The following is a 144,179-nucleotide window of genomic DNA, read 5'->3' as shown; positions in this document are numbered from 1 at the left end:
GGTTCGAGCCTAGTAACGAAGTTTCATAGGAACGCCTGCAACAGGTACAACAAACAATAGAACAGTGCATTTTAGACCTCTGAGCAATGTGGGACCTGATAGAAGGACTCCGTGCCAAGATTTCCGCACCAATAGAGTGACTCAAGGACGAGTCACAATGTTTGTGTTGGGGGCCTATTGGGCATCAAATCCCCCCACAGCATGTTTTCGGGGCTCAGAGCTCAAGTTTTGGTCAAATTTATTGTAAGACTATGTGAAGTATGGTCACGGAGTGCGATGTGTATGGTTGAGTCATAGGGTTGTTCGCCCTAAGTAATGTAAAGTTATGTAAAGTACCTGTAAAGTAATGTTAGCCTATCGATGTTCTGCGGACCATGGGCTTGTATAAATAAGAGCAAGGCTCTAAATGGTAAAGCAATGAAGAAGTCAAGTAGAGAATGGATAATGGAGTTTTGAACAATGTAAACTTTGAAACGGGAACTATAAACTCGAAACAGGAACTCTGGCCAAAAAAACCCCGAAAAAACATCAAAAACAGTGCTAAAAACGAAAAGTGTTGATGCTGGAATAACACCTTTTTTTTTCCAAGCTAAATTTTCAACATGTTTTAAAAATGACGGTGAAAACCAATTTTTTGTGCAAAAATTGTCCAAAAAATGCCCTCAAAACGAAGTGTTGATGTTCGAATAACATTTTTTTTTTCTCTCAATGGTAAATTTTGTGCAAAAAACACCCTCAAAACAAAAAGTGTTGATGCTGGGATAACAATTTTTTTTTCAAGGGTGAAATTTCAACATTTCAAAATAATAGTATAAAATATTTTATCATGACCCCAAAAAACATTAAAATTTCAAAAAATTAAAATTAAAATTAAAATTAAAATTAAAATTAAAATTAAAATTAAAATTAAAATTAAAATTAAAACAATGGAAAAACACAAAACAAAAAAGTAAAAAAAAAAAATAACAAAACATAAATAAAAATATATACTAAAAACAAAACATAAAATAAAAAAACAAAACAAAAAAATCAAACATCAAAAATAAAATGAATCATAAAAATGTAAAATGTAAAAAAAAAAAAAAAACAAAACAAAATTAACCTATAAAAAATAAGAATTAAATAACTAGAAAAAAATTACAAATTATAAACAAATAAATAGTAAAAAAAACATATTTCAAAAAAATTGGGGAAAAAAACAAATATGTAAACCATAAAAAAAATTGGGAAAAGAAGAAAAAACACATTTAAAAAACTATAAAATTAAGTAGGTAACAATAGAAAAAAAAAAAAAAAAAAAAAAACATTAACAAAAAACTAAAAAAAATTAAAATTAAAAACAAACTAGATTTAAAAAAAAAATAAATGGAAAATTAACCAAAAATAAAAAATAAAAATTAGTGAAATTAAGATTAAAATGATGATTACTTAAAAAATAAATGTAAAAATACATATATATGAGACAAAATATAAATAAAAAATATTAAAAAAAAATTATTTAATCATAAAAGAATTTGAAAAAATAAAAAAATAAAAATAAAAAATTTATATATATAAATTTAAGTAAGTAAAAATATAAAGATTAAAAAAATCATTAACAAAAACTAGCAAAAAAAAACAAAAACAAACAAACAAACAAACTAGATTAAACAAAAATAGAAAATTAACAAAAAAATAAAATTAAAAACTAGTAAAATTAATATTAAAACATTTAGAAAAAATTAAAAAGACAAAAATAAGCTCAAATTATTAAAAAAAAAGAAACTAAAAAAAATATCGAAATTTTAAAAAAATAGGTATTTTCCAATAAAAAAATTTAAAAATATTTTCAACTTACAAAAAAAAGTCTTTTTGATTTAAGAATAAATAAATAAATAATTTTTTTTATTAAATTTTCATTATTTATTTAAAAACAAACAAAAAAAAATCAAAGATAATTTTTTTTTTAAAACGTATTTTTTTTTTTAATTTGAAAGAAAAAATTCATTAAACAGTGGTAATAAAAATTATTAAATTTTAATTTATTAAAAAAATTAATAAAAACAAAATTAATAAAAAAATCTATTAAAATCTATTAAAATGCTTCATACATACATGGTTACATCAATAGACAACACACCTCTAATCAAGTCACCATTTTTTACAAATTCAGTGTTAAATCCACATACAACACACCTCCAATCAGGCTCAGGTGTTGTCAAATATTTGGCCCATAAGCACACAACAGATAAATTAGTGGCTCTTTTTCCTACATAATTACAAGCATAGAATTGTGCCAATTCCTCCAAGGTGGAGTGAGTGGTGATTCCAATGCAAGAATAATACAGGTGATTCGAAGAAGCTTGATTCTAACATACCTAGCAACAAAGTGAGGAGGGCGAAGTAGAGAATTTTTTTTTTAAAATCAGACGACGCACTAATGGGACATGTTTACTTATGAACTTACCTACGAACCTTTGCCAATTTGTGAACTTCAGTTTGCAAGTTGTTATTTTCTGCGAACGCGTGTTAATTTCATTTCTGCTCTCCACTGTTATTTTCATTTTTTGCTCTGCCAAGTGAGTGAATTGTTTTGTGGGTTTAGCGTGAGATTGGAATTGTTTTGTGAGTTTAGCGTGAGACTGGAATTGTTCTGCTCTCCAATTTGTAACGTGACAAAGGTTGTTGAAACAATTGTACCGTTGGCTCTCATTACTTCAATCGTACCGTAAAGCATTTAATATCATTGAATGAATGAACATCACAAAAATATAAATAAGCTACGGATCCTCTCGTGATTATGGTTAAATAAAATTTGATGTTAATTGACAATCGGTGCTCACGGCCCAGCGGTGGTATGAGTTATCAGCAGAAACCCTGTGATTGATTTTATCTGTGATCTGCACTGACTGATCAATGCAATATTTGAGTCATAAACAGTGTGATGGTAATACTCATTGCAGTATTTATTGAATAGCTTTTATGATATGGCATTTGTATTGCATTTGTATATCTTTTATGTTGGCGTGCAGGCCCTTGGGCCCCCGGCCGCGCCACCACCGGGTGGCGGGAGGGCGGGGTCGATTCCGAGAATCGACCCACGGCCCTCCCACCGCCTGGTGGTGGCGCGGCCGGGGCCGTTATTTTTTTTTTATTATTTTTTTATATGCATTCAAAAAATTTAATATGTTTTTAAAAAATAATTTTAATAAATTAAAAATAAAAAAAATGTTTAACAATATTTTTTAAATTTTTTTAATAAACGTAATTTATAATTAACTTTTTTGATATATTAATTTGAAAAAAAAAATAATAATTTTTTAACTTTTAAACTAAAAAATTAAAATTTGTTTTGAGAAAATTAATTTTTTTTTTATGATTTATATTTCGAAATAAATAACTAATTGTTTAAAAAACAACATTATAATTTTTTTTTCCTAATTAAAAAAAGATGGTTAAAAAAAATGAAAATTTAAATTTTTTATTTTTGTTTAAAACATAAAATGTAGGTTTAATTTTTTTTATTTTTTTTGAAAATGTAAAATGAAGTTTTAATAATTTGAATTTTTAAATTAAAAAATAATAATAATAAAAATTGTTAAATATATATATATTTTTTTTAATAAAACACAAGATTGTTTAAAAAAAAAATTATTTATTTATTTTTAAATAAAATAGGTATATTTAATAAAAGATAATTGCATTTTTGTTTTTTTTAATAAAAAATAACCATTTTTTTGGGTTTTTTTTTTTTATAATTTAAATTTATTTTTGTTTTTTTTTAATATTAATTTTACTAGTTTTTTTATTTTTTTCGTTAATTTTCTTCTTTTTTTTTAAACTAGTTTGTTTTTATGTTTATTTTTTTATTTTTTTTCCTAGTTTTTTCTAATGTTTTTATTAATTTCTCTCTCTCTCTCTCTCTATATATATATATATATATATAATTCTTTATGGTTGGTGAGATTTTTTTTTTTAACATTTTTTGTTTTTTTTTTAATATTAATTTCACTAGTTTTTTATATTTTTTCGTTATTTTTCTATTTTTTCCTTTAAACTAGTTTGTTTCTATTTTTTTTTCCTAGTTTTTGTTAATATATATATATATTTTTTTATTCCTCAATATTTACTTAATTATATATATATATATATATATATTTATAATTTTGTTTTTTTTTCCAAATTCTTTTATGGTTTATGATATAAATTTTTTTTAACATTTTTTATTTTTTGTTTTTGTCTTTTTTATATATATTTTTATATTTGTTTTTTAGAGACAATTATTTCATGTGGATTGAAAATTTAGTTAATGATGTATAAATATGTAGAATATCGAAAATGTAAAATATCGACCTTCTTCTTTAAATATGGAAATCAATAAAAGCCCCACTACAAAAAAAATTAATAAAAATAAAAACTAGAAAATATGAAGAAGAAGATCACTTCCAAAATTATTAAATTTACGAAATAATTATTTACATTTCATACATTAGAAAATTTAAAGTAAAAAAATAGGTCTTTTAAAAAAAGGGTTACGAAATAATTATTTACATTTCATACATTAGAAAATTTAAAGTCAAAAAATAGGTCTTTTAAAAAAAGGGTCTGATGCAGAATAACCATTTTTTAAAATTAGCATGAAAATCACTACCATTCTAAAATGCAATGTACATAAAAAAAATAAAAGTGCAAAAAACTATGCTCTAAAAAAAACATGTGTGTTCTGCATCACCCCTTTTCAAAATCGGGTCACTTTTTTGCTATCTCTACAAAACGGGTAACAGTATCAGTTCCTGTTTCAAAGTTTACACTGTTTTTGATAGAAGCTTGAGTTTTGAAGAAAAGGCTCTGCAACTGAGTGTGCAGGGCAGAGTCGAGCCTCTAACTGGAGAAAGAGACAATACAGAGAAGTTTGATTCTAATCTTGCATATATGTTCTTATCTTACTTTCTATGCATTTATACTGCTTTGTTTATCATGCAGACTTATATGAATGCTGAACATTGTTAAGGATAATTGGGCTAACACAAATAAGCTAAGTAATTGAATAATAACTAAGTAAGGATAATGAATTGGGGTAATATCTTGATCGTGCCTAGAACTGGGTTACGCAATGGCAACATCACAGGCTGTGAAGGACAAATAGCTACACAGAGTAACATGTGTGCAAGGTCAAACACGAACCGTCAAAAGCCATCAGACATCTCTAGGGTACGGAAACCTGGTTCTAGCACCCTCCCATACTACCTCAGGTGAGGCCTCAGTCTATGCACCATGGACTATTGCCGAAAGGGCTGGTATTTTCGGGATTTATTTGTCTAAATCATCTCCGAACCTGGGTCAGGCCCATACAAGCCAACACTACATATGCTATTGCTTCCTTTGTCTTGTATAGCTCTTGATGGATTGCTCTTAAGGGGCTATGGGACCATCTTGAGGAGGCAAAGTGTGTGATATTATAGGCTAGGTGTCTATTATTGGATTGGGTGCCGAAGTCTAGTGTGGGTGTAAGGAATTCGATGCCTAGAGCCATGCACTTTAGTAGTTTTGGAGGAAGTGGGCCAGCCTTGCGAGATGCCCGGAGTCATTGAGTACCATTCCAGATGCCTGTCTTGGGGTAGATGAGGTCTGAGTCAGGCGTGAGCCTTGGGGCCACCCTGGGACTAGGATACAGGTTGATGAGGCTTATGCCTGGTTCCGAAAGTTGGAAAAAGGATAGTGATTCCTTGAGATTTCCTAGGTGTTGTGAAAAATTTCGATGCCTACTAGTTATAGTAGTTTAGTAGAGGGTGTGGGGAAAACATGAAGTAATAAATAACTCAATAACTAAAATTTTAAATGATTCAATTTAACTTTGGGATGAAGTTCCTTAAAGAGGGTATCACATTACTTGAATTACACTTGTACATTATTACTAATATTAGCCCAATCAACACTGTGCTTAGTATCCTTATTAATTCACCATGCTTAAACATGATCAGTTACCAACTTGTTGAATATTATGGATACATGATTACTTAACTAGTGCTATAACTATTCAAGCTTGCAGTTAGCTTATCACATTAACTACTAGTACTGATTATGAGAATGCTTAATTACGATATTCCCATTACTTTGATTAGTAGTATAAGCTTGTATCATATTACTAGTACAATGAGTTTTCTCAATAGTGTTACCTATTCTCTAAGCTTTGATCTGAATGATTACCACCATCTCATATAACAATAAGGATACGAGCTCATGTTCATGGAATAATGGTTACTCTATCCTCTTAATGGCCTTAGTAATACCTATCTCTTTTATCAGGGTAATAAAAGCTCTATTAGTATAGAGGTTCATCTATCACTATGTTTAGGGGAGTATGTAATGTCCTGATCCAGATTTAAACAGGAACGCAACAAATTACAGAGATAACCATATACATAAAGATGCAGTGGAAATAATACTTCATTTCATTAATGGAAAATACTGAAATATGCTTACAACCAGAAATGGAAATAAACCAGCTAGGGCGATGGTAGCTTATCTCTGAGAAGAGATGTGGTGGCTACATGCCTCTGAACTGTGTTACAATGAGGCTCGAAGGCCTATTTATTGTTGAGAAACAATGGAAAACCCTTAACATTCCAAAACCTAACCCTAGGAGATGAAACGCCAAACTGTGGGCCCCGTTTGGGTAAATTGATACATCAACTTCCCGGGGTCGTAACTTTGGCATACGATCTCCATTTGACGCGTACAATAGCTCGTTAGAAAGATCTATCCGAGCACTACCACTCTGGGAAGGGAAAGATTGGTCCATGGACCATTGTTGCTCCCAGATTTCCCAAAAAACGTCGTTTAGGGCCTCAAAACGGCTCCAGAAATTCAGGACCCGAAAAACTGCTAAAAATAGTAAGTTGTGCTACAATTAAGGAAACTGAAAATGCTGAGAGAAACAATGGCGGGGGTCCAGGTGGACTTGGCAGGTGGCCACCAATATCCACCTGGATCATTCCTCCCCCCTTAGGAAGCAATGGTCCCCATTGCGTTGAGTTCCTCCATGAGATGATGAAACTTTTGCTGAACTTGTTCCCTGGTAAGCCACTTGCCTTGCTGAAGGAGTTGGCCTGCTTTGACAACTCGATATAGTTGGATATTCTGTTGGCGAGTGTTCTTGATCTGTGTTTCCATGATCTGATCAATTGCAGCTTGTTCCATGCAATCTGGATTTAATTCTGTGGGTTTGAGCTGTTCTGCAATGTCGGATGTGTCTAGCAATGGTGGAAACTATGGCCGAAGACGGTCCACATTGAACACTGGGTGAAGGCCAAGGAATGGGGGAATGCTGAGCTCAAATGCATTGTCTCCCATAGCCTTAGTAATGGTGTAAGGACCATATCGAAGTGGTCTCAATTTCCGATAGGCTCTAGTAAGGCGTTCATTTTGCAAATGCAACCAGACTTTGTTGCCCACCTGAAACTTGTGTGGCACCCGATGTTGATCATGTCGCTACTTGTACTTGGCATTTGATTTCTCCAGAATGTCATGGACCTACTGGCGAATATGTTGGATGCGCTCAATGAAGCTGGTGGCCTTATCCGTTTCAGACTGGACATGAGCTGAATTTATGTGAGTAGTTGCAAGTGGCATGGCCACATCAATGGGGCAGAGTGGCTGGAATCCCAAACCCACCTGAAAAGGGCTATGGCCAGTGGAGCTGTGAAGAGCTCGGTTGTAGTTGTGCTGAACATAGGGGAGGCTCTCGTCCCATGTGCGTGGATGCTTTCAGTTATACATGTGTAGAATGTGCACAATCATCCTATTGACAACCTTTGTCTGGCCATCAGTTTGAGGATGGAAGGCTGTGGACTTCGTGAGTTTGGTGTCCAACATTGACCAGAGACTGGACCAAAATGTGCTGAGAAACCGACTGTCCAGATCTGAGATGATAGACTGTGGGATCCCAAAGTGCACCCACACTCGTTCAAAGAAGAGTTTAGCAGTGGCTTCTGCTGTGATATTCTTCTTGCAGGCCGCCATAACGGCCATCTTCGAGAACCTGTCGACGACCATAAAAACACAGTCATTTCCATGCTTAGTGGAAGGAAGGCCTGACATGTAATCCATGGAGATGGATTCCCAAGGTCGACTAGGGGTAGGCAACGGGGTATAGAGGTCGTGCTTCTTAATGGTCGGTTTGGCAATGGCACAGGCAGTACATGATCTGATGTACTTCCCAACATCGTGTCGAAGATTCGGCCAATAGAAATAATTTTGCAGTACTCCACTGTTTTCTGGTCCCTTGCCCCCAGATTTCCCAAAAAACATCGTTTAGGGCCTCAAAACGGCTCCAGAAGTTCAGGACCCGAAAAACTGCTAAAAATAGTAAGTTGTGCTACAATTAAGGAAACTGAAAATGCTGAGAGAAACAATGGTGGGGGTCCAGGTGGACTTGGCAGGTGGCCACCAATATCCACCTGGATCATGTCACCTAATAATAATAATAATAAATAATAATAATAATAAATAATATAATATAATATTAAAATATAAGAAAATAAATAATAAACAATAAAGAACAGATAATAAATAATGAAGACATATAATAATTAAAAATAAATAAAATAGTACAGTTATAGATATGTATGTATGTATGTATGTATGAAATCGTAACAAAAAGTAAAGTTAACAAAAAGTAAAATAAAATAAGAAAGAGTTAACTAAGAGAAGTATAAAATAGTAAAAATAAGTAAAGTTATCAAAAAGTAAAAATGGATAAAGTAAGAAATAAATAAACTAAGGGAAAATTTAACTTATGTAAAATTTAAAATAAAAGTCACATGTTGACACATGGAATATGTGCATGTTGTTCCCCTTCCAATGTTTGGTCTATTTAATAGACGATGAGGGGGATGAGTGATCATTCCTTCATCCATTCTCTTGGGAGAAAGGTGTTGTGAGATAAAGGATTCCCTGTCGGTAGTATGTTGATTAAGGGTTCGGGGGTGGCCAGTTGTAGAAAGATTTTGTGCAACTAAGCCTACGGTTGGGTGGAGAGTCGTCCCCAAAACTATGTTATGGTTAGCAAGATTCAAATAGCCTTCAACTCCGAAATTACAAGTAAGGAATATCATCGTTACAGATAAGTTTTCTTTGCTCCTACTTCTAAAAAATTCTATTCTAATTAGTTGAAGAGAGGTGTGTTGATTGTAAAATGCATAATTGATCTAATTAGTTGCATGTTTTAATTTTAGGGTTGTTTCACATAGATCAATACACCAGTATTTGTGACGTGGTTAAAACCTTCAAAGAGTGAAAAAATCCACGACCTGAGCCAACATGGCCACTTAAGGAACTTTATTAATGTAAAAGAAAGAAAATTTACATAAGCTTCTCTCATGAATGGTCTCCAGAGAAATGACCCTCCTTGCTCTTTCAATAGAGATCATGGACCAATCGAGTGTAAGGCCACTGGTCAAGTGTCAGTGATACCGAGGAGAGAATGAACTATCAGGTCACTTGATGACTAGAACATACCATGACTGTCGGATTGTAAGTTACAAAAAGTACATACTAAAGTAATACACTTTACCTAAGTATATCCTAGACCAAGTTATACTTAATTATTTCCTTTGTGTCAGAATATCATAACACTCATATATTTGTATTAGATAATACTAACCATAGGGTAAGTAAGGAACAAACAAACTACTGTATTCTAGTGATTGTGTATACCTTGGATCCAATAATTATGGATTTACTGTGTCATAGCTTTTGTAATTGACACGAGGTTGTGTAAAATGGATTTCTTGACATGAGGTTGTGTAAAATGGATTTCTTTCTAATTAGAGAAAAATTTATTTTAAAAGGTTAATATTGAATTTCCGCATCATAATTTGTAAGCAAATTAAAACCCTTTAAAATTTAATAGAGATACAGGTGTGACTAGGCACCTAAAATGACATGACAATTTTTTATTATTTAATTTGGGTATAGGTGGAAATTTTTAATAATATGATTTACCTACCTTATGCATGAATTGTTGCCAAGCGACCTAAAACTAAATTTAATATTAAACCAGAAATTAATATCTTAATCTATATAAATTATAATATCATGAATAGTTTTACGGAATGGTAAATCATGGTATGGGTGTTGTTTTAATGAATCATAAATCATGGGTTAAGAAATAATTAGAAAACATGTGTTTCTATGCACCAATATTTTGAAACAAAATGCCAAAAATTAGTAATAGTTTTAAATTTTTAAATATTACCTTTTTTAACATTTAAGAAAAATTTTCTATGCACAAATATTTAGAAACAAGATACCAAAGTTAGTAATATTTTTAAATATTACTTTAAAACTTCAATTTCGAATTTATTTTGATATTTTTTCTTTTTAAGTTTTAGATTTATTTTTTTTTTAAATATTTTTTTTTTGTTTTTAAATGTGAATAACTATTATTTTTCTATCATTTGCCACCTTTTCATTTTAAGAAATATTTTTCAAAATACTTTCTTCATTTGGGTTTTTGTATTTTTTGGAAGAAAAATAAAAGTGAGGCTCTACTTCATTTAATTGAGAAGATTGTTTATGTGTAGCAAGCACTAAGCAATAGTGCCACAATTGAAGATGTTTGATAATCACCACAACCAATGGTAATGCCTTCCTCAGCCATATTTTATTTGTGTTTTAATGTGTCTTTCTTATTTATATCCACGAATAAATTGTTGAAGAGAAGCTTGGTGACATTATAATATTTTGAAAAATGTAGCAATCAAAAGTTTTTCGCTGGTTTTTTTCCATTTTTTGTGAAAATTTTTTGTGAGATTAAATTATTTTGAAAATGCAGCATTCAAAATTTTGGGATGCACTTTCGTTTTCACTCATGATGAAGAATCCCTCTTAGAATTTAAGAATCTCATCACAAAATATCCTCATAGTTCCATGGCCTATTGGAGTGTTGAAGTCCCTTTGTGCAACTGCACAAGTATTACATACAACCATTGTCATGCTCGAAGAGTAGTCAATTTTGACCTCAATTCTAGGGATATGGAAGGCTTTATTTCTCCTTCCCTTGTCAAATTTTCATTTCTCCACTCACTTGATCTTTCTAGCAATGCATTCCACCCTCATATCCCAGTTCAATTTGGTCATCTCTTTCATTTGAAGAAGCTCAGTTTGTTCGCTAATCAATTAAAAGGAGAGATACCATATCAACTCCATTGTTGCAAAAGTCTGACATTCGTAGAGCTCTCGTTTAACATTTTGAATGGAAATATTCTCTTGGAGCATCAAAATGTCATCTTTAATATTTTATTATTTATATAGATCACTAGAATATCAAAACAACAACTTCAATCTACTCACTGATGTGGTTAATCTAAATTTCTTTCTAATGTCACTTTTTATCTCTGTATATGATAGGAGCCATAGTGGGTGTTTTTCATTATTATATTTTCTTTAGTTAGCTAATTAAAAAACAAACAATATTGTTACAATATTTTGGCATCACATGGGTCTTTATCTATTCGATAGTGCATTAGAGAAACTTGGATCTTGAATTTAGTGTTAAATATATATTCCATATTATTAAAACATATCATATTTAAAATAATTCATTTATCACTTCTACTAATTGTTAACCAATTCCATTTTTAAAAAGATCTTGTCATCAACTAAAAAAATATTAAAAAATAATGTGAATTGAAGTAATATCTTACATTATATTATAAAATATTTAATATGTCATATAACTTACATTATAATATGACATTTCTAATATGTAATACAACATGCCACAATTATTGAGATATGATATGATGGTGTTCCACGCATGTGCCAATGAAGTACTGCTAATGCCATTAGGTCATATATATCCTTGATTGAAGTGATTAAATATTAGGGTGGACGACTAACAAATAAGTTACAATTGAAATGACTTCGAAAAATTATGAAAATATTGGTTTCTCGAGATTCGCTTCCTCATTATACGAGGTTGGCATGAGACGTGTGTAAAGTTTTGAACTAATCTTTGGACCTATTCAGCAATGTATATCTATGTAACTTTTGTTTTCTTTTTGAAATAGAAAGGTGTAATTTTTTTCTTTCTGGAAATAAAAAAAGTTGGCATGCAACCATGTGTGCCAATTACAAACTAGAAGATATTATTGTTGCATAAATATTGACCTGCAACCATAACTCAGAAGGATCCTAAAGAATTATACGTGTATAGCATAACCTTACCAAAAGAAAAAAAATGTTTGATGTGATAGTAAAGATGATTTGCAGTGAAATTGTAATATTTTATTACTTAATCATGCTATTTATACAATTGTATGCATTTTGTTTTCTGGAATTATTTATATTAATGTATTTTTTTTATTGTTTTATATATTCTTTTATTTATGTTATTAGAAATAAGAAGTTATATATATCTATATCTATATATATATATATATATATATATATATATATATATATATATATATATATATATATATATATATAATTACAATATTTATTTTATGATATATTTTATATTGGCAAAATTTAAATAAATGCATAAATTAAATTAAATTATAATTTTAGTTTAAATTGCTATTATTATTATTATTAATTCAAATATATGCACTTAATAAAACAGGAAAAGAAAAAATACAATAAATAAATAGTATGTAATAAGAATAAATAAATAGTATGTAATAAGAGCGTAACAACCTTTGTGAACATTATATTATTCATACTATTATTAATTGAATAAATTCTATATAACAATTATAATCATGCATATTCTTTTTTATATTAAAAAGAAATTAATGTTAAAACAAATGTTTTTAATTTTAATCAAATTTTATTAATGACTAACTTTGTTTATCATATTTATATTATATATTTTCCCTTTATATTTATGAATTTATATAATAAATTAAAAATGGTATATTAAATTTTAGATTACCAAATTTTATTAAATCTTGTGTTCATAAATTAATTTAAATATAATACATATAGAGTTATTTTGATTAAAGTGACATATATTTGGGTAAATTTGAGAAAATTAAAATAATTAAAATGATATATTAAAAAAAATGTCTACATGGTATTATTATATTAATTTCTTAATTCTTTTTTAGGAGAATATTTTTGAGTTGGAATTTCCTCTAATTGAAAAAGTAATTGACATGAAGTTTTGTAAAAGGGATTTCTTGCTGAGAATTCTTAGTAGTCATAGACTATGGCCAACATCCTGCATCTCTTCATATTCTTATTATTCCTTTGGGTCATGAGAAGAGGTGACCAAATGTTCTTCCCCTGTATGGCTGTAAATTCATTTTAGAATAATGATATTTGTAGTGAGTATTAATTTGGTAGTTATATATATATATTAAAAACATTTAATGATTTTTTGATAGAGAATTATTGTATATGATGACATTGCTATTTTTTTGGATGGATGTTGTCAATTTCCCTTAAATTTCTTTACAAACATTATTTTCAATTTGAATTGTGATATCTTCTTTAATGATATTTCGAAATTGTGATATATTTCACTATGCAATTGAAATTAGTAAAATGAATCCATAAAGGGTGTCATAAATGGAAAGAAAAGTACACTCTACACAAGAAGTCAAATGCAAATGAAAATGGGGATATAACGATGGATGCAAAATTGGGAGTAGATTTGGATGTTAAATTAGACACTATAACAAGATGCAAACAAAAACATAAAAAGTGTTTTAAACTAGAAGTAAGAAAAGGTGCAACAGTAGACACAAAGAAGGGAAAAAACATGGCATACAAAAGGATACCAAATTGGGCACAAACAAAGATTTAAAAATGGACACTAAACAAGATGCAAAAAAAGACAAAAAACTAGATGTAAAATAGGATGCAGAAGCGGATGTCAACTTGGGTGCTAAAAAAAAGCAAAAAATAATGCCAATAAGGATGCCAAATCATGATGCAAAGAATGGTGTAAATTTGAGATGCAAACTTGGGTGCAGAAAAGGAAAAAAAAAATACATAAGAACATACATAAAACAAGATGCACAATGAGGCTAAAAAAATAATGAAACCAAGGATGCCATATTGCATGACAAAAATGATGCATAAGCATATGCAAATTTAGACTGAAACTTAGCCATAAAATGAGGCAAGAAAAGGATGCAAATTTGGATGGCAAAAATGATGTGAAATTAGACACCAAAAGGGATACAAAATTGGATGGAAAAAATCATGTAAAATTAGACACCTAAAATTATCCAAAATTGGATGAAAAAGTGGATGTAAATAATGGTGCAACATTAGACACATAAGTAGACACAAAAAAATGTGAATAAATGTGAATAAAAATATCTCAAAATTGGATGCAAGTTGAGTGGCAATGTTGGATGCAAAAAGCGATGCAAACTAGGCGCAAAATCAAATGCAAAAGTGGATGTAAAAAATGACTCAAAATTGAATGTAAAATTTGAAACGGGAACTCTGGCCGAAACATCAAAAACAATGCTAAAAATGAAAAGTGTTGATGTTGAAATAACACATTTTTTTTTCTAGGGTAATTTTTCAACACGTTTTAGAAATCATGGTGAAAACCAATTTTTGTGCAAAAATTGTCCAAAAAGCGGCGTCAAAACAAAAAGTGTTGATGCTGGGATAACACTTTTTTTTTCAAGGGTAAAATTTCAACATTTCTAAATAATGGCGTAAAATATTTTATCATGACTCTGAAAACATTAAAATTGAAAAAAAATAATTAAAAAATTAAATTAAATTAAAAATTAAAAAATTAAAACAATGAGAAAACCCAAAACAAATAAAAGTAAAAAAAAAATAACAAAACATAAATTAAAATATATACTAAAAACAAAATATAAAATAAAAATTATATATATATATATATAGAAAAAGACAAAAAAAAAAATCAAAAGTCAAAAAAAAAATATCATTCATAAAAAAAAGACAAAACAAAACAAAATTAACCATAAGAACTAAAAAACAAAAAATAAAAATTATAATTTATAAACAAATAATTAGTAAAAAAACATATTTAAAAAAAATGGAAAAAAAAAGTATCTTGTAAACCATAAAAAAAATAATAAATAAATAAAAATGGCAAAAGAAAAAAAAAACAAAAATATCGAGAAAAAAAAAACTATAAAATTAAGTTCGTAAAATTAGAAAAACATTAAAAACATTAACAAAAAACTATAAAAAAGGAAAATAAAATTAAAAACAAAGTATATTTTAAAAAAAATAGAAAATTAACAAAAGAAAATTAAAAACTAGTAAAATTAAGATTAAAATGTTGATTACTTGAAAATACAAATATAAAAATATATATAAAAGAGACAGAAAAATAAATAAAAAATGTTTAAAAAAATAAAATTAACTCATAAACGATAAAATAATTTGGAAAGAAAACCAAAAAAAAAAAATATTAAAACAAACTAGATTAAAAAAAATAAAAAATTAACAATTTTTTTTTTTAAAAACTAGTAAAATTAATATTAAAAACATATTAAAAAAAAAAACTAAAAAAACAAAAATGACCTCAAATTATGTTAAAAAAAAAAAACCTAAAAAATAAGAAAGTGGCACAAAATATATCTATTTTCAAATTTAAAAAATAAAAAATAAAAAACATTTACGGTTTATAGAGAAATATCATTTAAAAAAAAATAATTATATTTTATTAAACTTACATTTTTTATTTAAAAAAAAAAAAAAAATTAAATTTAAAATTAAATTTATTTTTGATATTAGAAAAGAAAATATTAAAAAATTTAAATTTATTTTAAACTAAAAATCATTATTTTTTTAAACCAATTTAATTTTTTTACTTTTTATATATATATATATATATGAAAACATTGTTAAAATATTTTGATTTTTTTAAATGATTTTTTTTAATTAAAAAAAAAACCGTGGCCCCTACGCTCACCCGCCACCCATGGTGGCGCAGGCCTGGGCGGAGGCAAGCACACAGGCCCTCTGCTTAGGGCTGCGCCACCGCGGGTTGCAGGAGAGCGGAGGGGCCACGGGTTTTTTTTAAATTTTTAATTAAAAAATTCGGTAAAAAAAATCAATTTCTTTTTAATTTTTAAATTTTAAATGTTTTAATTTTTAATAAAAAAAATTGCTTTTTCTTTTTTAATTTTTTAATAATTTTTTTTCCAAATTAAAAAATTAAAAATTAAAAAAAAATAATAAATGTGTTAATTTTTTTTTTTAATAATTAAAATATATATATCTATATATATATATATATATATATATATATATATATATATATACATATATATATATATATATATCTTTTTTTTAAGTATAAAAATTAAAATTTTATAATATTTACTTCGTTTTCTTTTGTTTTTAAATAGAAAAGTAAGCTTAATAAATAGGACTATTTTTTTTTTAATTAAAATTACATGTTTCTCTAAAACTTAGAATGTTTTTCTTTTTTTTTATTTGAAAAGAAATATATATTTTTAAAATTTTCATATTTTTTTGGTTTTTTTTTTTTTTTTAAATGTTCTTAATATTAATTTTACTAGGTTTTTTTTGGTTAATTTTCTATTTTTTTTTTAACTAGTTTGTTTTTAATTTTTTTTTTCTTAGTTTTTGTTAATGTTTTTTTTTTCTTAATTTTATATACATATTTTTTTAATTTTGTTTTTTTTTTTCCAAATTCTTTTATGGTTTATGAGATAATTTATTTTTTTTTAACATTTTTTATTTTGTTTTTTGTCTTTTTTATATATATTTTTATATTTGTTTTTTCTTAAGTAATCAACATTTAAAAAAAGAAAAATAAAACAACTTGAAAATTCATTAAGTAATCATAATTTAAAAAAAAATTGGACATAATAAATTTTAAAGTGTGAAAAATAAGTCCTCTAAAAAAAAGGTATGCTACATCAACACATTTCAAAATCAGCATGAAAATCACAAACATTTAAAAACAATTATTTATATTTGATACATAAGAGAATTTAAAGTGTCAAAAATATGCTCTCGAAAAAAGGAATTGTTTCTGCATTACAACTTTTCAAAGTTGGGTCACGTTTTTACTACCCCTACGAAACGGTTAATCATATCATTTATTTACAGTGCCAAAAACTATGCTCTAAAAAAAATGTGTGTTCTACATCGCCCCTTTTTAAAAGCCTATCAATTTTTTGCTATCTCTACAAAATGGGTAACAATATCAGTTATGGTTTCAAAGTTTATGTTGTTTAGACACAAAATAGGATGCAAATTGCGGAACAACACATGACTTAACATAGGATCAAATATATATATATATATATATATATATATATATATATATATATATATATATATATATATTCAATTTTAAATGCTCAAAAGGGTGTAAAATTAGATGGAACAAATTCTGTTAAAAACAATGTAAAATTAGATGTAGCAAATGATCTAAGATATGGTATAATATGGGATGTTAAAAATGGAGGCAAATCAAATGCCAAAATGAGCGTAAAAAAATGGTCCAAAAAAAGATCCAAAAATGGGCACAAAATGGATGAAAAACTTGGTGCTAAATCAAATTCAACATATGGTGCAAAGATAGGCACCAAAGTAGGTGCAAAACTAGATACAAAAATAGGTACAAAATTAAAAGAAAAAACTAGTGTAAGACAAGATGTAACCCCTGGTATAAGACTAGATGCAAAAATCAGCACAAAACAGATGCAAGAAAAGGTGCTAATTTGGATGCAAAATAGGGTGTGAAAGTGATGAAAATGATGGCTCAAAAATGGAAGAAAAGAATAGCACAAAATAGAAACAAAAAAATGATGAAAAATAGATGCGAAAAATGGCACAAAACTAGAAGCAAAATCTGTCATAAAACCAAATGCAAATCTTGGTGCAAAATTTGACACAAAAAATGATGCATAATCTGGTGTAAAAAAGGATGCAAAATCTAACATGAAAAAGGATGCAAAATTAGGCACAAAAAAGGACGCTTTAAAAAATGTACAATAGAGCCAGATTTAGCACCAAGTTACTCATCCCAATTGTAAAAAAAATGCACTAAAATCTAGCACTAAATCTAACGTAAATTTCCTATTTTGTTGTAGTGACTAGAGGTAGAACATGCTCCAGAATCGAGTAATAGAGAAGCTCATGGTGTAATGGAAGCACTTTGGACCCGATGAAGCCACCTGGAAGATGGAAAAATAAATCAAGGTGTTGTATCCATTTTTGTTTGATGAATAAGTGGATGTAAGAGTTGTTATATAAAGATCATTTTTTTTCCTTTTCTTTCTAGATACAAAAAACATCAAGGAAAATATTCCTTTAAGGGGGTGGGGTTTGTAGCACCCCTATGTTAACCCTTAATTTTGTAATAAATTATGACTATGGTTTTAAATAAGTTTTAATATTTTTGTAGAATTGATGAATGAGAAAGATGGAACCATGATCTAAGGGAAGGATGATAGTGGTGTAGGCTAGCTTGGCTAAGTTCCCACCACCAAACAATTGGGAAAACATGAAAAGGAATAGGATATTCCCATGGTCCCTACTTCCATGACATGAAGGGAAGGTGAAATGAGTAGTCCTATGTGAGGGCATCACAAAGAACTTGGAAGAAAAGAAAGGATGACAAGAAAAACCAAGGATGAGAAGAGTAGAACAGAGTATAAAGAGAGAGTGAAAAAATGCTTTGGAGAAAAGACAAGGATAAATGCAGGAGTAAGGGCTACATACATGAGAAAGTCTATTCACATTGATGGCATGTAATTCCCAGAATTGATGCATGGAAATCATTGGACTATGGTGTCCAAGCTTGAAAGGTCAATGGGAGACTCAGAGGAGCAATTGGGTGATGAGTGTTTGCTAAAAAGTAATTATAAACCATTGAGTGCTTGTTGTGGAAGCTAATAGATCACTTAGTTCTTGCCAAGTAAGCTGATAAAACACTTAGGTGCTTGCTATAAGGCTGTCAAATAACTAGGTAGGGTGGCAATCCACTAGGGTGGTAGATGAAAAGGGCTGATAAACCACTCAATGCTTGCAAAGCAAGGTGATAAACCACCTAGACAAAGTGCTACAAGTCCTGCAGTTCTTTCCTTGAAAACACAGTTGATAAACCACTTATAAATAAAAATCATACTCCTAGAAAATTAAGAAATACCCCAATTGAAATTGATTAGAATTCCTAAGAAGAAATTCATTAGATCATGGATCTGGCTGAGGGGTGGATAGCTACAAGAAATATTGTGGTGCAGTTGGCCTATGGTTAGGTGGAGAGTTGAAGTCCCACATTTTGTTTCTAGCCATTTATATCCATTCAAATAAGTGTTATGACTATTGTTTATTTGAATGTGAATGATTACATGATTTTTTTGTTATTGGTTAAAGTATGGCTCTATGTTAACTCCTGAATGGTCATTGAAAATTGTTGCATGTCTTTGAAGGGAAATATGCCTTGAATGTTCTTTTGGCTAAGTTGAAATACTAGCTTTATGTGGATGATATGATTGTCCTTGATGACTAGTTACATGATGACATGTAGATATAACTATTATGATGGTTAGCATGCTTATAATTTGAAAGATTTAATGTTCTTACTTAATATTTCATTTTATTTTGTTATTTTATATTCTATGTGTTGCATGAGGATCTTTCTTAAGCAAGGGATCTCTAAGATTCAATTAATGTAAATAATTTATATCCTTGGCTTTGTAGAGTCAATGTTATAGGTTTCTAGTGAAAAATGGTCGAGAGTCCTTAGAGTCACTCCATCTCTATATATTGAAGCTACAGGATTGCATTTTAGCTAAATAAGCATTTGAATTAAATTATCAAAAATAACTTTGGTTTGGGACAATTTCGGTTGATGTAGGACGAGGATAGTCCTTTCATCCAATGAGAAACTTCATGTCACACCATGATTCCCTTTTCTTGTGGAAAATGCATCCAAATATCTAGAAATCTGGTTAACTATCACTTTTATGCTTTTGAGAATGGCCCAGATCCATATTTCTACTAAGAGTGGAAAATATTTGAGATGGGGATCACTGAATAAAATTTTGTACAAGGTTAGATGTTAAAGAACTCATATGGTGGGGATAATATTAATTTAATTTAAAAGGGTAAATATGCATTGGGGTCTAGGGGTTTGGATGGTTTCCTGAGGCAAGAAGTCACGCACATGCAAATATGTCTAAGGCTAGATATACCATAAAATCATGGACAAATAGAAAAGGGTTGGGACCTTGGAAGAAGTTAAGGTGTAAGGTTCCATGTAGGCTAGGTAAGGCTATGTGGATGCCAAGTGGAAGGTGATGTGGATTTATGTTGATGTGGCACCTATGCAGCGTGATGTCTGGAAAGAAAGAGCACCATTTTTGTAGGGTGACATTATCATGATGTAAAAAAGAGGTGAAGGAGAAAACAAATGTGACTATGGCTGTCCAGTACTCCACATGCCACCATGGGTCATGCTGTGTCGGAGGTAACAAAAGGTGTGATGTCAATTCAACTTTGTGGGATGGGAAAATTCTTGTTAAGTGACATCCTTTGTGCCTTTTGTCTAGTTCGTGATGTTCACCTCTTGCCTTAATGCAATGGTGTGCTAGTGATAGGCATAGTTGATAGATAGATCTATACAACAATCTACTTGGAAAATAACATAAAATTTATTGTCTTGACATGCCAAATTTGAATGGGAATTACTTCTCACCTTGGTGTTGGGCATGCTAGTGTAGTAGGAGCCACGTTGGTATATTAGTGACATGGTAGGGCCACATATGCCACTTTGAAGCACCACGTGGCGGTAAATGATGATTTGGAAAGATTAATGAGAAAATATTCAAATGGGAAAAACTTTCAATCCACGAGTCAAATTGAGATAAAAATTATATCACCAGAAGGCTCTTAATGATTCGAATGTGATATTGAAATTTTATTTTAGTTTGAAGAAAGTTGGAAAAAGAGATTTTTTGTGATCTCATCTTCATAACATGCCTTGGAGATTGGGTTAATTTTGATGTGACACCTTCCACTCCCCGAGAATAACCCAGGGGGGTGGGAGGGTGTATCACATATTAAAACTTTGAAACAAATTATTTAATTTTTAACTTTTAACACTATGATTTAGAATATAGATTTAAAAATATATGATTCCCAATAATATTTAAATTGTTAAGATAAAATTGACTTGAAAATGAGTCAAATAAGTTTAGTTTATAGTCATGGATTTTACGCACATGGTATTGATAAAATGAAGCCTATAAATAGACTTGAAATCATCCATTTTAAGATGCAAGAAGTGAGTGAATTAGGGTTCACGGTGTTGATATATTGACCATATTTAGAAAAATAGTAATTGAAGCTTCATGGCTGGTTTTCCCCTAGTTATGCTTCTTCAAGATAAATCATCTGTGTGGTTTATGTTTGTGTTACTAATTTATGTTTATTAATTATTTATCTCTCGTAGTTTATTTCCAAAAATGGTATCAAAATAAGGTTTAATCTAGACTCACCGAGGAGAGTTACCTAGTAATTGTGCTAAAGAACTATGGAGTGCCCCATGACATAATTTTCAAATTACAAAGCTACCATTTCAACAATTTTTTTCCCAAAAGGAGCAGTTTTGAATGTGTCAAAAAACAAGTCTTTCACAAAATGTTTTGAGTATGCAAAGAGCAGTCACAACAACTAGAACTAGAGACTGAGGTCAAGCTGGAGTTGTCTATGCCAAGGATTTTGGTGGCACGATGAGAGCATCAAATTTTAGAATGTGAGAAGTAAATTACTTTGGAGATGAAAATTTTTAATTACATGTAAATGGGCATAGTACTATAAGATTTGGTGAGGCATGCACACCATTGGTAAAATGATAGGGAGGGCATGTGGGTTTTCTAGATTGGATCTAAAGAATTTCATCCATTCAAATTTAAGGGAAGGATTATTAGGTAAGTTTGACTTTGTTATACAGTCAAAGTTGATTAGTCTACATTCATGGTTTTCAGGCACATGGTTCTAGTGATCCATGCTATGTTTCCTATAGTATTGTATGTAATTAAGTTTATAAATATCTTATTAAAACTATTGTTAGGTTTGTTTTGGCCAAGAATAATTGATTTATTACAAAATGATTTTCCCTATTCATTGTCTTCCAAGATAAATCAAGTGTGTGATTTTTGTGATGCTAATTTACTGTTTCTCTCTAATAATGTTTATCTCTCACATTTTATCTTTAACATTGGTATCAAAGTTAGGGTTAACCTAAACTCTCTAAGGGGAGTGGTCTAATGTCAATTCTAAAGAAATATGGAGTTCCATGTGAAATGGTTGTTGATTCGAAAACTGTCGTGAATATTCCACTAAATAGTTCATCACAACAGATCTGATAATAATATATTAAAATATTGAATTTTACACTATTACAGTTTTATTAAAATTCTAGATCTATAGATTTAATTGTAATTAATGCATGCATGTTAATGGAAATTATGGAGAAAAGTAGATAACAACAAAATAAGCTCACACACACACATAATACATAAGATATGCTCTATGGAAAACCCTTTCTAGAGAAAACCCAGTTGGAAGGTGAGGCCGCTCCACTCTCTTTCTCTGTCTAGAAATATGGCTGTAGGTACAAAGAAGTATTTCTTGTGGCCCATGGGCTGATATAATGCACATATCCTCTTTGTGTGCTCTACCTCCAATCTGTCTTGGATATCTTTCCTCATTTATGGAATAAAATGCTCTCGAAAGAATGGAATGCCTCTTCCTCCTAGCGGCCCGATTATAACACAACCCTACTAGTGCTTAATTTTCACTACATCAATTCTTAACTATAGCTACAATATAGACTCTTCTAGAGTATTTTACATCAAAAACATGTGGCTATCCCCTTATCCATGAATAATGGGGGATGACGCAACATCCTCCCAAATTATAGGTGTGAAAACAAGAATGTTAACTTTTGAGTGGAATAACATTTCCATATATACTCCAATTAACATGCTTCTTGCATCATTGAATATATATATATATATATATATATATATATATATATATTATATATATATATATATATATATATATATATATATATATATATATATATATATATATATATATATCTGTGTGTGTGTGTGTAGAATATCATGAAAAAGTGATGCATTAGAGAAGCAAATTTTTACCCCAAAAAAACGTCATTTTATGCCTCAAAATGCTCCCTGAAGGTTCTAGAACTTGTTTTGTCAAACTGGGTCCCACCGGTAAAAACGGTCCCATGAGCTCATTCCTCCATTTTTTCCACTCTGAATGCATCGAGATGGATGAAAAAAAATATAATGATCCACTCTGAATCAGTTGTTGAAGAAGCAGTTTTTGAGAAAATGAGAGAACAAGTCTCTCATAGGAGGTTTAGAATATGTAGAGACCAACCACAAGAACCAGAACTGAAGATTAAATCAAGCTAGAGTTCCCTATGAAGAAGGATTTTTGTTTCACAAGGAGAGAACTGGGTGTGAGGTCAAAGGAAAGAGGATTGCGACATAATTGATGGGACCAAAAAAAAAGAACTTTCAAGATGGAAAATTTTTAACTACATGTAAATGAGTATAAGACTATAAGACCTAGTGAGGCATGCATACTCCTAGTAAAATAATAGTTGAGCGCATGCAAATTTTCTAGATTGGATCCAAATAATTTCTCCAAGCCAAAGTTTAAATGGTGGAATGTTAGATTAAACTTGACTCGATAATGAGTCAAAGGAGTTTATTCTACAATCATGGTTTTTTGGCATGTGGTATTGGCAACCCATCATATCACATTTAATGAATCCTATAACCTTCTTGGAATCCTTGTTGTAAGGTGCCAAAAGCAAGAGAGATAAGGCTCACTTGGTCGATAACTTGGTTAGATTTTCCCAAATGGTAATCAAAGCTTCATGGTTAAGGTTTCCCCTGTTGGGGTTTTTAAAAATAAATCCTATGTGCAATTTATATGTGTTGTTAGTTTATGTTTTTTAATGAATTTTTTTCATAGTTTTTTCTAAGATGAATGAGAAACATAAAAGACATTGGAAAAGGAGGAAATTAATTTTTAATCAATAAAAATAATTTATTATGAGTCCCAAGCACAAAACAATGTTCAAAAACATGTTGTACAAACTCAAGTGCACCATACTCATGCTTAAATGCATTGTACAATTGTTGAAAGAAATGTGTTTAAGTTGTATAAAAAATCATACTCTACTTCTTATATACTTTGGATTCTTTCCAAACATATTTTTTAGTTGAATTTTCTTAGAATTTGGCAAGGATTTGTTGGAATCACAAGTTTCAGTTGTGAACTTTATAACTCGAGTGTCTGAAGGGTTTTTCAAGGTGCTAAATCTGTATATATATATATATATATATATATATATATATATATATATATATATATATATATATATATATATATCATTTTAAACAATAAATGATCACAATTTAACTAAAAATTTCCGAAAGCTCCAAAATGTATAATAGTTAGACAACATTGTAAAAACATATAGTATTGAAATTAGGGTTTTTTTTGGAAGGTGAAAAAATCTGGAAAAATTATGACCACTCAAATGCTTCTATGTTTCTTCATTTTGGACATGCTACTCAGTCGTCGTCGCTCAGCTGGGGTTGGCACTTTCTTCTGTAGACATGCCACACAATGGAGAATCAGAAATATGCTATTATGATGGAGTCATCAAGGGTGGTCTTGGAGATAATCTTGATGAGGTGTTCCCTAGTCATTGTTGCAACATGGACATATTTTTTTCCAAGAATGCAGATGCAACATATCTGGTCTAGGATCTGTTAGTCTTGAGATCAATGCAATCAGTGTTCTCACAAAATTTTCTATTGGGAAGCAACTACTAACAATATGTTTTCGCTTTGTATGGTTTTACCCCTGGTGCCCTTGAAGTCTCCAAGCATGGGAAGCGTGAGTCTCTTGAATCATATAATGATGACTATGGAGGTTTTCAGTTTTTCCCTATCAATATGATGTCTATTTCTCAATGAAGAGGGCCAAAGAAGAAAAATTTCATATTGGTGACTCAGAGCTGTGCAAGTATTCTCTTAATTGGCTCACATAAAGTTTGGACCTGGACTCAAAATCGACCTAAGGAGAAGCACTGATGTCATTAATGGAGGACCTTCTTTCTTAGAGTGGATAAAGAAAATATATCCTACAAGTAAATAGCCATCCTCTTACTCTATCACTAGATATTTTCCTCTACATTGTTATACTTCTTTGATATACCCTATTCTTTCGAACCCTGTGTTATTGGGGCCACTACTGAAGCTGCGACAAGTTTTACTCTACAACCCACCCTCCTGTGGTGTTTCCCCTTTTCTTCAGATGGGGTGGATAGAGAATGAAAATTTTCATATTTGTATTAAAAGCACATTTTGCATTAGAAATACAGATCTAGTCTCCTCTCTATTGTAGACTGTTGAACTGAAATGGGGAATATCGTTATTGTTTTAATGTCTGCAATTTGGTGGGAAGGTCCAATAACATTCTACATAGATAAAATACTACAATCTCACAAAAAAATCAACTATAATTCTGAGCTCAAATGGGGGTGTTCATAGTGCTAGGACACCAAATGAAACTCTATCATTCTTTAAGGATGCAGTACAAGGGAAGGCTACTACCCATGCATATTTGAGCCAAAATATTCCAGGACCCTACATAGTGGACAAAATGGAGCAAGCTCCATCTATGGAGATCAATAACTCAAAGTTATCTTCCCTTTTTTGGAATTCAGTCTAATGCCATTATTTTTAAATTCAATGGCCACTGAACTAAACCTAATTATTTATTTCACTCGGTGTTCACCTCTTTGACATCAAATTGATACATATTTCTATGTTCTAAAGGATTCTTCATAGTCCAATTTGAAGCTCAAAAGGATTTGGATTTTGTTCAAAATAAATGACCATGGTTTTGAGGTAGAGTTGGTTTCCTTAGTTTTGATGCTACAACTATGGTGGTCACAACCATGTCAGTTTGGGTAAGCATCCAAACCTCCCACTTCCTTTTTGGCATCACAATTTCTTGAAGACATAGGAAATACACTAGAAAGATTCTAAAAAGTGAATTTGGACACAGAATGACCCCTTAACCTTCGCTATAATTTGTGGAGATACAAATTAGTAAGGGGCTGCCAAATCACATAATAATTAAACATGGAGACTTTCACTGGTCCCAAATTCTAAATTATGAGAACGTGACATTCTGATGTTGAGTATGTTTTCAAACGAGTCACTTATAGAACACATGCCCACAGGATAAGAAGACTCCAAAATAGAAAAGGAGACAGATAAATAGGCCAAAAGGATGGCATTTTTCCAAGCTTCCCCCTCCAAATAATGAAGAGGAAGAAAAAAAAGACTCAACAAGTTCAATCAGATGTTAAAATGAATGGGGACATCGAGGCATAGTTAGGGGTTGACATTCAGAAGGATCTTGTACTAGTTTGTCTTCAGACTCCATTAGAGCATCAAATAGATACGACGAACAAAGAGGATGGAAAGATGTACACAAAACATGTCCACATATTAGAAATATTAGATTCAGATGAAGAGCATCCTTTTGAGGTTTTTGTAAGTAACTTGGTTCCTCTGGATCACAAAGATATGGAATGGCTTAAAGTCTAAAAAAGAAAGGAATGAAGGGAAGACAAGTGTCTCCATTACTTGATCTTCCCATTTATATTTTATTTTTTCTTTTCAGTTTTTAGTTTTTTGTTCCTTTATATGGCTTTTGGCCACACTTTCCCAATGCTATTAAGCATATGTAAATATTATTTTTTTTTTCACAAAATGATCTGTGTAGATCCTTGATGAATGCACATGTCTTTAGTGTATATATACAAAATGTATTTTCTTTTCAATCATGAATGAAAATACTAGTTTCTTTTTGCAAGAAAAAAGATACATGTAACATTGACATTGAAATGTGTTTTAGTCATATTAAAATATGGTTTAGCTATATTCAATCATATTAAAATAGGTTTTAGATGAGTTTTAGGGTTTTGTGATAAAAATGTTATTAATAAGGAGTTTGGAGAATGGCGCATTCATGCTTGGTGCAACTTAGTTTTGTACTTTGTGATATGAGTATTATATTTTTATTGTAATATAATTTATTTTCTAAATATTTGTTTAAAAAATATTTTTTTATTATTTTTATCAATAAGGGGTTTGGAAAGTGGGGCACCTAAATTTAGTGCAACTTAGTTTTTTGCTTTGTGATATGAATTTATAATTTAACATAATATAACTTGTTATCTAAATATTTGTTCAATAACTAAATTTCTATTATTTTTAGTAAAAAAAAATCAAAATTTTTAGTAGAATTTTAAACTTCATTAAACTATAATTAAATTAACTTATTTAGTAAATTGGTATACTTTAGAACATTATTTTATATTTTACATTAAAATTATGTTTTGAATAGAAATTGGTGATTGAAGTGATTTATTTATACCAACGCTGGTTGTTTTGTGCAGCTATCTCTCTGTGATTTATTTATCGAAAATCTCATGGATTGTAAAAATTGCTTATTTGTTTTGATTGTGGAAGCCATCGTTGTTGTCTGTCCTTATTTCTTTTCATGTGCAACTGGAAATGCGAGGGGATTGGGGGTAATGTGGAATCCCAACATATTTGATCTGGTGGCATACAATTCGTGTGCAGGTATTATTATGTCTGGATATAAGAAAGGGACGAACAAGCAGATAAGGATCACAAATATATATGCACTGTACACTGGCCACAAACAATATTGGGACAGAGTGACTAAATCTGGTATTTTTGGGTTGAGCTTGATCATTATTGCTGGAGATCTGAACTTCTCCATGGGGCCGACAGAGATATGGGGGAACAAGGTGAGAGAGGACGGATTGTCATCTTATTTTGAGGAATGGATGAGGGATCATGCTCTGGTAGATGTTGTACCAGACCCCTTTGGCCCTACATGGAGGAATGGACGTACTGGAGGAGAAGGAATTGCAAAAAGGATTGACCGATTCTTAGTATGCCAATCATTGTTCCTCCACCTTTCTAAACTAGAATCTTCGATTCTCACAGACAGCATATCAGATCATAAACCAATTATGTTAGCCTAGAGAGGGGATTTTGATAACAAAGCTTACCCTTTCAAATTTAATCTGAGGTGGCTGCAGATGAAGGACTTTGAACAAATTGTTCATTTGGTGTGGAAGAGGCCATTGCATTCAGGGCCAATGGACTGCATGTCTGTAATTTCAAACAAGCTCTCACGGTTGAAACAGGAAGCTCGTGAGTGGATTGCGGGGAAGAAAAGAGAAGAGGATAAGACTCTCAGGGACATTGACGTATCTATCTAATTGATGAATGACCCCATCGACCCCCTTTACTTCTCTGCATCATACAGGAATAAGATTATTGAGATGGAGGGTATTAAACATGCGGTGCTGTTGAAAAGGGAGGAGGACATCCGAATGAAGAGCAGGGCGATTTAGGTACAAGCGGGAGATAAGAACTCAAAATTTTTCCATAGACAGTTTAATTACAAGAAGAGCATTAATTTCATAAAAAGCATTCAGAATGAGGAAGGAAATATTATCTCCTCGCAAGCTTCGATGGAGTTGGAGGCAATGCGTCATTTCCAGAATCAATATATGGACCAAGATTTTGACTTATAAGTGTAGAATGAATAAATCTCTCATATCTCGGAGATGTTCTCAGGTCAGGATAATGACATATTGTGCAGGTCCGTCACTAAGGAGGAACTGGTTTATACCATGAAAGAATCTGCGAGGGAGAAAATCCCAGGACCCGGTGGTTGGGGGCTGGAAGTATTTGTTGGGGATTTTTCTGGTAAAATCCTAAAAACACACAAAATGCACATAGAGACAATGCTCTGTTTTTCTCCAGGATCTTTTGCATAGAGAAGTTCAAACAAAAATTCTGAGAACAGAGTATTACACACCCATAACAAGATTTATATTCATTAAAAATAAAATGTCTGATACATATTTCTTCCTCTTTCACTCAGAAGGATTCACCAAAAAAAAATTCAACAAAAGTTACTGTGTCTCCTCTTGAGATTTTACAATAATGTGTGTAAAAATCTCATTTACATTCACTGCTGTAAAAACATTTTACATATACTGTTGTAAACCTGTTAAAAATTCTCCCCTGCTTCTTCAGTGCGATTCATTTACCTCACATACAATACCAAAATGCTTGGACTCATTCTACGCTGCTGCGTTTCACTGGTCTTCGTCTTCGTTCTGTTCTTTATTCACCTCATGTGCAAATAAAAACATAAAACATTACAGCTAGAGACCTTTTCATTTCATTCGTTATTTTTCATTTACCCTTGCACTGCTTGCAAGTCTCAATTGTTCTTCACACGAAATATGAACATACGCTGCTCCTTATCACTCTACGCACTGCTGTGCGATGCATACTCTCATTGCTTCACACAAAAATTGGTCAACACATATATAAATTTTTTATATCAAATACATATATGTTTCCCCTTTTTCTGCATTACGAAATCTCTGACATTGCACTATATGCAAACACATATCGTATATGTTTTATATGTTAACAAAAAGATATGATAATAATGCACGCCGTAAAAAATCTTAAATACTTCTACCAACTTTCTACGACTAGCATTAACCTTCATTAAATATTTTCTGAAATGCTGGTCAAACAAAAGCGTTTACTCCACGTAATGTCATTTTGCAGGCTCGTATGCAGGTTGGATTGATGGACGGCGGAGATCGTTGAGCTGAATCGGATGACTGACGGTGATTTAGGGAGCCCCTTTCATGCTGAGCATTATGTCCCGACGGAGCAGTGGTTTTGCAAACGTACAGAGGACCACGCATCCAAAACTGATTGCGTCAGGTGAGAGTGTACGGAAACCGCTTGCAGACCAAAAGTGATCCGATAACATTCAGTGGTTTTCCTGAGCTGTTTTTCTTGCTGCGTGCTGGCTGAGTCGGCAACTGACTGTGCCGCCGTCGCTGTCCCTGTACAGCAGTTGGAATTAATATTCCAACAGTATTTATCCATTTTGAAGATTTGATGATACCCGATTTGTTGGCAGCGATTGATAATTCAAGGATAAATGGCTTCATTTATGGGGCTACCAATGCCACTTTGATCGCTCTCATACCTAAGAGGAAAATCCCCCAACCATTTGTGGATTTTCGTCGGATATGACTATGCAATACTATGTACAAATTGATATCTAAAGTGATGGATAGAAAATTGAAGCCGATTCTGTCAAAACTTATCACAGAGGAGCAGTTCGGGTTCATCAAGGGAAGTCAGATTCATGATGCTATTGCTATAGCTCAGGAGGTTATGCATACCATCAAATCTAGGAACCTGAAGTCTTGTATTCTTAAGGTAGATTTGACCAAGGCGTACGACTATGTAGACTAGGAATTCCTCAAAATGATTATGATCAAAGTGGGACTGTACAATCCAATCATTGTGTCAATTATGGCATGCAGTAAGACTAAAAATTTTGCAGTTATTATAAATGGTATACCATCCAAATTCTTCTCAGCTCACAGGGGCTCGAGGCAGGGATGTGCCCTCTCACCTATGTTGTTCCTCATGGTCATCGACAGTCTCAGCAGGAAAGTGAGGGATGAAAAAGCGGTGGGGGAAATCTTAGGTATTAGAGTATAAAAAAGGATTAACATTACACACTTAATGTTCATCAACGACCTCCTATTCGGTGGTCCTACTACCTTGACTGAATGGACTGCTATCCATCGCATCATTTCTTCATTTGGAAGGGCTTCGGGATTGTGCATGAATGGCCCGAAATCACTTCTCATCCACAATGGGAATGCAGATTCAGTGATGGAGGACATCAGATTGCACTTGGGTGTGGGGGTGAGACATTTGGATGATGGGTGCACATATCTGGGTTTCATCCTGAAGCCCAACAATTACTGCAACAAGGACTGGGAGTGGTTAGTAGTTAGGTTCCAAAAGAAGCTTGATGGTTGGACTAATAGATGGTTGTCTATGGGAGGAAGGATGATATTGTTAAAAGTTGTCCTTCAAAACCTTGCCATATACTGGATGCACCTTTTTCTACTGCCAAGGAAGATCATAAAAAATATCCAATCTATTATGGGTCATTTCATTCGGGATGGAAAATTATCTCGAGGGAAGTATCATCTTGTTAAATGGTCGCAAATTGCTAGACCTGTTGAGGAAGTAGGATGGAGCATTATACATCCAACAACCTTCAATATTTCCCTGATCATAAAGAACATGTGGATGGAAGTTAGAGGATCAGGCATTTGGTTAAATATCATCACTGAAAAGTACATGTATGGACAGTGAGGACGACTTGGATTTCGAGAGGGGCCAAGAGGAAGACTAATTCATCATACATTTGGAAGAGTATGATTAAAAACATTCAGTGGATGATGGGATCGGTATGGTGGGAGGTAGGGGATGGGTCAATCATCAAGATTGGACTGGATGCAATTAAAGGTATGGGGTGAAACCACACTCTATCATCTAGAATTCTTAATTTCCTGCATAACAAAGAGTTAATCTATCTAAATCAGATTTTCATGCATGATGTATTATGCATTGATCGCCAATCATGGAAAAGTGCTAGGGATATTCAACTAATGGAGGGGGATGTCTGTGAATGGGAAGAATATATTACCAACCTAAGAAACCTAGGCATCTCTCTAAATGATTAGCGGGATCATATGTTATGGGGGTAGCATTAAAAAGGGGCACCCTTTGGTAAAAGAAATATACAATGGAATCCCTAGGGAGGAGATGGGGAATCAGGGGAATTCCTGGATACAGAAAATATGGAAAGGGAATATCCCCAACAAGATCAAGTGTTTCAACTAGTTGGCTATAATGGACAGAGTGTTGACATGGAATAATTTACTTAACAGAGGACACATAGGGCCAGGGATATGCCTCCTTTGAGTGTTCATTTATTTCTGCATTGCCCATGCATGTTGGTTGTTTGGGAGGGGGTATTGGACACTTTTGGTATCATGCCAATTAAGTATTTCTCATCATTAAAAAGTTGCTTATGGAAGTGGTTCAAAACTCATGATAGATTTTGTTTTCTCCCACTGTATCTCATATGGACCATATGGCGGAGCAGAAATGCACTCATTTTTTAGAACAAGAATCCGATAGTAAGGGAGGACGTATTGTCTACTTCTTGGAGCTTGGTCCAACTAATATTGTAAACAAGCACAAAAGTATCATTTGGGAAGATATATGGCATAAATTCTCAGTGGGTTTCTTCGATGGAGCATGTTGTAGGAGGAAATGTGGATGTGGGGTATACATTGTCACTGAGCGGGAAACTGCTATCACTTTTGGTGGGAAGGGGGCCAGGGCACAAACAGTAAGGCAGAGATAGTTGCGCTATGGGGAGTGTTGATAGCAGTGAAATGGTTGGGATTGGAGAGCCTATAGGTCTTTGGGGATGCAAAAGGAATTATCGACTGGACTAAGGGACAGAATAAATTCAACCCTCCGATTTTAAAAAACTAGATGAAGTGCATCAAGACGATGGTAAGCACTTTCCAACACATCAACATTGATCACATTTTCAGAGAACAGAACTAGACAACTGATTTACTATCCAAAGGAGGCATTGGCAAAGAATCTGGTAAGTTTTTTTTTTTCAGTATTTGAACAAGGGGTTAAGACAAATGCGGGAAGCATTAACTTCTCGAAGAGTTAGAAGACAGTGCTAGGTAATACTCGAACGCACACGGCACTTTTTTTGTAAGAAGATGTATACATTTTGTTTTTTCTTTTTTTGTAGGAAGTGGTATATGGTCTATGTAGGACTCACAGTGATCTACAAAACTTAAGTATCTAGAACTAGAAGATGGTTATTGGAAAAGGACACAATTTTCACTTTTTTGGATGTGTTGTATGCTGAAGAACAAGACTGAAAATCAAGATCCATGACAAATGTACTATCTGTTTTTATATTAATACAGAAGCATTTTTTTTTCTTAAAAAAAAAAAAAGAAAAAACTAATAAATGTTTTTTTAATTTTTTTGGGAAGATAACGAATAAATCGTTTTTCTATTTTTTTTGGAAATTAATTGTACTAATGCTCAGTGCAAAGATCGCAGCAAACAAAATTGCGATTGTCATTGTAGCAACTGCAACCAGGTCCCAAAAAATCGTGGTTATATCCAAAGTAACTACTCAAAAATTTGTTCACTTGTTGCATCTCGCCATCTGCCATTACCACTTCATCTGAAATATCGCCAAACTGAGATACCGCCAGTCCGTAGAGCGTCCATGCGAAGGGGCAGCCCTAGTAATACCATCTCCACCACACAGGAATCCGCTGTAACACTCGCAAACACCCACATTATCAATGAACATGATTTGGCTGATTTTTGTGACGAGTCTAAAGAGATAAGTAGGCAATTTTCCAGGGAGGATTTTAGAATATTATGGAAATCTGAACCGTTGATTTCCCTCAAGATTCTAGAATAAAATGAGTTAAATGAACAGTTGGTTTCTCTCAGTCTTCTGGAATATTTTGGAAATTTGATAGATAAAACGAATTAAATGAATATTTGATTTCTCTCCTATCATCATTAAATTTCAAAAATCTAGCGAGTAAACACATTAATCTCACCGTACGTGGAATTATGAAGTCACTGAAAATCATCCAGACTGCAATAAAAGCATAGGAGAGAACTGAAGCTATGGTTGCATTAGGAGTGAATGCCGCCACTATCATCCCATAGTAAAAAGGAACGTGAAGAACATGAAAAACAAATACGAAAAGAATTTGGCTATTGTCCGCGTTAAGCCTGTGCATGCATATAAGGCGCTAGCCAAAAAAATAAAAAATAGTTTCCTGAGCAGTAGCATAGGGAAGAGCAGAATACATCCCTACTACCTTTTCTCTATAGAAAACTGTCCTTCCGACATCAACTACTGGTTGGACAGAGAGGGCATTACAGAAACCCACGAAGATAATAGCTGCGAACATGGATCCCAAAGCATTGAATATATCTTGTTGCTTCTGCCTGTAAACAACATCCAACCACACATAAGAATTGGATCGTTTTGTCTACATCGAACAACACATTAGAATTTGTTTACATCCAACCACAAATAAGAATTGGATCGTTTTGTCTACATCGAACGACACATTAGAATTGGAGAAAGTAATGTTTACATATTCCGGTCAATTCTCCAAAAAATAGAGCCAAATATTAGGGCACAGCAAAAGGTGAAAATGAGTCGAACGGTGTTGTACTGAGGATTTCGCCAATGGACCAGTGCTGCTTCCAGAAACAAGCCATGGTTTGAACTGCAAAGTCCATGGTTTGAACTACAAAGGATTGATCAAATTGCTGTTCAAAACACAAATCCTTCGAGTCCAGGGCAGGGCCTATGCAAAAATATGGATACATTTTGGTTTCAGAAAACATAAATAGGTTTTAATTCAGTTTACATCTATGGCAGGCTTCGCTGGAATAGGCATACATACTCTACCTCCCTCTGGTTTTGAACCTATGACCTCTTAGAAAGAAAAACATGCTTTTAACCATTTAGCCCACTCATACATATAAATATTACAATAAGATTGTCAAATATATATTTATACTTAGAGGAAAAAACATAAACAAAAATGTCTCTCCATTAAATCTCAAAATAACCTTAGCCACACATGATACCATCATCTAATCTTAAAATAACCTTGACCACACACATGATACCATCTGGGACATATTCATAAACCATATGCCACGTAAATAACAAAACTTATACCCATACATGCAGTATTCAATTAAAGAAAGTTACTGAACCAAAAGTATTGTCTGTCATTTTTTTAACGGAGTTGTCTATAATGCGACTTTTTGGAGATTCCGGTGACGGAATCCGGCGGAAGAAATTGAGGTTAAATCTTGATTTGTTGCAGTTAAAATGGTTTTTTAACTGCATATTTGGATTCAGCACCCTGAAAAACCCCTGGGACGCTTTCATTGTGCAGAAACTAGCTATCAAACTTGCGATTCTAATAAATTCCTGCCGGATTTCTACCGGAAAAACCCGCCGGAAAGGCTTTCAAAAAGTCGCGTTATAGACAACTTCTTTTTTTAACTATGTAATAATTAAAAATATTAATTAGACGAAATATTAAATTGTTTTCTAAATTTTATTATGAAATACATAATATTTAGGTCGATAGACTTTTTTTTGAATCAGTTTAGTAGTTTAAATTTTTTCTTTCTATTGACATCTGGCTTATGGTATTCTCTTTGACATCTGGCTATATATCTTTTTCTGTTTCATCTGGCACATAAATTTTCCTCTATCAGCCTCACATCTGTTTCCCACATGCATCATTATTCTGGGTTTCTCCGTGTCTAGTTTGGTAGCATTATTCCTTCGCTCTCTCCAAAACCCAGTTATGCGGGGTGCACAATCAACAATTTCGTGCTTTGAAAACCCTATTCTATGGTGCACGACCAACTAATTTGTGCTTAATCCATGCTTCCATGACCTTACCAGCTACCATCTTGCTTCAAACTTCATCAACAGTTCCTAAACTTCTCCCGATAGAAATTTATGTGCATCCCTCTCTCCTTCCCACTTATTTTCATCATTCAAACCATTTTTTTCTAAAGACTGGGTTTTCTGATACCATTCTTTCTCATTTTGATACACCGTTATAATCTTAGACCAGGGTTTTGTTGTGGGTTTTTATAATAGGTATAGGTTAAATCAAATTTTTGACTTGAATATGTAAGCCTTGCAGATACTAGTGTAACCCATTTTTCTAGTTGTATTAAGTTCTTGCTTGGCTTAATGATAATTAATGGAGTGGCGTTTTTTTATTTCCTTTTTAGCTGTCAAAAAACTATTAAATATCGTCGCGGTTTAAGAATCTTGATATATATGCATTATATATACAAATGTGTCTCAGTATGGTGATGGGAGAAGAGGCAAAAGAGCCTCATAAAATTTTAACGGGTATTTAAAATTGTGATTGCCTTCAAAATGCCTGATTCATATTAAAACAGGTATTCAAAATTGTAATTGCTTTCTAAATGCATGATTCATATTAAAACAGGTATTAAAAACTGTAATTTCTTTAATATTGCCAACTCAATTAGGTTTTTCTATATCCCTAGATGCTATATAAGAGTTATGGTAAATAGTACTTGAGCTCCCCCGGGATTACCTAGCCAAGTCCTCTCAGCCCCAAGCATTTACATGCCCACATCACTACTAGGACTCCACCTGGTGGTCCCGTTCTCCTTTGCACACTCTCACTTTAATCTTTTTAGTTCTAATTTTGGCCTTCATATTTCTATTCCATCTGAGTCGTAATGAAACAGAAGGGGCTAAAGATCTAGGATCATACTTGGCAGCAATGTGGGAGTCATTGCACACATGGTCTCTTTGAAAACTAGATGGTACTCCCTTTAACGGCATAACATGCATAACTTGTTCTTTAGTTTCTCCTCTACATCGTGCCTGCCAATTTTGGAAGAGGCACATGTCTTTTCTGGACATATATGCTTAGCCAATGTTTCTAATTGACAATTTGATTTGTGTCCTACAGGGAATCGATGGATCTCGTTACTTATTTGAATCAATCTGAGTCCTGTAGTGATTTTCATCCCAGCGTTTTAGCATTTTCTTCACCTTGGCTCTAGTGTCCCACTATAACTCACAGCATATATGTTTCACAAGAGTACATTGTAATACATTTAGACATTGTAACTGGGTTTTATTGGCATGCATTCAATCAGCTCATGTCCCTCTATGAGAGGCCCTGCATAACTTAAAAGGTAGACCACACTATCTCACAAAGTATAGCAGTGTTCACGCTGACAGAGGAGCCATGTTTGAAAATCTCACGAATGGAGCGGGAGCTGTGTTCAGTATAAATATAGCAAATACGGCGGAGCGCTAGAGCCCTTTAGGTAAATGTAATGAGAATCTCTGTTGCATACAGTTCTTTCAATGAATCTCATATTTTTTAGGTTTTGTTGAATGCACTCTCTATAGCCCATGAATAGCAATGAAAATGGTAGTTTGTCTGAAGTTTTGCATACCAGTGATTGTAATATTAATTTCTTCACCCTCCTACAATTTTCCCAGTTGCCGCACTATTCACGACCTGATCCAAAGCACTTTGTCTTTCAGGGTTCTTGGTAGTGAACAGGCTCCAGAAAGCCACTCTCCACTTTGGGCTGCGAACAATGCTCAGAATTAGGGCTTTTTCTTTTGGCGATTAGTATAATGGAAAAACATGTTCAATTTTATCCCATCCTCACCCCCATTATGACCAGCAGCCTTTAATAGTATATGTACGGAGATTGTAGGCCGAGGAAAAGGAGGAAAAGCTTGAAGCTCTAAATCCTGGAGGTTTTTAGTGAGAAATTTGAGAGGTTTAGAAGAATAATCATTTTCCTCGGAATTGCATTGTAGTGCCCGATCTGGATTGTAAATTACTTAATAATAATAATAATATCCATTTAAATTACTTAATGCGATAGGCATACATACTCTACCTCCCTCTAGTTTTGAACCTATGACCTCTTAGGAGGAAACACATGCTCTTAACCATTAGGCCCACTCATACATATAACTAAAAAACTGAGCATTGATATGTCAATAGAATATTACAATAAGATTGTACTCAGAGGAAAAAACATAACAAAACAGAGTACAAAACAAAAACGTCTCTCCATCAAATATCAAAATAACCTTAGCCACAAATGATACCATCATCTAATCTTAAAATAACCTTGACCACACACATGATACCATCTGGGACATATTCATAAACCATATGCCACGTAAATAACAAAACTTATACCCATACATTCATTATTCAATTAAATAAAGTTATTGAATCAAAAGTATTGTCTGTCATTTTTTAACTATGTAATAATTAAAAATATTAATTAGATGAAATATTAAATTGTTTTCTAAATTTTATTATGAAATACATAATATTTAGGCCGATAGGCCTTTTTTTGAATCAGTTTAGTAGTTTACATTTTTGTTTTTTTATTGACATCTGGTGTATGGTTTCCTATTTGACATCTGGTTATATATCTTTGTTGTTTCATCTGGCACATAAATTTTCCTCTATCAGCCTGAAATCTGTTTCCCACATGCATCATTATTCTGGGTTTCTCCGCGTCTAGTTTGGTAGCATTATTCCTTCGCTCTCTCCAAAACCCAATTATGTGGGTCGCACAATCAACAAATTAGTGCTTTGAAAACCCTATTCTATGGTGCACGACCAACTAATCTGTGCTTAATCCATGCTTCCATGAACTTACCAGCTACAATCTTGGTTCAAACTTCATCAATAGTTCCTAAACTTCTCCCGATAGAAATTTATGTGCATCCCTCTCTCCTTCCCACTTATTTTCATCATTTAAACCATTTTTCTCTAAAGACTGGCTTTTCTGATCCCATTCTTTCTCATTTTGCTTACACCGTTATAATCTCAGACTTTTGTTGTGGGTTTTTATAACAAGTATAGGTTAAATCATTTTTTTGACTCGAATATGTAAGCCTTACAGGTACCAGTGTAACCCATTTTTCCAGTTTTCTTAAGGTCTTGCTTGGCTTAATGATAATTAATGGATTGGCATTTTTTTATTTCCTTTTGGCTGTCAAAAAAGTACTAAATATCATCGCGTTTTAAGAATCTTGATATATATGCATTATATATGCAAATGTGTCTCGGCATGGTGATGTGAGAAGAGGCAGAAGAGCATCATAAAATCTTAACGGGTATTTAAAATTGTGATCGCCTTCAAAATGCCTGATTCATATTAAAACAGGTATTCAAAATTGTAATTGCTTCCAAAATGCATTATTCATATTAAAATAGGTATTAAAAATTGTAATTTCTTTAATATTTCTAGTTCAATTAGGTTTTTATATATCCTAGATGCTATACAAGAGTTATGGTAAATAGTACTTGAGCTCCCCTAGGATTACCTAGCCAAGTCCTCTCAGCCCCAGGCATTTATATGCCCACATCACTACTAGGACTCCACCTGGTGGTCCTGTTCTCCTTTGCACACTCTCACTTTAATCTTTTTAGTTTTAATTTTGGTCTTCATATTTCTATCCCATCTGAGTCATGATGAATCAGAAGGGGCTAAAGATCTAAGATCATACTTGGCAGCAATGTGGGAGTCATTGCACACATGGTCTCTTTGAAAACCAGATGGTACTCCCTTTAATGGCATAACATGCATAACTTGTTCTTTAGTTTCTCCTCTACATTGTGCCCGCTAATTTTGTAAGTGGCACATGTCTTTTCTGCACATATATGCTTAGCTGATGTTTCTGATTGACAATTTGATTTGTGTCCTACAGGGAATGGATGGATCTCGTTACTTATTTGATTCAATCTGAGTCCTGTAGTGTTTTTCATCCCAGTGTTTTAGCATTTTCTTCACCTTGGCTCTAGTGTCACACTATAACTCATAGCATATATGTTTCACAAGTGTACATTGTAATACATTTAGACATTGTAACTGGGTTTTATTGGCATGCATTCAATCAGCTCATGTCCCTCTATGAGAGGCCTTGCACAACTTAAAAGGTAAACCACATTATCTCACAAAGTATAGCAGTGTTCACGCTGACAGAGGAGCCTTGTTTGACAATCTCACGAATGGAGCAGGATTTGTGTTTAGTATAAATATAGCAAATACGGCGGAGCGCTAGAGCCCTTTAGGTAAATGTAATGTGAATCTCTGTTGCATACAGTTCTTTCAATGAATCTCATATTTTTTAGTTTTTGTTGAATGCACTCTCTATAGCCCATGAATAGCAATGAAAATGGTAGTTTTTCTGAAGTTTTGCACACCAATGATTGTAATATTAATTTCTTCACCCTCCTACAATTTTCCCAGCCGCCGCATTGTTCACGACCTGATCTGAAGCACTTTGTCTTTCAGGGTTCTTGGTAGTGAACAGACTCTAGAAAGCCACTCTCCACTTTGGGCTGCGAACAATGCTCAGAATTAGGGCTTTTTCTTTTGGCGATTAGTATAATGGAAAAACATGTTCAGTTTTATCCCATCCTCACCCCCGTTATGACTAGCTGCCTTTAATAGTATATGTAGGAAGATTGTAGGCTGAGGAAAAGGAGGAAAAGCTCGAAGCTCTAAATCGTGGAGGTTTTTAGTGAGAAATTTGAGAGGTTTAGAAGAAGAATCATTTGCCTCGGAATTGCATTGTAGTGCCTGAGCTGGATTGTAAATTACTTAATAATAATAATAATATCCATTTAAATTACTTAATGCGATAGGCATACATACTCTACCTCCATCTGGTTTTGAACCTATGACCTCTTAGGAGGAAACACATGCTCTTAACCATTAGGCCCACTCATAGATATAACTAAAAAACTGAGCATTGATATGTCAACAGGATATTACAATGAGATTGTCAAATATATATTTATACTGAGAGGAAGAAACATAACAAAACAGAGTACAAAACAAAAACGTCTCTCCATCAAATCTCAAAATAACCTTAGCCACAAATGATACCATCATCTAATCTTAAAATAACCTTGACCACACACATGATACCATCTGGGACATATTCATAAACCATATTCCACGTAAATAACAAAACTTATACCCATACATGCATTATTCAATTAAACAAAGTTATTGAATCAAAAGTATTGTCTGTCATTTTATTATGAAATACATAATATTTAGGCCGATAGGCCTTTTTTTGAATCAGTTTAGTAGTTTACATTTTTGTTTTCTTATTGACATCTGGTGTATGGTTTTCTCTTTGACATCTGGCTATATATCTTTTTCTATTTCATCTGGCACATAAATTTTCCTCTATCAGCCTGACATCTATTTCCCACATGCATCATTATTCTGGGTTTCTCCGCGTCTAGTTTGGTAGCATTATTCCTTCGCTCTCTCCAAAACCCAGTTATGTGGGGTGCACAACCAACAAATTTGTGCTTTGAAAACCCTATTCTACGGTGCACGACCAACTAATCTATCCTTAATCCATGCTTCCATGACCTTACCAACTACCATCTTGGTTCAAACTTCATCGACAATTCCTAAACTTCTCCCGATAGAAACTTATGTGCATCCCTCTCTCCTTCCCACTTATTTTCATCATTTAAACCATTTTTCTCTAAAGACTGGCTATTCTGATCCCATTCTTTCTCATTTTTCTTACACCATTATAATCTCAGACCAGGGCTTTGTTGTGGGTTTTTTATAACACGTATAGGTTAAATCAGTTTTTTGACTCGAATATGTAAGCCTTGCAGGTACCAGTGTAACCCATTTTTCTAGTTGTATTAAGTTCTTGCTTACCTTAATGATAATTAATGGAGTGGCATTTTTTTATTTCCTTTTTAGCTGTCAAAAAAGTATTAAATATCATCGCAGTTTAAGAATCTTGATATATATGCATTATATATGCAAATGTGTCTCAGCATGGTGATGGGAGAAGAGGCAGAAGAGCCTCATAAAATCTTAACGGGTATTTAAAATTGTGATTGCCTTCAAAATGCCTGCTTCATATTAAAACAGGTATTCAAAATTGTAATTGCTTCCAAAATGCATTATTTATGTTAAAACAGGTATTAAAAATTGTAATTGCTTTAATATTTCAAGTTCAATTAGGTTTTTCTATATCGCTAGATGCTATATAAGAGTTATGGTAAATAGTACTTGAGCTCCCCCGGGATTACCTAGCCAAGTCCTCTCAGCCCCAGGCATTTATATGCCCACATCACTACTAGGACTCCACCTGGTGGTCCTGTTCTCCTTTGCACACTCTCACTTTAATATTTTTAGTTCTAATTTTGGTCTTCATATTTCTATCCCATCTGAGTCGTAATGAATCAGAATGGGCTAAAGATCTAGGATCATATATGGCAGCAATGTGGGAGTCATTGCACACATGGTCTCTTTGAAAACCAGATGGTACTCCCTTTAACGACATAACATGCATAACTTGTTCTTTAGTTTCTCCTCTACATCGTGCCCGCCAATTTTGTAAGTGGCACATGTATTTTCTGCACATATATGCTTAGCCAATGTTTCTGGTTGACAATTTGATTTGTGTCCTACAGGGAATGGATGGATCTCATTACTTATTTGATTCAATCTGAGTCCTGTAGTGTTTTTCATCCTAGTGTTTTAGCATTTTCTTCACCTTGGCTCCAGTGTCCCACTATAACTCACAGCATATATGTTCCACAAGAGTACATTGTAATACATTTAGACATTGTAACTGGGTTTTACTGGCATGCATTCAATCAGCTCATGTCCCTCTATGAGAGGCCCTGCACAACTTAAAAGGTAGACCACATTATCTCACAAAGTATAGCAGTGTTCACGCTGACAGAGGATCCCTGTTTGACAATCTCACTAATGGAGCGGGAGTTGTGTTCAGTATAAATATAACAAATAAGGCGGAACACTAGAGCCCTGTAGGTAAATGTAATGTGAATCTCTGTTGCATACAGTTCTTTCAATGAATCTCATATTTTTTAGGTTTTGTTGAATGCACTCTCTATAGCCCATGAATAGCAATGAAAATGGTAGTTTTTCTGAAGTTTTGCACACCAGTGATTATAATATTAATTTCTTCACCCTCCTACAATTTTTCCAGCCACCACATTGTTCACGACCTGATCCGAAGCACTTTGTCTTTCAGGGTTCTTGGTAGTGAACAGACTCCAGAAAGCCACTCTCCATTTTGAGCTGCGAACAATGCTCAGAATTAGGGCTTTTTCTTTTGGCGATTAGTATAATGGAAAAACATGTTCAGTTTTATCCCATCCTCAACCCCGTTATGACCAGCCGCCTTTAATAGTATATGTAGGGAGATTGTAGGCCAAGGAAAAGGAGGAAAAGCTCGAAGCTCTAAATCGTGGAGGTTTTTAGTGAGAAATTTGAGAGGTTTAGAAGAAGAATCATTTGCCTCGGAATTGCATTGTAGTGCCCGCTAAATCTTGATTATCTGGTGCAAATCGCTGGGAACAACACGCCTTTCATTTCCAAGCTTAAATTCATCCAAATTGTCAGCATTAGATCTTGAATTTCGAGCTAGGAATTGCATTCCAGAGTTTGAATTTGGGTTTTTTTTTGGGAGGATTTTAGTGTTAATTTATGCATTTTACCAATCCTTTGCAACAAATTCTCAGCGTTTGTGGGAAATTGGGGATGAAAAAGCTCTTCTTAGGAGAAATTAAGGGTTTAAGGCCGAGAATTCAAAGAAGTCACTATTTAAATGTAACCTGTGACTCCATTAGATATTTGTCCATTTGGCCATTGTGAATTTATTTTTCCTATGGTTCCAATTCTGCTTCCCTTAATTTAGAATTCAAAGAATTTTTCCATTGGTTGTCTTGTCCATCTGAAAGCCCAAGAATCTAATATGCAAGGTCCTCGTACTCTACAAGATCATTGATCTATTCTTCAAGTTCTACGAGAAGAATGCACATAAGCTCATTGAACCAGATTGTTGAATGCATATGATGGGAAACGTAGAGAAAAACTTGATATTGTATAATCAACGATAGCCTTACTCCAAATTAATTTTAAGTTGATCAAATATCACCCCTAAAACCTTCAAATATGTTCAACTGGCCGAACTCGTGGGGTTTATAATATGTAACCCTCCACCCAAAATGATTGTCAGCCCACGACGACGTACACTAGAGAGAAGGATGGTGGAATATGTAAACATAAATCTGAGTGTCACTTATAAACCCTGGTAACTCTGAAAGTTTCAAAGCACAAGGTAAGGAGCGAGGCGGTGCTGGGTGGAACAACATGCTAAAGCTACCAATCAGGTCGCCATTGCCATGACTTCCACACGCCAACAACCAATCTACGCAAAGCAGGTACACCAACAGCCAATGCATGACTAGTTTCTGTTTTCATTGCCACGTTATTCACCCTGGTAGAATTCCTGTAAGTCCATGCACGTATGCTATTTCGACATGCTTCTTCCATAGCTAGTGGCCGGCAATAGACCTCACAACCTCTCATGCAACCCTCTAATTGACACGCACTCTCCACTTCTCATCTGGCCTCGATTCCATAAAGACCTACAAATCCAACCTCTGCGGTAGTGAGGACGTTTGGCCAGCTTCCCCTTCAAGCTGACCTTCTGCAATCTGACCTTTCACATTTCCGGTGGTCGTCGTTTTGGCTTTGGCTCGGCTGGAGTCTCTAAGTCGCTATTCCCTCGGCACGTGCCCAGATAGAGGTCAGTCACAGAGCTTTTGTCTTACATGCTTTTCACAGTTTTTCTCTGCCTCTTTAAAAGTGTCTAGAATATAGTTTATTGTGTGATTTCTTTCATCTTACCACAGTCATAGTGATTAGCATGCTTGAAAAAAGATTTTGTATTTTGATTTGGATTACAAGGTCCTCTGTATAGAATTGGATTTTTCTAAGCAAGTTTTAAAGTCTCTCTGCATAGATTCTGGTTATTTGGTTACAGCATGCCCTGGTTATTATTTCCCAAATTGAAGAAATCTATAGTGTTTTACAAGCCCTATTCATACGTTCGAGTTAAAATAGGAACATGGTGGTGCATATTTGAAATCTATTGCTGTTGCATTGTATGCCAAGAATCATCAATTAGTTAAGGCTCCCTAGCGGTATTTTGAATAGAGTCTGCTTTCGCCACAGATCCTGAACTCTCTCCCTCCACTCTCCTGAAGTGGGTTGGAAAACCACTTCCCGACGCCCGAAATTGAGAATCCAATCCAGCTTTCCTTATGGCTCTTGGAATAGTACATAGGGCAAAGGGTCTCACACCTGTGGGAGTAGAGTATTAGACTCAATCACCTCGAATTGTGAGACAGTCGTCAGAGGGGACTTAAATTCTTTTCATCCAGCATCACCTAATCCGAGAATTGTGTCCAGTTCCTAATCGTATGCTCATTTATTCCCCGTACTTTATCCCTATTCGGCAATCTATCCCTCAGCTGAGCTAGCCTTCTCAATACCTGAGCCTCTCTCGATTTGTAAGACGTTCCCTTCTTGAGTCTTCTAGCTGCCAGGCACTTTATCAGAACGGGTCTCTTTCCCCAGCATGTCAATATCTCTTCTAGGCTTTTCTCTCAGAGACCGGACGCCCATGTATTAAATTCTAGCCCAATTGCCCCGATTTGGAAATCTACCTAGGAATCTAGTTCACTCTACAAAGCTAGGTGACAGTTTTGGAGGCACATGGAGGGTGGCTCCGACGCATCGGCCACGGAGGCCATGATACAGGTTTCCATACTGGCTGAGAAAGAATGGGGTGGCGCCACATCATCCAAAGGATGGCAAGCCATGTTGGACGAGGTTGTCATCCAATCATCAATGCACCATGTCGACAAGGACAGAGATCGATCTCAGCAAGTGCTGTCGGATCACACAGGTCACTACAACAAGGCTCGAAACCCGGTTAAGACCATACCTCCGCCTGCTGCTATCAAATTAGACAGCGTCCACCTGACTGAGCGCATAGACAGTCTACAGGATCTTGCCTTAGTAGGCAGATGGCATTTCCCATAAATGAATGATTCCTCAATGCGAAAATGGCTTGAGACACAGTGGAAGCCGCTGATTGGATACCTCCCCATTATCTCTAAGCTCATGAAGGAGTGGTATTGCTTTCACTTTTTAAAAGATGGGGATGCTGAAGCCATCCAGTCTCGCCCTTGGGTTCACAGAAGGAGCTTCCTTGCCCTCCACAAATGGTACATAGGGTATAACCCTTTGAGAAACACCCCCTCGAATAACCTGATCTAGGTAAAACTCCCAAACCTACCCCTGGAAATGTGGTCAAAAGAGACCTTTATAGAGATAGGAAACTCCATTAGAAGATTCGTCTACGTTGATCCATGGTGCCTTGGGCAGAGAGATAAACGCATTGCGTGGATTCTTTTCGAAATGGCCTACAGGGGAGGTTTCCCTGACCACATAGAAATTGCATGGAGGGACTTAAAAATAAAATAGCATCTGGAATTTTGGGGCATTCCCTTCAGGTGTTATGCTTTTCATAAGACAGGTCATATTATAAACAACTGCCCTCAATGCCCGAGCATAAATAGCAGGATTCATCATGGAAAGCTCCGGGCAGTTTCTCCCCTATCCTCTAAAAAGAAAAAGCTATCTCCTACAACTAGTTCAAATTCGACGGATCTGGTCGATGCACAAGATTTCAATAATCTGGTAAATGATTTCAACCTATCTCCACAGCACTTCTCTCAAGACCTCTCTCAGGGTCTCCACTCGAGACATGATAGCTTATCTATGACTGGCCTCGATGCTGGAAATAATACACAAACCTTTCATTATTGCCCCCCCCCCCCCGATACCATCTGAAGATAGACCTATTCCTCCTCCCCCCCGATCTCCAAGCCAAAGGTCTTTACAGTGGGCTCCCAAACCATCCACATCTCATCATCCTCACCTTCGCCCGAAAAGGTCCAGTCTCCTTCATTGAAAGGCAATGTACCGGAAAAGTTTCCATCCTTTAAAGGCAAAGAACCGATAGTTTCTGCCACCCCCGTAAACTCCCCGGCCTCATCCCCAACAAATTTGTATGACTGTGATTTAGATTTCCTCTTGAGCTGGAACCCTTCACCATCCATAAGCCTCATAAACCTTCGACTCCTTTCATCAGTCTGAATTTTGCTAAAAATATTATAGTGAGAAAAAAATCCAATGGAGGGAGTTGACATTTACGGGGGAGGACAAAGGATGCGGACAGAGGAATGAGAGACTTGTCCCTTATAGATGTTCCCATCTTTGACATGTCAGAGACTCAGCCTCTTTGAGCAAGCATGGCTGATATGCTCTCCAAATGACCTTCATCATATCCATGAATATCCGAGGCCTGGGAGCAGACCTCAAATTTTTGGCGCTTAAAGACCTCTTCTCCTCTACCAATCCTAAAATCATTCTAGTTCAAGAAACCATGCACAGTAAGCAGGCAACCATTTCTTACTTCAGAAAAATGTTCCCCACATGGCACATGTCTGCCTCGGAAGCACAGGGTCTATCGGGAGGGCTGGCGGTTTTGTGGGATCCTTATTGGATCAAAGCCAATGCCTTCAAATGTTTTGCGGGCATACTCATAATAGCTAATATCAGAGGATATAGTTGCCCCATCAATATCTTAAATATATACGCCCCTTATAAGAACAGGATCCATTTCTGGGATAAATTTTTTGGTTCAGAAATCTTTGACATTGACTCATTAATGATTGCAGGTGATTTAAACATTACTCTAAGTACAGAAGAACGCTGGGGAAATTGCAGAAAGAGAGATCCGCTCGCTGATAGAATTAAGTATGAGCTCCTGCACAGGAACCTAGTAGATGTTGTCCCGCCCGAAATTATGCCTACGTGGGACAATGGAAGAATTGAGAAGGCCTATATTGCAAAAAGGATAGACTGGTTCCTTGTTCATACCAGCATAATTGACACAATGGGCATGCCTTTCTTGTCCATTGAGAATGTATACATCTCTGACCACAGGCCTATCTTTCTCAGCTGGAAGGAAAAAGGGTATAAGAATGGATACCCTTTCAAATTCAATAGAATATGCTTAGAGCACCCCGATTTCAATGAATTAATTAAAAAACATGGAAGGAGTTATCAGCAAAAAACTTTTCCCCCCCTTTTATGACATTTCGAGACAAGCTATCTCAAATTAGAAAAATGGTAAAGGAATGGAAACTCAAAAAAAGACAGGTGGATAGAATGGCTCTACAGGAAGTGAAAAAGGAACTGGGCAGTATTTCCAAGCTTTTGGAGGCCAACTCGCTTCCTTTCAGTATGAGATGTCACCTCAATGAGCTTGAAAGAAAGAAACAAAATTTTCTAAAGAAGGAGGAAACAACATGGCGTCTAAAAAGTAGAGCAGCCCGGCTCAAGGAAGGGGACATAAAATCTAAATTCTTTCACAAGTATGCAAATGCCAGACGGGAGAGGAACGCCATATGGAAGATTAGTGATGGAAAGTGGGGTTTCCTCTTCTCACAACAATATATATCTAAGGAAGCTGTGAGACATTTTAAAAATCAATACAAAAGAAGGGAAAATTGCAGCTTCCAGGATATCCTATGGGGCATTGAACTGGTCCCTCAAATGTTCAATGATGAAAAAAATGAAAGTCTCTTTCAGCCCATTACTAAGGAAGAGCTTCTTGGAGTTATGAAGGCCTTTAAGAAGGATAAATGTCCTGGCCTGGATCATTGGACAATTGATTGTTTCATTCACTTCTTTGACATCATCAAATTGGATCTGTTTAGAATGGTTGAAGCAGCAAGAAGCTTTGGCAGCATTCATCAGATTACTTCTTCCACGTAGATAGCTCTTATCCCAAAGAAACTGGAAGCATACACCTTCAAATATTTCAGACCGATTTTGTTATGCAATATAACTTTCAAAATCATCACCAAAATCATTGCTGAAAGAATGAAATCGACCTTAGCCAGCTTTTTATCAAAGGACCAGCACGCATTTTTAAAGGGGAGGAACATATTGGACGCAGTGGCCAACACTCAAGAGAGCCTGTTCTCCATAGTCTCCAACAAAACAGAAGCTGCCATTCTGAAAATCGACTTACAAAAAGCTTTTGACTGCTTAGATTGGGGCTTCATCAGATGTTTATTAGCTAAGATTGGCTTGAAATCAAATGCCATAAACTGGATAATGGCATGCGTCGAGAATGTGAACTATTCAATCATCATAAACGGAACTCCCTCCCCATTCTTCCCTGCAGAAAGGGGGCTTCGCCAAGGCTGCCCACTCTCTCCGCTGTTGTTCATTCTAGCCATGAACTCCTTAAGCCTACATATAAATAAGGCTGTCACTGAGAACAGATGCAGGGCCGTAAAGATTTGTAGGAACAACTTTATCTCACACAATTTGTTTGTTGACGACGTACTAATTTTTGCCATGCTGTGCAGGATCTCGTGGACATGTTTATATGACATATTAATTAAGTTTCAAAGCGCCACTGGCTTACAAATAAACAAGTCAAAATCCACTCTCTTCCACAATGACGCCAATATGGAAACAGTGGAATGGATATCTTCACTGTTTGGAGTAGAAGCGAGATCAATAAAGGATGGTATAAAATATCTGGGCTTCAGGCTAAAGGCAAAGGGTTATACCAAAGATGATTGGCAATGGCTAATTGATAGTTTCTATAAAAAGATCACAGCATGGGAATACAAATTTCTATCATTGGCAGGTAGAATCGTGCTTACACAAGCAGTACTGTCGCAACTTGCAGTATATTGGGCTCACATCTTCCTTCTCCCGGCTAGTATCATACAGAAAATGAACAAGGTGACCGCAAATTTCATATGGAGCGGCAAAACGGTCAAAGAAAAATATCATCTCACTAGTTTGAAAAATATCTCGCGGCCAAAGTCCGCAGGTGGTTGGGGACTTCTTGACTTGAGGGCCTTTGGGAAAGCACTGCTGTGCAAATCTCTATGGAGGGGAATATTCGGGGAAGGGCCGTGGAGCACTACAATTAAACTTAAATATATGAGAGGCAAGAAGCTGGAATACTGGTTTCGCCTTGGAAGGATTGGCGCCAGAAACGGATCCGCGATTTGGCTCAGCTTCTGCAAAATAGAGAAATACTTTCTAATGAACCTAAAATGGTCCCTCCAATCTGGTACAAATATCCTCATTGGGCTCGACCCCATCATGAGCGGGCATGAACACATCTCCATCCCCGAGCAGATCCTAATCTTTCTCCACAGCAAGGGCTTTTTCACATGGGACAAGCTCATAGCTGGTTGGCAAGGCCCCCTCCCTTCATGGAAAACGGCCGCTGATCTTTGTATGTCGGAGCCTATGGCTAGCCTTTGGAACACAGTCAGGAATGCCTTAAGATGTTGCGGTTTTCACAGATCAAGGTCACATGATTATCTCATCTAGAAGGTGCCTATTGCTGAGGAACAGGTTCGCGTCAAGGATATATATACAGACCTGATTGGTTTAATATCCCCGCTTTCTCTCCCCATTTTCCCTACAGTCTTCTGGAAAACAGGCTGCTCTCCAAAACTTATATATTTCTCGTGGCTGGTGTTTAACAACAAAAATCTATCCTGGGAAAATTTAAGAAAAAGGAAGTGGCAAGGGCCGAGCAGGTGTCTCTTGTGTAAATCAGAAGAAGAAACAAATTTTCACATGTTCTTCCAATGCAAATCCATTCAGCATCTTTGGCACGAATTGGCAGGCCTATATGGCTTCCCCCTGGTCACTCATGCTTCTACACATGCAGCTTTTGAATGGTGGAGTGGACAACGGGATACATGGCGCTCCTTCATTATCATTGTCATATGGTGTGCATGGAGGTGGAGGAACCGAATTATCTTCAAGGATGTTAAGGAGCCTCTCGATGATATTTTACAACACGTCATTTCCATCCACGACTCTATTTCGAAAAAGCTTCCCAATCTGAAAGCAATCAACAGAAATGGACAAGAAGATTTACAAGCCCACCCCCAATGGCCTTCTTTGATGGTGCCGCTGAGCGAAAATCATGTGGCTATGGAGCTCTCATTATTATGGACGAGGATCTTCATTACAGTCTCTCTTGGAATTCTGGAAAGGGCACCAACAGCTTGGCTGAAGCAAAGGCCCTTGCTGGTCTTCTTGCTTTTTGTATCTATCTTGATATACGCGCCATCTCCATTTTCAGGGACTCCAAAATCATGATCGATCATGTAAATGGAAAATGCCATATCAAATGCCCCCACCTTTCTGCTTGGATGGACAGGATCATGTTCTTTTGGGGCCATTTGCGAGATTGCACCATCAAGCACATCTACAGGGCACAGAACCAGCTTGCAGATAGCCTGTCAAAGAACGGTCTTTATCTTGATCCAGGTTGTTGGTCCTTGGAGGTAAAATCTGGAGGGGAATCCTTTTCCATACAGGACTTCTCTCTCCCAGGATTTTGATTTTCTAATCTGGGTTTCTCATCCTTTTTTGTTTTCTGAGCTTTTGTATGGCATATATATTTCTTCTGCCGACTCTTCCCCTCTATTCTTGCATGATGTGTCTCATTTACTTGGATCTGCTTATGTAATTTTTCTGTATCCTTCCTCTGAGGTTCCTTATCCTCGAGTTTTTATGTTCCATGTCCCCAGACTATCTTGTCTCATCAGCTTGATATGTACTATTATGTTTCTGTCATATAGAATCAATATAATATAATTTAGCTTTTTCTTTCTGGAAAAAAAAACCCTCCACTAAAAATTATTTTCTATAGACTTCCGTCGCTGAGTGTGAAGAGTGATTATAGAGATTTAATCCGGCAAGCTTATCCTTTATTTCAAGAAAATAAGTTTATTTTTAATGTTGTAAATTGAAATCAAATTCATAAACAAAAATTTTCTGAAACATAAAGATAAATTACTTAAATTCAAGGAAGAGAGTTTTAATCAACAATGAGATTTTGAAGGTATGCGATATCATTCTAATGCATGGTAGAGAATCTAATTATTAGTTCTCCACCAAATAACCAAGGCATTTGCAAGGGATGAATCCAACCGAAATAGAAATTAAGAGGGCATTACTTACTTCAAAGTGAAGGTAATGTAATTCTTGAAATTCTATCATTTTCTATTTTCGAGTTTCCCAGAAAATTTAAATAAAATTCAATTTGTGATTTCTGGAATTGTGATGGTTTATTATTTTTATTATTACAATAATATCATCAAAGTATACCCTAATGTATCTTTGTCATTTCCATTACGATGACCAGTTAACCGTCGCAATCAGAGAGAAGAAAAACAAAATTCCAAAAAATTATTAATTTGTTTGTATAAAAAGGAACATCTTCTGAATTATTAATTTATTGGTATAAAAGGAACATCCTTGAATAAAATGTTAAATCTTTTTGCATATGAGATCTATTTTTTTCTTGAAAAGTCACTTCGTGCGATGGAATAATGGATACAAAATATGTGTAGTGGATACAAAACACAATTCCTCCTCCTTTCTGGGATAAATTTCACATGTATTTGTTTTTTATTATTATCTAAATTTCTATATATATATGCATTTTTTGTTTTGTTTCTGATTCATTATTTTTATGGTTTAGCAAACGTTGTGAGTAAGCATAATATTATGCTTTGTGAGTAAGTATAATGAACATGTATTTAGCAATGGATTTTATTTCTCATGACATTTCCCCAAATCTTCTATTCCTTCAATGTATTTTTTCATCAAGATTTCTTAAATTTTAATGTTTATTTCTTTACATAAAGTTTCATTACATGAGACAAGAAACATGTGAGATTTATTTCTTCATTATTGAAATACATTTTAGTTTATTTGTCTTTACATATAAAAAAAACCACTCTTCATTATTTTCACTTTGAATGAGTGGACAAAGTAGATCCATTTAACAAATTTGTGTGGACAACTTTCTTTCTTCCTTGTAGAGTATTTTGATGTTGCTCTATGTATGTGCATAATTCTTTCCAAAGGCAATTTGTTTGTGTAATTGGCTTGCTTCTCCCTCCCTAAGTATTGAATGGGGTTGGGTAGAGAAGCATTGTCAAATGGTAGGGGATAGTCATGGTGGTTATTGCCCTTGTCACTAGCAAGCTTCGTAGATGCTTGGCCACCTATAGAGGTTTCTTGATTTTGGGTAATTAACTTACTCTAAAATGAAATAAGACATCCAATGTGTTTCGTGTAATATAGATATAAACAAAACATATCAAGAAAAGTAATTTCACAATGATCTAGTCCAAGAAAACAAGGTTTCCACAAACCAAATAAGCCTTTCAACCTTCTCGGCTTATTTGCTTATACCAAACATTTGTGCAGGGTTTCAGCCAATTGTCATTTCATTGAGTATGTATTTACAAATCAATGATTTTAGGATCAAATCCCACAAAGTAATTATATACCTGCTCTTCAAATTCCTTCAAGCTTTTGATAGTAAAACCAATGAATTATCAATATAATTTTCCCATAATAAAAAACAATTAGAAGGCCATTAGCCAGCTCATATTGCTCATCCGTTAGGCTTGGGCTTGAACGAACACCTCTTCTATAGAATTTCAACAATTCCAATTTAATAATCTTATCAGCCTCTCTTTGTACCTTTTGGGACAATTGCTAGTTTAACGATATTTATCTTACTCACAAATCTCTCGTGGTCATTCAAGATTAAACCTCTCTCCAATCAAATGCTCTTGGATCTCATAAATATTTAAATTACATAAGTTAGACAATACTTGTTGTATATGTAAACTGAAGATGAGAATAATCCCAAAACAAAAAACAATTTGCTCTTGGATCTCAGAAATATTTAAATTATATAAGCTAGACAATACATGCTTTGTATATGTAAATTGAAGATGAGGATAATCCCAAAACAAAAAACAATTGAAACATTATGGGAGATGGGAATATATCTAATTCATAAAGAAATTTATTATATAATAAAGAGAATTTTTTTTAAGGTAAGCTTGCAATATTCTTTGTTTGATTTATTTTGTAGTGTATTTGTTGGAAATATTTAAATTAGAATTATAGTGTCAAAGATGTGGAGAAGCTGGTCAACATTATAATATTTATCCTTAGACTTATTTATTATTCATTGTTAAATTAATTTATTTAGTAGGAGGGCTAAGGAAGTTGCCATTGCTAAAGAAGAGATGTAGAATAAACCTTAGTCACTTTTGATTACAAAAGGCATAAGTAAAGATAAAAAAAAAATTGTTTTGTTGTGAAATATAAGAGATAAACACTTGAGACAATTTTTTTAACAATGAAAGGGAAATTGATCGTGCTTTACTAGTGAGGAATTCATAAGAGTGGCATTCATGCATACAAATACGGTTGAGATTATTTGATTAACATGTGACTTAAAGACATTGAGGGGATGTTATAAATTTGATGAAATAGACTAAAGAGGGTTTAACCTTAATATCGTGCAATAAAAGAGTAGTAGAGTGAACATGGATTGTATGAATGGTGGAGAAACTAAGACTTCCATATTTTATTCCAAGGGTTGAATTTGGTTGTATTGCTTAATAAAGAGGTTGATTATATTCATTTATTTAAATTTGTTTTGATTGTTTTGTTTATCCATGTTTAGTTATGTAGCATCCACATCTTGTGAAGGTGTAAGTGTGCTAGTTTTTTAGCCACTACACTTTTATAGAGAAAAATTAGTTATATGTAATTTTGTTAATGATCTACAAAGCTTGGTCATGTACCAAGTGGTATCAAAGTGAGGCCCAATTCTAGGATGAGAAATTATAGAATTATTAAAATGAATTAGCTTTTGAGATTCCAGTTCCAGGGAATTAGTTCTTATGAAACAATGGCAACAAGGAAAACCTAAGAGAGGGTAAGTTTAGCTTGTGATTGCTCCAAGGATTGTGATGGGAGGCAAGATGGGAAAACGATATATGAATCATAGTGAATTTGAGGATTGCGAGACAACTCCCAAGGATACCACCATGAAGAGGAATACATTGAGGAGGTGCAAGGAACTAGGAATTGGAGGAATTAATGAGCATCAAAGAATTAGAGAACAAAAGAATTGGAGATGTCAGTGTGTATTAGATTCATAGTCAAAATACAAAATCAAGGAAGAATGAAATATTGATGAAAGGGACCCAAATGAACATTTGGTCTCATTTTTGAAGGATGGAAGTAATGCAAGTGTGGAAGTTTCTTGCTATGATAGTAATTTCAAATAAGAGACTCTTGTTGACTAGATAGGAGAGCTTGAGAGATATTTTTTGAGTATGAGAATTCTCATGACACAATGGAGTTTTTTTTACAATAAAGAAGTTGAAAGGGCACTCTATACTATAGTGGAATGTTTTGCACAAAGACAAAGTGAATATATAGTAGGAGAAGATTAAAACTACAAGAAAATGGTGAGTAAAACAATGGAAAAATTCTTGCATGTTGATTACCAACAAAGTTTGTGAAGACAAGCATGAAATTTAAAGTAGAAAGATGCCAACTTTTGGGATCATTTTAAAGAGTTCCTCAAATTATCACTCAAATTAGAACTTAAAGAGCTAAAGTATCAAAAGGTGGTGAGGTAAGTGAATAAATTGAAATTTAGATTCAAGAATAGATGAGTACCCATGAATTCTAAACCATTGATGAAGCATCCCAAATTACTTTGAAGGTAGAGGAAAATATGAATATGAAATGGCAACAAAACTACAAAAGAAAAATCCTTAGAGGTAAAGGAAGGGTGAAGGTTGCATGAGGACTATCTAGCGAAAGAAGAGAAGATGAAGCATTCAATAGTCAAATTTCCTTAAGAAGACAACCATGCTAGTAGCTATATAGGTTTTAGGAGAGGAAAGGGTAAGTATGGAATTACTTGCTAGAAAGGTGGTGTAGAAGGGCATAAGGCACCCATATAAGCACAATACAAGAATAAATAATGAGGTTATGACGCATGTCATCTAGGAATATGAACCATCAATTGATAGAGACAACAGTGTTGTACTTCAACATCAAGTTTGAGAAGAACACTAGAAAGGATCTTTGAAAAAGAATGAAGGCTTTTAAAACTGAAATGAAAGGTTTAAGTTCATCAAGGGAATTTTGAGTTCAAAATGTGCCTAAAAACAAAAAATGTACTGTGAAAATCAACTTTGAAAGAAGAGATATGATTCAAGATGATGATGTCATCCCTGGTGGTAAATATATTTGAAGGGAAAAAAATAAAACTACATTTTTATAGTATTTTCAAGTTATCTACTTATAGGTTTACGCAAATTTCAAGTGTAGGTACCTTTTGGATGTGGAATCAATGATTTCCCACTATACATATTTTTTAGTGGACCCATATCTTGGTGTGAGTCTACTCAAAAGTATGCAAAAATGGGTAGATGTTGGATGAGAATTTTAGTTTTGCATCCAAATAGTGTCTACACTTGATATTTGAGTAAACTTATAAGGAGATAAGTAAAAAATACAATAAAAATATATTTTTCTTTCTTTTTTGTTAAATTTCGATTTTTTTTTTATTATTTTAGCTATTATTTTATTATTTTGCTTATGAGACCCATTTTAGACCTGAAAATTCCCCCAGTGTAAATGATGTAATTTAATTATAGATGGTAGAAGTAGACAAATTTTTTTGTCCATGGAGGTGATCCAAAAACTCAAATTGAAATGCTTCCCAGTCCATATCAAGGTTCATGACTATAAAAGGGTTAAGAAGTGTTCTTGACAAAACAATGTTTCATAAATTTTTAGATCAACAACTTCAATGATTAGAACTTAGATAATGTGGTTGAGATGGACATATGTCATGTTTCTTTAAAGATAATTGTTATTTGATAGGAATATTCTCCATGATGGTATGAAAAATACATGTGAGTTTAGTAAGGATGGACAATGTTATAATCTATAGTTAATGATGGAAGATGAGACAATAGAAATGTACATAGTGATAATGGAAGTAGTGGCAGTGAAAGTGGTCAAATAATGTTGTGTTTCACCAAATATATTGTGAAAAAATGAGAGACGATAAAATTCTATTTGGTCAAAATATCAAAGAAGGTATATTTGATATGCCCTACCCTAAGGTGAAAAAGAAGCAAAATTAACAAATTTAGATAAAAGTTAGTGTAGATTTTATTTTCAATTCAAACATGATCCAACATGTCTCTTCATTGAGTAAAGTTGTGAAGAGTTAATGGAAAAAAATCATCCATTTCAAAGAGGAAACCTAAGTGTATATATATAAAAGTGCAACAAGTGGTGTTGGTTTGTGAATGCCATCTTAGAACATGGTGGAATGGAACAATAAATTCAATGTCATGTGGTCTACAAGAATGTGCTTGTGGGTCACAATGTCACAAAGGGCGATGAGTTGATGATAAAGTAGAAAAAAGCTCTATATAGAAACCCCTCTATGCAATTTGTAGCGAAATAAATTGGTTTACCAATGGGAATCAATCCAAAGAGTTTCCTGCCATAAAAGTAGCCAACATATGGATTGGAATATGATATGATATAGATCTAATTGCATTATCGAATGAAAAAAAATGATTTGTCATAGACATGAATCCATTTTTTAATGAGTATCCATGAATTGATTCAACCAAGTGACATTGATAAGATAATGAGTAGTCAAAATGTTGATCTTCCAAGTGAAATTGATTTCCGAATGAGCAGTCAAAAAATATTTTTCCCAAGAAAATCAATTTTCCAATACATAGTGAGACAACATTTTGCCAAGAATAATTTTGTAGCAAGTTGAATTGCCACTATCCCAATGTTTTCCAAAGGGAGGATTCATGTTGTTACATGGAAGAGGGAAGAGTAACCAAACTGTCAATGTATTGATGAGAACACCCTTTTCTTCTAAGTCATTTTCATGCTAGTTATGTTGCCGTTAAATATCCATAGAATTTCATTCTCACATGCATGGTCTATCGGTAATAACCTCAATCCATGGCAAGTAAGCATTGCATGTTGTCAGATATTCACATCATAGGAAGTAAGCCAATATTTTAGTGATTACATAGAATTAATTGATGGTATATTTAAAGAACATGGTGGCAAGAGTACACGCCACAATAAAAAGGAGAGGTGTTTAGTTGTTATTGGAACAACTAAATCAAGAAACTAGAGCCAAATCCATAATGAGAGTTAAAGTTAGAGTTTTATCTAGAGTTTGAGTTAGAGCTATAATCAAGAGTTACAATCAAGAGTCACGTTCCAAAATAGCGAACAAAGGTTAGGCAACTAAGATAGCTTGGTTCCAAGTAATTTACAATGAAGAATCTCAAGACACAATAGGTTTTCCAAGTTGATGATAAGAGTAAATATATGGTAATTTTTACCTTTCTTGCAGCTTAAATGCACAAGAACAATAATACTCTATTTGAGCCTCTATTTATACTATACATCTGAATTGATATTCTTTGGAGACAAGAGAACCTCAAAATGATGTTAGTTTTCTCCTTTCAATGTGTTTATTGATGTGGTTGCCTTCATTTGTTTTAGCTATGATTTTCTTTAGTTGCATTAAAAGAAATTGCAAACATTGGTAAACATGGCATATAACAATAACATAGAAGAGTAAAATAACATTAAAAAAATTTCAAAAAGTAAATAATTTCTACAAGTTGAAAGAGTGATTGAGAATCCATGTTGATCAGATGAATAAGTAATAAAACTTTTGTTTGAATATCATATACAAGTGTGTGTCAAATCTCTCACTTTTATTTTTTCCAAATTAAAAAAAAAAACATTATTTCTAGTTGTAGATTGAATGGAAATTGCATTTCTTAAGTGCACAGTGCACTGACAAATTTTGTTATTACATATTAATGCATATTTAATTTTCCATACCATTGAAAAATATTTATGAAACCTACTTTGTTTTGTTTATTCTTTAAGAAAACAACATTTCTAGTTGTAGATTGAGTGGAAATTACATTTCTTAAATGTACAGTGCACTAAGAAATTATATTATTACATATTCATGAATATTCCATTTCCCATCCCATTGAAAAATAGTTCTGAAACCTACCTTTGTTCTCTTTATACTTTTTAACCTCATGCCACACATTGGAGAAGGTTCCACAATGACTAATGTTAATTCAAAAATTGGATTCTTAGGAAATGTATGATAAATTAGATATATAGGATTTGAAAGGTGTGTCAATTGATTATTGTTAAGTTGCATGGTACGAAGAAACAAATATCATAATGCAAGTAATAAACTCCAAAAATAGCTTGTGTTATTGATAAAAGAGACTATATATCCAAAATTTGCCTTAATATATGAGCCTTAAGGCTACAATATTGTATATATGTACTATGAACTATGAATAGTGAAAATAGAACATAGTAAATTCTAAAGGCTAATAGTCATAATCCTCATCTTCATATTCATCATGGAAAAAAAAAGAATATTCACCACAATGGAATCTAGATTTGTAGAACTATTTCCAATTCCACTTCTAGGTTCATCAATATTCAATGCTTCAAGAGAGATATCCAAGTCAAAACATTCATAATCCACATCCCACCCCTTACAAGGTCCACTACAATATTTTGGAGCCCGACAAGATTCAAGCCAAAGGTCGAAATGTACATAAACACGATCCTCAATCTTCTACAAACTCAACCTATTATGCTTCACTAAATGAATAAAACCATAGGTGCTCCAATTTATTTTTGTTGATGGAGAGATTGGCACTTGTAAAACAATACCAATGGAAATTATTTGCAAATGTACACCACTTGTTCCATGAAAAATACACCATATAACTGGACTCATGGTAATCCTCTCATCCAAAGCTAATATATCAGGATGCTCATCCAAACTAGCAACAAAACTAGTGAATTCTTCCTTTGCCTCCATATGTAGATGAGCTAGAATTATTCTCAAAAATATTTTTTCCCTCCATTTTCCACTGAATCCCTATCCTTATGTAGTATCTTCCTCTTTCAATTGCTTTGAGTAATAAACTCTTCATCATAAAATATTGGGTTTAGAGCATGTGCTAAAGTGTTAATGGAGTGTTAAACTAGTTAGATCTCTCAACCATGATTTTCTTCACTATATACCCAAAATGAGCATAAAAAATAAAAGCTACAAAAATTATTATGCAATGATTTCCATAGTTTCGTCGACCATGGTATCCATATTATAATAAACCTCTCCCAAGAAAATCTTGTCTTTGTCGACACTTTGAAGAAGCTCGAATGCAGGGGATGTGAACTCGAGAAAGAATTCAATCTTTCTCCACTAATCCTCATTAAGACACAATCTACACACCATAGCTTCCCGCTCTAAATATGTATGTTTCCACTAAAGTTGATTCACCACCATAGAATTTAATGGTTTCTTCACCTTAGCAAGGTAGACCAACATGATGAAATTTGAGGCACATCTTTTCTCAACAACTTTCAACACCTCTGACCTAGAGTATTCATGAAATATTTCTTGAGACTAATGGTAGTTAGTGATGAATTTAATTATATCACTTGTTTCTCCTCTGAGTTCCTTAATCCATGGAAATTTATTGTCAATCTTTTCTAAATATCAAATTTAGACTATGGATAATGTAAGAAGTCTACAAATGTGATCATATCTGCTTTCAATAATCAACCTTAGATGTTTTCAAACTGTTGCACTATCTATGACAAGTTGCACCACTTTAACAAGTCCTACTTGCTCAATACCTTTTATTAAAATATCACTAATGAATGGAGTGTCTTTTACCTCCCTGACAAGCCTTTATCCTTCAAAACATTGCTCCTTTTGGTGGATTGGAATTGTTATTAATTAATGGCCTGTACCTAGTATCTATTCATCCATCTAAAATAATGCTAAACCCAAAGATACTCCATAAAGAAAAAATAGGTGTTAAAGCATCCTCTATTCGTGTGCATCAACTTTCTTTGAGAAAAAGCCCACACCCTTCTCATTTTTTCTTTAAAGTTGCATCACTCTTAGGTAAGATCCATTGTAAGGTTTCTAACATATATTGCATATCCATTCCCATGCACCAACACTTCCCATTTTGGAAACCTTTCTTACATGCTTTCAAAAAGGATAAAGTCAGTCTTTGTGTTTCTCTTGATCACTATAGTAGAAGCACCTTAGCCGAAAGCCATTACTACTTCAAAAAAAATTTCAAAAACGAATTTAGAATAAATAAAATGAAAAAATGATAAATATAATTATCTCCTTAATTCTTAGAAAATCCTTAGAAATGCATTCTTAGAGAAACTAAATAACTTAAAAAAAATTAGTTTCTTAGCAACTATAGTTTTTTGTTGTTGAACCTACCCACAAAAACACCACAAATCATAATCCCATGATGGTTGTAATTGTGCAAAAACACCACACAAAAAACCAACAACAAGGGTGGTTGTAGCTGTCCAAAATCATCACAAAACAACAACAAGGATGGTTGTAACTGTTCAAAAACACCACAAAAGAGTGAAAAAATATGAAAAACTATGGTTGAAGATGCCCAAAACATTAGAAAATACCTACCCAAAACACCATAAAACAACAACATGATGACTATAGAAACTTAATAATATAAATCCTATCTCGTTGAAAATGTCCTTCTTCAAATCCCCCTTGCTCAATTTCCTATTTTGAGTGCCTAGTTCTCCTTTGTTCAAGCCTAAAACAATGCGAGGACAAATGAAAAGGACAACCTGATTTGAAAGAAATTTTTAATTTTTAGAGGCTTCTAGAAGTCTCCAATTTTTTATTTTTTATTTTAAGCTTGGCAGAACTACATCTTCAACATGTCCAATCTATCACTCCAATTGGGGTGGGGAATTGAACCAGTGACTTCACATCAAAGAGATGCCTTAATAAAACACCCGATCACCATTTATCCAAAACCTTGTGGGCCTCCAAAAAAATATTATTAAAATAAACTAACTAAATAAAATTATTTTTAAACAACTTGAAATTTTTTTACATAATACAGTGCCTGAAATATGTTTCAACGGAGTTGAAACACAAAATAAGTTTATTGAAGTTGAAGTACTGAGATTCAAGAATTTTCTCATTCACCCTCTTGGGGTTTTTTCAATTGCAACTTCAACCTTAAATATATTCTCTTCATTTTCTCTATCCATCGGAGAGAGCATTGTTTCCTTAACTATGCTTCAATGCATTCCTTAGTATTCTTTTCTAAATTTGTACTATAGTGATTTTATAGTGTTCCCCCTCTTCATTATGCAATATTTGTCAATGAAATAATTGTCATCCATTGGTTTATGTCAGGTTTTCATTTTAAAATCATCTACTTTACATATATCTTATTTGTTAAGAAATCAACCTAAGATGTTTTATTTTCATAATCTAATTTATGTATCCGTTTCCAGTTTTCTTTTAGAAGTATAACCTTATCTACTAATCCTTATTAATATAAATCTCTGCACATATACTAACCTATGTAATAACACTCACTTTTATCAGATTGATGTTTCTACCTAAAGTATTATTGACTATTAAAAAATAGTTATCTCCTAATAATATATTGGTGAATTTGGAAGGGATAAACAAAAGGACATTTTAATTGGATGGTTAAATTTTGGAAATCATAACATTAAAAAAATAAGAACATTTAAAAAAAATAAAAACAACCTTTTAGAAAGGAACATTTTACAATTAACCAGATTGTAAAATTGAGCAATAGGACAAGCTTTTATAAACCAAATGCAAGATAAAGATTTTCTCAATTAAAAAGCTTACCATAATGTGAGCGATTCCTTTGATATGAAAACCTTAGGAGTCGATTGTTTATGAAAACCTCTGTAGATTTACCGGCTATATATATAAATATCAGTGTTTGTGAATGAAATTGTCAAGCTCTTTGATAGAGTCTTCATTTCTGATAAACTTTCCATGAGAGAATAATCCAAAGGCCATGCTAAAGAATGATAAACTAGTAAGATCCACTAATCGTTATGGTAATATTGACGTTCAGATCAAGGTAATTGAATAACCGCAGAAACATTGAGAAAATCAGTAAAGGTGGGAGATCAATCGCATAACTCTCCAGAAATTCATGGAACCTTTCCCAATTGAATACCAATGCCCGCTATGGGGAGGTTGCAGTAAGAATTGTCAAGCTTTTTAGGTTGGGCTATCCTTTGGAGCAATAGATTTGTGTTTCGTTTAATGTAATGCTCGCTAGAATCTCCTACCTATGTTTAAACCATATATTAAAAGACATTTTTTATCTTTTTTATTTGAACTATGCATACTATATATATTATTTAATGATAATATTTTTTTTGTTATAATAAATTTTTTAGTAATCATTTCAATTTTGAGTGAGAGATGGGTGGTTTATATCGAAAATGTGTGAGAGATTATTTGGTGTTTTTTTTTTTAATTTTTTAAAAATTACATATATCAATCACATTTGTTAATATGGTTGTGCTAGTTAATAACCAAACACATAGATAATATTCTTCAACCTATAAAGTGTTTACTAAAAATACTTATTAAAAAAAATAATTGTAATGAATAATAAACACTTAGTAATTGTGGTGAATGAAACACAAACATTTTAATTCTCAGTAAAACAAGTAGACAAGTAGGTATTTACTGCTTTTGTTGAGTCAAATATAAACATTTGCTTCTTAGTAAAATAAAAATAAGTCTAATAGAGTATCTTAATTCCCTACTCAAGTTAAAAAGTATACTCTTGGCAAAATTGCATAGAACGTTATAACTTGTATTTGTCAATGCGAAACTAATAATGGTTAACATATTTCTTTGATAAGAACTAATAAATCAATTATCATAATCCTTCTTTAGTAAAGACTAATCAAAATTTATATATTATTTTTACTCATATATACTAGCATAGTGTGTCCATATAAATTAAATGGTTAGTAAATGTCAATAGGCATCAACCTATAATAAGCACCAAAACACTTACTTTATCATAGATTTACTCAAATTAAAGAAAAAAAACAAAAAAACAAAAAAAAACAAAAAGGAATTAACAAATTTATATATTTTTTAATTAATAATAATAGTAATAATTATTAATATTAATGTTACAAAGAATTAATATATAAGTTAACCATATATACATTAAAAAAGATATGTAATAAGATTCTTAACCATGACATTAATTGTGTTAATTTGTAAATAGGCTTTGTTACAATACCATGGTTTATCAATACCACATGCTCAAAACACTCATAACTTATTTGATATGACAATTAGTCATATGACATTTTTTTAATTAACTAATTTAATTAAAAGACCAAAAAATGTATAACTATTTTGGAAATAAATCTCTCTTGTTAATTTGTGTATGCCACTAAAAATATTTTATGGAGATTAAATCCCTATCATCCACCAAATATCTATTGATAATTAAATTAAAATTGTGAAAACTCTATTCTAAGATAAACATGCATAACAACTTAATTAATAAATGAGACAAATATACTTTATAAAATAATAATTGACTTACTATATATATTTAGGCGAAGTTAACTTATAGAACTCAAATTTTTAAAAATCTCTAATTTTAATTAATATTAACTAGAAAAAAATTTCGTGAAAAAAACCATTTCATCTATAAATTATACCACCCCTATATACTAATAATTATAACCATTATATAAATGTAAACTAAATCTATTCTATGTTCATATTATATATATATATATATATATATATATATATATATATATATATATATATATATATATATATATATACTAACAAAATAATAAATTAAATAAAATCAACATCTATAATTTCAACCTAACTTTTATATATATAAAATATGATTTTATTTATTGATATGATCTATCACTTAGTAAAATATATATGTAATAAAGTGACAGATCTGATCCATATTAAATTTATTGAGATGATTTTTTGGTGCAAATCACATTATAATATTTTTGTTGACACGTTTCGAACCAATGAACTTAGTTCATTGTCAATAAAAATATTCTCAATAAAAATTAAAAATCTTCTCAATAAAAATAAACTTACCTTATATAATTTTAACATAAATTTTCTTATATAATTTTAATATAAATTTTCTTTTAAGAATATATAATTTTAATATAACTTTTTATTTTCCTTTTGTTTCGAGAATATATGAGATGATTTTTACCAAACCTTTATTGCCTTTCAGGTCGTAAAGCTAGTATTAAGGATCTTGACTCCACATACTTACTTGTATAGAGATGAATTTCGATAGATTTCTGAAAAATCGACTCTGAGACGCGTCTTTGAACTGAAAGAGGTTACTTCCAACATCCATGTAACAAGGTTGATTCCTAATGTGATTTTAGAAACACCTTCAATTGCCTCCAGGTAGTGAATGAGCATTTGGGAATGGCGACCAAGGGGTCCTACATAGATCATCTGTCCTCCTCGTTTCATCAACACTAGCTACGTTTCATCTGTTGAAGATAATGGAGAATATCCTAGAATAGTGTGAGTTGGTTCACGTGACCTCAGAATACGAATTAGTTTTTATTTCTTATGTTATTGTTCTAACTTCCCTAAAACCATGATTACTATATAAAGTGATGTACATGAAAAATGTAGAGCATTTTGCGGAGCCAGACTCTCCTGGTTCAGACTCTCTTTCGTAGAGCTGACCAGTGGGTTTTATTTTAATTAATACAAACATTGCCATTTTTAACATGGTATCAGAGCGTCAGGGCTGAGGAACCTGTACGTTGAGTGGAGGGTATGATTGAGTCGAAATCTTCGCAAGATTTAGGAGCATAAACGCGATGATCGCACAGTCATCCTTAACCTCATCGTTACAGATATTTGATGTATAGTAGTGAAGATCTTCCCGAGTCCGAGGTGCTAACTTGCGTCAATCGTGTAAACAACAAAGGGCTGCATGGAGGCCGAGAGAAAGTTGCGTCCTGACTATAATCAACAAAAGAAGGTTGTCTGGAGGCCGAGGTTTGCCTTGGAGGCCATGGTAGAGGCCGTGAAGGAAGCCACAGTGGTTTGTGTGTGTGCTATGAAATCAAACAACATTGGAGATCAACAATTTTGGTCTTTGACACAAATCTGGGGTAAATCTAACATATTTTTCTTACCTGTCAATTTTCTTTATATCACCAAGATGAATAATCAAATGTTTGAAGCATGCTTGAATGAGCATAACAAGCTCGATGGCTCCAATTATGTGAATTGAAAATTCAAGATGCAAACTCTGCTAGAAGTGCAGAGTGCTTGGATGATTGTAAATGGGGATGAGCCGAAGCCAGCAATTGGATCACCGTCGATCCTAGATTGGGAGAAGCGAGAAGGTAAAGAAAAGACGTTGTTGAAGATGTCAGTGAAAGACTGCAGGATACCACACATCAGAGAATGTAGGTCAGCTTGCGAGATCTAGGGAACTATGAAGGATTTGTATGAGATCAAGAATATAAATCATCTTCTATTCCTGAAGAGTAATATCTTATCCCTGAAGATGGAAGAGAATGAAACAGTTTCTTCCTTCATAGCAAGGATCAAGGATCTGAAGGACAAATTGTCAGACATTGGTGATACAATTGCAGATACAAATTTTGTAACCATTACAATGAATGGTGTGATAGATGACTATCAAATGTTTATCACTAGGATAAATGCAAGAGAGAAGATCTAGAAGTTTGAAAAATTGATAGGAATACTGATGCAAGAAGAAGAAAGAAGATCGAATCTGAAGCCCCAGAGTGTCGATCTTGCATTGATGGCGAAAAACAACTTCTTCAAAAGGAAAGGAAATCTGCAACAACAAAATGAAGGAAACTCACAGAAAATACCAAATCAGACTTAAGGTATTCATCCAAATAGAAACAACTATGAAATTAAATGTTTTTATTACCAAAAACTTGGTCATGTGGCTAGGGCGTGTAGGAAGAATAAATATGATAAAAAACAGGAGAAGCAAAAATGACATGCAAGTCATCTCACCAATGACAAGCATGTGCGGAATTTTAGATTATTTATGGTAGATTTTAATGAGAATGTTGATGAAGACATCTCGTATGTAGATTCAAGAGCATCAACATATATGGCAGGGAACAAGCATTACCTAGAAGTCATCAGATCAAAGGGTGTGGGCAAATTTCTGTCATTTTACCTAATGGTAATGTAAAACAAATTCATAATGTCGTGTATGTACCTAGTGTAATAAAGAACTTGATTTTTGTATCCATGATTACAGATCAAGATCTTAAAGTTGAATTTTTTAAATCTAACTGTTATATTAAAGATCTACTAGATGGCATGAAGGCTATTGCTACAGGAATTTGAATAGAAGGTCTGTACAAATTGGATGTAAGACCTACACCATTTTGAGCTTTGATAGCACTTAGTTTGACTACAGAAGAGTTGTGGCATCACAGATTTGGTCATATCAACTACAATGATTTGTTGTTACTACAGAAAAAGGAAATGGTAAGAGATCTTCCCATGTTAAAACAAGTGCACAATGATTGTGATGCTTGTACATTAGGAAAGATGCATAGAGAAGAATTCCCTATTCGAATAGAGAAGAAACAGAGAGATATACTTGAATTAGTGCACACAGATCTTTGTGGACCCATGTAAACAAATTCATTAGGAGTTGCACTATATTTTGTATTATTTATTAATGATTGCACAAATTTTTCTTGTGTATATTTTTTAAGTAAGAAGAGTCACACATTTGAATACTTTAAGCAGTTCAAAAATATGATTGAAAAGCAAATAGGGAAGCATATAAAAATTCTCCACTTCAATCAAGGGAGAGAATATAGGAAGGATGAGATTATCAAGTATTGTAAAGACCATGGAATATTGCTGCAATTCACAATACCCCATACTCCGCAGTAGAATGGAATAACTGAAAGAAAGAATAGAACATTGGTGGAATGTTCTAGGAGCATGTTGAAAGGTAAGAATCATTCGAATGATTTTTGGGTTGAAGCATTGAATACTGCAGTTTATTTGAAAAATAGGAGTCCTACAAAGAGTCTTGAGTTTAAAACTCCTTATGAAGAATTATATGTATTTAAGCCTATAATAAAACATTTAATAGTATTTGGGTCTAACGCATTTTCCCATATTCCAAAGGAAGATAGAAGAAAACTCGATTCAAAAGCCATCAGATGTACTTTTATAGGGTATTGTTCACAATATAAATCATACAGATTATTCAATCCCTCCCCTCACAAGATTTTTGTTAGTAGAGATGTCATATTCCATGAGCAGGATCATGAAGAATCTGATAAGCACAATGAGGAATGGGATATTCCATTCTTGATGGAAGAAAGCGAAGAAACAATGAACAATCAGGGTCAGTAGCATACATAGGGAGAAGATAAACAGTAACAACAACAGATACAACAGCAGCAGCAACAACAGGAGGAAGAGAAAGAAAATGATGATCAGAAAAGGTTTGAAGCTACCCCACCTCTCAAGAGATCAGGTAGGAAAGGTCAATTACCTGCAAGATATAGGGAAAATGCTTTTATAAATAGTATGATGAATGTGGTTGAACCTTTTAGTTCTAAAGAATCAAATGAATGTAAAGAATGGAAAACATCCATGGAATAGGATTATGAATCAATAATTATTAACAACACTTGGGAACTGGTTGAACTTCGTAAAGGGAAACAAACCATAAGTTGTAAATGGTTATATGAATTGAAGATTAATGCAGATGGAACCATAGAAAAATTAAAAGCTATATTGGTAGCAAAGGGTTATTCACAAAAAGAAGGTATTGAATATGAAGAAACCTTTGCCCCTGTAGCTAAACTAAATACCATCATAATGTTAATTACTTTAGCTACTAAGAAACATTGGATGACACATCAACTAGATGTAAAGTCTACATTTTTAAATGGAGAACTAAAAGAGGAAGTTAATTTAGAGCAACCCGAGGGGTTTATCCAAAAAGGGAAACAACATTTAGTCTGTAGATTGAAGAAAGCTATTTATGGACTAAAACAAGCACCCAGGTCCTAGTATGAAAAGATTGACTCATTTTTTCTGCAACTTGGCTATAACAGATGTAAAAATGACCCTAATCTATATACAATGAAAGATGAACAAGGGCGCATAGTGTTGATTTCTTTGTATGTATATGATTTGATTATTACAGGTGATGCTACTTATCTAATCAAAGAAATCAAGCAACAAATGTCACACGTGTTCGAAATGAAAAACCTTGGTGAATTAAGATATTGTTTGGGTCTTGAGATGTGGAGAGATTTAGGACAAACATTTCTGTCCCAAGCAAAATATGTTAAAGGCCTATTAGAAAGATTCAGGATGGATGAGTGTAATCCTGTAGTAGTACTATCACAGTAGAACATCAAACTTCAGAGTGAGGATGGCTCTAAAGAGGCATATGTGACACTTTAGAGACAGTTGATTGGGAGTCTAATCTACTTGACGACCACTAGACCAGATTTGGCTTATGCAGCCAGTGTACTAAGTTAATACATGTCCAAGCCACTTGAAAGTCATTAGAATGCAGAGAAATGTGTTTTGAGGTATCTACCAGGTACTGTAGATTATGGTATTGTTTATACTGATTCCTCTCATGTTAGATTGACAGGATTTACAGATTCAAACTAGGCTGGAAATGTAGATGATCGTAGATCCATAATAGGTTATGCATTCAACATTGGATCTGGGGTGATTACATGGAGCAGCAAGAAACAGAACACAGTTTCCTTGTCCTCAGCAGAAGCAGAGTATGAAGCCATGTGTGCAACGACATGTGAGGTAGTTTGGCTGCGGAGACTTCTCTAGGATGTCGGGGAAGAACAGATAGACGCAAAAATAATCAGATGCGACAATCGGAGTTCAATCAAACTTGCTAATAATCCGGTGTTTCACAAAAACACTAAACACATTGATACACAGTTCCACTTTGTGAGGTTGAAAGTGCAATCAAAAGAAATCCATTTGGTATATTGTAATACATGTGATAGTGTTGCAGACATTTTCACTAAGCCTCTTAGCAGAATTAAGTTTGAAATGTTTAGGGAGATGTTAGGCATATTTGTGAACCCCTTCTTTATCAAGGGGGAGTGTTGAAGATTATGGAGAATATCCTAAAATAGTGTGAGTTGGTTCACGTGACCTCAGGATAGGAATTAATTTCTATTTTTTAGGTTATTTTTCTAACTTCCCTAAAACCATGATTAATATAGAATGTATGATGTACATGAACAATAATTCTGCAGAGCCAAACTCTCTTGGTTTAGACTCTCTTTCATAAAACTGACGAGTAGGTTTTATTTCAGTTAATACAAACATTGCCATTTTTAACATCATCCACAAGATCAAATATTACTACCAAATTTTAACAGAATGTATACTTCTTAATTTGCCAATATATTTCGAATATACCTCATCGAAGGCGTCGAATATATCAATGTTGCATTTATGAATGGTGCAAACCACAGTTCGTCCGGTATCGACGGTGTCTCGAACCATTCTCATAACAATGGCATCAGCCCTCGCATCGAGTCTAGATGTTGGTTCGTCCATGAAAATTATTGAAGGATTGGAGACCAGTTCAACTGCTATTGTCAGTCTCTTTCTTTGTTCAATGGACAGACCATTTACTCCGGGGAAACCCACCAGAGCGCCACTTAGGTTATTCAACTCTACAAGATCCATTACTTCGTTCACAAACATCTGATCATCAGCCAAAGTTGGTGGTTAACGATCAAAAATATAATAGTACTAACTCCAGAGTGGTAATTAATTGACCAGAATCTATACACTGGGAAATGAAATATTACCTCTCTTGTTTCAGAGTTCACCTCCTCTACGAGACGAAGGCAAGCTGAGAATACGACGGATTCATAATCTGTAATAAAAGGTGAATGGATATCAGTTTGTTCACAGTAACCAGAAATTCTTGCAAACGTTTGTTGTTTCTTAGGATAGCCAAAGATGGTTATTGATCCTTCAACGTATCCTCCAGTTTTCCTCCCTACAAATACATCCATTAGTGTGGTTTTTCCAGCGCCACTTTCACTAACTAAAGCTAGCGTGAAGAGAATAGTGCAACGCTAGCATGAAGAGAATATTACAGACAAAAACAAACCCCACGACCGCTGCGAGGCCAACCCAATACCAGTAGCTCTTCGTGAAAAACCCACGAGATTTCAACAATATGACTCCAATTTCGTAATTTGGCTGCAAAATTAGAATAAAATAACACACAGAACATAACCTTTTAACCCACGAAGTGATTTGTTTTGATAAAAGTATCATCCCGCATAAAATATCACACACTTCAAATCTTTTGTCACCTTGATGCCAAGAACTCGTCTACTGCAATACTATTTTGAGCGTACGAGAGAGGAGATAGCCAGTAACCCCATACCCACCAAGCTTTATCACACACTTCAAATCTTTTGCCACCTTGATGCCAAGAACTCGTCTACTGCAATACTATTTTGAGCGTACGAGAGAGGAGATAACCAGTAACCCCATATCCACCAAGCTTTAATATCGTCTGTTGGGCAGGAGTTGAAAACATTAAGCATCATGATTGCACTTTATTCTAATTATTTTATTTTTCTATTTTTACTAAGGTAAACTTTATGGGACAGGGCCCGAACTTTAGGCTATTCTGCCTAAAAATAGCCTACAGTTACACTGATTAAGATATTTCATGTACTACATCCTTTGAGCCATAACGGAATTGCTATGATATTACTAATTTTAATAGCAAAAACAAAAACGGTGAGGTTGAGAAGCAAACACACATGATAATAAGTTTAGAAGCAAACACAAGAAAGGAGGGTTACCCACAAAGACATCTGATTTGGACTGAAGTGATTTTTTTTTTTTTTTATTTTTTTCTAGTTTATATGAGTTTTGGATGATTGCATTATTAACTTGCGGTTTGAGTAGCAGTGAGTTAAGGGCATTTAAGTCATCAAAATCACTCAAGAACTAGCCTAAGCCACAACAACTGTTAGCATGGCTAGATTTTTGTCTATAGAATTTGGAATTAGTGACCTTTACACCAATGAATACCTTAACAAAACACTTGTCACCATCTATTCCACACTCAGATAGGTGACTATAGTAAATGTTATTAAACAGAACCATTAGCCAAATTTTTGAATTCATTAACCTCATTGAGCAGAATTTGGTATATGTACATAGTTCCTTAGGTTAAAAAAATAAAATCTAATTTCCAAATTGATGACTATAGTAAATGTTATTAAATAGAACCATTAGCCAAATTTCTGAATTCATTAACCTCATTTAGCAGAATTTGGTATATGTACATAGTGCCTTAGGTTAAAAAAATAAAATCTAATTTCTGAATTGATTGACTTGATTCAGTAGAATTTGATACACATATACTATTGATGACTCACCCCAAAGGCTAAGGTGGGTGCCTACGTGGCAACTAGCCCACGTGATCCCTTCTCACACTCGTATGCAACTGGGGTTTTGGTGAGGTTTTAATAGCGCAATAACTCTGCCACCTTCTCGAGGTGATCTCGGTCACTGTGTTATGGTTCTATGGCGCAGGTCTTTGATTATATCTTGGTCATTGTTACCACTAGTTTTTCTCTACTCCTTTGTGCCCTTACCTCGTTCATTCCGCCGATTGTAGTGACCCTCTACCTTCCACTGTCTGCTGGTTCTGGTCTCGACTCCAGTTCTATGTTATTGGGTAGTGTAAGGAAGTCGTTCCGCCGAATTTGGTGGCTGCTTCTCGCGTGGTTTCATGGAACAATGTTGGGCCTTGTGGTCATCCTGGGTATGCGATGTTTTATCTATAATTTTTAATCGATTTGCTGCACTTATGGTTCATATCTGCGGTGTTTGTTTGTGACTATGGTGCGTGTTCTTGCCCAGTCCTCAGCCCGACGTCCCTGGCGACAGTTCGGCTCTAACATGAGGTAACCTCTCTGTTCTGATTCCAGGCTCCCTCTTTTCTTTTCTTCTACTAACAAATCCGCTCCTTGTGAGCAGCTGGGGTTTCGTGGCTCTGTGGCCATGGCTCAAATGTTGCTGGTCTTGGGTTCGGCTATGGAACCTGCTCTCCACTTGAAGTAACCTTCAGGGTACTCATCATTGCCCTTCTCTTAGTTTGTTCTCCATCTGAATGGTTATGCTACCTCTCTAATCATTTTTTTCGATTGTGGAGGTGGTTCTCTCCTCTGTGGTGGTGACAAGGGTTTTGTCCTTGATGGTTTCTATTTCTTCACTCTTCCGTTCTGGTCTCCACTTGAACCGGGTAGAGTCCTTCCTGCTTAACTTATACAATTCTATAGGTTGGTTTTTTGGAGGCGTAGTCTCGCTTTTTGTTGGTCCTCGGTTTTGTCTATCCGTCGAAAGTTCTGGGTCATTAATTTGGTCGTTGGTGTCTGTGGCTCTGCTGAGATTTTGGTTGAGAACTTGAATGCGATTTTGTGCAGTTCGGCTCTGGTTGTTGAGCGTGGTCCTGTCTCTATTTGTTTAGTTGGTTTTGGGTCATAGAAACCCTTCTTGGTCTGCAATGAAATATCTGAGGACTATTTTGGTGATTGTATATTTTTTGGAAGGCACTATGCCTTATGCTCTGAATCTGTGTTGGGTTATAGGATGTTGTCTCTGGCTGTAACAAATGTTTATGCAAATATATGTGTATATATTTATAGAAATGATAAATCTTCTACTTGTAAGGATTTCAATGATTTTCTTTCATAAAGTACTTGAATGAATTCTCTTGCAGTGTTTAGTTGCTTGATGTGATGCACAATCTCATTAATAGTCCCTCAATTCATGTAATTAATTTCGTACACAGTATTAGTCATTCATAATAACAATTGTTGGATACCTGAAATGCTTCTCTTTACTGTTTTAAAATGTTCTGTCAAAGGTTTACATTATCTGGTGTCTATTCTCCTTTTTGGCAGCAACCCTTGGTTCATCTTTTGATTATGTATTTAAGCTGCTGGTAGCCTCATTCAGTTGAGGAACTACCTGCAGTTGCAATTTGCAGTTACATTCCCTTTTGTTGTTATTCAAGTATTAATCTATTAAGACCATTCCCTAATCTATTTTCTTTCAAAAATAAAAAGTAACGACATTGGCTGTAACAGCCTTCTTGAAAAGAAATAACAATAAAAATAAACTGAAAAGTAAATTTTTAAAAGAATACTTAAAACAACATGTCCAGTTGTCGCCTCCCTAATTGGATGCTCCTGCATCAGGCTCCCGGGGTGAATGAAACTCATGTCTCCTGTCCATGAGCTCTTCAATCAAATACCCAATGTGTTGAATATGTTTGGCATCCAACCAGGAACTGCCCTCAATTGGACGGTCCTTCCACTTAACTAAGTAGCGCAAGTATTCCTTTCGGCGTGTCCGCCTAGATCCCTGAGTGTCCAGTATTTGGTCAATCTCCAAAGGCTTAGCTGGGGGCATCTGTCTATTCCATGTCTTTGTCTCTTCGTCTCCCTGGGTGTCCCATGTGTGTCCCGTTGAATTCTCGTCCGTAGTAGCAGGAATATAAGGGTATAGATCTACCACATTGAAAATGGGTGAGATCCCAATACTTGGGGGTAATTGCAGTTCATATTCGTTGGCAGAGAATTTCCATAGTATCCAACAAGGCCCTATATTTTTCAACTTAACCTTGTTATATTCTCCTTTAGGAAACCTCTCCTTTCGTAGGTGTGCCAGTACTAGGTCTCCTACATTAAATTGCACTTCTCGTCGTTTTAAATCGGCCTTCTGCTTATATCTTTGGCTATTGTTCTGCAATTTAGCTTTCACCCGTTCGTGAAGATTGTTAATCATTTTGGTGAAATCTTCTCCGTAGCACTCCTCCATTCCAACTGACCTAAATCTCATAACTTGTGCACTCCACCGCGGTGCATGCCATATAGGATCTGGAAAGGGATTTTGCCTGTACTCAGTTTGCGTGAATCGTTATAAGAAAACTCCACTTGTGCGAGTACGTGATCCCAATGTCGTGAATTCTCTCCAACTAGACTACTTAGCAGATTTCCAAGACTTCGGTTTACTACCTCAGCTTGTCTGTCAGTCTATGGATGACAAGCTGAGCTGAAGTTTAGTTTAGTATCTAATTTTTTCCACAAATTCTGCCATAAATGGCCTATAAACTTCACATCCCTATTCGAAATAATAGACTTTGGTAGGCCACGCAATCTGACAATTTCTATAAAGAATAAATGGGCTACATGCTTGGCATCGCTGGTATTTTTACAAGGAATAAAGTGTGCCATCTTAGTAAAGTGATCCACTATGACCATGATCAAATCATATCCTCTCTGTGTCCTCGGCAAACCCAAAACAAAGTCTAAACTAACTGAGTCCCATGGCTTGTCCAAAACAGGTAGGGGCGTGTACAGTCTAGTATTTTGACTATGTCCCTTTACCAGCTGACACATCTTACATCTAGCTACATACCGTTATACGTCTCGTTGCATCTTTGGCCAATAATAGAAATGACTTACCTGATCCAAAGTCTTGTCTATGCCAAAATGTGTAGCTAGAACACCACTATGTTTCTCCTGAATTAAGTTCTCCTTCATCGAACATTCTAGAATACACAATTGTACTCCCTTGAACAATAATCCTTCCTGTATGTTACAATCTAACCACAAGTTATTGTATCTCAACAACAGATTTTGGCAAGCTTCATATGCTTCCTGAAAATCTGCATTTGTCTCATACAGATCTTTGAGATGTTCAAAGCCCAACACCTGCACTCTACTTTCTTGTAAAATCAAATTTTTTCTTCTTAACGCATCTACCACTTTGTTGGCTTGTCCACTAATGTGTTTCAACACAAACGTGAAACTCTGTAGATATTCCACCCACTTTGCATGTTTATGATTTAGCTTATGTTGCTGCATGACATATTGCAAAGCAGAATTGTCTAAAAACATAACAAATTCATTTCCCAACAAGTAGTGTCTCCAATGTTTCAGCACTTGCACCACTGTATAGAATTCCTTATCATAGGATGTATATTTTTGTCTACTCTCATTTAATTCCTCATTGAAATAGGCCATCGGTTTATCCTCTTGACTCAGTATCGCTCCATTGGCTGTCCCACTGGCATCGCAATGAACTTGAAAAATTTTGTTGAAATCTGGTAACCTCAAAATGGGTCTTTCAGTGATCTTCTTTTTCAGTAGCTGAAAGCTCTTTTCAGCCGACTCAGTCCAATGAAAATATTGATTTGCTTTCTTGACGGTGTCCACCATGGGTGCACAAATCCCACTAAAATATTTTATAAACTTTCGGTAAAAGCTTGCTATCCCATGAAAGTTCCATACTTCAAATAAACTTTTTGGGGATGGCCAGCTAACTATGGCTGCAACCTTTTACGGATCCATCTTTAACTCATTCTCTAAAATCATGAATCCCAAATAAATCAACTCATTCTTACAGAACATACATTTCTTCAAATTCAACAACAATTTATTCTACTGTAACTTTTCCAAGACACACCTGACATGTCGGAAATGCTCTTACCTAGTCTTACTGAAAATAAGGATATCATCCAGATACACAATAACGAACTTCCCGATATATTCTTTCAGTGTCTAATTCATTAAGTGCATGAATGTGCTAGGTGCATTGCTCAATCCAAATGGCATGACCAACCATTCATACAGGCCCTCATTGGTTTTGAAAGTAGTCTTCCACTCATCTCCTTCTCGAATCCATATCTGATGATAACCGTTTTTTAAATCAATCATTGAAAAATATGCTACTCCACTCAAGCAGTCCATCATATCGTCCATTCATGGTAAAGGAAACATGTATCTAATGGTAATCTTACTGCTTGCTCGAGAGTCTGTACACATCCGCCACTCTCCTCCTTTCTTGGGAGCTAAGACTATTGGAACTGCACACAGACTTAAACTTTCCCGAATCATCCCTTTGTCCAACAACTCCTGTACCGGTTTCCTAATCTCCTCTTTGTCCTTTGGACACATTTGATAAGAAGCTTTGTTGGCAAAATAACTCCTGGGATGAAATCAATATGGTGGCTGATATTCCGTTTTGGGGGTAACTTATCTGGCAAATCATCTACCACTATATCGCTCAATTCTTGTAACATAACTTGAATTTCCTCCGGCAAATCCTTAATTTCATTATGAATTAACACTGTCCTCAGCCTCCACATAATTGCAAACTTTATTTCATCATCTCCAATCTGTCGTAGGAATTCTTTTCCCCCTAATAATAGTTCCTTTATCCCACTGCTCTCTATTGTGTCCTCTTCTTTCACGGGTACCAATGTATGGTTTATCCCATCTTTCGCAAACTTATAACAGTTTGTCTTCCCATCGTGCTCTACCTTTCTATCATATTGCCATGGTCTACCTAGCAGTATATGGCACACATCTATCAGCATAATGTCACATGTCACCTTATCCTTATACCCACCAATATGAAATTCCACTTCACACTGCTCATCAATAAGCAGTTGATGCCCTTTTTGTAACCAAGACACCCGTTATGGGGTTGGGTGTTTTAGTATTTTTAAACCTAGTTTCTCTACCATCTCTGTGGCTACCAGGTTATCAGTGCTCCCAATGTCAATGATTAGTTTACAACACTTCCCATGTGACTTACCAATAGTTCGGAATAGGGTTGGCTTCAACAAGACTTTTTCAAAACCAAGGCCTCTCCTGTTTCAGGCATGTTCTCCACTTCTTGAGGTGGGGCCTCAGCTTCCTTTGGTTGAGCAACATATGCTCCTCTTTTTCCTGCTTGATCACTTTCAGGACATTCAAAAGACCGGTGTCCCCATTTGTGACACTTGTAACACTGATAGGCATTCCCTCTGCCTCTATCATTACCTCTCCCTCGCTGGTAAGGCCTTCCCCCTCTAGTGTTACCTTCTTTATCAGTTGACCCTGCAGTTTTTGAACTGCTGCCTTCCTCACTGCTGCTGGCAGTTCTGCCTCTGCCAAAGGACTGTCCCCTTCCTCGGCCGGATCCATGTCCTCTCCTAGCATTCTATTTCCTAGCAATGCTCTCCTCTGCTTTTAAAGAACTTTGATATGCTTCTTCTATAGATTAGGTAGAGAGAATACTAATCTCATCCAATATCTCCATCCATAATCCATTCACAAACCTTCCTGTCTTTTCTAGGATATCTCCAGCATAACTCGCTCACTGATTCACCCTATAAAATTCTTCTGTATATTCCTTCATAGTCATTACTCTTTTCTTCAGGTTCTATACCTATCTATATAGAGCAATTTGATAGTCTTTAGGTAAAAACTTACCATTCATCTTCATGGCCATTCTGGTCCACTTTTTAATTGGTGGCTTATTTGATCTCCTTCGCTCTGCCTGCACACTGTTCCACCACAGTGCTGCATGCCCCTTCAGTTTTGTAGCTGCAAATCTGACCCTCCTATCCTCACTAATTTCTTCGTATTCAATGTACTTATCCAACTCACTAATCCAATCCAATAATACTTCAGTGGATAAACTGCCATCATAGGTTGACAGTTTAGGCTTCGGTTTACTGCTTGCTAACAGAATAGATTTCAACAACCTTATCTCTGGCCCATCCTCATCGAACCCATTTGTCGTAGTTGCAGCCTCTTCATCACTATCGTCACCACCATATGGATCCCTGTGCCTCCCTGCTTCTACTGCTGCTAATCTGGCACTTAGGATCCTAATTTCCTCACATAGTCCTTCGTTGGCTACACTCCCAATAGCACTACCTCTACCCCTTCTTCCTACCACCATAATTTTTCCTTTATTCCCTAAGGAGAGAACTACTTTGATACCAAAATTTGATGACTCACCTTAAAGGCTGAGGTGGGTGCTAACATGACAACTGGCCCATGTGATCCCTTCCCACACTTGTATGCAACTGGGTTTTGGTGAGGTTTTAATGGTGTAATAACTTCATCACCTTCTCGAGGTGATCTCGGTCACTGTGATATGGTTCTATTGTGTGGGTCTTTGATTGTAGCTTGGTCATTGTTACCGTTGGTTTTGCTCTACTCCTCTATGCCCTTACCTGGTTCCTTCCATTCATTGTAATGGCCCTCTGCCCTCCACCATCTGCTCGTTTCGGTCTCGGCTCTGGATCTATGTTACTAGTTAGTGTAAATAATTAATTCCTACTTGTCTATGGTTGTAATTCTCCATTTGAGGAGTTTGTTCCTACATAATAGGAATTTAGTTTCTCCTAGTTTAGTGTGTGGTTGAGAGAATTTCTCAACCACACTATTGTACGTCTAAGATAGCATTCCTATCTTGAGACTATTGATTGTATAAATATGTGTGTAATTTCCTCATTCAAGATGAATAGAATATATTATTGAGTGTCTGTAATTTTATCTTGGTATCAGAGCCTGTGAGGGCCTGGCCCCTCCTGGGCTTGGCCCCTCCTGGGCTAAGGAAATAAAGAGCTTGGTTTGCCAATCCATTTTTGGTGAGCTATCGTTTGGGAAGTGGACAGCTGCAAGTGCGATCTTCATTTGATGAGCTGCTGCTGATTCTTTGTCTTTGCATGAAGGTTACATAGGGGAGATTGGTGGTCACACGATCGAACCACAGAGGGATCGATTGAGGCCGCAATTTTTTATTTCGTGCAGTAGTTTGGATCGCTGCGGGACTGCGATTTGGAAAGGCTGCAGCGTAGAAGACTTGCTTTTAGAAATGGACCGGATCCTTCGGCCAACAGGATTTGTGATTATTAGAGACAAGCCTTCAATGATAAAATACATCACTAACTATTTGCCTGTCTTGAAGTGGGATTCCTGGAAATTGATTGTCAATTCTGAATCTGATCCACTTTCTTCTGATGATGAGACAATATTGTTTGCACAAAAGCAGTTGTGGATACCGGATGAAAGTCAGTAGAGATGTCATTTTGTAGACTAATTATTCAAGCAAATTTCATTAGCTTGTTACAGGATCGCTGAATATTTAGGATGCCAGTCTTCTTTGCTGAAAGAAAGGCGGCTCTAATTCATGTCTAACCTCCTCGCGAGAGGAATGAGTCCTCATATTGTTTCGCATGGAAAAAAAAAAAGGTGGTTGCTTTGTGATTTAAGGTGTTGTGTGGAGTGGAGAGAGGCAGATTTCTTTTTCGTAGGTCTTGGAGTGGCGGTGGTATCTGTATCCTAAAGGGGCAACAGGAGATTCAATATGGCCAATCCAGATGTTATTTCTCAGAACAACGACATCCCTATGTCTCTACCCCTGCCCGACTTTCATGGTTGCATTTGAGTACTTACCAAGACTTTTGCAGACAAAACAGATAGCATTGCTGAAATCGGTGTCCAGATCAGAGAAATGGGATGCTTTAATTTCTTTTTTCCATGGAAAGCTCTGAAGCGTTAGCAAGGACAACATTATCGAGATTTTTGTGGATCCGGAGAGCGTTGATTCACAAAAACGCTCGGCGTGATGGGGGCAAATAAATCCTGTCTGCAATTTTATCTCTGTATTTCGTGCATCTGCAACTGGCGAGGAAATAATCCAGTTCCTGGCATGGATGTGAACTCTGTATTGCGAGCTTGTCCTATCTGTCGAAAGCTCTCTCATTTAGTTATCCCAAGAGTGATCTGGTATTCAAATCAAGAGGATATTTTGCAATATGTAGCAAGTGTGAGCCTGCTGACTGGTGCAATAGCCGAAGAGTAGGGGGCATGGTCGTTGTGAATGTGTGAGAGGAGATTGCTGGAGCAAAGTCCGTGGTGTGTCTGCGATCGGAGAGTGAGATCCGAGCAGGTGACAGCAGATCGGTCGAACAAGTGGACTGGTTATGTTGGCAGAGGATTGGCGGTGCTGCTGTTGTGTTTCTGGAGTGGCAGCCCAGCGTGGAGAAGATTGTTGGGTCCAGAACACTGCAGGATTGGAGGAGATCGGGCCGGTGGTGTGTGCCGAGCAGGCGGCCAATTGCAGATCACTGGTTATGATTCATGACATTTCCGGACTCTAATAGTTGTTGTTATGTTTGGGAAATAATCATCTTTGGGCAAAGATAGAGAAATTTGATATTTTGTCAACCTGAAAGTTTATTTTTTATGTCTTGGAATCATGGATAATATTATTGAGCCTTATTGAGCCTAGCTAACTCAGTGTAGGTAAAGTTGTTTCGTTAGAATTCATGACTCTAACAAATGACAGGATAAGCATGGAGTTCCAAGAATTTATTTGACAAAGATGCCCAAGATGTGAACAATGAACAGATGAGGTGGAGCAGTGACAAAGTTTATGATGAGCAACAAAGTAGATTTTTGTTTGAGTATTGTGGCTTGTGGAATAGACTCCCTAGCATGTTATTGTAATAGTCATTGTATGTACCCAGAAACTCCAAAATGTGGAATCAGATGTAAGATTTTTAAGGGCATCTGAAAGTTTGTGGTGATCTTAAAACCACTTTGTAATGGTTTATGGTCAGCCTGAAACCATCTTTTGTAACTGAATGTGAGGGTTGGTGGTGAGCCAGAAACCATCTATATAGTCTTTGTGACTGAAGTGCCTTTGTGGCCAGCTTGCCTTTGTGGTTGAATCGCCTATGTGGCTTGAGGTGCCTTTGTGGCTGGAATCGTGGATGTCAATGCATTGTTTGACAAGTTGAGCGAATCTTTTGCCTTTGTGGCTATGTGTACATGAGAGCTTTGTGCTCAATTGAGCAGGTGGACTGCAGAACACCTGGCCCGGACTCAGATGTTTTTTTTCTGAGTAGAAGGGGATTAGCGCGTATTTCGCGCTGACAACAGTGCTAGGAAGGCCAACTGGCGCGTCTGTTAGACCATTAATCATGCCAATGGGCACGGGTTTTTCGTTAAGGATCACGCCAATTCACCTTCAAGGGGATCCGCGAGATCAGAGAAGTTGTGGATCTGTCTGAGGGTGGCAGATTGTGTTTTTGGAGGTTTTGTACATGCAATTCGCCTGATGGTGGTGGATTTGACTATCATGACAAGTAGTCATTAGGGGGGGAGGTAGAAAGAATTAATTCCTACTTGTCTATGGTTGTAATTCTCCATTTGAGGAGTTTGTTCCTACATAATAGGAATTTAGTTTCTCCTAGTTTAGTGTGTGGTTGAGAGAATCTCTCAACCACACTACTGTACGTCTAAGATATCATTCCTATCTTGAGACTATTGATTGTATAAATATGTGTGTAATTTCCTCATTCAAGATGAATAGAATATATTATTGAGTGTCTGTAATTTTATCTGTGTAATGATGTTGTTTCGATGAATTTGGTGGCTGCTTCTCGCATGGTTTCATGAAACAATGTTGGGCCTTGTGGCCGTCCTGGGTATGCGGTGTTTTCTCTGTAATTTTTAATCAGTTTGCTGCACTTCTGGGTCATCTTTGCTATGTTTGTTTGTGACTATGGTGCATGTTCTTGCCAGGTCCTCAGCCCGACTTCCCTGGCGACAGTTTGGCTCTAACACAAGGTAACCTCTCTGTTATGATTCCAGGCTCCCTCTTTGCTTTTCTTCTACTAACAACTCTACTCCTTGTGAGCAGCTGGGGTTTCGTGGCTCTGTGGCCATGGCTCAAATGTTGATGGTCTTGGGTTCAACTATGGAACCTGCTCTCCACTTCAGGTAACCTTCAGGGTACTCATCATTACCCTTCTCTCGGTTTTTTCTCCATTTGAATGGTTATGCTGCCTCTCTAATCGTTGTTTTTGATTGTGCAGGTGGTTCGCTCCTCTGTGGTGGCGGCAAGGGTTTGGTCCTTGACGGTTTCTGTTTCTTCACTCTTCCGTTTCAGTCTCCACTTGAACCGGGTAGGGTCCTTCCTGTTTAACTTATACAGTTCTGTAGGTTGGTTTTGTGGAGGCGTAGTCTCACTTTTTGATTGTCCTCGGTTCTGCCTGTCTGTCGAAAGTTCTGGGTTTTTAATTTGCTCATTGGTGTCTGTGGTTCTTCTGAGATTTTGGTTGACGACTTGAATGCGATTTTGTGCAGTTCAGTTCTGGTTGTTGAGCATTGTCCCATCTCAGTTTGTTTAGTTGGTTCTGGGTCACAGAAACGTTTCTTGGTCTGCAATGAAATATCTGAGGACAGTTTTGGTGATTGTATATTTTTTGGAAGGCACTATGCCTTACGCTCTGAATCTATGTTGGATTACAGAATGTTGTCTTTGGCTGTAACAAATTTTTATGCAAATATATGTGTATATATATATAGAAATGTTAAATCTTCTACTTGTTACGATTTCAAAGATTTTCTTTCGTAAAGTACCTTAATGAATTCGCTTGGAGTGTTTAGCTGCTTCATGTGATGCAGAGTCTTGTTAACAATCCCTCAATTCATGTAATTAATTTCGTACACAGTATGAGTCATTCATAATAACAACTGTTGGATACCTGAAATGCTTCTCTTTACTGTTTTAAAATGTTATGTCAGATGAGGAACTATCTACAGTTGAAATTTGCAATTACATTCCCTTTTGCTATTATTCAAGTATTAATCTATTAAGACCATTCCCTAATCTATTTGCTTTCAAAAATAAAAAGTAAAGACATTGGTTGTAACAATCTTCTTGAAAAGAAATACAATAAAAATAAACTGAAAAGTAAAATTTTAAAAAAATACTTAAAACAACGTGTTTAGTTGTCACCTCCCTAATTGGATGCTCTTGCATCAACTATGATTTTAGAAGAAAAATAAAACTAGTATAGATCCATATCAAGCACATACCTAATATGAGCAGAGAGGGATCAAATTTCTTACCATATATATATATATATTAGCCAACATTGTTTTTATATTTAAAAAATATCTTATTTTTATTTTAAGAAAAACACTTCTCAATTCCAACCTGACCATGGAAATAATTATACATTGGCCGAGAATGAGACTCTAGACTCAATAACAACTAGCCATACTTTTGTGAAAGCTATTAAGACAAATTTGTGTTCAATCATTTAAAATAATTTTAAAGGTTATTTAAGAATCTAATTGCCATATTTTTATAATTAATACTGAGATAAATTCTAAATGAACCAAGTAAGATTAATTTTAATGCTTAATACAATGATTACAAACAGCAACAGAATTTCTTTCCAATACTAAAATAAAGTTATAATCAATCAATCGAAACGAAATTTTTATATATAACTGAAGAAACTAATTACCAAAGTTCCAGACAGTAATCATAATAATATTGAAATTTGTAAAAGAAAAAATATGGATTTCCATACCTCTCGATATAATGAACCCACAAAAGACGAACGTGATTAAGAGCACAAATGCACCGACGGTGTTTGCGATTATAATATCCCTTGACACAGCACCTATCAAGCGAAAGAGTGCCAAACCTGTTTGGTGGAGTGCTACCAACAACATAAAGTATCGAAAAAACCTGTACAGGATGAAGAACTCTCATCAGCATGAAAATAAGAAAATAAATTAGATCTATTGAAATTTCACTATTCAGAGATCTATCACAATGGAACTTTGCTTTGATTTTAATTTTAATATACGTTGTAATGGAAATAGACGATGTAAATGTACTTACCTGTATGGGGCCGGGGCAAAATCAATAGTATAATAGGTAAGAGATACCCATGATGTACACTCGATTAAGGAAAGAGGAATTTCTGTAATGAATATAGGAAGAGAGTACGCCCAGGCAGGGTAGAACATCAAATCTCTCTGCTGGTAGAAAACTGGAAGCTTTCCAATTGTAGCCGCAATACCAGAAAGTCCGTTGAACATATTCATGACGAGACCCAGGAATAGAGCTCCAAAATAAAGGGATCCGTCCTCCAGATTTCTGTGATTCATGGTTGTACGAAAATAAAGCGTCATGGCGATTATGGCGACGGAAGTTATCTGACGGCAAAAAAATATTGAATTACTAAATATCCGTTGATAAAGAGACCCAGTTGAAATATTGGTAATGTATTTGAATTCAATGGCAAAGAATGACTGCAAGCCTGTGGGTATTTTCTTTTTCACCTGCAAGAATTTGAAGACATGGATGAAGGCATTTCTCTAAATAGGTGAAAGTTGTCTGTCAAAACATGAATTGAAAAGTCCGGTTTTGCTTAAGCCGTATTTTTCTTTAGAGAGTGCCATGGGATGGCATTTTGTTTTATCGTATGGAATCGACATTTCTGAAATGATTTAGATGCTTCTGCAAATTCCTTCGCTGAGACGTATCTGTATGGCCTCCCACTGTTCCTGATCTTTTCGGGAATTCATCTGTTTCAGCCAAAAGGTTGGTAGAGTTGTAATGCTTTTTTGCAATTCGTTTGAACTTTCAAATTATCAAGTGATTAAAGTTTTCAGTGAGACTTCTTGAATGTTAATTTGCAGTATTCAGTGAGATTTCTTGGGAGTTGCAGAAGATTTTGGTTTATATATATATATTTTTGAGCAGACGGAAAATCATAGTTTTGTTTGACATTGGATAATCATAGATTACATTTTCATGCATCACTTGGATCTTTTCATGCATCACTCACTTGGATCTGGCTAGATATTTAGCTGGGAGTAATTACTATTTCTGCCTAAAAATTGCGGTTACTCATCACCAAAGTTAAAAGAGAAAATTAGTTAATCAATGTCACTACTAGTTTATCCAATATCCAACCAACTTTAAATTGTTCAATCAATGTTGAAAGGATTTTCATGGTTTTAAAAAATATAACGTAAAGTGCATAACACTGCAAACTCACCTAGAAACCTAAAAAATCATATCGTTTTAATAAGCCATATTTAACTGGAATACAATTTATATTTCAAAAATTCTCGCTACTATGAATACAAATAATTGCAATCACTTTATTTTTAATATAATCGGTAACCAGATACTTATTTAATTACCTCTTGTAAAAAATCTGCAACTGCTTTCCTTTTGGGACATTTAAATCCCATGGTCTCGAAGAAATCCAATACAAATTCTCTGGGTCCCTGGTACACTATATAACCTTCTGACAGCAGGATTAGATCATCGAAGAGTTCAAACGTTTCAGGTGCAGGTTGCAGAAGAGAAACCACCATTGTTGCCCTCATGATATGAACAAAGTGGTAGAAGTATCTGATAATCCCATATGCGGTAGAGCTGTCCAGCCCTATCGAAATTTCATCGATCAAGAAAGCTTTGCAGTCACCTCCAACAATCATCTCCCCTATTGTGACTCTTTTCTTCTCACCTCCGGAAATCCCTCTGCGCATTTGATCTCCCACCATCGTATCCGCGCATGCCTCTAACCCCAAAACCTGGTCGAAGCTTTTCGATATTATTCATTATAATTGACATAAAGATTTAAATAACCAAAGCATGATGAGTTCCAAGAAAACTTACCTTCCGTCTGGAACACAAATTCATCGGAGCAAGATTCTTAGAACTGAAAGAAAGCTTACCTTCAAAACGTAGTCTGTCATAATGCTGGTTTTCTGTCCCTCCATGGCTATTGCCTAGAAATATAAAATATGTATTCAACAGTTCACTGTGATTAATTTCAGCTTCACCAGAATAAAAAGGAACTAAATTCAAACCTGCACCTTTTGAATTTGAAGTGGATACCTTCATGAAAATATCAATGTCTGGATCTGGTTTCACCCCTAGTCGCTTCTCTCGCCTGGAAAGCTCACTCAATACATCTGCAGCCGAGATGAGAGGCTATTTTTATGTTTCTACTTAACAAACTAAGAATGACCTAGCATTCAGCTTAGAAAATATACCAGATCTTGAACCAACGCCTTGGCAACGAGCTGAGAAATCGAAAGTTTCTCTGACTGTCATTTCTCCCATATGCACATCATGCTGACTTATGTAAGTAGAGGTCTTCTGTGGCACAAACTCATTCATGGCATGTCCATTATACTTGACTTCCCCATCGACCTTGTTTGTGGGTAATACAAGGTCTTTAATTCTTACTTGTCTCTAGTTGTGATTTTCACTAAGTAAAAGAGTCTGTTCTTAGTAGTTAAGATCCATTTCCTAGTTTGGTGTGTGGTTAAGAGATTTTCTCAACCAATAAATTGTGCCGAAAATGTTGAAATAATAATTTCAACTGGAGGTTTATTTGATTTGCGATGCGATGAGATTGCAGATCGCATATTGCATGTGTGCTTGGTTCCTCCGCTTTGTTCACTTGATTTCCCCTATTGCGATGGTGCGATGTGATCTATTGATTTTGTGTTCCGACCAAATGGGATTCTTCGATGCGATTTAAATGAAGTCAATGGTTGAAGTAAAGGGCAGCATTAAATGAAATTTTACGTGAAGTAAACAGTAAGTTTTGGTAAGGATTTTAATTTTGTTTCAGCGGGAGTATGGGCACAAGTAAAGGCTCGTAAAAACATTTAATTCTATTGTTTTACGGAAGCATGGCAAGTGAAAACTCATGTAAGTTCTTTTGTTTTGTTTTGTTCTCATATATATATGTAATGTTTCTGTATTCGATGTATTATGAATTGTAACCCACGCAGCAGCGTGAAGAAAAGTTTTTGGAAAGAAGGCACAACAGTGCAGAGGTGAAGTAAACTGTAATTGAAAGGGATGCACAGCAGTGCGATGTAAAGAAGGAGCACGTAGCAACAGTGAATGAAACAAGCAGTAAATGTAAATGTAATTTTTTTTTTTAAAACAGTGAATGTAAAAGAGATCTTTACACACAACAGTGTAAAATCTCAGGAGAAGACAGAGTAATTTTTTTTTGTTAAATGTTCTTGGTGAATCCCTATGAGAGAGAGGAAGAAGTGTGTAACAGCAGTTGCTTTTATTAATGAATAGAAATTTGTTTGTGTGTGAGAACTCTGTCAGCTGCAAATAAACTTTTAAGTTTCCGCTGTGTTAAAGATCCTGTGTGTGAAAAAAAGAGCATTGTCTCTGTGTTTAGTCATTTTGTTTTTGGGATTTTACCAGAAAAATCCCCAACAGTGGTATCAGAGCTAATCCAGGCTCTTTGAAGGGTTCAAAGAAGCTGAAGGAAGGATGTTTATTGCAGCAACTTCTCCAGCAGTGTGAAGACTCAGGAAAAAGAATCCAAGGTATTTCTCAAGTTTTTTTTGTGTGTTGCTGTTGAAGACAGTCTGTTATTTTAAATACACAGTGAAGTATTTGAAGCATAGTTAAGAGTGCAAAAATGGCTAACACCAGCACCAGCAATAGCATGGGTATGCAGCTCCCATTATTTGATGGTAGAAACTATGACTATTGGGCAATAACAATGAAAGCCTTGTTTGCTTCCCAAGACTTATGGGAAATAGTTGAGGATGGTTTTGAACAACCAGTAGATGAAAATGAGTTTAATGCATTAACTCAGGGAGAGAAGGATCTGTTAAAGAGCCACAAGAAGAAGGACTCAAAAGCCCTCTTCTTCTTGTATCAGGCAGTGCATGGAAGCGTGTTTCCAAGGTTAGCAGTAGCTAAGACATCCAAAGATGCATGGCAAACTCTCAAGACAGCCTATCAAGGCATGGAGAAAGTGAAGACAGCAAAACTACAGTTGCTGAGGAAAGATTTTGAGAACCTGTGCATGAAGGAGTCAGACAATATTGACTCATTCTTCACTCAAGTAATTGGCCTCGTCACACAAATAAGATCTCATGGAGAGATACTTGAAGAAAGGAGGATTGTGGAGAAACTATTGAGGTGCCTACCCTCAAGGTTCCATGTAATTGTCACCACCATAGAAGAGACAAAGAATCTCTCAAACTTTTCATTTGATGAGCTTCATGCATCACTGGTAACACATGAGCAGAGGTTGAGTAGAAATGAAAACTCATCTCTAGAGCAAGCCTTCAAGACCCAGATGTCCTTTGGAAGAGGAAGAGGTCAAGGCAGAGGAAATAAGAGAGGAAGAGGCAGAAGCCAGAACAGAGGTGGAAGGAACAGTTCAGCGAATGCTCAAGGAAGGGGCAAGAATCCAAATCAGAACCAAGGTCAAGGCAGCAGCCAACAAAGTGGACAACATCATGCTCAAGGACAAAGGTATGAAAAATCCAATGTCCAATGTTATTATTGTAAAAAATATGGGCATTATGCCAGTGAATGTAGGAAGAAGCAGCATGATGTGAGTAATAGTTCTAGTGCAAATATTACTAAAGAAAATGTCAGCCATGATAATGTTTTGTTAGCTTGTAATATGGCTGAGACAAATAGTGAAGATATATGGTTTCTAGACTCCGGTTGCAGCAACCATATGACAGGAAACATAGCTTTGTTTTTTGCTTTAGATCAAAGTGTGAAGTCACAAGTCACACTTGGGACTGATAGCAAAATTTCTGTTATGGGTAAAGGAGAAGTTAAAATATTTACAAAGCAGGGTGAAAAGAAAACCATAGAAGATGTCTATTATGTTCCTAGAATGAGATGTAACCTCTTGAGTATTGGACAGCTTGTTAAAAAAGGTTACAATGTTTTCTTTGTAAATGATGTATGCACCATCATGGATAGAGCACCCAACAAGCGATGCATTGTTGAAGTGAGGATGACGAGGAACACAATGTTCCCTCTCAGAATAAGAGCAGATTTGAAAAACAAAGGAGAAATTGCAGCAGTTACCCAAGAGGCTTTCCAAAGCCAACCAAAAGATGAAAATTGGTTGTGGCACTTGAGATTTGGACATCTCAACTTTGGAGGTCTTAACTTGTTGAGCAGAAAAGGAATGGTAAGAGGATTACCATTGATAGAGAAACCGGACAGCCTTTGTGAAGGCTGCATATTGGGAAAACAACACAGAGAAAGTTTTCCAAGCGGGAAAAGCATAAGGGCGAAAGCACCCTTAGAAATTGTCCACTCATATTTATGTGGACCAATGCAAACCCCGTCTTTAGCAGGCAGCCAATATTTTCTAACATTCATTGATGATTTTACAAGAAAGACTTGGGTTTATTTCTTGAAGAACAAATCGAAAGTGTTTGAAAAATTCCGAAATTTCAAAGCACTTGTGGAAAATCAAAGTGGGCTGCGTATTAAAGTCTTGAGAACAGACAGAGGAGGTGAGTATATCTCCAAATAATTTTTATGTTTTTGCAGAGAAAATGGAATTCACAAGCAGTTTACAGCAAGGTACACCCCACAGCAAAATGGAGTTGCTGAAAGGAAGAACAGGACCATCATGGATATGGCGAGGAGCATGTTGAAGAAAAAGCATTTGCCAAATGATTATTGGGCTGAAGCCGTAAACTGTGCTGTATATATCTTGAATAGGTGTCCTACAAAAGCTGTGATGAACAAAGTGCTAGAAGAGGCATGGAGTGGGAGAAAGCAAGGAGTCACCCACATGAATTTTTTTGGATGTGTGGCCTATGCACACATTCCTGATCAGCTAAGGAGGAAGTTGGATAGGAAAGGGGAGAAATGTATCTTCATCGGATACAGTAAGGAATCCAAGGCTTACAGGTTGTATATCCCATCCACCAAGAAATTCTTTGTGAGCAGAGATGTTCAGTTTATTGAGGAGGAAGCTTGGGATGGAAGCATAGAGAAAACAGTTAATGTTAAAAACTGTTTGTCTCATGATGAAGATGATGAGGAAATGGTAGAAATACATCCCCAAACAGCAGCGCCAACACAAGGACAGCAAGGAACACCCTTGAGGAGAAATGAGAGTGCTTCTCCAAGCACACCACAAGGAGGAAATTCAAGTGCATCTTCAAGCACTTGCACACCAAGTGAAAGAGGTAAGAAGTTCAGAAACTTAAGTGACATTTATAATGAAGGAATGAATTCCTTATTTACCTTGTATTGTCATGTTGATGACCCTATTCATTTCGAAGATGCTATTAAAGATAAGAAATGGATAGAAGCTATGGATGAGGAGATGAATGCCATAGAAAGAAACAAGACATGGGATTTGGTTGAGCTACCAAAAGGTAAAGAAGTTATTGGAGTCAAATGGGTCTATAAGACCAAGTGCAATGCTGAAGGCAAAATTGAAAGGCACAAGGCAAGGCTGGTTGTCAATGGATACAAGCAGCAGTATGGGAGAGACTATGAGGAGACTTTCGCACCGGTTGCAAGAATGGAAACCGTGAGAGAAATGTTGTCCATAGCAGCACAAAACAAATGGAAAGTATACCAAATGGATGTGAAGTCGGCATTCCTAAATGGAGTGTCAAAGGAGGAGGCTTACATTGAACAACCTCTAGGCTATGAGAAGAAAGGCCAAGAGCACAAAGTGTGCAGATTGAAGAAAGCTCTTTATGGGTTGAAGCAAGCTCCAAGAGTGTGGTACAGTAGGATAGATTCCTATCTACTGGAAAATGAATTTGACAAATGTGAGGGAGAACCCACTGTCTACATCAAAGAAAAGGATGGCAAGATTTTAATTGTTGTCTTGTATGTTGATGATGTGATTTTTACAGGCAATGATGACTACCTCATTGAAAACTTCAAATCAGTCATGAAAGAGGAATTTGAGATGACTGACATGGGTTTGCTGATATACTTCTTAGGAATAGAAGTAGATCAAAATGAAAATGGGATTTTTATCTCTCAAGCAAGATATGTAAATGAAGTGTTGGAAAGATTTCACATGCAAGAGTGTAAGGCAGCAATCACTCCCACAGTAATGGGATTAAAACTCAACAAAGAGGACAGCAGCAAGGATTTTGATCCTAGCTTGTATAAGAGCATAGTTGGCAGCCTTATGTATTTAACTGCAACTAGGCCTGACATAATGTTTGCTATTAGTTTGATTTCCAGATTCATGGAGAGGCCAAAAGAGGCACATTGGCAAGCAGCAAAAAGAATTCTGAGGTATGTCAAAGGTACAAAAAGATTTGGCATTTTCTATACTTTTTCAAAAAACTCAAACTTAGTTGGCTACACCGATAGCGATTGGGCTGGAAGTGGAGATGATCGGAAAAGCACTTCTGGTTATGTTTTTCACATGGGTTCAGGAGCAATTTCATGGGCTTCCAAGAAACAGCCCATTGTAGCGTTGTCTACAGCAGAAGCAGAGTACGTGGTAGCTACAGTAGCAACATGTCAAGCGGTTTGGATGAGGAGACTGTTGAAAAGTTGATGCCAAGAGCAGGCTACAGCAATGGTGATTTTATGCGACAATAGTTCAGCTATTGCGTTGTCCAAGAATTCTGTGTTTCACAAGCGAACGAAACACATTGATACAAGGTTTCACTACATTAGAGAATTGGTGAACAATGGAGAAATTGTTCTACAACATTGCAGCACTCAAGAACAGGTTGCGGACATTTTGACCAAGCCTTTGGGACAGAAAAGTTTTGAGTATTTGAGGAAATGTCTGTGTATGATTAATAACCCAGCAGTTGAAATTAAAGGAGAGTGTTGAAATAATAATTTCAACTGCAGGTTTATTTGATTTGCAATGCGATGAGATCGCAGATCGCATATCGCATGTCTGCTTGGTTCCTCCGCTTTGTTCACTTGATTTCCCCGATTGCGATGGTGCGATGTGATCCGATCACATATCGCAGATCGCACCATATGTGTGTGCTCCAATTTTGTGTTCCGACCAAATGGGATTCTGCGATGCGATTTAAATGAAGTCAATGGTTGAAGTACAGGGCAGCATTAAATGAAATTTTACGTGAAGTAAAAGTTTCTTTACCGCCAGTAAATGTCAGTAAAACAGTAAATGCAATTTACTGTGGGTTGGTAAGTTTTGGTAAGGATTTTAATTTTGTTTCAGCGGGAGTATGGGCACAAGTAAAGGCTGGTAAAAAAATTCAATTCTATTGTTTTACGGAAGCATGGCAAGTGAAAACTGATGTAAGTTCTTTTGTTTTGTTTTGTTGTCATATATATATGTAATGTTTCTGTATTCGATGTATTATGAATTGTAACCCACGCAGCAGCGTGAAGAAAAGTTTTTGGAAAGAAGGCACAACAGTGCAGAGGTCAAGTAAACTGTAATTGAAAGGGATGCACAGCAGTGCGATGTAAAGAAGGAGCACGTAGCAACAGTGAATGAAACAAGCAGCAAATGTAAATGTAAAGTTTTTTTTTTAAACAGTGAATGTAAAAGAGATCTTTACACACAGCAGTGTAAAATCTCAGGAGAAGACACAGTAATTTTTTTTTGTTAAATGTTCTTGGTGAATCCCTCTGAGAGAGAGGAAGAAGTGTGTAACAGCAGTTGCTTTTATTAATGAATAGAAAGTTGTTTGTGTGTGAGAACTCTGTCAGATGCAAATAAACTTTTAAGTTTCCGCTGTGTTAAAGATCTTGTGTGTGAAAAACGAAGCATTGTCTCTGTGTTTAGTCATTTTGTTTTTGGGATTTTACCAGAAAAATCCCCAACAAAAAATAGTCTCCCTATTTTGAAACAACACTCTATTATATGTAATCTTATTTTAATGAATACAATACAGATAATGTGCATATTGATATTTTAAGTGTGCATATTGATATTTTAAGTAGGTATCAGAGCCATGAGGGCTGGCCCCTCGTGGGCTTGGCCAGTCTTGGGCGAGTAAAATAAAAAAAAGTGTATTTGTATTGTTTTAATTTTTTATTTTTATTTTGTTCATCTTCTGGCATGGAAGAATTACGAAAACATGATTAGAGCGTCTGCTCCTATTCCAGGGAGACAGGGTGTCGATCTGTGGCAGGCGACGGGAAATGGAAGATGCCGTGGCAGTGATGCCTTCTTTTGTGGCTAGCAATGATGGGGTTTATGACTTCTTTGACGTCTACGATGGCCACGGAGGTTCACAAGCAACACTTTATTGCAACGATCGGCTTCACGTGGCCGTGGAGGAGGAAATCCGACTGATGGAGCCTATGACAGAAGCGCACTGGAAAGTAGTGATCACTGATTGCTTTCTGAAAATTGACATGGAGGTTGTCGTGCTATTTGGCAAGCGGAGGATTCAGAGTTTGGACTGTGTTTGCTTAGCGATCGAGTTCCGGGAAGCCTTTGGATCGATGCAGGCTAGGGTTTGAAAAACAATTCGCTGCATTATTATATGGCCTTGCATTTTGTGGACTAAGCGTATAATTGGATGGTTTAGAGCGACTCAGCTCGGCTCGGGTTTCATCAGGAAGTAAACAATGGCAGACGGTAAGAAACCAAATGACAAATCTGGTGGCAAGGATGACGGTAAGAAGGATGTTGTAGTTGCAACAAGCGCAGGCTTTGTTGTCTTTATTGGGATAGCTTTAAGCCTCTTCAAGGCCCTGTGGCCTAAAAAAACCTGTAGAAGAATCGTTTATTTCTCGGGAGGCTGTCTCAATCAGTTCTACCGAGAATTCCTTTGAAGACCTGAAGGATAAAGCCAGTGAAGTGCCAAAAGCAGCAAATGGTGTTGCCTGCAACTTTAAGGTTTGGATATGGTTTGGTGAGGCCAGCTGTCCCCAGGAAGAAGAATCCACTAGAAATGAAGTGGGAAATAGGAGCCTGTGAGCAAGAGCCTTGGTCAATTGTGAGGGAAACACATTTCTTAGGCGTGATGAAAAGGTCGTGGGGGCGATTTGTTGCGGAGATCAGAGTCTCTGATCTGAACAATGTCTTTCTCAAGCAACCTCTTCTTTGACAGAATTGGAGTTTGGGAAGGTAAACACATTGACCTTATCAACTCAATGTAAAAGTGAAATTGGTTAGAATTTCATATTTAAAAAACAAAAACTCCAATAGAAACAAATTAATCTGGTATTTATAAATGTTTTGGAATTAGAAGCATTGAGCTTAGTCAACTCAACGGAGTGGTCTTGTTAGAATTAGTTACTTTAACAAATCATGTAGTTAAATCCAAGACAATTAAATCAGAAAAAGAAAGAAGAGATCAGAAGTGCACCAAATATTGATCTTGTGTAACATTGACATTGGAAATTAAATGATGATGGACAAGTAGGTCAAAGTTTGTGTGAGTTTGTGTGAGTTTCTGGAATAGACTCAATAACATGTTATTTTATGAGTCACATTTTATTAGTAAGCAAGTCTAGGGTGTTTCATAGTGGTCTTTGTAACCTGCAAACTCTAGAGTTGGAGTGTGAAATGTAAGCCTTATAAGGCATGTGTACCCCCATACAGTTTGTGGTAATCTAAAAACCACTTTGTATTTGCAGTGTCAGTTTGTGGTAAGCCAGAAACCACATGTAACCATGAAGTGGGACAAAGATTCTTGTAAACATGGTTTAGGGTTTGCCAACAAAACCCTTGGCCCAGAGTGGCTGGGGTGCCTTGGTGGCAAGTTTGTGGCCCAGAGTGGCTGGAGTGCCTTAGTGGTAGGTTTGTGGCCCATGGTGGCTGGAGTGCCCTAGTGGTATCTCATTTTAACATGGTATCATTTTAACATGAAGAGCCTTCATGGCTGAATTGAATGCCTTGGTGGCATTGTTGTGCCTTCATGGCTAAGTTGAGCCTTGGTGGCTGAGAGCCCTTGGTGGCATGGTTGAGGGTGATCCAATAAAACCCAAAGCATGGTTACGGGTAATCGGACAAAACCTAAGTTAGCAATGATGGAGGGGGATTTACACGTACATGTGTGCAGTTATAATGGTTGGAAGAACCATGTATGCCAAGGACATCGTCCAAGATTAACGGTTGCAGTAGTTAGTACCCATGCATTCTGGTGGATGGTTGCTCCTTTATATGGACATCAACATATTCCTTTTTGGTATATTTGACCACAACTAGATTTTGCAAACTGATATCGAGACAAGTTTGCTCCTTTATATGGACATCAACATATTCCTTTTTTGGTATATTTGACCACAACTAGATTTTGCAAACTGATATCGAGACAGGTTTGCTCCTTTATATGGACATCAACATATTCCTTTTTGGTATATTTGACCACAACTAGATTTTGCAAACTGATATTGAGACAAGTACTCATTAACGGGGAGTGTTGGAATATCTAATTCCTACTTGTCTCTAATTGTGATTCCTAGTAGTTAGGATCCATTTCCTAGTTTGGTGTGTGGTTGAGAGATTTCCTCAACCAACAGATTATGTGTCCAAACTAGTCTCTCTATCTTGAGACAACACTCTGTATATATATAATCTTATTTTAATGAATAGAATACAGATAATGTTCATATTGATACTTTAAGTAAAAGAAGTTTAAGCTTGCTTTTACATAAATAAATAAAACTATTAAGCCCATAACTTTTCTTATTATACGTGCGTGGAGGAAGGTTGGTAGGTTATATTGCAATCAGTTTCAAATTTCTTTGATTTCTCAATTTTTTTTAAAAATCTATAAAGCTAACTAAATTTTTTCAAAATTATAATAATAAAATTAGTATTTTGAAAATAAAATTAATCTTTAAATCAAAATTTATTTTTTTCTATTGGTCAATGTATAAGATGTAACTAATCTAATGGTGTTTCATATATATATATATATATATATATATATATATATATATATATATATATATATATATATATATATATATATATAAGAGCACCGAGTCTCTTTTGACTAAATTAAGACTACCACCAATAATCAATTAACACTTATAATGAATATTTCCATCAAATCAATTAGTAAATGCTTCAATAGTGTCAATATTATATTAATTATATTTTTTAAAACTAGCAATTGCACCACATGTTACAATGGGAACATCATAAGGCATGTTGCGGAAGCTTGGATAGATTACTTTGAGCATCTAACAAAGTGATCTAAGGGCTCACCACTGCACATAGTGACATGGATGAGAGTTCTTCTCAAAGAAAATGCCTTAAGGCGTAATTAGTAAACAATAACATAATAGATAAGCATATGACATTCATTAATATAAAATGTTGTGTGATAATGTAGAATTAATATGTCTAGCATTGATAAAGACCAAATTAATTTATATTAAACCCATTATGTAAAATTCATAAGATTAACAAAATTGATAACTATGTGCCATTCACTAAAATAAAATGTTTAGTTGTTAAAATGAGGGCTGAAACTTATAATCTGAAAGTAGCATCTCACACGTCATCAAGTTGCACCTTGAGACTGCCCAAGCAGAGAATGCCCTATTCAATTAATCATAAAATCATAAATATATAAGTTTACATCAATTTAGGGAGATTAGAACTGACCCCTAGAAAATAGGAACTAATCCTAATCTAGGACACTCATACAACTGAGAAACAAACTCTCTCCAATAATACAATATTCTCCATTATTTTCAACTCTCCCCCTTAATGGAGAAAGGGTTCACTTGTACTCCTAACATCTCCCTAAACATTTCAAATTTAATACTCCCAAGGGGCTTGGTAAAAGTATTTGTTGCATTATCACAAGTATTACAATATTCAATAAAAAAATTCTTTAGACTCAACCTTCTCTCTAACAAAGTGAAATTGAGTATCAATATGTTTTGTGTTTTTGTGAAACACATGGTTGTTCATCGGCTTGATTGAGCTTTGGTTGTCACATCTGATTATGGTAGCATCTTTTTGTTCTTCTCTAGCATCATGGAGAAGTCTCATCAACCAAATTGCCTCACACGTGGCTGCACACACTACTTGATACTTTGCTTCTGCAGAAGATAAGTATACAATATTTTGCTTCTTGTTTCTCCAAGCAGTTACCCCAAAGCCGATATTGAAAGCATAACTTGTTATGGATCTTCTATCATCCAAATTTCCTTCCGAGACTGAATCTAAAAAACCTGTCAAATTAACATCAGAAGAATAAGTGTACTTAATACCAAAATCAATGGTTCCTTGAAGGTATCTCAAGACACCTTTTGCTACCACATATTGGTTCTCAAGAGGTTCTAACATGAATTGACTTAACACACTAGCTGAAAATGCTAAGTTAGGTTTAGTTGTAGTCCAATAAATCAAACTCCCAACTAGTTGTCTATACAATGTGGCTTCCACCTCTTTAGAATCATCATCATATTTGAAGTTTAAGATTTTGTTGTAAAGGCACTCACACAATTTTGCACTATTCCATTTTGAACTTTTTGAGTAATCCTCTCACATACTTTCCTTGAGTGAGAAAAGTCTGACTAGAGTCCCTCCAAACATCCAGACCCATACAATAATGCAATTCCCTGAGGTCTTCCATTTCAAAAAAATTGCAACATCTGCACTTTGATTTCTTTAATCAATTCATCAACATTTCTAGTGATAATTAGATCATCTACATATAAATAAATCAAAACAATTTACCCCTTTTCATCAAACACAATATATATATTTGGGTCGTTTTTGCTCCTCTTATAACTATGTTGTAAGAAAAAGGAGTCAATTTTTTCATACCATGACATGGGTGCCTGTTTCAATCCATATAATGCCTTCTTTAATTTGTAGACTAAATGTTCCTGCCCCTATTTGATAAACCCTTCAGGTTGTTTTAAATATACCTCTTCTTTCAATTCTCCATTTAGAAAAGCATATTTCACATCTAGCTGGTGTAAACTCCAATGATGCTTTGTAGCTAAAGCTATTAACATTCTAATAGTGTTTAACTTAGCTACAGGAGCAAAGGTCTCCTCATAATCAATTCCTTCTTTCTGTGAGTAACCTTTAGCTACCAACCTAGCTTTATATTTGTCTACACTACCATCTGATTTGAACTTAGGTTTATATAACCATTTACAACCTATATTCTTTCCCTTCTAGCAGTGCAATTAAATCCCAGGTTTTGTTTTTAATTATTGACTCATATTCTTCTTTCATGGTTTCCCTCCATTCATCATGTTGACTCGTTTCATTATAATTTGAGGGCTCAACAACATTTAAAATACTAGTTATAAGAGCATGATCTCTATACCTTGCTGGTAATTGAGTCTACCTACCTAATCTCCTCGGTAGCATACTTGCCTCAAATATGTTTTTCTCACTCCTTAGTGGACTTGGATTGTTGACTGTACCTGCATCACTTGATTCTTCTTTTTGATGCTACTGTTGCTTCACATGGTTGTCTTTAATTTCCTCTTTGTTGTCTTCAATCAAATAAGCCATGTGCCGCTCCTCATAGCCTTTGTCTATGTTCCCTTCATCAACCTGCTCATGGAATATAACATCTCTACTCGCAAACACCTTGTGAGTAGATGGATTAAACAGTTTGTATGCTTTAAACTCAAAAGAATACCCTACAAATATGCATTTTGTGACGTTAGCATCAAATTTCTCCCTATCCTCCTTATATGTGCAAAATATTTCGAACGAGATACTCTTAAATGACTAACTGCAGGCTTAAAACCATATAAAGCCTCAAATGGAGTCTTAAGATCAAGGCTCTTTGTTGGACTCCTATTCTTTAAATAGACTACAGTATTAATAGCTTCTGCCCAAAATCCATTAGATAGGTTCTTACCTTTCAACATGCTACGTGCACACTCCACCAAAGTTTCGTTCTTCCTCTTTGCAACCTCGTTTTTCTGTGGAGTGTGGGGTACTGTAAATTGTCGAATTATTTCATGCTCCCTGTAATATTTGATGAAGTTTCCAAGAATTTATTCTCCCCCTTGATCTGAAAGGAGAATTTTGTTGACCTTACATGTCTCTTTTTCAACCATACTTCTAAATTCTTTAAAATATTCAAAAGTATGACTTTTGTTTTTGATAAAATATACCTAGGTATATCTTGTGCAATCATCAACAAAAAATAAAAAATAATATGCTCCTCCTAATGATCTTGTCTGCATCAGTCCACATATATTAGTGTGCACAAGTTCGAGGATATCTCTCTTTATTCTATTTAAACTTGAGGGAAATTCATCCCTGTGCATCTTTCCAAGTGCACATCCTTCACAATCAACATGTGCATTTTTTAAAACAGGGAATCTATTAACCATACCTTGTTTTAGGAATAAGTCATGAAGATTGATGTGTATGAATCTTTGATGCCAAAGATTCTCTGATGTCATCGTAGTTGAAGTCAAAGCTTGTTGTGGCACGCTTGTAACATTTAACTTGTACAAGCCTCCAACTCATATTCTAGATGCAACCAGTTTCTGTTTATCCAAAAAATCCTTTATGACACAATAGGTTTTAAAAAACTCTACCTTCAGCTTCTGATCTGCAATCATAGAGATAGAGATCAAATTCTTTTTAATTCCTGGTACATACATCACATTTTGGATGTGCCTGATATTGCCATCAGGCAATATCACAGGAATGTCTCCATACCCTTTAATTTGGTAGGCTTTGTCATCACCAAGGTAGATATTAGCACCACTGTTGGTTTCTTTAAAACTTTCAAACCAATTCTTATTACCTGTCATGTGAGTGGATTCTCCAGAATCCACAAACCAGGTTTCAGCCTCATCAATCTCAGCAGTAAGAGAAGAATCAAACACAAACAATTTGAGGTCATGATTTTGATCTTCATTAGCAAAATGCCCTGTATGCTTCTTCTATCTGTGTCTGGCTTCATCAACCTTCTTTTTATAACAATGTTTAGTAATGTGACCAGATTTACCACAATAAAAACACTTGATTCCTGAATCAATTATGGTCGAAGACATACCTTGAAGTGGATTTCTCTAGGGTGTACCACCGCCTTTCTGTCTTGCTCATGGTTTCCCTCTGAAAGGTTTTTTCTTTTCCATCAATGCAAGATCTACATTCTGAGGCTTCAGATTCATCCACCTCTCTTCTTCTTGCATCAAGATCCCTGCCAATTCTTTGAAAGTGGGGGCTTTCTCCCTTGCGTTTAGCCCTATAATAAACATCTGATAATCATTAGTCATACCATTCATGGTAATCATGACAAGATCAGTGTTCAACACTTTCTCCCCTATATCGCCCAACTTGTCTCTCAGGTCTTTGATCTGAGAGATGAATGAAAAAACTGATACATTATCCTCCATTATGGTGGAGATAATATTACTCTTCAAAAACAATAAGTGATTTGTATTCTTTATCTCATACAGATCCTTGAGAGTCACCCAAATATCATTTGCAGATTTGCACTCTCTAATGTGAGGGATAATGCAGTCTTTCACTGACAATTTCAACAACACCTTCGATTTTTTCTCCCTCTTCTCCCAATCCTGAATTGTTGCAGTTGTTCCACCTCCAGCTATAGTCAGCTTTGCTTCGTCCCCATTTGTAATTGCCCATGCACTTTTCCCCTCAAGCAGTGTGTGCAATTTAAATTTCCAATTTGAATAATTCGACCCATCGAGCTTATGATTATTCATTGTGACCTGATCGATGTATGGATCTACCTCAAGATTCTCAATCTCCAACCGTTGATCTGGCCAACAGTAAAAATTACATAGGTGATCTAGAAAAAAACAGGAAAAACGTACCAAAGGGGGAAATATCTGAGGTGATCTCCAAGACTCGACTTCTGATCTGATCCTCAACAAGATTTCCCAATTGATCAACAGGATCTATGCATCCATGATCTACAGAGACCCAGATTTGAGTCAATCCACAATGATCGATCCACACAACTGATCTAGAACCTGATCCACTCTACTAGTGCAGATTTACAGTGTCAGATCCGTGCTTTCTGCCTGAGCTGCCAGAAATTGCTCTAAGGAAAGGTTGATCAACGCATTTTTCGACCCTAAATTTCATGTTGTTCCCTTCTTTAGCCAATGAGGGAAAGAGGGCAAAAACCTGTGCTACTGCAATTTTGGACAAGAGAAGAAAATATGCCTCTCTTCAATCACGAAGGCTCCATGCTTCAGCTGCCAAGGCTCCATTGATGCCACTAAGGCTCTCCAGCCACTAAGGCTCCACTGCTACCTCTAAGGCTCCACTACCGCCACTAAGGCTCCACTACTACAACTAAGGCACTCGAGCCACTAAGGCTCACTAGCTCTAATACCATGTTAAAAATGGGAGTTGAAACTTATAATCTGAAACTAGCAGCTCATAGGTGAGCAAGCTGCACCTGGATACTACCCAAGCAGAGAATGATCTATTCAATTAATCATAAAATCAAAAATATATAAGTTTACATCAATTTAGGGATATTAGCACTGACCCCTAGAAAATAGGAACTAATCTTAATCTAGGGGACTCGTACAACTGAGAAACAAACTCTCTCCAATAATACAATATTCTCCATTATTTTCAACTTTAGTGTGATATAGAATTAATTAATTTTATCCTTAAAACAAGACATTAAGAATCATAACAAAATTCCTTTCTCTTCTTTGATATTTAAAATAACTAGTGTATAATGATACTCATTAATGCCAACTATAACACCAACACAAACCTATGTTAAAGATGAGAAGGATTACAATAAATTGACAACAAAAAATTATTAACATGGATGGATGGTGTATTGTGTGTTATATTATTTGTAGAAAAGTAATGTAAAGTATGTTCATATACTTTTTTCATGTTAATGTATTAAAAACCTTTCAATATATCAACATGAAACTTAAAAAAGAAAATGTGATAAAAACACTCATTAATAAATGATTAGAAATTCTAAACCAATTCTATTACATTTTAGAAACCTCGTGTTGATTGTTCTCTTCATATTTAGAGTCGTCATATTTAATTTCTTATTTGGTATAGATATCCCCTTTGTAAAAATCCTTGGTTCTCATCCCAAGCCACCCACACATGATGGAACCAACAATTGCCACAATGGCTATTATGATAAATGTCTCACAGAAACAACTCACTCCTATGCATGTCAGTTCACTCTAGTATGGTGCAGAGGTAGGTGAGGAGGCTCTAATCAAATCATGTGCCAAGTTATGTTGTTGTTTTGTAGCTTCTGAATCATAGAGATATCCCGCAACTCTTACAGATAAAAAGTAAGTTGCAATGGGGCTAGCAGAACCTACTAAATTATAGAAAGTGGAGTAATGTTCCAACCCAAAAAGCTCAGAAGTTATGGAAAAAATCATAGGCCACTGAGCTCCAAAGAAAAATCCTATTACAATGGAAGCCACATAGAGAGCCCCTAGAACTGCAAATGCTATGAAATGGTGACCTATAGAAGAAATGGCTAAAACACTTGTTAGAATGAGTGGCCTAGGAAACTGTACTTCTTTAACAAAAATTCAAATAGAAAACCTGCAACCACTCTACCAAAGAAGTTCCAAATACTAATGAGAGACAAAAATGTGCTCATATCCACTGAAGTGAATCCAAGGGCAGCCCCAATCTGACCCATGTTGTCTATGGTAGTGAGAGCTACCCCAATACCACATATTGACCATATGAACAGAATCCACATGTGTAAGTTCAACAAGCCTTGAAGAATTGAGTAATTTTCTCCTCGCACAGGAGCGTTGATATAATTTGAATATATTCCTCTTAATCCAAGCTCCTTGAATTATTCTAAAACAGAACCAGGAGCCTTGATACACCATGAATATACTTTTGTGAGACTTACTCTAAACTTTTTCAGTACCCATGTTATAGAATCACCATCAAGATTTGTTTCCTAGACATCTTTGGGTTGATCTACATGAGTCTGGGCCAACCCAAGCTCCCTCTTCTCTGCTTGGAATTTTTTAAATTCTTCCTTTGCAACCACTCCCAGGGGTGCCATGAGAAAAATTGCAATTACAACAGCCACAATCTTAAACCCAATGGAAGGGAACTTAGAATGATTTTCTACAATGATAACAACTAAAAGAAACCCAACGAGGGTCAGGGCTATGTATAGATATGTATAGAAAAGACTCTCTTCATTTTTCTCTGCATCTGACTTCATCAGGCGTACCATGAACATGGATCCAAATCTTATTGCACATGGAAACCATCCAATGAGCAGAATCAAGGAGCTGGGATTGTTTCCATAAGATGCATGGTAGATCTGAGTAAAAATAGCTCCACTTAGTCCTGCAAATCCCTTGAGAAGCCCCAGCACCATCCCTCTATTGTGAGGGAAGTTGTTCACACTTGTTATCATAGTTGCAGTGTTGGTGAAAGTCTGGGAATTAGATCCCACTGTTATGTACACAAACATCAACCATTTTTATGGGTGGCAATACGGTCTGTGACAATGAGCCACACCATCAAAAATCCAGTGATGTTCATTAATCCACCCACTGCAAGCACCACCGATGGAGGAACAACTTCGTACAACAAGCCATAGAAATAATTTTGAACACCTTAAGAATTCTTGAAATGTTATGAGATTAGTAAAGTGATAGGTTGTGCATGCCATGTGACTTCTTGTGAAATGGTACTGGACTGTTGGGACGTTTTAGATAATATTTGAAATTCATTAAGGTAAATATTTGGACTGCTTTTAGATCTAATTTATTATTCTCTGCATTATTTTTATCCTATCTATTTCAACTAGTGACACACTTTTATTGATTTCAGATCCAACTTAACCAACAGCATGGCTTGGGTGCCCGAGGTGCAATGCTACCTAAGGATTCTATGTAGTTCAGGAAAAATTTCCCAAGATTCAACCAGGGGAAAGTGAAGATTCCATTTAACAATAACAACATGGTTTTCAAACCCAACTCACGTTTGAGAGGAAAGGCTTATGGAATTTTGACGTTTTGAATGAACAAAACCATGGTCCTCGAAGGCTATCATATATCTTCATAAACGAAAAATTATGGTAGCAAAGATGGGTTGGGAAATTGTGAGATGAATGGAAATGTGATAAATAGGGAGAAATATAACCTCGCAGATTTTTCTATTGAGTATGATGATGCAAAGTTTTTTGTAATAAAATCATATAGTGAGGATGATGTTCATCATAGCATCAAATACAGTGTTTGGGAAAGTACTCCTAATGGAAATAAAATGCTATATGGAGCATACCAATAAGCTCAGAAGATTTCCGGTGAAAACAATAAAGCTTGTCGAGTGTTTTTATTTTTCTTAGTAAGTCTAATTCTATCCTTTTGTCAGTACTGGTGATTTTGGATTGGTTAATTATTGTTATATTATATCAGTAGCTTTTATAATTGTCTCATGTTGTTTTTTTGTGCATTCAAGGCTAATAGCATCTTCTGTGACTGACATTATTCAGGTTAATGCAAGTGGTCAATTCTGTGGTGTGGCAGAGATGGTTGGTATTGTAGATTTCGACAAGAGCATGGATTTTTGGCAACAAGATAAGTGGAATTTTTTTCCCCTGTAAAGTGGCACATGATAAAGGATATTCCAAATTCACAGTTTCACCAAATTATCTTGGAAAACAATGACAACAAACCTGTGACAAACAGTAGAGACACACAAGAGGTAATCATTTACAACTTGCTTATTTTTTCATGCTCGAGTTACTAGTATTTTTGCATATTCTTTGCAAAATATTTGTTGGATTCCCTTTTTTAATTTTCAATTCTTCTTTCATGTAGAAACTTTTTTTTTGCATATGCCTGCTCATGTTGCATATCATTGGCTTTGAGATAAATTCTATCCCTAATCTACCATGTTAAATAATATTTTTGGTATTATGTCCCCACTTCACATCTTAGCATTTGTCACTGTAAGAAAGCAAAGGTGTGAGGACTAGTTCCTCTTTGCATTGATGACTGAGATCATTTGTGTTGTATTTGAACCTAATATGTTGAATGCATCAATTTTTTTGTTGAAGTTGACATGTTTGTTTGATGCAATAATTAACATTTTGTCCATACAAGTCAAATTTCCACAGGGTATAGAGATGCTGAAAATTTTCAAAAATTATTCATTGAAAACATCAATACTTGATGATTTCACATTCTATGAAAGTCATCATAAAGTTATGAAGGAAAAGAAACTTAGGCAACAAGCTCAGAAGCAGCAACAGGTATGCCTAATTTGAAACTAATTTTGTAATGTTTTTATTTTTTTGGGGAAAAGGTTATAATTTTTTCCCTGCTTCTATTGTTAAAGTCAAACTGTCATATGCCTTCTTTTTGTAGCTTGTAGTTCGTGAAGGTGCTCATGTTCAGAAGCTATGCGAGGATGGAAATGTGGTTAACAGTTTTGATGTCAAGGCATCGAGATTAAAGTAACTAGTGAAAATGGTAATCTACATTCAGACTCAAAGAGGACTGAGAGTGTTGATTCAGAGCATTCAGATGAGAAGACAGAGGAAACAATTCAATCCAAAGGGGTTGAAACAAAGAAACATGATCCAGAAATAATACATGTTGATAGCCCAGGAGTTTTAATAGTTGGTTCTGTAGCCTGCTAGTAAAAGACTAGAAAGGCTTTACTGTTGTCCCTTTTGGAATAAGTTATATCATATCTGGTGCGATTAGAAACTTATAGTGTATAGTTTATTGAGGTGTTAGGGTCACCTGATCCATTGAAATCAGTTACAATTGCAGTGTGCCTGTTGTACCATAGTATCTCCTCTAGGTAACAGGTACCAGGCGAAAGGACCATCTCCTAAAGGGATGTAACTCCCAGTGATTTGTAATTTTAGGGAATACCACACCATTCAAGTGTGGTTGTGATTTTGGTTAATTTATTGAAAACAACTTCCAAGTGTCCATGATTCCTTACGATGCCCTGTCTCTCTTGAAATGACAATGTCATGTTTTTTTGTTCAATGTAGTATTCCCACTCTAAAGAAGTTCGAAAGAGTTACTTGTTTGTACAGTGCCAACCAAAATTTAGAAATTAAACCATCATTCAAATATCGTCATTAGCGGGTGCAATTTCTTATTTCCACTCTGTTTGCAAAATTGGGAATCACGTGTTGCCTTTGTCAAGCCCACCCTAAGTGGGAAAGATAATGCAGTACACAAACTGTTGGGTTAGGATATAGTTCAGTTATCTCCCAATGACCCAAAAACAGCTAAATGGAGAGAAGTATTTACAAAGAAACAAAGCAGTAAATAAACTGGGGACAAGTTGTTCTACTCTACTCTCGAGTTGTGAAACTTAATTTTAAAAAGACAATTGAATGAACTGTTGGGAGTGGATTGGGTTAGTTTCCAGGTCAAGCCAGTGAGTTAACAACCTGGAAACAGTCCCTAAATCCACCCAGAGCTGAGGAATATAAACCTGTGTAAGTTACAAGTGTAAGAAAACAAGAAACAAAGAACATAGTAATTTAGTTCATGATTTAAGAAATGACTGTGACATTGTGTATACAAACTCTTAAGAGACAAAGATTACTCATAACTAGTGAAATCATAAGCCAAGAAAACTCTTTAATGAGCTAACCAAAACCAGATATATTGTGATAGATAAAGTGACAAAATCTACCAAATATAATCCATGTCGAACCAGGTATCCATTTCAAGTTCAAATAATTTAGAGATCAAATATATATTGCAACATGTCTAATTAATCTAAAAGAAACAGGCATACGAGTGTCGAGATGATTATATAAAATATATATGACACAATCATAGAAGTGGGAGCCATGAATTATAGTCCGAAAAACTATTACAACTCCTTCTAAGAAAAGACACCAAAGTTTCATTATATCTAGGCAAGCTAACTACAGTGATACGTAGAGCTTCTTGGAAGAACAAAAAAAAAATTAACATATCATAACTCGGTACATTAAGAAAAAACTGTATATTGGTCCCCGCCTGTAAAAAGTGGTGCTTTTAACATTAAAATTCAAGTCTACAACTAGGGCTTCACATAATTATCTATCTCCCTTAACCATTCTAAAATTATTAAACTACAAAGCACATAACAATAAACTACTCTAACCCTGTTAGGGTTTTTCTAAAAAAAGTAGGGTTCTCTTCATTAACTGGGAACTATGAATTAGACCACACTTGAAACCAATCGGGAAGGTGAAGGTCACTTTCCTGACATTCAATCCGAGCAAGAATGGATGGGGATTGAACCTGATGAGGTTACCTGTAGCACAATGCTAAGAGTGAATTAAAATGACAACCTGTATATAAACAATGAAGACCTAAAGACAAGTATTGGGCGAACAGTAAGAACAAAAAGGAGAACCCAAGTAGTATATATAATTCAGTCGTGAAGAAACCCCACTAGGAAACATGAACCTGGGAATAGAAGCTCCATAAATGAGCAGTATGCTTAGGAAAATAAAATAATAAAATGACAACGGTGGAAACCCTAATGAACTGAACTCTCCTGCAACTATAACAACTGTGACTGAGGGTTTTAATCTAAATATAAAAGGATGAAAAATAAAGACATATAAAAAAATATTGAAGAAACCCTTAGCTAAATGGTCCCAAATAACTTACAAGACAACCCTGAGAAAAGTTTCGCCCTGCTTGTAGAGTCTCGATCCGTGGAATACCATGGTGGAGGTGTCGAATGAGATATTTCCTGGACATGAAACCCTCTCTTGTAGTGACAAGCAGGAAACTTGCTAGACATTAATGCAAATGGGACCGAACGTTGAGAGCAGGGAGAGGACAACGATATTCTGCAATGCAAGCCATGGTCATCTTGTGGCATGGGATCTCACAGCTTCTCTCAATCGAATTACAAGGGTTCGCTGGTCCAAGAAGAAGATTAAGTTTCCATTGTTCTTGATCCAAGAAGATTCTAGGGTTTGTAAGGTTTAATGATCCCATAAGAAGATACAGTTGCAAGTATTCGGGATCTGACACCTTCTCTCAATAGAATTGCAGGGAAAGAGCTGGGTTTCTGAGGAGGGGCATCGAGCATCCTCTTTCTATTCATATGGTTTCAAGGAGGGAAGATCTGTATTGTTTCAGTTATAACGATATTTTTTATCAATGGTGGCAAACATTTTAATCGTCTAACATCAGATCAAACGGATCATAGTCAGACAAGTAAGACAAGAGAAGAGACATCAGATCACACGGATCATAGTCAGACAAGTAAGACAAGAGAAGAGTTGATTTTATAGGATAACACCTTACGACATAATTAACGACATAATTAATCAAAAGATTTTAAATTTCAGTATTAAATCTTTATATTATGTTCCCATCCGTAATGGTTTTTAGCACCTTCCCATAGATTATTATGTCAAAGTGAATTGGATGCACCGAGTAATACATATGAATTGTGGATTTACATTTATCATAATATAGCTCTAGATTCCGACCTATAGTGGGTTTAGACATATAGCTGAGGACAATTTATGAACTTGTTTTCACTATTAAATAACATTATTTTTTTCCACATGCTCCGGCCCCATTTGCGTGGGAAAAAAGCCTGCCTGTACAGGAGACGCCTAAGCACATGCAACGCGAGAGATCGGAAGTTGGAACACTGGTTGGCGGCATAACCCACAACCCTCATAAATATTACTTTTTTTTTCTTTATGGACGACTTTTATCTAAACAATTACGAATAACATTATTTTTTGGAGATTGATTTTTGGCATTTAAAATGATGCCCACTGCGCCCTCAGACATTTGTTTTCTACAATATTTTATTTAGCGAAACCATAGGCATACTCCGCCTCCTTCATTATTGTTGCCAAGTAGTAATCGTTGGTCTCGTCAAACTGGTTTTTGTATATTTGGTAAGTAAATACCTTTTTCATTTTGAATTAGGCTAACAAATTATTAAAATTAATTGTTTTAGACATATTTCCAATAACATTATCATATATATTTAATATTACATTTCAGGTAAATGTTTGGATTTGAAATAATCAAAATAATATCTTATTTGATTAAATAAAGGATTAATATTACATATCATGTAAATGTTTTGATTTCACATAATCAAGATAATGTCTTATTTGATTACGTAATAAAAGATATTGCTGCGGGAAAATAGGTTAATGAAATAAATAAATATATATTAACTATTAATTATTTTTTATAATATTTTATATATAATATATAATTTAAAATTCATTATTTTTATAAATCATAAATTATTATTACATAATAAATATATAAATAAGTTTTAACATATCGTATCTTAATTATTGTATATAAGTTTTAACATATTACATCCTAATTATTTTACAAAAATTACAATTTTTTAGATAAACAAATTTTAAAATAACGAAAATTTAATGCTTTCAAAAATATCAACTTTTTTTAATCGAAATTTCATTTTTCTTAAATATAATTTTCAACATAATATACCAAGTTATCTATATAAATAAAATTATATATGAAAAAGATTAACTAAAATCAATACAATGACATTTTAAATTTAAATTTAATATTTCATTTTTTTTAAATATATTTATATATTTATGTATATATATAAATATATAAATTTGAAGATATCACATATTAATTATTTTTAAAAATAATAATTTATAGAAAACAAAAAACAAAATTTAAATACTTTTAATGAAATAAAAACTTCAAAATGATCTTAAATATACTTAATTATTAATATGATATAATAAGTTACTCATATAATTAAAACTATGTATATTTACTATTTAATCTAGAATAATAAAATATTAATAATAATGTTATTAATCTAAGTTTAATATTCCACTTTTGTAAATTGTAAGGATAAGCAAAATATTGAAATCCAAACAAATTGGACTTTTAGCATAGAACCATTTAAGAAATAGACACCTATTGTTTGGACTTTTTCCAATGTCTTATATTGACATCATCTAATTCCTCATTGTTATGAGGGTTTTTCAAATAACATTGTTTATATTGATGAGAGTGTGTTTCATGATAATACATATGTCTATATCATTTCAATCAACTATTTCAATAAATTAATGATATCACTTGGGGTCACAATTGACATGGGTCACACCAATCCTTAACATGGTTGGATTTTTACCCATAGGGTTTCAAACTGATAACATTTTTACCACGGAGTGCCTTAACATAACAACTTGTCATTATCTACTCTATGCCCATGAACATGTAGGTGACCATTTTAACTAATTGAATGTTCCACACTTTATCAATTACTTTTTGCATAAGAGGCAAGTACTAAGAAATTACACTTGTTTTATTTTAAAGTAAAGAATTGAATAAAATTTTAGTTTAATTATTAATAATTAATAGATTAAAGTAAAAAAAAAAAAAATTAAAAGAAAAATTGGAATATGGAATCTATCTATCTATCTATCTATCTATCTATCTATCTATCTATCTATAGATTGTAAAATGAGTTATTGGATTTTTTAGACATATAGTATTAAGAAATTTTAATGTTATAACAAATCACAAGTTAAAATTCTCCATGTTAAAATGGAATAAATCTTCAAAGGAGAAGGAGGAGGAAGAAGAAGAAGAATTCTTTTATGATTTGTTTTAAATTTGGTAATTTAAGATGCTTATTTCATGTCTATTTTTTTTAATTATGTTAAAGTGACATGTGTATTTTTATATCTAATAGTGTTTATTAACAATTTAATTTATATAATTTCCTTAATTTTATCTAATTTATATAGTTTCCTTAATTTATTTATTTTTAAAAATTTGTACATAACGAATGTTATTAACATCTATTATCATTAGTATACTTTATTGAAATTTAGTTAGTTGTTACTTAAATTTTTTTAGTATTATAAGATTACCATAGTTTGACTAATTTAAAAAGTAAAGGGATTAGTCGTGTGATAATTATTTTGAAACTTATTTTGAAACTTAAATTGAATGTGAATGTAAAATGAATAATCTCAAACAAAATGTTATTCATCTTTAACTTTTTTTTTAAATTTCGTTGGAATTTTGATTTATATATTTATTATAACTAGAGCACTCATATAACATGATTGTTAGTGTTGAATATATATATATATATATATATATATATATATATATGAAAGCTAAACATATATACTAAAAAAAACATAGAACAACATTCATAAATGAATATTTACATTGATTTTATCATGGAGATTGTTCATCTACAAATAGACTTTGTTAGAATACCATGAGCTAGTAGTATGGCTTATCAATATCACATGCCCAAAAATCCATAGTTCACTTCAAATCACACTTATTCATATAATATTTTTTTAATTAATCAATTTAATTAAAAGGCAAAAAAGGCACAAATACTTTAGATAAATATCTCAATTTTTTATTTATGTATACTACTATGAATATTATAAAATATCCAATAAAAAATAAAAACTTATTATCCACTTAATGATTATTAATAATTGAATTAAAAATACAACCATTTCTTATAAATACAACCATTTGTATAATTATATTTATAAAATATTATATTTAAGTATTTAAATTTTTTTGTTTGCTTAGGGTAGCTCAATTGGCAATGGCCATGGAAATTAAGTCTTACTAGTTCAAATCTTTTGCTTTCCCATAATCGAGGTGAAAAGTTAGACATAATAAAAATGTAATCCTACCAAACTTACAAAAAAATATTTAATTTTTTATTATTATTAATCATATATATATAATAATTTTGTAACGAATATCTTTAATATTATCCTCCATGTAAACTAACTTACTTGTGCGTTGGTTGCCACATAGGGGAGAATCATGTCGTCTTGGGATTGTGACTTGGGTCCACACTGCCGGCATGGAACCCTACTTGCTGAATGGTGTAGATCAAACCTTGATTGACAGATAGAGATTGATTAAGTGACGGTTAGCATAACTAGCCTAGCAAGCCTAACCATCACAGATTCATTGTGTTTTTGCTCTTGCAGCGAAATGAGCTCTGCGACTTCTTTTCAAAACCCACTGCAACAAGGGGTTTTGTCTCATTTTTTTTAAGGAATTACCACCGGATTCTTATTGGCTTTGCTTGAGTAAGCCTCCCGGATTTCAATATGGTCACAATTTTGATTAGGGTGTTGCACAGGCTCGACTCTGGTTAAGTTTTTCCAGAATTTGTGTGTTCTCTTTTGCTAATGCTGTGAGATTGAATTTTGCTCTTATGTCGTTCTCGATTGTATATGCTAACTGGTTCTCAGTTATCTCTGCAGGTGTTTCAGCTCTGCGCAGAGGGTTTCTTAGCCACCGCACAAAAGTTTCACAAGGAGATTTAGAAGTGCTTTCGGCCTTTCCAGAGATTTAGCTAATGAGTTTCATTAGGGTGAGATTTCCAAAACCCTAATTCCAACATTGTCCTCTTGCAATGGTTTTCTATTTTTATTTTTTCTTCCTTCAGGAGGGTTATTGTTAAGGGCTAAATACTATTTTCCCTTTAGGAAAATTGGTGTCCCTACCCGGTCATCTATAGGTAAAAAAATGCTTAAAACCCTTATGGCAGAGTTCTTTTCCTTTTAATGAGTTTCGTAGAGCGTGCTAAGCTTTTCTATAGGTATGATCACGCGACGTCATATATTTGAGTGAACAAATGCTAGAAAATTTGTCTGTCTTTCTTGGTTTCTCATTTCGCTTCAAAGTTACAAGTGCTAATTTTACCCTTTTAAATCTGGTTAGATCCTTCACACCCTCTAGCTTACTTCTGGTTTATTTATATTTACCTAGATAGGGTTGTACAAAAACAACCCTAGACTGGCCATGGATTGTATTACAAAGGTTATATTGGCAATGCCCATTTATTCAAAACAATGTATTATATATTATTGAGCCGTGTACTTGTGATTTTATTGAGGGTTTCCCTTCCCTCCAAAGGTTTATTTCCCCTATCCTTACGACAGTTCATTACTTAGCCAATTCCTGTGGCCACGAATATATTTTTCTTGTTATATATATCCTGGTTCTATTCTATTTATGATTAAGTTGCGGTCACTTAATATAAACGTGCATTTCGTTTATAACTAGATAAGGCCTATGCTTGTAGGTTTCACTTTTTGTTTCTAAATTCGTTGTGTGATAAATGTTAAATTGACCGTTTTTCTTTTTTAATGTATGAAGTCGTTATTTAGTTTAAATTTCATTCAAAACATTGTTATCTCACTAAATATGTGCCTGTTTTTGTTTTCTACGCGTGATAAATGTTAAATTGACAGTTTTTTTAATGTATGAAGTAGTTATTTAGTTAAAATTTCATTCACAACCATGTTATCTATCTTCGTGTTTTTGTTTTCTCCACTCTTAATGTATAGAAACGGGCTATTGCACTTCTAAGATTTATTAGATGTATTTATTCATTTATTTTCACACATGCCATTATTCTATTTTAAATTTGAATGATATATATAAAAGCGAGAAACCTAGTGGATCCTTCTAATGTAATGGGGACCACATTCGGGCTTTTGAGCACTAACTCTCCTTTCGTCAGGACTCTTTGTGCGGGGCTTATGAACAGTTTTTTGTTTTCCAAAAGGCTGAACATCTAACTTTTATATATATATATATATAAAACACATCTTCTCATAGGAGTAAGCTCTACATTCTATTTTATGTCCATTTATGAATACCCAACCTTACCACCTGGTATTATTTTGGATTAGCGAAATTATCTGTCCAGGTTCAGGTTACGTTGTCTTTATTTTATTTACGTTGTTTCCACTCTTAAAAATGGCAAAAGGAATTTTTGGGTAACCTCATGCTCCTTTCAGTGAGCAGAACACAAATACCCAAATAGCAATTGCATATTCTAAAACACATATATTAATCAACAACAATAAAATTCTCATTTAACAATCTATGATTTCAGAACCATTAATTTTTATCTAGTTTTTTCCTAAAACAATATGCTTAATCAAAATTCCTACCATTAATTTTCATAGTAATCATCTAATCTAGTTTTTTCCTAAAACAATATGCTTAATCAAAATTCCTACTAGTCATAAATCAAATCATTCTTGTACTTATCTAAATTCCTCAATAGGTTAAAGGTTTCAAGATTTCTTCCCACCTTGAATCAACTCTCTGCTTGTTCTCCTGAGCTCAATTCTTATCTATGAGGAAAATTGTGCAAAAATCATTGTTAAAATTTCCTTGTGAATCCTTATCATCATCCTACTAATCCTTTGGGTTCAAAATAAATCTTTGTCTCCCACTAGTTATCTTTTCAAAGCGACTGTCTTTAGCTCCCATTATTTCATGAAATTTTTTGGTGGTGTATCTCTGCCAAATATCTTATTTTTCCTTGAGTCATGGAAAAACAAGATTTTATTCCTTTTTATTACTACTTCCTCTAGTTATAACTAATTTTAATTTTTTTACTGACAATTAGGAGTTAATATAAATTGTTAACATTTAACATATTTCTAAGAGGATTAACATGCCAAAAAATGATTCTTTCTTTTAATTTAAAGATCTAGTATTTCTATTCATTTATTCATCTAAACTTTTAATCATAATTTTAATGTAAATGAGTCATAAAGTAAGTTTCTAGTCACAAAGTAAATTTCCAAAGTTATTACAAGTATTGAGACTTGGATCTCTTAGTTCACACAACACTCAAATCACTTCTATTACCAATTAAACTACATCCAATGAACACTATTAATCTAGTAATTTTTTTCCAGGTTTGGCAGGACTACATATTCATCATGTCCAATATATCACTCTTACCAGGGCAGAGAATTGAACTCGTGACTACACATCAAGGAGTGCCTTAGTGCCTTAATAGAGCACTCAATCATCCCCTATCTAAGACCCTGTGGGCTATTAATATAGTATATTTAAATATTGGTACTCAATGTAAAATAAATAAATTAAATATGAAATGTTTTATAATATTTATCTAAAAATTAATAGAAGAAATTAAAATAATACATTTATTATTAAATTATATAAATTAAATAAAGGGTGGTAGGAGGGGGAGGGATTATCGCGATCCTGAAGGAGAATTAGTAATTATGTACGGTTGGATCCAGGGTAGGTCTAGGATAATAAAGCAAATAACCAAGAAAAAATGTATGGGCTCCTCGCCTTTCAACAAGGTGTTAAATACCTCACTCTCATAGGAGACTCTTTCTTGGTCATCAGATACTTAGGAACCAACTCTTCTCTTTAAGATAATGCACTCAACCAAATCCTCTAGCACATGAAGATCCTCCTCATAACTATCTCAAGCACCCCCTCCTTCCATGTTTTCAAATCTCTTAACACTCAAGTAGACTGAATGCCCAATAGGGCTTGCCTTTTACAAGAAGGAACAAAATATGTCAATGAGGCCCTAGGGTCTTACAATATTCCATGATGTTATTGGAAATATTAGGGTTTGTTAGTTTTCCTATCTTTATAAAAGTGCATTTGTTCCTTCCCCAAACCTGCCCCCCACCACCTCCTACTCATGATCCCTCTTCCCCCCTCTCGCCATCCCCCACACTTATTTCCATGCCCCCTCTTTCCTCCTGCCCCCTCCCTCTCCCCTCTTCTTTTCACCCTCCTCTCCCCCTCCTACCTCACCCCCCTCTCCCCTCTCCTTCTCATTATTTCCTCAATGTGTTTGTACCTTAGTAGTGATGGAACGTGGCAACGGATCGACGTTGCACACAGGAAGATGTGTGTTGTTAATATCATTAAGGTGGCTAAGGTTAGAATCATGCGGGTTTTGGCGGAAATACTTTGGTATCCATTATCCATGGTGTTGCATTTAATTCCCATGTCGAGGATTAGACAGGGAATTCACTCTCTTATCAATTCCTCGGAGGTAGAAGTCATCTGAGGCTACATGTTAATGATGGTGAAACCTTGGGATCTAGCCAAAGTAGTTGCAATTTCATATCTTCGCACAAGCATCAGGGAATTGAATGGGCATAAATTAGTGTTTGAGGAAATGTACAGTGCTTTGGTCCCTCAGTTAGCTTATGGCTGCACGCCGACTTTTCTATGGAGTTGGGTTGCTCGGCTCCTCTCGGTTGTCTCTATTCAAGGGTCTGTGCAGTTTCGAGCTTGAATTTTTTTTCAAGAAAAGGTGATCCTGCCTATTCTTCTCCAAGTCCTGCATTCTATCATTTAGTAGTCGACATCTTTACTTTTTTTCTATTTCACCTCCCCCTCTGAGGTATATTTCGAGAGCTCGAACGCTTGTGACCCTATCGTCTCTCATTAGTCTTTCCTTTCCACCCAGGATTGGTTTGGCGGATCAATTATGGAGTTTGGAGAGTTGTCATCACCAATGCTCAAAGAGAGTGGCAGAGAGTGACTCGAAACCTTAGCAGGCGTAGTCTGCAAGTACTCTCTCTAGTCCTAAAGCCATGACACACACATGTGAACAATGTATCAAAGAGCTTATTGAATTGAGAGTCGATGTCTATGGCCTCCAAATCCTGGTTGACAATTCCAGCTTGGACTCCAAAGAACGTCAGCGGATAAAGATTTCACAGCTCGAGGACGAAGTGGAAGCACTTAAAACATTGTTGGGATCTCCAGTTGCAAGTTTCAAGGTGGAAAGTCCACCAATTGAACCTTGCAGGGACATAGACCTGAATCAGCTGGCTTCTCCCACTGATTACGTTGGAAATATTAATGCCAACCACTGCCTTAAACACATTGACAACCATCATGTTTTCCCAGTCAACAACTACATAGTTGCAATTTTGTTTGCAGGCAGAAGGATAGATGTCCGAACAGAAGTTCAGAGCAGACCATTCTGCAACACATCACAGAAGTTAAGGCATTTAATGAATTTTATTAATAGATATGGGTAAACATTCATTCCGTGATTGTTGCCCACACTCCACAACCCCTCCAAGTTCAGAAAATCATTTGCTATGTAAAATCGCCCATGTTGCGTATTAAATATTTTTTCTGTCATGCAATTAATGTGAAATTCGTATGTTAGGATAAATATGCAAGTAAAAGTCATTTGTAATGTTGGGCACATTAGGAAAAATAGAGGGCAAGTTAGAGAGATTCTGTGAGGTACTAAGGACAAAATCGTGGAGGAAATTTTGGTGGACATGTGAAAACCGATTTTATGAAGTTTTATGGATTTTTACAGAAGTTTACTCCGCAACCCAGTAATGCGTAAATCGTAGTAAGTTTGTTGTGTTTTTCACTTGGAGCTGTAGCCTCCATTTATCATGTGAACATAATTTCTTTATGTTTTTACATATAATATAAAGTGTGGTAAGTTGCATTATGGTTTTAATCTTACACAAGTAAATTTCTGCAACCTCTTTTATTTTACTCTATTTTGTCGTGAGTGAACTCTGTGTTTAGTTTAAGTCCCTATGTGGTTGTGATATCCTCGTCGCAACCTAAGATTTACCATTCCACAACTGAATTTGACGTTACTTACTTTGCCGCAACTGATTTCTGAGTTCCTCTGCTCCGTAAAATTATTTTTCTAACATGATACCAGAGCAGGTTAAACTTCGTTAGTGTAAAAACAAGTGTTTTTACTAGTAGTCAGAATTTGTTTTGAGGGTAGAATTTTTGAAGTATATTTACTAGCAGGTAGAAATTTCTTTTACACTTAGAAATGGCAACATCAAGCACAAGCTTGAATAATCCTCAGATGCCTTAGTTTAATGGAAAAAATTATGATTTTTGAGCTATAACAACGAAGGACCTATTTTCATCTCAAGACATTTCCAGAACCAATAGATGCAGTAGCATAGAATGTGTTGTCTCAAGCAGAAAGAGATTTGTTGAGGGACAATAGGAAGAAGGATTGAAAAGCCCTATTCTATATTTTCCAAGCAGTTGATGAAAGTATTTTGCCAAGGGTTGCAGCAGAAATGAAGTCCAAGCAATCATGGGACACCCTCCAGACAGCCTACCAAGGCATGGCAAACGTCAAGAAAAGAAAGCTACAGATGTTGAGAAGAGATTTTGAAACACTTTGTATGAAAGAGTCTGATAATATAGACTCATTTTTTACACATGTAAGTGGGTTGGTTACTCAAATCAGGTCTCATGGTGAGACACTTGAAGAAAGGAGAATAGTTGAAATTTTTTTGAGAAGTTTTCCAGCAAGGTTTGAGGCCATTGTTGTGGCCATAGAAGAGACAAAGGATCTCTCATAGTTCTCAGTGGATGAGCTTAATTCATCACTAATTTCTCATGAACATAGACTGAATAGAGTAGCAAGCTCCTCATTGGAGCATGCCTTCAAGATACAAGTGTCATTTTGTCAAGGTGGAGGCAGAGCAAGATCATATGCTAGAGGAAGACGAAGAAGCCCACACAGAGGTGGAAGAAGTAGCCCTTCAAGCTCAAGTGGAAGGCGCAACAATAAAAATACAAGTCAAGGCCTAAGCCAAAATCAAGCACAAGGTCAGAGGTATGATAAATCTCAAGTTCAATGTCATTGTTGTAAGAAGTTTGGTCATTATGCAAATGAATGTAAAAAGAAGAAATATGACATTAGTAACAAACCAAGTGTAAATTTCACAAAAGAAAATCAAAACCATGATAGCATGTTTTTAGCTTGTAACATAACACAAGGAAAACAAAGAGATATATGGTATCTAGGTTCAGGGTGTAGCAACCACATGTCAAGGAACATAGAAATGTTTTCCAATATAGATGAAAGTGTGAAATCTGAAGTGACATTAGGGATTTGATAGCAAAGTCTCTGTCATGGAAAAAGGTAGAATTAATTTCCTAAGAAAGATGGGGGAGAAGAAGTACATCTCATATGTTTACTTTGTCCCCAGTCTAAAGCATAATCTCATAATCATTTTGACAGCTCATGTCAAAGGGCTACAATGTCTTTTCCAAAGATGATGTGTGCACAATTTTGGATAGGCCTCCAAGCAGATAGCTCATTGCAAAGGTGTAGATGAGAAACAATAGAATGTTTCCCGTAAAGATAAGATCAGATTTGAAGGAAGAAGGTGCACAAGAGCAAATATCAATGAACTCACAAGAGGATGAAAGAAAAGAGGTGATTGGTAGACATGTGAACTATCAAGTAGAGGTCAAAGACGAAAACTAGTTATGGAATTTGAGATTTGGACATCTCAACTTTGGAGGTTTGAATTTTATACATAGTAAAGGCATGGTGAAGGTTTTTCCACTCACAGAAAAACCAGACAGCCTATGTGAAGGATGTATCTTGGCCAAGCAACTTAGAGATACATTTCCAGAAGGAAAGTTAGTAAGGGCAAAGACACCTTTGGAGATTGTCCACTCAGATTTATCTGGACCAATGCAGAAACCATCAATTGGTGGTAGCCACTATGTACTGACATTCATAGATGACTACACAAGGAAGACATGGATCTATCTCCTAAAATAGAAAAGTGAAGTGTTTGAGCGGTTTCACCAATACAAAGCTCTTGTTGAAAAGCAAAGTGGACACTACATCAAATTCCTTAGGACTGATAGTGATGGTGAATAAATCTCAAATGATTTCCTTTGTTTTTCTAGGGAACATGGAATTCACAAGCAATTTATAACAAGATATACACCGCAGCAAAATTGTCAGGCCAGGCAGTAACTCCATAAGGAAAAAATGATTTGTGTGTTCTATTCCATCAGGTAGGTCGTCATTATATACATGAGGGAGAGACTGTTCAGTTCATCTCCCAATGAGTGTTCATATTTCTAATTTATTTATTTACATAAATTCACCCAATCACAAGGATTAGGTATCAACATTACCCCCCTTAATCTGAAGGGACGTTGGTAAGTCCAAGCATCATTCTGAATCATTTAAGCTTTTCTCTTCCAAGCGCTTTGGTGAATATGTCTGCAATTTGCTCATTTGTGGAAAAATGACGGAGATGGATTTTTTTGGCCTCAACATGATGTCGAATCAGATGATATTTATTATTGATGTGCTTCGTTCGATCATGGAATTTTGGGTTCTTGGCCAAATTTATTGCAGAGGTATTGTCAATCATGAGTGGAGTTGATTGTACCTGTTGTACCTACAAACCCTTAAGAATTTTCCTGAGCCACACAATTTCTTTTGTTGCTTCAGCTGCTGCCACGTATTCTGCTTCTGTTGTGGAATCTGCTGGATTTGATTGTTTGCATGATCTCCAGGAGACAACTCCTGATCCAAGACTCATAGCATATCCTGAAGTTGATACCCCAGTTTCTTTGTCTCCATCGAAGTCTGAATCAAAGTATCCAATCAAGCTGAAGTCATCCACCTGTGTATACTTGATTCTAAAGTCTCGAGTTCCCTTCAAGTACCTTAGAACTCTTTTTGTAGTAGACCAATGTCCCTCACAAGGCTTTTGCATAAACCTAGAGAGTATTCCAACGGCAAACTAAATGTTTGGTCTGGTAGTAGTTAGGTAGTTGAGACTTCCTACAAGTTGTCTATACTTTGTTACATCCTCAAATTATTTTCCTTCAATAGATGTGAGCTTTAAGTTTTGTTCCATTGGAGTAGTAAGAGGATTGCACTCTGTCATTCCAAACCTCTTCAACAGATCTCCAATGTATTTCTTTTGAGAAAGAAATATGGACTTTGGATGTTGGGTTACTTTAATGCCAAGATAGTAATGAACATAGCCCAAATCAGTCATTTCAAAACTTTTCCCCAATTCCTTCTTTCTGGATACAATGTAGCTTTCATTGTTCCCTGTCATCAAAAGATCATCTACATATATCACAAGATATACAACTATTTTTCCAACTTTCTTGACAGATAAAGTTGCATCATCAAGATCAAAATGTTTGAAATTGAGTTTCAGGAGATGCTCAGTTAGTTTTTCATACCAGGCTCGTGGTGCTTGTTTGAGGCCATACAAGTACTTCACCAGTTTGCATACTGTATGTTCAAGTCCTTTCACAACAAATCCTTCAAGCTGGGACATAGAAACATTCTCTTTTAGATCTTCATTTAAGAAAGCAGTTTTTACATCCATTTGGTGGACTTCCCAATTGTTCAGAGCTGCTAGTTCAAAGACTGTCCAGATGGTAGCCCATTTTGCTGTGGGGGAAAAGTCTCCTCATAATCGACCCCTTCCTTCTGTGCAAAACCTTTTGCCACAAACCTAGCTTTGTGCTTGTCAAGTGAGCCATCAGCTTTATACTTGTTCTTGTGGACCCACTTGTAGCCAATTGCTTTGGTTCCTAATGGAGGATCAACCAGCTTCCAAGTGTCATTCTTTATGAGGGCATCATACTCCTTTTGCATCGCTTCTTTCCATTCATCATGAGAAGCAACTTCTTTGAAGGAAGTTGGTTCAAAATATATAGACAATTTCAATTCATAATCATAAGAAACATCCATATCAACAGGAGAATTAGATTCATCTACGTCACCTCCATTTTTCCGGTTTGATTTTCTGGTTCCTATCTTTCCAACTTCATCAGGATGAACACTTTAAAGTGTCTTTGTCATCCACTTTGGGGGACCTTTTTGAGATGGTCCAAGCTACTCTGGTGATTGAGTTGGGACTGAATCAAGATTGAGTCTCCTAATTCTATCAATCACATCACTTAAAGCATCATCTGTTGTTAGAGTTTCATGTGGGGGAGAGTGTTCTTTAGAAGAAGATTCCACATGTTCATCTAGTATAGGAATACCCCCTTCAAGATGTGGAATCTGATTATCAAATTCTTGAAATGGTTTTGCTTTTGTGAATCTATCCAAGTGATCAAGTTGCCGCTCAAGAACATTGTCAGTTTTGGATGATTCAAGGAAAATTACATCTCTAGATAAAACAAACTTCTTATTTACTTCATCATAGATGCGGTATGCTTTGGAGGTGTTTGAATATCCCAAAAAGATACACTTGCAACTTCTAGCACCAAGTTTGTTTCTATGTACCTTTGGTATCAAGGCATAACAGGTGGAACCAAAGACCCTGAGATGCTTTACCGAAGGAACATGTCCATACCACATTTCATATGGTGTCTTGTTTCTTATAGCATTAGATGGACATCTATTCTTTATATATGCAGCACATAGAACAACATCAACCCAAAACATTATCTTTACATTTTTGAAGAAGAGCATGGATATTACCATATTTAAGATTGTCCTATTCATTCTTTCAGCTACACCATTCTGTTGGAGATTATAAGGCATAGTTATTTGATGTTTGATCCCATGTTGGCGAATATAGTTTTCGAATTCATTTGATCTGTATTCTTTTCCATTATTATTGCGAATAGACCCAATATGAGATTGTGCATCATTTTCAATCCATTTATGAAAATTCTTGAATGTTTGAAAAGCATCAGATTTGTTCTTCAATAAATAAACCCAACACATTCTGGTGTAGTCATCAACAAATGTCATGATATATTTATTTCCATTTGCAGAAGGAACAGGCATTGGACCACATAAATCTGAATGAATGAGTTCAAGTTTTCTATGTGCTCTTGAATGTGAATCATGAAAAGACTGTTTGTTATGCTTTCCTAGAATGCAAGCATCACATTGCTTAAGTTTCCTAAGAATTGTAGGCATACCAGCAACACCATTTTTCTTCAACAAGCGGAGACTGTCATAGTTCAAATGTCCAAATCTAGCATGCCATAATAAACTTGATGGAAGTGTACCTTCTTCATGATGAGAATTGTATGAGAAATGTTGTGCATGAGCAGAGGTTCCTTGCAGTTTGAGAAGCCTTTCTTCTTCTATTCCCCTCATGAAAATTGAGTGGTCAGATGCTTTTCTTACCTCAAGCTTGCCATCAAACATATGAATGGAGTGACATTGCTGGTGGATGTGGACCAAGGACAACAAGTTTCTCTTGAGTTGTGGGAGATATAGAACATGATGCAGAAGAAAGTCTGGAAGACCAGGCAGTTTAAGCCTGATTGTGCCAAGCCCTAATGGCTTGATTTTTGATTGATTTGTAAAGTATACTGGTCCATCAACATTGTCAGTGAAATCTTCAAAAAAATATGCTCTATGAGTCATGTGGCAGGTTGCTCCTGAATCAAGCAACCAATCATTTTTCCAAGAAGCAAGTGAAACATCAAATAAATCTTCATTTACTCCAATGTTACATTGTGCCACAACATAGTGAGCAGATTCATGTGCTTTACTTTTGTCTGTATCATCAATTTTACCTTTCTGTTGGTTTCTTTTTTCCTCAATTTTGTCCCATGGTAGCTTGCATGTAGAGGCATCATGTGATCCATTTCTTTTGCAGCGAATGCAGTGCAAATCTGCCTTTTCTCCTTGAGAATGTATGCCTCCCCTGCCTATGAAATATCTTCCCCTTCCTCTTCGACCACTTCTTCCTCTTGTAGAATCTTGAGCAGGATGATTTTCTTTATGAGCAAGGCATAGCCTCTTCAGAGGACTCAGGGGTTGTCTTCTTTACAAAATCTTTCTCTCTTTCAACAAAATGTTTCACAAGAGAGTCAAAGGTTATATCTTTGAGATTTCCATTTCCTTGCAATGACTCAAGATAATTGGAGTAAGTAGGATAAATTGCCTTGAGAAAAGCGATAAGAGGAATATCCAATTCAACCTTAGTGGATTTGATATCATTCATTATAGACTTTACTTCAGATGAAAGAGTAAGAGGATCATTATTTTGCAGTTGAGTGAAGAGTTTAATCATGAGTTGAACAACTTCAAGTGCAGAATGTGAGTCATAGAGTTCTTTCAGCTTTAGTAAGGCTTCAGAGGTAGTTGAATATGACGAAATATGGCGACTCATCTCTTCATTTATAAATGCTACAATTAATGCATAAGCTTTGCTGTTCTTGTTTTCCCAAATGACGAGCTCTTTATCTGAGGTAGGTTGCACTTGTTCATTGTCTCTGTCTCCGACACACACTCCTTTCCACAACTCATTGAAAATGAGGGTGTGTTTTATCATCTCGGACCATTCAAGATAGTTCTCCTTGTCCAGTGAGAACTATTCCCACCATGGATATGATTGAATGCATACTGTAGCAAAAAAAACTTCTGCTGCAAAACTTTTACAATCCTTGTCAAAATGCAACATTCAAACATTGTTCACATGTTTGGCTACGATTTATATTATAAACCCAAGGGAATAAAAAAACATAAATTTTGATATTATAAACCCATATGAATAATAAACCAAAGGGAGTAATACTAAAACCCCAAGGGAATATGAACCCAAGCGAACAATATTAAGCCCAAGGGACTAATATTATGAACCCAATATTCGTAAACCCAAATATAAATATTACAAACACTAAAATAAACATGTTTTATTTTCATGGTGAGACAATATTTGTCAAAATGTGACATTCAAGCATGGGACTAATATTATAAACCCAACATTGGTAAACCCAAATATAAATAATACAAACACTAAATAAACATGGTTTATTTTGATGGTGAGACAATTCTTGTCACAATGCGACATTCAACCATGGTTGACCATGTCTGGCTATGATTGACAATGGTTTACAATGGATTAATACAAAAACCCCAAGCAATTATGAACCCAAGGGAATAATATTAAACCCATGGGACTAATATTATAAACCCAACAATGTTAAACCCAAATATAAACACTATAAACACTAAAATAAACATGGTTTATTTTCATGGTGAGGCAATCTTTGTCAAAATGAGACATTCAACCAAGGGACTAATATAATAAAACCAAAATTGGTAACCCAAATATAAATACTACAAATACTAAAATAAACATGGTTTATTTTGACGATGAGACAATTCTTGTCACAATGCGACATTCAACCATGGTTGACAATGTTTGGCTATGATTGACAATGGTTTACCATGATTTATATTATCAACCAAAGGGAATAATAAACCCAAGGGATTGATATTATAGACCCAAATGAATAATAAACCCAACAGATAAATACTAAAACCCAAGGGATTATGAAGTGAAGGGAATAATATTAAACCCATGGGACTCATATTATAAACTTCACATCGAGTAAAGGAAAATATCAATACTACAAACACTAAAATAAACATAGTTTATTTTGATGGTAAGACAATCCTTGTCACAATGCAACATTCAAACATGGTTCGCCATGTTTGGCTACGATTTATATTATGAACCTAAGGGAATAAAACACCCAAATTTTGATATTATAAACCCAAATGAATAATAAACAAAAGGGAGTAATACTAAAACCCCAAGGGAATATGAACCCAAAGGAACAATATTAAGCCCAAGGGACTAATATTATAAACCCAATATTCATAAACCCAAATATAAATATTACAAACACTAAAATAAACATGTTTTACTTTCATGGCGAGACAATCTTTGTCAAAATGTGACATTCAAGCATGGGACTAATATTATAAACCCAACATTCGTAAACCCAAATATAAATACTACAAACCCTAAGACAAATTTTATAAACATTGAAATAAACATGATGTGCCATCATTGATTTTCATATTGAGACAATTCTTATCATAATTCCATGTCGGACCATGGTCGACATCATAATAAACCATGTTTGACTCAAGAATAATAAACCCAAGGGATTATTACTAAAACCCAAGGGATTATGAACCAATGGGAATACTATTAACCAAAAGGGACTCATAATATAAAACCAAGGGAATAAAAAACCCAAAGGATTGATATAATAAACCCAAAGGAATAATAAACCCAAGGGATTATTATTTATTTTCATGGTGAGACAATCCTTGTCACAATGTGACAGTCAAGCATGGTTGACCACGGTTGGCTATGATTGACAATGGTTTACCATGATGGATATTATAAACCTAAGGGAATAATAAACCCAAGGGATTAATATAAGAAACCCAAAGGAATAATAAAATGAAGGGATTAATACTAAGACCCCAAGGGATTATGAACCCAAGGGAATAATATTAAATCCAAGGGACTATTATAAACCCAATGTATATAAACCCCAAGACAATGAATATTATAAACATTAAAATAAACATGATCGACCATCATTGATTTTCATATTATAAACCTAAGGGCATAGTAAACCCAACTTATTTACATTAATACTAAAATCCCAAGGGATTATGAAGCCAAGGGAATAATATTAAACCCATGGGACTAATATTATAAACTTCACATCGAGTAAAGGAAAATATCAATACTACAAACACTAAAATAAACATAGTTTATTTTGATGGTGAGACAATCCTTTTCACAATGCGACATTCAAACATGGTTCACCATGTTTGGCTACAATTTATATTATAAACCTAATGGAATAAAAAAAAAAAACCTAAATTTTGATATTATAAACCCAAATGAATAATAAACCGAAGGGAGTAATACTAAAACCACAAGGGAACAGTATTAAGCCCAGGGGACTAATATTATAAACTCAATATTCATAAACCCAAATATAAATATTACAAACACTAAAATAAACATGTTTTATTTTCATGGCGAGACAATCTTTGTCAAAATGTGACATTCAAGCATGGGACTAATATTATAAACCCAACATTGGTAAACCCAAATATAAATACTACAAACCCTAAGACAAATATTATAAACATTGAAATAAACATGATGTACCATCATTTATTTTCATATTGAGACAATCCTTATCACAATTCCATGTCAGGCCATGGTCGACATCATAATAAACCATGTTTGACTCAGGAATAATAAGCTCGAGCGATTGATATTATAAACCCAAGGGATTATAAAACAGAGGGAATACTATTAAACAAGAGGGACTCATAATATAAAATCAGGGGAATTAAAAACCAAATGGATTGATATAATAGACCCAAAGGAATAATAAACCCAAGGGATTATTATTTATTTTCATGGTGAGACAATCCTTGTCACAATGTGACATTGAAGCATCGTTGACCATGGTTGGCTATAATTGACAATGGCTTACCATGATGGATATTATAAACCTAAGGGAATAATAAACCCAAGGGATTAATATGAGAAACCCAAAGGAATAATAAAACGAAGGGATTAATACTAAGACCCCAAGGGATTATGAACCCAATGGAATAGTATTAAATCCAAGGAACTAATATTATAAACCCAATATATATAAAACCCAAGACAAATATTATAAACATTAAAATAAACATGATCGACCATCATTGATTTTCATATTATAAACCTAAGGGAATAATAAACCCAACTTATTTACATTAATACTAAAATCCCAAGGGATTAATACTAAAACCCCTAGGGACTATGAACCCAAGAAAATAATATTAAGCCCAAGGGATTAATACTAAAACCCCAAGGGATTATGAACCCAAGGGAATAATATTAAGCCGAAGGGACTAATATTATAAACCCAATATTAATAAACCCAAATATAAATACTACAAACACAATAATAAACATGGTTTATTTTGATCATGAGACAATCCTTGTCACAATGCAACATTCAAACATGGTTGACCACGGTTGGCTATGATTGACAATGGTTGACCATGAATGATATTATAAACCTAAGAGAATAGTAAACCCAAGGGATTAATACTAAAACCCCAAGGGATTATGAACCCAAGGGAGTAATATTAAACCAAAGGGACTAATATTATAAACTCAACGTATATAAACCCTAAGAAAAATATTATAAACATTGAAATAAACATGATCGGCCATCATTGATGTTCATATTGGGACAATCCGTATCACAATTCCATGTTGGACCATGGTCGACATCATAATAAACCATGTTTGACTCAAGAATAATAAACCCAAGCGATTGATATTATAAACCCAAGGGATTAATACTAAAACCCCAAGGGATTATGAACTAAAGGGAATACTATTAAACAAAAGGGACTAATAATATAAACCCAAGGGAATTATAAACCCAAGGGATTGATATAATAAACCTAAAGGAATAATAGACCCAAGGGATTATTATTTATTTTCATGGTGAGACAATCCTTTTCACAATGTGACATTCGAACATGGTTGGCTATGATTGACAATGGTTTACCATGATCGATATTATAAACCTAAGGGAATAATAAACCCAAGGGATTAATGTGAGAAACTCAAAGGAATAATAAAACGAAGGAATTAATACTAAGACCCCAAGGGATTATGAACCCAAGGGAAAAATATTAAATCCAAGAGACAGATATTATAAACCCAACGTATATAAACCCTAAGAAAAATATTATAAACATTAAAATAGGCATGATCAACCATCATTGATTCGATGTTGGACCATGATTGAACACGATTGATTTTCATATTGAGAAAATATTTGTCGTAATGTGATGTCGCACCATGGATGACCATGATTGATTTTCATATTGAGACAATCCTTGTCCCAATGTAACGGTGTACCATGTTTGACAATGGATGACCATGGTTTTCATAATGTGACATTGGACCAAGAGACCATCTTCGTCACAATGTGACCATGATTATTGACCATGGTTAACCATGATTAAGAATGGTTAAATTTCACATTGAGACATTTTTGTGACAATGGACATTGGACCATGGTTGATTTTCATATTGACCATGGTTGACCACGATTGACCATGATTGATTTTCATTTGAGACAATATTTGTCACAATGCAGCATTTGACCATGGTAGGCCATGATTAAAGATGGTTTACATGGTTGATTTTCATATTGAGACAATAATTCTTATAATGTGATGATGGACCATGTTTGACCATGAATGGCCATGCTTGACGATGATTGACCATGGTTGATTATCATATTGAGACAATCTTTATCACAATGTGACGTTGGACAAAGAGATAATCTTCGTCACAATGTGAACATGATTATTGACCATGGTTGACCATAGTTGACAATGATTGACCATGGTTGATTTTCACATTGAGACAATCTTCGTCAAAATGCGACGTTGAAACATGGTTGACCATGGTCGACAATGGTTGACCATGGTTGATTTTCATGTTGAGACAGTTCTTTCACAATGTGATGTTGGACCATGGCTGACCATGATTGACGATGGTTGATTTTCATATTGACCATGGTTGACCATGATTGACCATGGTTGAGTGTAATTGACCATGATTGATTTTTATATACAATCTATGTGACAATGCGATGTTTGAATAAATATTATAAACCCTAAAATAAACATGGTTGTCCATTATTGACCATGGTTGATTTTCATATTCCCATAATCTTTGTCACAGTGCAATGTTGGACCATGGTTGGCCATGGTTTATTTTCATATTGAGACAATATTTGTCACAATGCGACGTAGGACCATGGTTGATTTTCATAAAGAGACAATCTTTGTCACAATGCAACATTGGACCATGGTTGACCATGAATGACCATGGTTTTCATAATGTGACATTGGAGCAAAATACAATGTTCATGACGTTGTCACCATGATTATTGACCATGGTTGACCATGATAATATTATTTAATGCTATTAATATTAATAATTGACGTTAAAATTAATATTTACAAATATTAATAATATTAAAATTAATATTAATAATACTAAAAATAATATTAATATTCGTGTTCATATCAATTAATATTAATATTAATAATTAATATTTATAAATAAATGAGAGTACCTTTCAGATTAATCACATTATTAGGATTTGGTCGACATTTCGAACCAACTAATGTGGTTCATCCATATTAGATGTGGTTCATCCACATTAGTTGGTTCAAAATGTCGACCAAATCCTAATAATGTGATTAATCCAAAAGGCACTCTCATTTACAATATGGATCACAAAAGCCTAATATCTAATATTTATAAAAAATATTAAAACTTAATATTAAAATTTTATTAATATTTAATGTTATTAATGTTGATGGTATATTATATTAATTAATTAATATTAATAATATTAATAAATTAAAATAATAATAATAGATAAGATTGTAAATTAAAAAAAAATAATATTTTTAATATTAAATGTTGATGATATTATTTATAATAATAATGTTAATGTCGTTAATAATTTAATATTGTTAATTAAAGGTTATGAATATTAATATTGGAGATCTATAATTGAATGCATAATTTATTTTTCTAATTATATTCATCATCTATTTCAATTTATTCTTTTAATCTATTTCATATTTTGATGTTTGTTTAGAATTGCATTTCAAAAATTATTATTTCACAAATATATTTCAAAGCTTACTCCTTCACTAGTATTGATATCTATAATTTTTCAAATTAAATTTAATCTACTTTACATTTTAAAAATTTAATGTTCAACAAAGATAAATTTTAGACTTATATTTCAATATTTAATATTTTTCAAAAATAGATACTTATCATTTATTAATTGATGTTTTGTTGTTATTTTCCACTTGACATTTTAAAATGTTTAATAAAAATAAGTTTTACAATTACATTTCAAAATTTGTTGTTTCACAATGAACATGGATAATTTGATACATATCCATTTTTTTCTGATTAATTTTAATGATGATGATGATGATGATGGTTAACGTCCGTTGAGACCAAATAATGGTCTATCAGACCTAAAGAAACAAATTATCTATTTTGATTTAAGATTTTATTCCTATGCTCAAAAAGCTTGGAGAGAAGCCTCTAGAGCTCACTATAATTTTGACATTGTAAAAGGCTAGGAAGGTCAGTATTGTAACAAAGATTTTGAAACTGAGATCTAATGTGGTTATACGTCGGGCACTCTAAGAGGAAGTGGTTTTCATCCTCGATGTTCCTATTCTCACATATATGGCAGATCCTTTCCATCCATGGCGTTTTAGGAACTGCCCAACGACCTGTTTCACTATGGAGCTCATGAGAATTCGTTCTAATCTTTGCTATATTAATTTTCTTCTTTGAGCTAGTTAAAATAGAGAGATACTTTTGATCTTCTAAGGTGGGGTTGATGACCTTCTTATAATAACTTAATTTTCTTTTAGTCGCTAAGTCTTTCTCACACCACTTTTTTTCTTTGAACTTAGAAGTAACAATATCTTTAATGTTATTTATGTTTTGCAATGCATCATTTTCGTTGATCTCTCAATAGTTTAACCAGGCCCTTGTGTCTTTATGCCACCCTCGATTAAGCCTTAGGTAGTTTTGGCTAGAATTTAAAGCTAGCTTAGGAAGTCTATGATCGTCTATGTTACTGATTTTGTGCTTATACACTTCATATTTTAACATTTCTATCTTTAATAAAGACAAAATTAATATAATATTTCAAAATTTTATGTGTTATAATTACAACTTGGAATCCATATATTTATGATGTGTTTTTATTTTCCAATTTACATCAAATTTTTTAATGTTTTTCTACTCTTTCAAAATCATGTATATTTATAATGTTGTATTGTTCTTTCCCACTTTACATTCTAAAATTTATGTTTAGTGAAACTATAAATTTTTAAAAATAAACTTCAAAATTACTATTTCACAAATATGGACATGTATAATTTAATAAATAAACAATTTTGTATTTATATATTAATATTTTTTTTTTCTACCCATCCCATCTGCGTCTTAGTCATGGCCCCCGGGGGAGCTGAGTCATGACAAACTTCCCCTCCAGCATCGAAGTGAGTCGCGCCATGAGCAAGCCGATTGAACAATGAGGCAGGCCAATGACCTATATTCTCACCGTTGAAAAATAAAGCCCATACCAGACCTGTGTCTCGCGTCATTCGTTGTGCATCCAATAATATTTTACTTATTTAGCTTTTATTTGGCATAAAATTGACACATCAAAATACACATTGCTTACGAGGTCAAGCATTAGAGAAAACTCATCCTGTTCCCCTCCAATCTCCGATACCGGCCCCATTTGTGTAATGTCGGGTCGAATGTCAGTGCCATCAGCTGCCACAAATCCTGGACATTCTAGATCATAGCATCCGTTTAGGTATCTTTCAGACTGCATCAAGGATGCATTCACTTATCAGCCATCTGCATCATGGCGCCTTATTTAATACATCAACTAAACTTGGTACTATGTAACTACCATGTAAAGAACAAATAACATTGGCTCAGCGGTATATTAATCTTTCTCATTGACATGCGAAATTATTTAACAACTAGCAGTATTTTAGTGACTGTTCCCCTAATCAGAAAGACAAACTTATTATCAATTACGTCTAAAATCTAGCATTAAATCTCTTCATTTACATCATTAAAAATTTAGCATGTAAGAAGAACGGTGATCAGGATGTAGCGGAACAAAACCTCTGCATCAAAGCCATAGCCTCATTTAGACTAAATGCATAATGTAATGGCCACATAGAAGATTGTGACAGAATTGATGTGTGAGAAAGCAATAAATATCATGCATCTGGTTAATGATTAGTTTATTTTTTTTTATTTACCCAATATCACATCGTTCATATATAACATAACAGAATAAAATAAAAAGACAGTGAACTAATAACTAATTATTGTTTACTATATATATGATAAAAGTTACATCAAAATTTAATAGCACTTACATAAAATATATTATTTTCTACTGGGTGCTGGGGGCTTGGTAGGTGAGATGGGGAGAGGCATTGAATGCAATCAAGATTGATACTTTCTTACAAAGATCTTGCTATTATAGTAATATGTTTTATTATTATTATTATTATATATTTTTGGGAGTTTAAGTTTTAGTGAGATGAACCATTTTGATGTGAATTTTTTTGATCCATTACATTATATGATATTTTTGAGTAAAAGTTTGGAACAAACGTGCAATGTCAAAAAATAACTCTTTTTACCCTCTCCCTTTTATATAGAGTAATAATTTAAAATTTTAAACTTCTGTAAAAGAGCAATTTTCATGCCATGTAATGTGATTGGATCCGGAAGATTTTTGATATATTTTGTTAAATTTTGATATATTTTGTTAACATTATTTAAAATCACTTATCAATCACACAGTTGTTTAATTTTGCTGCATTGATAGGTACACCCTACTCTTACTGATGTTTTCTTATGTAGTCGGTTGCGCATTCATTATGAAGTCTTATAGTGATTTGCATTTGATTCCGAATGATTTATTTTTAGGTATAATATAGTAATGAAAAATGATATTAGTAGTTACAAAATGAGTATTGAAGGAAAAATATTTTTTCATATCGGTGAGAACAACAATGAAGAGATTTATTAATGGCCATACCACCTCTGTAGCAGAAAAGCATTTCCATACATCCGCCACCAGAAGAATTAATGTTAAGGTTCTGTCAAAATTTAATGCTGAAATTATGTTCGTAGTTATTTGTTCATGCATGGTGATTGGTGTCTTCGAATTCTAGATTGGACAATGTCCTCAACTCTGAGACATAGAATGCAATAAAAAGTTTTGGAAAGGATACGGAACGGAAAAAACCTAGTTGTTTGAAGAAAGGATCATAAATCATCTTATAAATTATGTAATTAAGAATGATGTGTGATGGCAATAAGAAGTCAAAAATATTAGGTATTCAGATTATAGAAAAATAAATTTTACTCATTGTACTTTTTGTAGTAAACATTAAATTTTGGGCACAAATTTAAAGTAAAAAGTAAAGCAATATCAAAGAACAAATTCATTATGAGAATCCTCAAAGAACTAATGGTGGCTTTCTACTGAAAATGGTCCATGAAATCAGTTCCTATGTAGACTACACCATTGATGGTTATATGAAAATAATAACACTCACGGGCGAGTGAAAGTCGTGATAATGATACGACATTTTATGCGGCGGACAAGTTTGACAGCATGGAAACAAAGAAATCGAATATAAATAATCAAATTACCCACAAAATTGTAAAGTGATTCACTGAATAATGAAAAACTACAACTGAAAAGACTGTCCAGATCCAACCTAAAATGTTCCTAAATCTATGCCAAGCCTTTTCACAATGGCCTTTCTCATTTCATTTGATTTGACCAGCAGCATAGAGTTACAGTAACAATTACCAGAAAACCAGACTTCATATTGTTGATGATAGAGCATCTCCAAATGTGTTGTGTTTAGAATGTGGGAGATATGCATAGAGGACAAGTGCACCTCTAAACAGAATCACATCCTGCGTTGGAGAAGAAACCAAAAAAACAATCAGAAATGGTAACCCATTAGGTCAAAACAATAATGAAAAAAGCGGCTAAAACTAAACCCTAGTTATTTACCTGTAGCTCCGCAGCGATTGGTTCATGGCATGCAAGTTGAGTAAATGTTGACGATCCGTCCCTGCAACTTGGGAAAGAATTCGAAGAACAGCGGGGAGGAGCATGCCGGTTGAGGTATCTATACATCTTCATACGAAGGGGGAGGAGAAATGGTGAGAATGCCAACAGTCAAGCGTTTCATGATTAAATGATGGGATAACTGCATGTTGCCAGGTTGCGCATATGCAAGGAAAACTGTTGTTCCATCCTATATTGTTTCATATTCTTTTTATTTTATTTTTTAATATTATTTTTGTTAATCCTTATACGTGGAGATAAATGAGAGGCACAGTAAAATTTTAATTTCATTTGGTAAAAAATTAATTTAAGTAGGGTTTAAACACCCCTTTTAGATATGCAAGGAAGTTATGGCTTTTAATTTCAGTCATTGATCTAGTGGAGACTACAAGAATATATTGGCATCTTTGAATTCAAGTCATCCGATCAAAAATATTAATTAAGAAAATGATTAACTTGCTGATTCTGATAGGGAGACGCCTATCTATGTAACTAGAAAATTAAATTTTTTGTCGTATAGTTTTATTGCTTACTATTGCTTACTATAGTATAAAGACTGGATTTGAAAGCTCTATCATGGCCATTGAGATACTTGAGAATCACTCTGCAATGTAGTTCACCTGAATTCTTCCAACAACAAGGCACAAACTTAATATAAACCATATTCCTTTTTGTTTCAAAACAAAATTATATAAGTTAAAAATCGAAAATTTATATATTTAAAAATAAATTTAACGAAACAAAACAATTCACCAACCATCATATTAAAAAACTTAGATGAAAAAGCAAAAATATAAGATCCTTACTTCGAGTGTTTTGTCAAACCTTCCAACAAGTGCCCTGAGTAGTGTGGTCTTTCCCGAGGCAGAAGGTCCAAGAAGAAGAGGCATCCTTCACAACGTGATAGCGCACAAAATTAGCGAAGACCTTCATTCACTGCAATCGTTTTTCATCAAAATCTCTCAAAACCGGTATTTGCCTGCCCGGCTTGATCACACCGCTGACATTTTGAAGAATTCTGAGTGTTTTCTTCTTACTCTTCCTCAACCGAAAGGTTTCCAAAGCATCCTGCGTACACCATCTTATAAAATTTAAATGTTAAATAAAAAATTATAAATTAATAAATATTTTATTGAAGCATGAAAATTATTATCTTAAAAAATGTTGAACCCGAGTTTACAGAAAGTTTACTATAGGATTTGTTGGGGATTTTTCTGGAAAAATCCCAAAAACAAACAAAATAAACTCCACAGAGGCAATGCTCTGTTTCTACCTTTCCAAGATCTTTTTGTGCACAGGGAAGCTTAAAAAAAATGACTGAAGAACAAAGTATTACACCATCACAAAAGGATTTCTATTCATTAAAACAAAATGCCTGATATGTATTTCTTCCTCTTTTACTGAGAGGGATTCACCAAAAATTACATTCAGCCATCAAAAACTAAACTCTGTCTCCACCTGAGAATTTACTGTGTTGGGTAAAATTCTCATTTACATTCACTGCTATGAAAACATTTTACTTACTGGTGTAAAAACCTTCTTTTACATACTACTGTAAAAAACAAAATTTACACATGCTAACAAAACAAATACGCTCCTCTGTTTTTCTTTTATGCACTGTTGTGCAAAATTAATTCCTTGCTTCATAAAAATTTCATGCTGCTCCCTACTCTTTCGCTGCTGCGCCTGGCTTTCTCCCGTGTGCAACCAATACAACAACCAAAAAAAATACAGAGCACGTCTCTTTTTTTACTTGGCTCATTCTATCAAAAATGAACACACTCACGAAACATATACAAAAAGATTTTTTTAAAACATAGTTGACTTGCCCATACCTCCAGCATAAAAGAAACATTAAGTGCCGTAAAAAAAACATAAATATCTACCTACGCATATGACAATTCATTAATAAAAGGTATGGTCAACGAAACTTAAGTTTTCACTCCACGCAACATTAACTGCAGGCTCGTATGCATCTTGGAACAATCGACGGCGGAGATCGAAGGAGCAGATCGAACGGCGGACGGAGATATCGGGAGCCACTTTAATGTTGAACTTTACCTCCCGAAATGTTATGTATGGTGACGTAGAGGGAGGAACACGTGCCCAAGTTTGATTGCATCGGGCTCGAGAGTACGGAAACAACTTTCTACTGGAAGGCGGTCCGAAATCCCTCAAGCGGTTTATGGTTTTGCTGCGCGGTTTGGACGTTGGTACGGCTGCGTTGAAATTACATATTCAACACTCCCCTTTAATTTCAACAGCTGGACATTCAGTCATACCCAGACACTTTCTCAAAAATTCAAAGCTTTTCTGATCCAATGGCTTTGTCAAGATGTCTGCAACCTGTTCCTGAGTCCTACAATGTTCTAAGACAATTTCTCCATTGTTCACCAATTCTCTGATGTAGTGAAACCTTGTATCAATGTGTTTCGTTCTCTTATGAAACACTGAATTCTTTGACAATGCAATAGCTGAGCTATTGTCACAAAAAATCACTGTCGCTTTTGCCTGCTCTTGGCCTAAGCTCCTCAACATTCTTCTTATCCACACTGCTGCTATAGCTGCCACATATTCAGCCTCTGCTGTAGACAATGCTACAATGGACTGCTTTTTAGAAGCCCATGAAATGGCTTCTGAACCCATATGAAAAACATAACCGGAAGTGCTTTTCCGATCATCTACACTTCCAGCCCAATCACTATCAGTGTATCCAACCAAATCTGAATGTTCTGAGACATTATATAAAATTCCAAACATTTTGGTACCTTTGACATACCTCAAAATTCTTTTTGCTACTTGCCAATGTGCCTCCTTTGGTCTCTCCATAAATCTAGAAATTAAACTAACAGCGTACATAATGTCAGGCCTAGTTGCTGTTAAATACATAAGGCTGCCAACAATACTCTTGTACAAACTAGGATCAAAGTCCTTGCTGCTGTCCTCTCTGCTGAGTTTTAATCCCATTACTGTGGGAGTGATCGTTGCCTTGCACTCTTGCATGTTAAATCTGCCCAATACTTGATTTACATATCTTTCTTATGAGATAAAAATTCCTTTTTCATTTTGATCTACTTCTATGCCTAAGAAGTATCTCAACAAACCCATGTCAGTCATTTCAAATTCCTCCTTCATGACTGATTTAAAATTCTCAATGAGCTGATCATCATTACTTGTGAAAATAACATCATCAACATATAAGACAACAATTAAAATTTTACCATCTTTTTCTTTGATGTAGACGGTGGGTTCTCCTTCACACTTGTCAAATTCATTATCCAATAGATAAGAATCTATCCTGCTGTACCATGCTCTTGGCGCTTGCTTCAGCCCATAAAGAGCTTTCTTCAATTTGCACACTTTGTGCTCTTCACCTTTTTTCTCATACCCTAAAGGTTGTTCAACATAAACCTCTTCCTTTAACACTCCATTTAGGAATGCTGACTTCACGTCCATTTGGTAGACTTTCCACTTGTTTTGAGCTGCTATGGACATCACTGTTCTCACGGTTTCCATTCTTGCAACCGGTGCGAAAGTCTCCTCATAATCTCTCCCATACTGCTGTTTGTATCCTTTGACAACCAGCCTTGCCTTGTGCCTTTCTATTTTACCTTCAGCATTGCTCTTAGTCTTGTAAACCCATTTGACTCCAATGACTTCTTTGCCTTTTGGTAGCTCAACCAAATCCCATGTTTTGTTTCTCTCTATGGCATTCATCTCCTCATCCATAGCTTCTATCCATTTCCTATCTTTAATTGCATCTTCGAAATGAATAGGATCATCAACATGACAATACAAGGCAAATAAGGAATTCATTCCTTCATCATAAATATCACTTAGATTTCTAAATTTCTTACCTCTTTCATTTGGTGTGCAAGTGCTTGAAGACGCACTTGAATTTCCTCCTTGTGGTGTGCTTGGAGAAGCACTCTCATTTATCCTCAATGGTGTCCCTTGTTGTCCTTGTGTTGGCGCTGCTGTTTGGGGATGCATTTCAGCCACCTCCTCATCATCTTCATCATGAGACAAACAGTTTTTAACATTCACTGTTTTCTTTATGCTTCCATCCCAAGCTTCCTCTTCAATGAATTGAACATCTTTGCTGACAAAAAACTTCTTGGTGGATGGAATATACAACCTGTAAGCTTTGGATTCCTCACTGTATCCAATGAAGATGCATTTCTCCCCTTTGCTATCCAACTTCCTCTTTAGCTGATCTGGTACGTGTGCATAGGCCACACATCCAAAAACTTTCAAGTGGGTGACAACTTGCTTTCTCCCACTCCATGCTTCTTCCGGCACTTTGTTCAACACTGCTTTTGTAGGACACCTATTCAAAATGTACACTGCACAATTTACAGCTTCAGCCCAATAATCATTTGGCAAATGCTTTGCCTTCAACATGCTCCTCGCCATATCCATGATGGTCCTGTTCTTCCTTTCAGCAACTCCATTTTGCTGTGGGGTGTACCTCGCTGTAAACTGCTTATGAATTCCATTTTCTCTACAAAAACGTAGAAAATCCTTGGAGATATACTCACCTCCTCTGTCAGTTCTCAAAAATTTAATATGCAGCCCGCTTTGGTTTTCCACAAGTGCTTTGAAATTTCTAAATTTTTCAAACACTTCACTTTTGTTTTTAAGGAAATATACCCAAGTTTTTCTTGTAAAGTCATCAATAAATGTTAGGAAATATTGGCTGCCTGCTAATGATGGATTTTGCATTGGTCCACATAAGTCTGAGTGGACAATCTCTAAGGGTGCCTTTGCCCTTATGCTCTTCCCTGATGGAAAACTTTATCTATGTTGTTTACCCAATATGCAACCTTCACAAAGGCTGTCCGGTTTCTCTATCAATGGTAATCCTCTTACCATTCCTTTTCTTCTTAACAAGTTTAGACCTCCAAAATTGAGATGTCCAAATCTCAAGTGCCACAACCAATTTTCATCCTTTGGCACGCTTTGGAAAGCCTCTTGGGTAACTGCTGCAATTTCATTTTTGTTTTTCAAATCTGCCCTGATCCTGAGAGGGAACATCCTGTTCCTTGTCATTTTTACTTCAGCAATGCATCGTTTGCTGGGTGCTATATCCATGATGGTGCACACATCATTCACAAAGAAAACATTGTACCCCTTTTGAACAAGCTGTCCAATACTCAAGAGGTTACATCTCATTCCGGGGACATAGTAGACATCTGCTATGGTTTTCCTTTCTCCTTGCTTTGTAAATATTTTTACCTCTCCTTTTCCCATAACAGAGATTTTACTATCAGTTCCTAGTGTGACATCTGATTTCATATTCTGATCTAGAGCAGAAAAGAGGGCTATGTTTCCTGTCATATGGTTGCTGCAACCTGAGTCTAAAAACCATATGTCCTCACTGTTTGTTTCAGCCATGTTACAAGCTAACAACACATTATCTTGACTGATGTTTTCTCTAGTGACATTTGCATTTGATCTATTGTTCATATCATGCTGCTTCTTCCTACATTCACTGGCATAATGCCCATATTTTTTACAATAATAGCATTGGACATTGGATTTTTCATACCTTTGTCCTTGAGCATGATGTTGTCCTCTTTGTTGGCTGCTGCCTTGGCCTTGGTTCTGATTTGGATTGCTGCCTCTTCCTTGAGCATTTACTGGGTTGTTCCTTCCACCTCTGTTTTGACTTCTACCTCTTCCTCTCTTGTTTCCTCTGCCTTGACCTCTTCCTCTTCCAAAGGACATCTGGGTCTTGAAGGCTTGCTCTAGAGATGAGTTTTCATTTCTACTCAACCTCTGCTCATGTGTTATCAGTGATGCATGAAGCTCATCAACTGAAAAGTTTGAGAGATCCTTTGTCTCCTCTATGGTGGTGACAATCGCATCAAACTTTGAGGGTAAGACCCTCAATATTTTCTCCACAATCCTCCTTTCTTCAATGGTTTCTCCATGAGTCCTCATCTATGTGACCAAACCAATCACATGTGTGAAGAATGAGTCAACATTATCTGACTCCTTCATGCTCAGATTCTCAAAATCTTTTCTCAGCAATTGTAGTTTTGTTGTCTTCACTCTCTCCATGCCTTGATAGGCTGTCTTGAGGGTTTGTCATGCTTCATTTGCTGTCTTAGCTGCTGCTAACCTTGGAAACACACTCTGGTCTACTGCTAGATACAACAACAGACGGGCTTTTGAATCCTTCTTCCTATTGCTCTTCAGCAGATCCTTCTCTGCTGGAGTTAATCTATTAAACTCATTTTCATCTGCTGGTTCTTCAAAACCATCTTCAACTATTTCCCATAAATCTTGAGAGGCAAACAGGGCTCTCATAGTTATTGCCCAATAGTCATAGTTTTTCCCATTGAACTGTGGGAGCTGGGTATTAAACATACCCATGCTAGTGCTTGTGCTAGCCATTCCTTGACTGTGTATTTAAAACACTGATTGTCTCTTCAGCAGTAACAAAAAGAAAACTTTGAGGAATACCTGAATCTTTTGTTGACTGTGTCTTCACTCTGCTGGAGAAGATTTACTGCTGCAACAAAAGACTCCTCCTTTCATCTTCTTGAACACTTTCAAAGAGCCTAAACCTGCTCTGATACCACTGTTGGAGATTTTTCTGGCAAAATCCCGAAAACAAACAAAATAAACTCCACAGAGGCAATGCTTTGTTTCTACCTTTCCAGGGTCTTTTTGTGCACAGGGAAGCTTAAAAAAAATGACTAAAGAACAGAGTATTACACCATCACAAAAGGATTTCTATTCATTAAAACAAAATGCCTGATACATATTTCATCCTCTTTTACTGAGAGGGATTCACCAAAAATTACATTCAGCCATCAAAAACTAAACTCTGTCTCCACCTGAGAATTTACTGTGCTGGGTAAAATTCTCATTTACATTCACTGCTGTGAAAACATTTTACTTACTGGTGTAAAAACCTTCTTTTACATACTACTGTAAAAAAAAAATTTACACATGCTTACAAAACAAATACGCTCCTCTGCTTTTCTTTTATGCACTGTTGTGCAAAATTAATTCCTTGCTTCATAAAAATTTCATGCTGCTCCCTACTCTTTCGCTGCTGCGCGTGGCTTTCTCCCGTGTGCAACCAATACAACAACCAAAAAAAATACAGAGCACGTCTCTTTTTACTTGGTTCATTCTATCAAAAATGAACACACTCATGAAACATATACAAAAAGATTTTTTTAAAACATAGTTGACTTGCCCATACCTCGAGCATAAAAGAAACATTAAGTGCCGTAAAAAAAAACATAAATATCTGCCTACACATCTGACAATTCATTAATAAAAGGTATGGTCAACGAAACTTAAGTTTTCACTCCACGCAACATTAACTGCAGGCTCGTATGCATCTTGGAACAATCGACGGCGGAGATCGAAGGAGCAGATCGAACGGCGGACGGAGATATCGGGAGCCACTTTAATGTTGAACTTTACCTCCCGAAATGTTACGTATGGTGACGTAGAGGGAGGAACACGTGCCCAAGTTTGATTGCATCGAGCTAGAGAGTACGGAAACAACTTTCTGCTGGAAGGCAGTCCGAAATCCCTCAAGCGGTCTGTGGTTTTGCTGCGCGGTTTGGACGTTGGTACGGCTACATTGAAATTACATATTCAACAGGATTATCTAAAAAAATTATTTCACAGAATTTAAAGAAAAATAAAGGCCTCAACTTATTTATTAATTTGATTTATTAAATATTTTATTAATAAAAATTTTATTTATCTCAAACCCGGAAAATAAAAACGCTAATACATTGTAAGGTTTTAGATAATCCAAATACAATATAAAAATAGTCATAGCCGCGGTACACGGTGTGTAATTTTTGAATAAATGTTTTTATTGAATTTGTCTACAATCTAGTACGAGTTGTAGGAATTAGAAGATTAAGTTATGATTTTTTTATAATTAAGGTGTTCAGGGTTTTTTTATTAGAATATTGATCCATCTATATATATAAAAAACGGAAGAATTTATATATACCATTAAAAATAGATTTATTTTTTTTTTAATAATTTGAAGATTTCACCAAAAGATATTATTCCAATAAAAATTCTGATTAAATATAAACAAATTCATAATATATTTATCATAAGTAGCAAACATATTTAGAGAAAGAAAAAGTACTATATTGAAAAGTTTAATCCTACTCAATACCATTACATCATTCAACTTAATATATTGAAAAGTAAGATGATCCCAACTCTACTCAATACCATCACATCGTCTAACTTAATATAGACTAGTTACTAATGCAATATACTATGTTTTCAAGAAGATTCATGTAATAATATGTACAAGATAGTGTTTAAAAAATATATATATATATATATATATATATTCTTATATAACCATAACTTTCTAAAAAGAGAACTAGAGTTATAATATATTTAATAAAAACATTAGAAACCAGAAAAAAAAATGGTTGAAATTAATTAAATTGTAAATTTTAGAAAAAACTTTTTAAAATTTGGAAATATTAAGAAAAAAAAAAAAAAATTAAATTCTCTTCCATAAATCAGATTGCAAAATATTCTAGTCCCAAAATCTACGATCAAAATAAGAAAACTCATCAAAGACATGGGCATGAGTCTTTGACGAAGCTTTTGCTGGAAGTGTTCATTATCTTGGTCGGTTACTCCGACGAGTCTCTGAACCAGTTGCTTCCGAGTTTCAAGTGGAATATTTGCGACGTCGATCTGCTGCCAGTGACTCTGAGTGTGAGAAGATCCAGCCGCTGCAACGACCACGTCGTTGAGAATCGAATTTCTGACACGCTCGTTTGTGGGGAGCCTCTCTATTGCTGCCCATATCATCTGCGCCTGCTCCTCCTCCTCCTCCACAGAACAGAAAGTGCTGGTTGCCATTACCTCCTGCAAATAATTCAGGTAGGGCTTTATATATATATATATATATATATATATATTTAATATAAGAATCTAGATGATGAAAAAAGCGTTGTAGCGGTGCAGCTGAATGTCCGAATTTTAAGGTTTGGTAGGGTGTTAAACATTTTATTTGAAATACTTGAGAAAAGGAGCGCTAGCAATTTCGAAGTTCCTGTAAAATTCTATGGAAATTTGTTTCAAAAGGTTCATAATAAGAAAATAACTTACAACCACATCCCAACACATCAAAAGATTGATAATAAAAAATAAAAAACAATATCAAGGGAAGCCTGTATTAAATGTCAAACTCACAACCACATACCAAGAGAAAATAAGTGAGCTTTAGGATAACAGTGAGAGTGATATTCTTACTTTATATAGAATCTTTTTTCTTAATAATTTTTTTCATTTTTAATTTAATAATATATTATTTTTATTTTTATTAGTTTACTATTATTTTTATTTTCACAATTTTAATTTTTTATTTATATCATATATATTTGAATTATATAATCGTTATTTGAATAAAATATAAAAGTTAAATATATAAAAAAAACATATATAAATTAAAAAATAAAATAATGAACAATTATAACAGAAATAGAATTATAATATTTCAATAAAATATAAAAACTAAATATATATCACAAATATATATAAATTTAAAAAAAAAAAACATTTAAATTTTATATTTATTTATTATTTTTGAATATTTGTATATGTGTCAATTTTCTATTTATGTCATACACTTCAATTATATGAATTTATATCTTTATAAACAATTATAATAGAAGTATAACATTTCAATTAATATAAAAGTTAAAGTAAATTAAAAAATATTAAATATTTTTAAATTTTTTATATATATTAATTTTTTATTTATATCATACACACTTAAAATATATAAATTTATATATTTATAAAGAGTTCTAATAGAAGTGTAATATGTCAATAAAATATAAAAGTTAAATATTTTTTGTTTTTTATCTAACCTACATGGATTTGAAATTTAAAAATTTTATACTTTGCATATTACTTCATAACAAGGAATCACCAATTAAACTACACCTCATAGGATTATAAAAATTAAATATATAAAAATATACATATCTAAATTTAAAAAATGTTTATATATATATATATATATATATATAAAGTGGTATATGTCAATAAAAAGTAAAAGTTAAATATATATAAAAAAACATATG

At 34.6% G+C, this 144,179-nt stretch overlaps 1 pseudogene; it reads right to left on the bottom strand.

Annotated features, from left to right (window-relative positions):
• Window positions 1-33,133: 33,133 nt before the first annotated feature.
• On the bottom strand, window positions 33,134-142,950 carry LOC149229062 (ABC transporter G family member 39-like; annotated as a pseudogene).
• Window positions 142,951-144,179: the final 1,229 nt, after the last annotated feature.

This window comes from Pinus tabuliformis, chromosome J (assembly GCF_031772625.1).
Source record: "Pinus tabuliformis cultivar Carrire ecotype Pingquan chromosome J, CPIR1, whole genome shotgun sequence".
NCBI classification, from domain to species: Eukaryota; Viridiplantae; Streptophyta; class Pinopsida; order Pinales; family Pinaceae; genus Pinus; species Pinus tabuliformis.
The sequence above is the reverse complement of the archived record's forward strand: the minus strand, read 5'-3'. Positions and strand labels throughout refer to the sequence as shown.